Consider the following 143,321-nt stretch of genomic DNA (forward strand, 5'->3'; position numbering starts at 1 on the left):
ATTATTCAATGCCGGAAATCACATTCCGGCAACGTGCTGTTCGCAAGGCACTATCTTCCTTGGACATTCATAAGTCGAGCGGGCCGGATGGTATCCCTCCAATTGTGCTGCGTACTTGTGCTCCTGAGTTGGCTCCGGTCCTGACGCGCCTATTCCGGTACCTGTACTCGCTCGGCACTGTCCCGAAGTGCTGGAAGACCGCTTCGATACACCCGATCCCTAAAAAAGGCGATCGCTCTGATCCGTCCAACTATCGTCCAATAGCTATAACCTCCTTGTTCTCCAAAATAATGGAATCCATTATTAATGGCCAGCTCTTGAGGTATCTAGAGGGCCACCAGCTGATTAGCGATTATCAGTACGGCTTTCGTCGTGGTCGTTCGGCTGGTGACCTTCTAGTATACCTTACACATAGATGGGCAGAGGCAATTGAGTCCAAGGGGGAGGCGCTAGCGGTTAGTTTGGACATAGCGAAAGCCTTCGATCGGGTGTGGCACAAAGCACTGCTCTCGAAGCTTCCAGCCTACGGGCTTCCCGAGAAATTATGCGACTGGGTCTCCAGCTTTCTGGCCGATCGGAGCATCAAGGTCGTCGTCGACGGAGCATGTTCCGACCTTAAACCCGTGAATGCTGGGGTCCCACAAGGCTGTGTTCTATCCCCGACCCTGTTTCTTCTGCACATCAATGACATGTTGCAACTTAGCAACATTCATTGCTATGCGGACGACAGCACTTGGGATACTCGTTACACTGGCCGGGCAGGTATTTCTCGGGCAGTTGTCGATGAGTACCGGAACAAACTTGTGTCTGAAGTCTAAACTCTACTACGTGGAGTCTCGGACTGGGGTAGACTAAACCTAGTCCAATTTAACCCCAAGAAGACACAAGTTTGCGCGTTTTCCGCGAAAAAAATACCCTTTGTCGCTACTCCTCTTTTCGAAAACACTCTTCTTGAAGCCACAGCCAGCATCGGAATACTTGGCGTTGACATATCGAACGACGTTCAGTTTCGCGGTCATTTGGAGGGAAAGGCTAAATTAGCCTCCAAAAAGCTTGGTGTGCTCAGTAAGGCGAGACGGTACTTCACTCCGGGCCACCGCTTGCAACTCTATAAAGCGCAAATACGGCCCCACATGGAATACTGTTCTCACCTCTGGGCGGGGGCTCCCCAGTACCAGCTCCTTCCACTTGACCGTATCCAACGAAGAGCGGTTCGAATCGTCGATGACCAATCCTTCTCCGAGCGGCTCGATCCTTTGGCGTTGCGTAGAGATGTGGGGTCACTCTGCATCTTCTTCCACATTTACCATGGAGAGTGTTCAGAGGAGTTGTTCGGATTAATACCTGCAGCTGAGTTTCATCATCGGACGTCGAGGCAGAATACAAAATTCCACCCGTATCACCTCGACGTCCGCCGTTCCACGACTGAGCGTTTTTCAAGGCAATTTTTGCCGCGCACCACCGCTATGTGGAATCAGCTGCCCACTGAAGTATTTCCGAACCAATTCGACTTAGGGTCCTTCAAGAAAAGAGCGTACAAATTCTTAAAAGGCCGGCAACGCACTCGCGAGCCCTCTGGCATTGAGAGTGTCCATAGGCGGCGGTATCACTTAACATCAGGTGAGCCTCCTGCCCGTTTGCCCCCTATTTTCTATAAAATAAAAAAAAAATAACTCCCCGTATAGAAATACCTATATTTAACAGCAGTTTTGAAAAATGGGTATCATTCCGGGACTTATTTGAACAAGTTATCCATAAAAATTCAACCCTCTCTAACGCAGAAAAAATGCAATATTTAAAATCAAAACTAAGAGAGGAACCAGAGAGGCTTATAAATCAATTGCAAGTTAGCAACGAGAATTATGACGCATGTTGGAAAATTATCACAAATAGATATGACAACAAAAAACATATTTTAACATCGTATCTAAATAGTTTTATGCAGCTTCCAAAGATTGAAAAGGACAACCTGGGGCAAATTAAAAGACTTCACGATGTCACTTTGGAATGCTTGAATGGGCTCAAAAATTTGGGGATTTGTGTAGAGCATTGGGATACCATTATAGTTCATATTCTGTCTCAAAAACTAGATTACGACACCTATCAAGCATATATTGCATCACTAAAGCATCCAAAAGAGTTACCGGTGCTTAAAGATTTAATTGATTTCCTGGAAAAAACATTTACTGCCTTGGAAACAACCAGCAACAAACCTCAGCAGAGTTTTGTTACAAAACATCAATATCGGTCTAATAATAAGCCGATCAACAATAAATTCGTGTCATCGCAAGTGAGTAATCGAGGCCATGACAATATAGTTAAAAACACGTACTGTAAAATATGCAAAACAGCTAATCATGTCACGTTTAATTGTAAATCTTTTATAGCTATGAATCATAGAGAAAGGCTTGATACAGTTTTAGCATTACAGATATGTACTAATTGTTTATGTGACCACGATGTCAAGGATTGTGTTTCACAAATCAGATGCAGAGTTTGTTATCAGAAGCATAATACAAGGTTACATAATGCATTAAATAGTTCGAATTCACCTAATCGCCCGTCTACAAACAGGCTTCAATATCAAAATAGTAATTATACGAGGGACCATTCAAAAAGGGTACATACGGCATCTAAGGATTTTTCAGAAGTCCTCTTAGCTACCGCAAAAAATAAAGTGTTAGGGGTTAATGGAAAGCCTTACCTCATGCGCGCACTTATTGACCAGGGGTCTCAAATATCAATAATTAGCGAAAAGGCAGCACAGTTGTTGAAACTAAAGAGGGAAGGCTGTAATGGTGTTATCTCAGGAGTGGGGGAAAACACACAACGAATCAAGGGTCAGGTTATATTGACCTGTACTTCTATCCACACTAACTATACATTAAAAACAAGAGTTTTTATCATGAATAATTTAGTACACAAATTGCCAAATAACTCCTTTAATATGCCGTCATGGCCATATATCAAAGACATCGAATTGGCAGATCCCGAATTTAACAGAAGTAGTCAAGTAGACATATTATTTGGGGCCGATGTCTACGCCCAAATTATGATGAGTGGAATATTAAGAGGGGAAAATCTTTCACAACCAATAGCACAACAGACACGATTTGGATGGATCTTATGTGGAAAACTTAAGTCATATCAATGCAACATAATACTAAATAACACTGAAGATTTACAGAAATTTTGGGAAATAGAAGACATTGAAGAGTCCCCATCCGTCGTGTCCTCTGAAGACCAATATTGTCTTGAGTTGTATAAGAAAACAACACTGCGCCAAGCAAATGGAAAGTACAAGGTTCGACTTCCGCTAAAAGATAATTTTAAGGAAAGTTTAGGTCTGTCCAAACCAATGGCGGTAGCACAATTTCACAGCCTGGAACGGAAATTAGCGAAACAGCCAAAAACTGCAAGGCAATATAAGGATTTTATAAATGAGTATAAAGACTTAGGGCACATGTCTTTCATAGAAAACAAGGGTCCGGAGATTGGGTATTACTTACCTCATCATTGTGTTACCCGGGAACATTCGGAAACTACAAAGCTGCGTGTTGTATTCAATGGATCAGCAAAGACATCAACGGGACTTAGTTTAAACAACGTAATGTATACAGGTCCCAACCTACAACAAGACTTACAATCCCTTATATTAAAGTGGAGAAGATTCCGATATGTATACACCGCAGACGTGGAGAAAATGTTTAAAAATATTGACATTTTTGAGTGCGATCGGAAAATGCAAAGAATTATTTGGCGAAATTCACAAAGTCGACCGTTACAGGAATATGAATTGACAACCGTAACGTATGGCACAAAGGCGGCGCCCTTTTTAGCCATGATGACTTTAAAACAGCTAGCTATGGATGATAGACCTCGGTTCCCACGGGCAGCGGAGATCACAGAGCAGGCATTTTATACAGATGACTTAATATATGGGGCCCATTCTATAGAAGAAGGATGCAGCATGGTAACGGAGTTACAGGATTTGTTGCAGTCAGGGGGTTTTACTTTAAGAAAATGGGCTTCCAATGAACCAAGAATACTGAAAGAGATTTCGGAAAAAATTAACCGAGATCAAAACCAGCAAATATTTACGTTTAAAGGAGATCTTATTTCAAAAACATTAGGGGTATACTGGAACCCGAAAGAAGACTGCTTTATGTTTCAATCGTCATTTGATTTCTCGAATAAGACGACCAAAAGAGCGCTTTTATCAGATATATCGAAGCTGTGTGACCCACTGGGTTGGTTAGCTCCTGCAATTACAGCTATGAAAATATTTTTTCAAGAAGTATGGAAGCAAAACATTAAGTGGGATGATCAAATCCCTACTTCTATTTTGAAAAAATGGAAGCAATTTAAAGAAGAAATAGAACTAAGTATTTCTAAAATAAGGATCCCGAGGTGGTTGCAAACTAGTCCGGACAGCACATTAGAGCTACATGGATTTTGTGATGCATCAAATAAAGCATATGCCGCAGTTATTTACTGTCGAATAAACAACAAGGTTTCATTGGTGGCAGCCAAAACAAAATTGGTACCCGTTAAAGGAAAAATCTCTATTCCGAGAGGTGAATTATGTGGAGCGGTTTTATTAACAAAGCTGTTTAATAAAGTTAAAGCATGTTTAGGGTATAATAAAATTAAATGTTACGGTTGGACGGATTCCATGGTAACCTTGGGGTGGATACAGGGACAGCCTGAGAAATGGAAGCCATTTGTAAGCAACAGAGTCAAGCAAATTGTTCAAGATATGCCGTCAAACACGTGGCGCTATGTTAAATCAGAGGAAAACCCCGCAGACTGCGCCAGTCGTGGTATTTCCGTCAAACAACTTGAAATGCACTCTTTATGGTGGAATGGTCCATCATGGCTTCCTTTATATAGGAATGACAAGGAAACTCAGTCATATTTTACGAAGGAAGAAGAAAAAAATCAATATTTAGTTAATATAGTACAAGGTACAGATAACACAGTAAAGGGAATAATACAAAACTGCAGTAGTTTCTCACGGGCAATCAGGATAGTTGCTTGGATATTACGGCTTTTACCAAGAAATAAGGATAAAAGGGAACGATACCTTACATTAGCTGAAGTCAAGGAAGCGAAACGGAAGATAATTCGCAACGTACAAGGAGACGACTTCTTCTATGAGATAGAAAAGTTGAGAAGAAAGGAGAGCATTAATAAAAGTACACTAATTGCATTGAATCCATATCTTGGACAGGATGGCCTTCTTCGTGTGGGGGGAAGGTTGCGAAATGCCTTCATTAGTAAAGACATGCAACATCCCATTATAATTTCACATACTGGTAGGCTGACTGACTTAATAATAGATCAAGCGCATAAGCTTACCTTTCATGGCGGCCCTCGCCTAACATTATCACTTATCAGACAGAAGTACTGGATTGTGGGCGGTAATAGAGCAGTAAAGAGGCAATTGAGATTATGTGTAACATGTGTTAAAAACAACCCTCGGATGCAATATCAAATAATGGGCGACTTGCCCGAAGCTCGGTGTAATCCGGTGCGACCCTTTAAGCATACTGGAGTTGACTTTACGGGATATATCCTAATAAAAAGTAGCAAAGGACGAGGGATCAAGTGCACAAAAGGTTACATAGCCGTATTTATATGCATGGCTACAAAGGCAGTGCATTTAGAAGTAGTATCTGATTTAACCACTTCGGCCTTTCTAGCAGCATTAAAAAGAATGGCGGCCCGAAGAGGGACTCCGGAACATATTTATAGTGATAATGGCACAAATTTTATTGGTACCAATCATGTACTTGACTCCGGGTATGACGAATTAAAACGAGTATTCGCAGAAGAACAATTTGCCACCACAATTACGGATATGGAAATAAACTGGCATTTCAATGCACCTGCATGGCCCTCTGCTGGCGGATTATGGGAAGCAGCTGTTAAAAGCTTAAAGGCTCATACAAAGAAGGTAATCGGGGATCAAAAATTCACATATGAAGAACTTTCGACACTCGTAGCGCCGTTAGAAACCTGTTTAAATACTAGGCCTCTATGTCCAATTTCAGAAGATCCGGAGGATATTAATTTTCTAACACCAGCTCATTTCTTAACTGGGGGCCCTACACTTTCATTATTGCCCATCGAGAATGACTTAAGAACGTACTTAGTGGAGAAAACTTTCCAAGACATATGGAAGAGGTGGCAATCGGAATACTTGCCTACATTGACATCTCGAAGTAAATGGCAAAAACCACGAGAAAACTTAAAATTACAAGACTTGGTTGCCATTCACGACGCGAATATTCCTCCCGGAAAATGGGCTATGGGCAGAGTTGTAGAATTACATCCAGGCACTGATAATATCGTCAGAGTAGTTTCGCTAAAGACAAAGAACGGAGTAATCAAACGTCCAATTGTCAAATTAAGTCCCTTGCCAGTGCAGAACAGCAGTAACGCAGCAGCCGAAAACGAGTCAAACATATCTGCAAAACCACGGCCCATACTACGAAAGGGTCTCGGTAACGTTTTAGCGATAATGCTTTCATTTATATACTTTTTAACATACGTATCAGCTACGCATCCGGAAAATTATAATATAAGTACATTCAACAATAATAAGGGGTTATACTTAGACAAAATAAGTAATATGCAATTAATTCAGGAAAAATGGAGAATCGTTGTCTACTATGACATGAAACCCTATTGGGAAGGAGAAAAGGCATTCGAACAATATTATAAAACTTTACAAGGCATGTGTTCTGCCCTCGATGAAAAAACACATTGCGAAATTACTATGAATCAATAACGTCATAGCTTCGAGGAACTCAAATACTTAGATCAGGTGTTGCTTACGCAGCACCCGGGCACGCGCTCGAAGCGGCGTCGGCGCGGCCTTATCAACGGTGTCGGATACGCGGCACACTCCTTATTCGGAGTATTGGACGAATCATTCGCTGAACAATATCAAAAGGATATCTCTTTAGTTAAAGAGAATGAGCAGCATTTGGCAAACCTGTGGAAAAATCAGACATCAGTTCTGGAAGCGGAGTACAATCTCATGAAGCGGTCAGAGCAAGAAAATTATAATTTACGAAAATTAATAAATCGACACGCAAATGAAGTTAAGAAGGCAATTACTACTCAAGTCACTGAAATCAATAGACTAGAGAGCATTACTCAGTTTACTCTTGACAGCATTTCAGCAACAACCGTACTTGCTAATTTAAGGAATATGCAGGAGTATCTGATTGACACCATCACCGATATTTACCATGGTCGATTTAATTTTCACCTTATTTCGTCAGAACAATTACGCAGGGAATTAAATATAATATCCAATCATATTTCAACATATCTTTCTTTGCCAATTAATAATAGTCAAAAACAATTTGGCAATATATATAAATTTTTAAGAGTTAAGGCAAGGATGCTTTATGAGCAATTAATATTGGAAATCTCGGTTCCGCTTGTCAGCCGAGATGGTTTTGAAATCTATAATGTGATTTCTGTTCCTTATAAGAGTGACGCACTTACGATGGTCAAAATTGTCTCTATTTCAGATCTCGTCGCAATAAACAAAGAAAAAAATTCATACATACAGATGTCAGAAAATGAATTGCTATCAAGTTGTGATTATTATTCCGATATTTATTATTGTAACCTACCTAAACTGTTTTATAATATGAAACCAGAAGATAGCTTATGTAAGACAGGAATAAAAAAGCAATGTCAGTTTGAGAAAATGCCATGCGATAACGAGTGGATTGACCTGAATAAAAAGAATACATATTTATACTTTTGTTGTGATCGGTGTCCATTACATATTATGTGTGGCGATCAAATTTCTGCAGAACAATTAAATACGACTGGATTAATAAGCATAGGTCATGGTTGCATGTTACGCAACAAGAAAGGTGTCATTTATGCTCATAACGATTATCAGAATGTGCTCAAGACTGGACCAATGGTTTATTCGCCTTATATGGATTCAATTAATAATATGATAAATGTGTCATTATCCTCGGATGTTATTGAAAATTCAAAAAACAACTACACAATTAATAGTCTTGATAAAATAGGCACGGATCTGGAAGATATGCGAAAGGAGGCTCCCATAATTAGTAGTGTGACATTTCACGACGTACATCAGTATATTGCCTTATACTCTATCTTGGGCATCTTCGTCGTGGTAGGAGCGATTCTATTGTTGCGGAGGTTTCGTCGAGCAGGTACGGTAGCACCTGTCCAGCAGATACCATCTGGCCAAGCAACAATTCCAATACAGAAAACAATTGATGGGCAGCAAGAGACGTCGATAGCGGCATTGGCAGCAGCAGTGGCAGCCAGTCTCGCAATGGGCTCTACAAAAACCACCCGGGACCGGACTCTGATAGGTCTTAGTGTTAGTGATAGTGCCGTGGATTGGTGTAGGAAGTGTTAGCATAAGTTTAGAGACTTTAAGTATCTCCTAGAGACTATTAAGCACATAATGGATTCATCTTGTAAAGCACTACATATTCATCTTGCACTTTTTGCCTGGGGGAGTATGTACGAGCCAAAGCTGTACATTTTGCTCACTCAGGCTATCTTAGAATTATAAGCGTGATGATCCGTCCGTACGTGCCAAGGTTCGTACATTTTTGCTCTATTACAATCTTGACAAATTCCTATGTTTGTACGTGCCATGGCTGTACATATCGATCACTTATAATAAATAATAATAAAATATTTTTATTCATTTTAAGTTCAATTTCATTACAATGTGTAAGATTTGGGAACCCTTTTAAGTAAAAAATATACCTGTGTCAGGGTTTCCAGCTCTTTCATAACAAACTTAGTTATACATTCCTTAAAATATTTTATTTATATATAATTTAGTTACATCTTCTATTAACTTTTTTTTTGTTATTGATTTTTAACTGTTATCAACACACTGGAGTGCATAAGTGAGTGTGTGAGTGCAAATGTGTGAGTGCAAATGTGTGAGTGAGTGAGTGAGTGAGTCAGGGAGTGAATGAATAAAGTCTGTACTACATACTAGGCCTCAGAAGAAGCTCCAACTCTGCGTAGAGTATGTTCATGAGCCAGCCCTTTAGTCGTATTTTTAGATTGTAGACGGTAAGCGGGTAGATGTTCAGCAGCCTATTTAATTTATTATAGATGTAGTCTGCTTGCATATTGCGTCTCGCAAAGTCAGTCCTAACGGTCTGACCGACGACAACATCCCTATTTCTTTTTAAGAACAGCCTACTATCAAATGGTAGCGCTCTGTGTGATTTTAAAATTAGACTCAGGACATACAGCTTCCTAACGGAAAGTAATTGGCTGAGATGATAAAGCTCTTCCGATGGGAATCTGCATGGCCGGAACAGCATGACCTTTAATAGAGCCCTATGTCCCCGTTCCAATTCCAAAAATTTTGTTTTATTGGCCGTTCCCCATATGTTTATGCAATATGCCAGTACGGACTGAACAAGTGCTATGTAAATTCTTTTAAGTATTATATCCGATGTAATGTGTCGCAAAATTTTAAAAATATATGTTAGTTTCCTTAATCTACCAGTCATGGACTCTATGTGGGGATACCATGATAGTCGCTCGTCTATATGAATGCCCAAATATTTGATAGAGCTAACTTTTGCTATTGGAAGACACGGACAGTTACTGTCTCTTTGCATATCGCAGTGATTTTTTTTAATTTTAAAATCATTAGGTGGTTGAGTTCGATCAGAAATTCTGAAACATACATAGTTAGTTTTCTCTTTATTGAGAGACAAAAGCCACTTAGCAATAGTTGTCAGTCCCAACTTCCGCTGATATTTTTACCTCTGCCCAGTTAAGCCCTGTGAAAAGTACAGCCGTATCATCCGCATAGGAAAATATTTGCCCGTGATCAAGTTTTAGATTGCTTAATGCATTAATATATATTAAAAATAATGTTGGACCTAATATGCTTCCTTGCGGAACCCCATAGGTGATTTCCAATTCATCACTTACGTAATCTCCTACTTTCACTCTCTGTGTTCGCCTTGAAAGGTAATCACAAAATTGCTTTAAGGGTGTATCTCTAATGCCTATATGCTCCATTTTATGTAAATGTGAGGAGATACAGACTGTATCGAAGGCCTTTCTTAAATCTAGAAATGCATCAAGGCATTTCTTTCCCTTATCTAGGTTTGATACTATTAGAGACGTTAATTGAGATATGGCATCTTCAGTTGATTTTCCTTGCCTGAATCCATATTGTGCGCTTGATAGAATATTAAATTTATTAAGGTAGTTTAGTAATCTAATATTTAGTAGTTTTTCTAAGACCTTAGAGATGGCTGGAAGAATGGAAATTGGCCTGTAGTTATTGACTTTGTCTTTATCGCCTGATTTAAGTACCGGTACAATAATAGCTTGCTTAAGTTTTGTCGGAAATATCCCTTTTTGAAAACATAGGTTGACCAGATGACAAGGTACTAAAAGACCTCTAGCGAGTTTTAGAAATCGTGTGGGAATATTATCCCACCCCGGTGCGCTATCTGATTTTAGGTTTTTGATTATGTGATCAACCTCTAGATGGTCGGTACTAAATAGAACAAACGAATGCAAGTGTGACGAGCTTTGTTGAATTTCCTGAGCCAGTAGAGTTTGTGAAATAATTATTAACTTCATTTACAGACTCTGTAGGCGTAGCCTTAAGATTTAATAGTTCGTCATTATTATCTTTTGTTTGACTCATATATGTAATCTTTTTAATATTTTTCCACAACTGTTTTGGGTCATTAACTGAATTATTTAATTGTGTTCTTTCATATTTTCGTTTTAGTTTTTTTATTAAGTTATTACAAAAATTTCTATACCTTTTATAAGTAATTGATAGAACTTCGTCATATTCATTATTTTTTAAACGCTTTTGCGTTTTATTTCTGTTTCTTATGCACCGCAAGATACCGGCAGTTATCCACGGCTTTAATATCTGATGTTTTTTAGATACCTTCGTGATTATTGTATTTTCTTCTAAGGATTTTTTAATCTTATTTATTAATTTATCAACGACTTCATTTGGATCCTCGCAAAGTAAGAGATTATTCAGATTTTTATGAGATAATGTTATTACCGCTTTATCAAAATCTGTATAGGTTTTAAGTTTTTTAACCTCTACTGCGTTATGCATTTTTAATTTCTGTAAGCTTAAAAAAACCATGAGATGATCTGTAATTGATATATTCAATACAGCTACTTTTGCCTGAAATTTTTTATTTTGTTGTTTTATCATAACATGGTCAAGACAGTTATTATTTCTAGTTGGGAAGAGATGTCCCGGCATTAAGCCATATATTGATAGCATACTAAGATAGTTTAGTCTGTTATTTAGGTAACTGTTGTCGAAATTGTAAATTAGATTTATATTTATATCACCGGTGATGACTATATTTTTCTTGTTCTTTACATGATCCAAGTGTAGACGAAGTGATTCAAGAAATGATTCTGAGTTCGGAATAGAAGGAGAACGATAAATTCCTAAGATTAAATGATTAAGTACCTCGATTTGTATACAAGATGCATTTTCTAAGATTATTTCACGTACTTTGGGTTTAAGATTATTCCTGATATAAGCCACTACGCCATCATTCTGATTAAGCTGATTCTTAGTATAATATGAAGAATATTGGCTAAGTTGAGGAATAAGCTTTGTATTATTCAATCTGCATTCAGTTAATATCATTACATCTACCTCAATTTCCAAACTGCTTAAGGTTACTTGTAGATTGTCGAAATTCCTATAAATGCTTCTTATATTTTGGGTTATAATAGTTAAATCACTTTTTTTTAGGGTTTATAAATTGCTTTAGATTTTTTTACTTCACACGAAGTGGATATAGCTATTTCAGTTTCATCTAAATCATGAATTGTTGTGAGTGTATTATCCATAATAAATTTTGAAAAAGAAATTATTTCTTTTATATGATCACAATCAATGTAAATCGAATAATTGGTAGGTATTGGTAATTCAGTAATAAATTCCATGTCATGCCGCATTTGAGGGTAGTAACGAGGATATTTGCATTTTGCGTGAAACGTGTAAAGGAAAGAGAAAGCAGAAATGTATCCTTTTCTATGACCATAATCAATGTAAATCGAATAATTGAAGGGTATTGGTATTTTAGCAATAGGTGTTATGACATGCAGTATTTGAGGGTAGTATTGAGTATTATTGTATTTTGCGTGATACGTGTAAGAGAGAGAGAGAGAACATAAATTAAGGTTGCAGTATTAATTTTGTCCCTAGTAAAAGAGACAGACAATACAAGAGGTGCATTTTTATGATGAGTATAAAGGAGAGTGTACAATGGTGTATAATGTTTTAGTGTTTTTACATAAGATATTTTGTTGTGATAACGGTTGCAAAAGATAAGGTGACAAGTACATTTAAAAACTAATAAAACCTGCAATAGTCAGTAGGATTCCATTATTTGCTGTATTTGAGCTTCAGTCTTGAGTAAAAGTATTGGTGTGTAATCATCTTTCCTGAGATATACTTTACCATACGAAGTCCAGCAATATTTATATGCCTTTGATCTCACCAACTCTTTTCCACGATAAAGGAGTCTAGATGCTTTTGGCGTTAAATTTTCAGATATGTAAATCGGAGTATCTTCATTGGTATGGTAATCCTAAGTGTTTAGCGCACAATTTAGACTTGTGTTTTATATTGAAAGCTTTACCCATTTTTATGATGTCGTTCTTAAGCAACGTTGAAGTAGTCTCAACGTAGGCCCTTCCTTCCGCGCCATGCTTCCACGGTGACGCCGGGCATGCAGAGAAGCTCCGTTACATTGTATATTGCAGGGATGAGGTCCGGGGTGCGCCTTATCTGCGCGTAGAAAATACAACCCGGTCGACCCTTGCGGGCGCGGATGGGGCGTGCGTATTCGGCCGCGAAGCCGAGGTCACGTAGGCCGGCGGTGATGTCCTCTCGTGACGTGTCGACCGGAATGCCCCTGATGGCCACCTTTAAATCTTGTTCCGCCGGGAGTGAGTACGAAAACCACGAGATGTTTTCGTGAGCCTCGAGTTCGGTAAGGTATTTTTGAATTACCCTGTACTCACCCTCTTCGTCGGGTGTGAAGCGGCATCCGCGTCCATACGGTCGGGCATTGGGGGCGCGGCCTAACTTCTCTTTTAATTTGGATTATGCCGATGACCTCTGTCTGCTGAGTCACACGCACCGCGACATGCAATCTAAGTTGGACGACCTGGAACGCTGGGATTTGCGGAACTCAAAATCAACACCCGGAAAACGAAAGAAATGCGTGTTGGAGTTGAGAATCGCACCCCAATGCGGGTGGGTGCAGAGGACATAGAAAGCGTTCAACAATTTGTTTACCTCGGAAGCGTCGTGTCTGAAACTGGAGGTACAGAAGAGGACATCACTTCGCGCATTGCCAAGGCCAGAGCAACCTTTGCACAACTTCGGCCTATATGGCAGTCACGGATGTTGACGCGTCGAATCAAGGTTAAAATATTCGGATCCAACGTCAAATCTGTGCTGCTCTATGGGTGTGAAACGTGGAAGGTCACCAAACACATCTCGCACCGACTCCCAAGTCTTCGTTAACCGCTGTCTTCGCCGTATTCTGAAAATCTACTGGCCTGAAAAGATCTCTAACGAGCAACTTTGGGAGCGCTGTCGAAACCCCGATCAGCCAGCAGACCAAGCGACGCAATTGGAATTGGATAGGCCATACACTCCGAAGGGATCTCAATCACATTCCCAAGCAGGCGCTTGATTGGAATCCGCAAGGAAGGCGGAAGCGTGGCCGTCCCAAACAAACCTGGCGCCGAACAGTTGCGGACGAGGCAAAGAGGGCCGGAAAGACTTGGGAGCGAGGTGAAACACGAGGCTCAAGACCGAACGCGATGGAGACTCACTGTGGACGCCCTCTGCCCCACCTAGGGGTTATAGGACATTAAGTCAAGTAAGTCTGTCAGCAACATCATATACGAATTGAGAAGCTAATGAACAATAGCTGGTTAATATTCACAGCAGATAAAATCATTTTGACGGAACACTGCAGAAACGACGTCCGTCGATTCAGCCTATTGGGGACTTACATCGTGACGCCAAGTCATTGGTGCAGCATGCAAATTGGTAGAACAATCTTCGGTCAATCAAGCAATGTATCGGATGTAAATATACAGTTGCCACTGGCGGTGATTCCTCCAGCCCTCAGCATATGAGACCACAGAAACCACGTCGAGTTCTTTTTTGCATTAGTTAGTAATATGAAGGCCCGCCAAATGCTAGTTAAATTAATCCATTATGTAAATTTGTTATCTCTCATTCACTATAAAAACTGTCAATGAACAAACAGAAACTAACACCAAGCTTGACAGAGGATTAACAGGAACGAATTAACGCTCCTTTAAATTAATAAAATAAAGACAATAGATCCAATAAATTAGCATGTAAAGTTCTTTAATGGTAAAATATTCCTACTTTAAAAATAGGAAGGTAATCCCAGTTTTGTTCCATAGTTGGTACTGACACTGTTGTATTACTTCACAATAAGTATTTATTACAAATATAATTAAATAACATTAACTTCATTCTAAGCAGTAGAAACAAGAAACAATGTAAAAAAACATATTTAAAAATCCTTATCGCTCCCTTATTGTTGTTAAGCTGAGTCCACCAGCCATCACGAATTTTTATGAGAAAAATACAAATTCTTGGACCAAATGTTTGTGTTGAAGTTCAATCTTAATTGTCAGTGGATCAGTGTTAAAAAACTGATGTGTGTATTGTGCTGTTGCTTATTATGAACTGACTAATGAATCAAATGTTTGGATACTATTGGACAACTTTAATATCATTTATTCCATTGCACATTTAAAAAAAATACTTTTCTAAGATAGTAAATTATTAATATGTTTTACTGGGAATAATGTCATAGTACTTAAAAGTATATTGACAATTTTAAAGTAAAACACAATTTGTACATTTCAAAAGTTCCAGGTTCATTGACATGTCATACATTCCCAGTGCACCATCTACCAGTATATTACCAAGACTAACCTTCACTAACCTCTGAACTCAACAACTCAATTTTTATAACAGAGATGTCATTTTCCATCTGATTTATATTGATTTTAACTTCTGTTTGCTTTTGGCATTCACCCCGTTTTAAGGTAGTCAACTCTTGCGGTTTTAATAACTGTGCTCCAGTACAATTCTGTAGCTTGTAAAGATTTTTAATCAGTTTCTTATCTGTGAGATCGCTTATCTTCATCTGACTATTCATTTTCATAATTTCCGAGTGAAGGCTATTGAGAGGGGCAACATTTTTAAGTATATTGCTTTGACGGGGTCTAGTTGGCCGACTTAAAGATACTGGTACCTGATCAGGCAAATTATTCTCAGACTCACAAGCTTGGTACAGCTGGTCTACGTCAGATACTGTGATTCCAGAAATAGATGAAGGTGATGAAAAACTTTGTTTAGTTCTTATAGATCCAGTTTCAGGATTGTCAGGATTATCCACTTTGGCAAACTGTAAGTCTTCATAACCAAAGGGAAACTCACACTCTGTGTTCTCACACATCAAAAATTTTTCAAAGTAATTGATAAAAAAGAAATTTATTTTAGATGAACATAAAGGACACACCTAAAACAGAAACAAACAATTAATAGTTTTATCTAAAGATTCATAAGGTTACTGTTTAAACTTGTCCTTTACCCTTTCTTCTAATACTGAAAGTCTTTCCATTTCTGTTGGTTCCTAAAACAAATAACAATTCAACATCATTCTGCAAATTGCAATGAGTATATGAAGTTTATTGTTACGAAAATAATTACAATTATTGTTATTACTCTCAAATACTCACTCAAAACTTACATTTGTAGTTAAACCTGCAGTGGTGTCATTGTCCATGTTTAGCGTTACAAGTATTTTTTGTTATTAATAACAATCTTAATTACTAATAAAAATGGCAAGGGCTTGAGACAATGTCACTTTTCGAGGCGTGGAATGCTCAAACGTTTTCACGTGACTATCATACGAATTGATTTTGTGTGGGTGGGTGGGTCACGCCTGTCGAAAATAGACTTTGTCTCAAGAACTTATATTAATTTAATGAAGGAATTTAAGTCCTAACTCCTATCCTACAAAGAAAGATTTTCTAAATCAAGATTTAGCATAGAAAAGAAAGCACTAGTCCATACAATTTGTTATAAATACTAAAAAGGAGACGTATTCAGCTTATTAATTAATATCTGTGGTAATTGCTAACTGTCAGTGTCGTGTATATACCGACGACAATGCTTTTTTTTCGGTTTCCTCTCCCTGTGTAAGATCGAGTGTAGAGTAGAGTGCGTTAGTCTGTGTTACGGGTACTACGTACATCCGCGGAGGTGTAAACCGCATTAGATTTTTTTATATATAAAATTAATAATCTTTACTTAGTTTATTTTCCATCCTTCAAATATCTTAAGAAGTTATAACCATGGCTTTGCCTAGAGTTCTAGCGTCTCGTCTAATGCAAACGACAGGTAAATAATTAAGGCCGACTTAAATTTTTATATTTATATATTTTTTGTTACTTTGTCTAAAAACATATACCGTGTTCTACATTTGGAACTTGAACACATTTCTTACATGATGACTTCATAATAGTATACGATTTATTTAATAAAAAAATGATTACATAACTAACCTTTAAATGCCTGTATGCAGACATTAAATATAAGGTACGGTACTTATATCTGCCTCTAGCATTTGTTTTAACCTGATGCCAGTGTACAGCACAAAACCAAAATCGTACCAATCAAATAGCAGCATTTCAAAAATTCATTGAAGATATTTAAACAATTTGTGAAGCTCATTACAGGTTGTATTGACTTGTTTATTTGTTAGTACTTACCTTAATTATTCTTTATAGATACAATATAATGTGTAAGAAGTTTTTGTTCATAATCAAGAGTTGATTAACAATTGTAAATGTGTATTGTACATCATAAAATAAATAAGGGTAGCTAATTTATGATTCTCTTATAAATAATACTTGTGATGACCCCAGTATATAAATTGTGTGTTGCAGTGCGCCGTTACCATGGTGGGTCTCAGTTCAAACCCCCCTCTATGGACGAGCTGCCAGTGCCACGTGGATCTTGGCAGGCCAAGTATGATGCTGACCAGCGCCGCTACAATTCTATCCTTGCATTTGGAATAGCTTTTTCGGTGTTCTCATTTGCTCTTGTACGTATGAAGTGACAAACTACATTACAATTAAATAAAATGAAATCATATTTATATACAAAAATGAAGTAAAAATCTTGTTTGTTTCAGGCAAAGGGCTCCGGGTTGTTGTACTTCAACTATGCTCCACCAAAGTCACTTGACTAAGCACTGCATTGATGCAAATATGTATTCTTAGATATTAAACAATAGTATTTAATTGATATATCATTTTATTAACAAAATACTTATCATTACCATTCTATATAAATATTAGGTCCTTACATATGAAATTGGCGTTTTGTTGTACTGGCCACTTTGACCTCAAATACCTCCTCTGGTTAGGAATTTCAAATTCAAATTTGTACAGCTATTTACTCATGTATTTGTGCTTCGATGACCGTCATTCATTTGTTTTTTTTCTTCTGTCTTTTCTGTTTGCGTCACTCATTTTACAAAATGGAAAACTTAAAGTATCGCATTATTTACGAGTACGAGTTCCGCCGTGCCACTAATGCTGCGGAAACGACTCGAAGGGTGAATGATGTGTATGGCGGTCATGTAGCAAAAGAAAACACAGTTCGTTTTCGTTCTGGAAATTTCGACCTGCAGAACAAGCCCCGTGGACGGCCTGAGACCCAAGTTGATAATGAAGTATTGAAGGCTATTGTGGAAGCGGATCCATCGCAAACCACGTCCGAGTTAGCTGCAGGCTGCGGTGTTAGTGATAAAACTTTTAATTCACTTGAAGCAAATTGGGAGGATTAAAAAGCTTGAACCGGCACAATAATGGAGGTATTTTAAACCGAATCATTAACTGTGATGAAAAATGGATTCTTTACGATAATCGGAAGCGCTCAGCGCAATGGTTGGATCCTGGCCAGCCAGCTATATCCTGCCCGAAGCGAAAATTAACCCCAAAAAAGTTACTTGTAAGCGTTTGGTGGACTAGTGCCGGTATTGTTCATTGCAGTTTTCTCAAATCTGGCCAGACTATTACGGCTGATGTCTATTGTCAGCAATTGCAAACCATGATGGAAAAGCTAGCGGCTAAACAACCCAGGCTGGTCAATCGCTCCACGCCACTGCTACTTCACGACAACGCTAGACCATACACTGCACAACAGACGGCTACCAAATTAGAAGAGCTTCAATTGGAATGTTTAAGACATCTTCCGTACTCCCCGGACCTTGTTTCAACAGATTACCATTTTTTTCGAAATTTGGACAACTTCTCTGATGGGGCAGTCCAAATCGCCTTCACAGATTCCCGTCCGAATGGTTTTTTTTAGTAAAGGGATCAATGAACTACCTATGAGATGGCAAAAGTGCATAGAAAACAATGGTTCATACTTTGATTAATTAAATATATTATATTTAAAAATATTCGACTTTTTGTTCCTCCCATACAAAACGCCAATTTCATATGTAAGGACCTAATATAACATGAAATATAATCTTTTCTTCTTATCTTATAATCTAATTTTTGGAATCGCAATAGGGAAAAAGAGACCATCAAACGTTAAGCCGAATAGACGACTGCGGCTATTATGACAAACTTGCTACCGGTCTCGACCATGTCGATTTGGAAACTGACTTGCGGAACACGCCAAAATAAATTCAACCAAATTTTTAATAAGATTAAGTCTAAGTCACAGAACAATAACCGGAAACCATCGTCAACTCGGAAACTACTTTCACTTTGTGGCAATAATAAAAACACAATGTGTCAATATTCCCTGCAAATAGATATTTAAACTAATTATAAAAGTATGCATTGAGTTGTGGTTTTACTTCTTAATCTTTCTTAGAGTTCATAAATTTACAATATTACATTCAATCATAGATACAAAACTCGGGCTACAAATTGAATCACCATCTTAGATGAGGGCACTAAAAGACAAGTTATGTACATTGTACGTCCGATACGTATCTCACTATGAAAGTCACGAGACACCCGACAAACTAAAGAAGCAACTTCATTAAAGAAAATTAGAAATTAATATTTTCGGCTTTTCCACGACAAATTAGCTAAGGTACCAAACCTGTACAGAAAGTATTATACAAGAAGGGAATTCAAACATTAGACCAGCAGAATGGGTGACATCCACTGTCAACGTTGTTAAACCAACGGGTCAGGTAAGAATCTGGGGCGATTATAAAGGTTTTTGCTTTTTACGAGTTCAATAATAAAAATAAGAAAATACAAATTGAAAAATCAACACATTACTTCCCTTTCCCTTCAGCAGTTGGACAAGGTTCTCATCTTGGCTCGGTTATGGGCAGAGACGATGTCATGAATGGATTGTATTTAAATTCTACATAAAAATGGAGAATTCCTTCTTCAGGAATCTCAAGGTTTGCGATAAATTCTCAATATTCTGCCTATGTAGACTATGTTCTCTTTCTTTTCAAAGTTTTGAATAACCTGGGCGATAGGTCTCCTTGTCGTCTTTAATATTAATTGTGATCAGCTCTATGTGTATTTCGTACATACTTATTAATCGTGTACATGCATGTTCTGTGTTTTTCAATTTAATATTTTATGTGTATATGTATATTGACAGAGTTATAAAACTCGTCATCGGAACGGGCTCCTTCGACCGGAGAGTCAGTGGTCGCGCGCGATGTCCGAGAAGGCGCTCAGGATGTCGGCCGTGTCGAGGGGCAGCGCCAGGCCGGCGCCGGGGTAGCAGGCCGCGATGCGCGTCTGCAGCGCCACGTGCTGCGCCAGGAACTCCTCCTGCATGGCGCGCCACACCACCTGCAGCAGCCCCGCCTCCTCGCTCAGGTGCTTCTCGACGCTGCGGTACAGGCGATGCAGCGAACGACGCACCTCGTGCGGCGGGTACAGCGCCAGCAGACGCCGCAGCTCGTGCTTGCCGAAGGCGGCGCGGAAGCAGACCTCGTCCTCGCGGGCGCCCGACGCCACCGCCTCGGCGACGCCCTCGAAGAAGGCGGCGATCTTGTCGAGCGGCCGCCCGAACGACAGCGTCACGTAGCGACGCAGCGCGTCGGCGTAGCGCCGCTTGGCCTCGCGCCGCAGCGGCTCGAGCGCGGGCACGCGCAGCGCGCTCAGGGCCGCGTGCAGCCGATGAAAGTTCTCGAGCTGCACGACGTCGCGCGGAGTGCGCGGGTGCTCGGCGGCCTCCACGGCGGCCATCGCGCCGCCCACGAGCGCGCAGTACCAACGGTCCAGCTCGGCGCGTCTGCCGCCCGCGAAGATCCGCTCGCACTCGCCGCTCACCTCCTCCAGCTCCGAGATGAAGCCGAAGATGCCGCACTTGGGCTTCTTGGCCGCCTGACGAACGATAAACGTGAAAATGGAAAGAGTCCACGGAGAGAAGGAGAGCCGGTCGTCGGCGGACGCGCCCGACCTGTTTGACGGCGTCGGGCATCGCGGCCAGGCGCTCGGCGAGGGCGCGGTCGGCGGCGCGCTTGGCGGCCACGGCCACCGCCGCCAGCACCTGCCGCGACCAGCGCCCCTCGGCCGCCTCCCCGCCGTCGCCGAGCACGCGCCGGCCCAGCCACGCCAGCGCTCGCATGGCCCCGAACGGGTCCCGCTCCACGTGCGACAGCAGCCCCAGCAGCTGCTGCTCGAGCGCCGGGAACAGCTCGCCCATGGTGCGCTTCACCGCGGCCTCGCTCCTCTCGCCCTCGCCGCCGTCCTGTGCGAGTTTACGAGTGAACGGACGAAACGTCATCGGGGGCGCGTCTCGTCCCGATCGACCGCAGTTTCACCTTCCGATCGACGTCCAGAGCGAAGAACCGCGTGCAGAAATCCTGTTCGGCGTCGCACACCGTCTCCACCGCGGTGAGCACGTCGGCGAGAGGGGCGTCGACGCGGTCGGGCCGGTCGAGGCGCTCGCGGGCGACGGCGCAGGCGGCCGCCGTCTCGCGCTCGTAAAGCTTGCTCCACGTCGACACGTAAACGCGCAGGAGCGCCTCGTGCGCGCGTTCGTCCATCTCGCGCAGGCGGCGCGCGAGAGGAGCGTACGGCGCCAGCTCGGCGTGGTGGCGACGCGACGGACCTCCCGACACCGTCTGCGCCTCGTTGGCGAGGTGAATGAGCGCGTTGTTGAGGTGGCGGGCCACGGCGGCGGCCAGCTGATCGCGCGCGCGACGCAGGCGACGCAGCCGTTCCCGCACGGCGGCGAGCCTGAGGCGGGCGGCGGGCGCGGTCCGCTCGGCCTCGAGCGCGTCGATCAGCGCCTCCGCCGCCGCCGCCGCCCGCGCCCTTCCCTCGGCGGTAGCCAGCGGTATCTGCTCGCAGACTTTTTTACGTGAGCGCCGCCGTTAGATTCCGCCCCGACGGCGACTAGGGTGAGAGCGCTCACCTCGGGCAGCCGGTCGAGGTCGGCGAGGGCGGGCGAGTCCAGCCAGGCCGCGATGTGGGCGAGCTCGGCGCGCAGGGCGCGGGCGCCATCGTCGGCTCTGCCGCCCGCCCATCGCGCCGGAAGCGCTCCTCCGCCGGCTCGGGCCAGCGCCTCCAGCCTGCCCGCTCGCGCCGACAGCGACGCACCCAGCGCGCTGCCATCTGCGTGTCGTGACGTTTTATGTGATTTAAAGTTGTGAATAAAAGCCGATTAACGAAAATTAATCGATATTGTAAGCAATTGAAATTCAAAGCGCCATAAGCCATAAGACGGAGGAGAAATGTTTACGATTAATTGAAACAATGTAAAATTCTGTCTGAATAAAGGATATTATTATTTTTATCATTGAATACTTGAACATTGACCCAAAATAGTAGTTGAACTATTGTCAAAATTATCAAATTTTAAGGTAATTAACGGGCTGGTGGATTGCCCAGAAATTTTAGAACGTTTATCCATACAAGTTCCTCGGGAGTCGTTTGTACAATCGAAGATGTTTTCACATCCGACATTGTCGAACAAACGTTGCCAGAAACTCTCCAATTAATAGATTATGTCGCTACCATAATGAAATTGCACAGAGTTTTGACATCTTTCATGGTTCTCTGGCCTCAGCTAAGAGTAGAATTAGGACACTGTACTGATAATTTATTTTCTTAGTTCAAATAGTTTAATTCTTTTATAGTTTGTATTTAGATTTTTATGGTTGTTCGTATTAACACTGTATATTGTATCTACTTGAATTCGCTGGTCGTGTCCACATGTAATAGGGACGGCACCGCTTTTTATATATATTTTTTTGTATCTATGTCAATTTATATCATGTGTTTGTTCTTATTATGTGGTCCTAATAATAATAATAAAAAATAAAAAAAAACTCTGACACGAAGATTTTACGCGATTTCTCGTCGTGAAAAGGTCAAATGATAACGGTCGACCTCATTGTTAAAAAACAAAAGCCACATACCCTCAAGCCTGGCGGCAAGTTTGGCACCTCCTCCTTCCGTGGCAGCAGCCAACATGCCTCCTACGTTCAGAGCATCCAGTCGAGCTAATTTCTCGGCCAATCTCTTGACACGTCTTTCGGCGTCGCCTTCTTCGATTTCGGCATCTTCTAGCAAAGAAGCTAGCTCGGTTTCCGAAAGAGAATTGTTGGAAGTAGACGAAGTGGCGGCGACCGCTGCGCGGTTTAGGTGAGCGCGAGACGTTTCATCGGGACATGCCCATTTAACAGTCTCTCCCCCCATTTCAATACTTACTTCACAGTTCTGTAGAATATAAATTTAAAGCTAAAGTAATTTTTTTAAACAAAAATTAGTAAAGTGCGTTCATGTTTTAAATTTAAATAATCCTGTACGAGGCTGGGTATGCCAAGACTGTAACATTTTGCTCACTGAGGCTTTCCTACTCTTATAAGCGTGGCGATTTCCTAAATCGTCGAAGTTACGCCCCGTGAGTATAGCCGTCTGCAACCGTTACGTCGCATTCATTCGATACACGTAAATTAATCAATAAAGCTTTTTATAAATTTGACGAATATTTATCTATTTATCATTGGGATTGATTGGGTCGAGTTCAAACAATTTGTATTTTAAATTTACAATTAATATATCTTCTTCTCACATTCATAAGTTGTTTACCTATATGAATAAAGTTGTTTTGAGTTTTGCAATTAACTTTGCATATCATCATTATATTGTACAAACATATCGTATTTTTATTGTATTATTATAAAATTCTCTATTATTTAAAGCACCCCGATGATCCGGGACCCATACAAACCCATAACATCAACAATGTACAAGATGAAATTATAAATATAATACAACACGAATCAAAATATTTAGAGTGCCTTGGACACATAGAGCTCTTCTACCCGTCTATCACATAATATCTATATCCAGGATACCATAGAACTAACAACAGCTGATTATCTCTTAAAGAGCATTTAGAAGATGGTGGTTATACCACTTTAGTAGTAAGAAAATTCTTCATGTAAAGTCCAAAGTCTAAAAAGTAAAAGAAATGTTTTTAGAGATGTACAAGGATTAAACTTTAAACATAACTTTATTGGAATATTATAGTGTCAGTATATTGTGCCTCTTTATACACCAAAGCCAAAAAAAGAATTTTTTTTACAGAACAGGAGGCAAACAGGCTCCTGCCTGCGGCTCGCCAGATGTTAAGTGATACTGCCGCCCACGGACACTTTAAAAAAAATTGTAAATAATAATTAATAAGTTCAATTTGCCAGCTAATGTATTAAGAAGTCAGCAACCAATATACCGGTAAATCTGAGCGGAGTCTCGCAATATGTAGTGGCCAAGACCGCAACCGGACAGAGCCCTCGTACAACGCCAGTGTGCCGCTGCTCTCCACCGCTAGTCTCTGTGCGCGCCCACCACTGCCAGTTACCACCATATTACACACCACAGTTGCACATTCCTCCAACTTCATCTTAATATGTTGCACCAGACCACAAGCCTAATGGAAACACGATATAAGACCTATAGTTACGAAATTATTATCAAAGCTTTGAAAAGTTAATTATTATTTATTGTTAATATACTGTTGTAAATTAGGATCCTAGAAATTGGATGGTGAAACTCCTTTATAGTTCGATAACAAATTATATAATGTTCTTTAATTCGTAAGTTTATAATTTAATCCATGACATTATTTCAATAAATAAATATTCTAAAAACAGTATTACATTTATTTTATGTTTGACGTTCGGTTGGGCTGTTGTTCATTGTTGGCTTTGAAGTTTTAAGTTGAGCATCGCTAGTCACTTTTTGACAGTCTCATAGCTAGTGATTGTATCACAGATAACTATTGGTTATGAAATTAAATTTATCAGAATTCAGAAAAAATATCTTAGAATGGCAACCGAATGAATATTTTATTAATCCAGTATCTAATAGGGTGGACTAGCGGCTATAGCAATTAATGAAAATGTAAATAATACTTGAAAAGATTGTGTTTACTTGTATATTTCATTACGAGTGCGGAAAGCCTGTTATTGCAAGAGTTCCGACAAATGTTTACAGTCGAAAAAAGTTGCAAGGTCGGTTCCGCACGTGTACTGAACAACTATTTTTAATATATATATATATTTGAAGTCTGTGCTTAGGCGACTAACCTGTGGTCCTGTGGGCTCAGGGCTGTAGCCTGTGCATAACGTATAACCCCAACTGTGTCTGAAATCTGAATCCTTTTATTAAATGTTTGTGGTAATTTTTAGAAACAAAACCTAACGTAAAACTATATATGCTACTTATTTCCAAACATACAAAGAAAACAGATAGCTTTGTTTAAAATGTCTAAAACAAGCAGTGGAAAGGGAACAAAATCCAAGTCCAATGAGGAGGTATTCGCAGGTTTTCAAACTCTTCGAAATGAACAAAGACAATTAGCAAATAAAATTTCAGAATTAGAAATGGATCTAAATGAGCACAAGTAAGTTTAAAACTATAAGGGAGAGCAGAAGTTTATTTTTCTGTTAGTAATATGTTGTTACTATTTTAGAATTGTAATAGAAACTTTACAAGCGGTGGAGCCAAAACGCAAGTGTTTCCGTATGATCGGTGGAGTATTAGTTGAGCGCACAGTCGCCGAAATACTACCAGAGCTTGAGACTAACTTGGAAAGGTTACCAAGTGCAATCGAGGTATAAATTCAAATATTGTCACTCATAACATTGATTTTCATGTATTAAGCCCCAATAAATTATGTATTTCAGACACTTAATGAACAATTGGCCCATAAAGGACAAGAGATCAACGATTATATAGAGAAACATGACATCCGAGTGCAGCGTGGGGCTCAGCAGCCAACAGAAGCACCCTCACAGGACTCTTCAAATGCTAAATCCAATGTTCTTGTTGCAAGTGGTTAAAATTATTCTGAATCCTTTATTACTTTCGAGCTTGTTTGTAACAAAAATAAATTCAATTGATTAAACATGTAACATGTGATAACAATTTATTATATGAAATGGACACTAAAACTAACTTCTATTACATTATGGTGAAAATCATTTAAATTACATATTATCAAAATAAATCTTATACCTTTGTTTAACAATAAAAACATCATAAATTCATGATTACCTTATAGATATAAATAATTTTATTTAACTTTTTTTTAACTAGTAATAAAGATCCTTGCTTATTATAATGTTTTTAATTTTAAGTGAATTGTGATTATTTCTCAGTAAATAAGGGAGCTAAGACAAACTGAGCTTATGAAGCAAAGTAACAATATTAAAAGAGAAAACAAAATGGGTGCAGATGTGCCTGCTTATCTCATTATTTTCACACCTAACTAAATGTGAAAATCTTGAGATATTAAACAAAATGAATATGCCATTTTTTAATTTATAAAACACATACTTTAAGTGACACGGTTAAAGCATGTATTTTCACTTATTTTAAGCGCTATACAAACATTCATAATATTAATATTATGTCTCGGAAGACGGCTTCGATGGAGCGACGCCCTCGGCGAGACACCAGTCGCCACTCGCGCCGCCAAACTTGCTCACGACGCGAAGCTCGCCGATGGTCATGTGCCGATCGACCGACTTGCACATGTCGTAGAGCGCCAGCGCGGCCACGGCGCACCCCGTCAGCGCCTCCATCTCTACGCCGGTGCGCGACGTCGCCCGCGTTTCGCACGCCAACTTCACGGCCACGCGGCCGTCGCGCGGAGTCGCCGCCGCGCTCGGGAGCTCCACCGACACTCGCGCCAGCTCCAGCGGCAGCGGGTGGCACAACGGGACGAGGTCGGCCGTGCGCTTCGCGCCCATCGCGCCCGCCACCTGCGCCACCGTCGTCGCGTCGCCCTTGGAGAGGCCGGCGCCGCGCAGCAGTCGCGCCAGCTTCTCGCTGACCAGCAGCTCGCACTCGGCGCGTGCGCCCCGCCGCGTCACAGGCTTGGCGCCCACGTCGACCATGCGCGCTCGGCCCTCCGCGTCGAGATGGGTGAGCGTGCAGTAGCCGCGCCGCCCCGCCTGCGCCGCCCGAGCGCGCCGCGCCGGCGGTCCCGCTGTAACGTCCGCGTCACCCGCCTATCAGTATCATCGGCCGGTTCTTCGCTCGCGCCAGCTCCCGCATCCCTACAACACAGGCGCCGGTTCGATCGAAGGCGAGGCGACGTCGGAGTCGAGAGGAGCGGACGGTACCTGCGTGCTGCGGCCTCTTGCGGCGGAGGGCGGCCCGCACGAGCGCGGACAGGTCGTCGTCGGAGACGCCGGCGCGCAGGGCGTCGCGCAGCGAGAGCTCGTCGGCGCCGAACAGGCAGACCTTGAGGCCGCCGTCGGCCGTGAGACGCAGGCGGTTGCAGGAGCCGCAGAACGGGCGCGTCATGGAGGAGATGAAGCCGAGGCGGCCGACGTGGCCGGGCACGCGCCACAGCGACGCCGTGCCGCAGGAGGGCGCGGCCAACGGCAGCAGATCGCCGTAGCGCTTTCGGAGCGCGGCGAGCGCTTCGTCGCCGGGCACGAGCCTCGCGTCGGCCCACGCGTTGCCCGAGAACGGCATGAACTCGATGAACCTGGGGGACGAAGCTCTTCAATGACCACACGGTCTTCGGCCCGAAACGAACGAACGTCGCGGCGACTGACCTGACTTCCACGTCCTTGTCTTTGGTGAATTCGGCGAAGTCGCAAATCTCGTCGTCGTTGAAACCTGCGAACACAAACCGATCACCGAGAGAAGCAAACGGAAGCGACGGCACGAGGCCTCGCAGAGCCTTTTTCACCTTTCATGAGGACGGTGTTAATTTTGAGAGGGCGGTAGTCGAGCTGCAGAGCGAGATCGACGCAGGCCAGGACCTTTCGCAGACCCTGCAACGTTCAATGGGGCTTTAGGAATAGATTGCGGGAGAGAATCGAGCGAAAGCGAAAATACGCACGGGGCGCCTCGCCATGCGCTCGTAGCGGTCCGCACGCAGAGTGTCGAGCGAGAGGTTGAGCGCGCCGAGGCCGGCGCGGCGCAGCGCTGGCAGTCGGCGCGCCAGAGCCACGCCGTTGCTGGTCATGGCCACGGTGGTGATGCCGTCGGTGGCCGCCACCTCCCGCACCACGTCGGCCAGATCCGACCGTAACGTCGGCTCTCCGCCTGTCAGCCGCACCTTGCGCACGCCCAGCGTCGCGAACAGCCGCACTAACCGCGACAACTCGTCGCGCGACAGCAGCTCGTTTCGCCCGCACAGCGGCACGCCCTCGGCCGGCATGCAGTATTGACCTATCGAAAGATTCGATGTCGCAGCTATGCAATATTCTCCCTTTTGTTTCTTTTACCGTGACGGGGCGGGGAGATACCGGAATGAAATAAGATATCGCTTTGCAGTGTTCTAAAACAACTAACTAAATGAAACTAATAAAAAATTCAAATACATTAAATTGTTGTTTATCAAATTGTCTTCATTCAGTTATAAATTATTACCTCAAATTTCATCATCAAATGTATAGATAACAATAAGTCACAATAATGAAATTGAATGACCTCTATCCGAAAGATACAAAATGAATATGCTTATTTCTTAAATCTACCGTCTTACAACAAAGTGTGATTAATATCTAATTATAACAATGTTTTATAAAATATTTAAGTCAAAATATAGTTATTAAGACTAATGTGTCCATGCTTTTATTACTTACAGCGAAGGTTGCACCGCTCTGTAAGGGATATCCGCAGATAATCATGTTTCCGTCCAAGTAAGTCCATCAGAGGTGGATTTTCTACTTTAGATTGATTCTTTGAATGGCCATTCACATTCTGAAGATAAAAATGACCATGTCAGAAATACTATCTTTACATAAACCCTAGTTTGGAAAAATTTACTTATGCAGTAGGTACTACTTAAACTTACATTGGTGTACCGTCTGCTGGACTCGCTATACCAAGAATAGCCTTTTAATTGGGTATTCTTAATCACAACTGAGAATGGCGCTCGGGTCATAAATAATTGTCTACATAAGATCATTTTGTTGTTTTTATCTTGCGGATATCAATAGGACCTAAGCGATAAAAAAGAACCTAGATCAATTTAGTATTAAAGTAATACGAAACATTAAATTATGAATAACAATGTTAATAAAACACAAATTATACCACCGCACAAGACACAGGTTCGTTAGTATGTGTTTACAAATTACAATTAGATAGTATGCATCGTACACATAACCTATAAAAAGTGGGTTCGTAACAGCTGTGGGCTAGAAAAACTTAATAAAATTGTACAGTTCCTATTGTTACGCATTAAGGAATATAAATTCACATGTATATTGTATAATGTATTCTTTTTCATTGTTAAATAGTGAGGTGGACATTATAGTTGTTAAATATATAATTGCTGTACAGACTAATTGCAAACATTTGCAATAATTTTTAAATCCATATATGTACCTACTTATAAAAATTCTAATAATAATTAAACAATTTAAACCGTTTGGTTTAGGTTTATAATTATATAATAAAATACAAAAAAATAACACTACTAATAAGAAATTTAAAATACAGCGGATTCTAAAAGCAAATAAACGAAGGTATAGATAATTAATACATAATTTATGAACTATCTATATCTGTAATCATAACTTCTAGAACTCAATCTACACTGTATAGTATATTTGTTTTAGATTTATTTTTAGTCAACGCTGTGCACTGAATTATCAATACATATATACATATCTTGGAAACTATAAGTGACGTCGAGATGATCGTTTGTTTCTTAAGTTAAGTATAAAGTTTCATCAAAACGGTTCAAGATATACAAGGCCCGTACATAAATGCATACTGATGTATTTAATGTATACATACATAATTTGTATACAATTATTAATTCTCCCTTCCATCTTCGAATTTGTGTCCAATTGTATTCGCTATGATTTATAAATCATTTATAATTACTTCGATTGAATACCTCAGCGTTTAGGAGTCGTGCAATTATTGACTGGGTAAACACTGATTTAGCCAGTAACCATAAGCAACGTAAAGAAAATCACTAATGTGTTATGATGCCAGTATCCACTATCTTAAAGACTTTATCGGATTACGCATCTAATTATTATAAGTACAAGCTTGCAAAGAAAACAACACTGATTCTAATTACATTGATACAAATAGAACGCAAGTCATTTTGTAATTGTTTTAGTTGACGATGCCAGAATATGATGAATAAATTCCATAGTTTGTCCAATTCATATAAAGTAAATATCATAATGGTTTGGTTAACCCTTTTTTGGATTTTTTTTATTTTGAAGTCGTGTTCAGATATTATATGTAGTCGTATATTACAACTTTAGTATTTTATACGTAAGTCTATTTATGTTTGAGCTTATTTTATGGTTCACAAAAAAGTGATATATACTACTTAATAACGCTCATCTCTGAAATAACTGGACACATATCCGAGTTGGTGAAATTATTTCATACTGTTTTAATATTGTTATAGTATGCAAAGCGTACGTTTGTCCACAAACTTCTCAGAAACTAAACATATTGAAATGCTGATGAAATTTATGTAAATCAGATATTTCCTACTTTGGGAACAGTCCAAGATTCATCAAAATTGGTTTGGTAGGTAATTATTACTCAAAAGTAATAATATCCTCGGTTTCTTTTCTTCTCTTTAGTGATATATATTTATTGATGGACAATTTCTTTCCTTTTTATAATTATCTATAAATACATATTAATGCATAGGCGGCCACTAGTATGTAAGCGAAACCATTGCCAACAATTCTCAAACAAAACACCCGATTGCTGAACCAACATCAATTGCCACTGATAAGTGATTGTTTTGCCACTGGGTAGTTCATCACTGCGTCATGCGTGTGCGAGAGTCGTGACTCGTGAGCCGTGACTGCGAGCTGCCAGACGACAGTCATTATACGCGTACCTCTCGGAGAGGTCGCTTTGTGCGCGCGCTTTCATTTGTGTCATTTCCTTTGTTTGTTTCGATGTTGAGTGATAAGTTCAGTTAGTGGTCAAGATATCGCTGAAATGTGGACGCGGACCGTGGGGACTGCGCAGCCAGGTACACTGCTCGGTATCGACGACGAATTCAGCTGACGTAGATAGAGTGTCAAAAGACCCGGCTGAAGTTTAAGTCGCGGGCAAGAAATTTTAGCCGAATATGTCGTGTGAGAGGGGCAACGAGGGGCCTGCGCTTGAAGAAGAGCTGGAAAGCGCAGCGCAACGGCGCGAGCGCTGGCGGAGCGTGTACGTTATTTACTTTACCATGTTCCAGATGTCGCTAGGCTTCAGCATCGTTCTCACTGGCGTCTGGCCCTACTTGGACAAGGTGACTGAGTACTCATACTCTGACGTAAATAATATTATGTAAACAATTTATTGTTCCACTAATTTGTTATTGTTGTAATTGCTTTTATTGAAGTTACTTTATAATAAAGGTTTACCAAGGAACATTACGATAATATATTAGATCTAGGAACACATAAAAATAACAATAAAAACTGATTGTACACCCTTTAACAGGCAAACACAGCTTGCTTTATACTTAATAACTATCTCTAACTAACATTATTGTTACAAACGATATATTTATATTGATATTTGATCTAAAAAGCGAGATATGTAAATGATACGTTGTTGCAAAATGTTGGAAAAGATAGCTTTGCGAAAGTGTAAGTAAAAGGAGGGATCAATTTCGGGTACATTTTAAAAGCTTATTTATACAGCTTTAGAATGTCACCTTTTGAACGTAGGACGGTTTTGCGGCAGAGAATGGCACAGGCAATAGGAAATCGAGATTTATTTTTAGGAGCAAAAGAGGATGGATTTGTATGATAATGTGTGTCCTATGATAATTTTAGATATAACTGCCATGTCCGCTTAATTGAACTCTTGTCTATGGAATGTTTTTTAAAGTTGCGTTGTTGTCTGAAGTGTAGGTAGGTAGGTGAATCAACAAATATTGGATAAGGACTAAACGAATACGCATCTTATGCGTAGCTAGGTACTAGCCAACTATTTGATTAAATATTATTATACCTTATCGTTTGGCTCAATTACTACAAGGTGTTATCTTATCAAGTTAACCAGTCGATGTTCAACAATAGCCTAAAGTTGTAATGATTATATTAAAGCAAATTCAAATAAGTACTGAAATGAAATTACCTAAACTGTACATGAAATAAGGGCATAAGAAAAAAAAGTATTTAGTTTCCGATAACGAACATTACTTTAGATAACAAAAGTTGACGTAACATTATTCCGCACAACAGCTGGAGGGTGGCAGCAGCAGCAAAGAGGCACTCGGGCTAGCTGTGGGCGCAAGTCCACTGGGCCAGCTGATAGCATCGCCCTTATTGGGCTTATGGGCTAACCGAAGTGGAGGCGCGCGTGCGCCCATCCTTACGTCGCTAATCGTGTTTGTGCTGGCTTCGCTGCTTTACGCAAACCTACACATGGCACGCCCGCACGCCCACCGCGCAATGCTCGTCGCTCGCACACTCGTGGGCGTCAGCTCAGGTATAAGTCGTACGAAGGCGCCGTGCGCTTTCCGACGTAACTATGGCTCAGTGTATTGTCTCTTTGTCAGCTAATGTGGCAGTGGCTCGGTCGTACTTATCGGCGGCGACGCGTGAGAGCGAGCGTACGCGTGCGGTGGCCGGCCTATCGCTGGCGCAGGTGCTTGGCTTCGTGGTGGGGCCGGCGCTGCAGGCAGCCGCGGCGCCTCTCGGACCCGGCGAGGCCTATGTGGAATCTGACCTTGCACCGCGCCTGGATATGTATACCGCACCGGGTTGGATCAACGCACTACTCGGGACGGTCAATATTGTTCTTTTCCTTCCCTTCTGCTTCAAAGAACGGAAAATCGCCGCCCGGGAAGCTATGATCGCCCAGGGCAAAGATACGGGTAAATACTAAGTCACAATAATGAGTTAAAATAGTTAGGAAGGCAACTAAGTGATATCTAAACATCATTAAGTTAAAATGGCTTTCATATCTGACAGAAAGAGCTCAGTTTGTAGCAGTGATTTGTATGGAGTCGCGATCTTAGGAGTTCGACAAGTTTTTCATCTTGACCATGATATTTTTACGCTGTTTATAAGTGATATAGGTTGGTTTTTCAAATCTAGTATTTTGTTTATGATGTACGATGTCATGAATGGATTGTATTTAAATTCTACATAAAAATGGAGAATTCCTTCTTCAGGAATCTCAAGGTTTGCGATAAATTCTCAATATTCTGCCTATGTAGACTATGTTCTCTTTCTTTTCAAAGTTTTGAATAACCTGGGCGATAGGTCTCCTTGTCGTCTTTAATATTAATTGTGATCAGCTCTATGTGTATTTCGTACATACTTATTAATCGTGTACATGCATGTTCTGTGTTTTTCAATTTAATATTTTATGTGTGTGTATGTATATTGACAGTGTTCTTTATAAATAAATAGAGAAAGAAGCTCTTAAGGCTCTGAAGCCAGACCTGGTGAGCAGCTGGACGTTGGTGGCGGCGTTCTTCGTGCTAGTGTTCAACTTCGTGCTCTTGGAAACTTTGGCTACATCGCTGACTATGGACCAGTTTGGATGGAGCAAACGACAGGCGCTAGAATACATGGGTGCCCTCATGAGTGCTGGTGCGTTACTGGCCTGCGCCGTGTTCGCGCTCATCACGCCCCTTACAAAGCTCTTCGAGGAAAGGTGCGTCTTAAACTTATTATAAGTTTTCGCCGTTGTCATCCACCGTACTATACTTAGAAAATTAATTTTGAATTGATCTTGTTTAAATTAAAGATCACCAGACTATATGCACACAGGATCACGAAGCGTATTAATATCACCCGAGCTCTAGTTCGATCATATACAATATTTTTTTGAAATTAAGACAACGGGTGTACGGTTCCTGGGTAAACGGGATGCTTTAAATAATAGAGATTTATTGATTTACTCTATATTTACCACTCGCGTGTTACAATAGAATATGAGCGAAATAATGACGTGCTAATTGCTATGTACCGAATGAATACAATTTAACAGTCAAAGAGAGTGCCTGCGTCGGGCTATACTCTCGGGACGTAACTTTGACGATTTGGGAAATCGTCACGCTTATAAGTGATCGATGTGTACAGCCATGGCACGTACAAACATAGGAATTTGTCAAGATTGTAACTGAGCAAGAATGTACGAACCTTGGCACGTACGGACGGATCATCACGCTTATAATTCTAAGATAGCCTGAGTGAGCAAAATGTACAGCTTTCGCTCGTACAACGGGTATATATATAGGTTGGAAGCTAATTTTTAATCGAAAATTTTGTAATTTCAGAGCTCTGTTGCTCTGGGGCGGTTTCCTGCTGACGGGATTAGCGTCGATACTGTGCATCCCGTGGGGTCCCTACGGACCGCCGCTCGCACCGCCCGAAGCCCGAGAGGCGGGCGGCGGTTGCCCGGCGCGTACGCAGCCCTGGTGCCTCACGACGAGAGGCCTTACGCTTCCGCAGTTCTTCCTCGGCTATACCTGCGTCTCCATCGGTTACCCTCTCGGCGTCACCCTCATACAGACCATATTTTCGAAGGTATGTGGGATTCGTGAGACCGCAAGGAAAACGGGATGGTAAAAGGCGGTAAAATATAGTAACGGATCGACTCCAGGTTCTGGGTCCACGGCCGCAGGGCGTGTGGATGGGCGTGCTGACGGGCGCGGGTTGCATAGCGCGCGCCTTAGGGCCCGTGTTCGTGGCGACCGTGTACGCGCGGCGAGGGCCCGACGCCACCTTCGGCGCCACGGCCACCTTCACCTTCTGCGCGCTCGTCGCGCTGCGCCTCGTGTACGCGCGCCTCTCGCCCCGCGGCGCCGCTGCGCCTCCCGTCGCTCTCGAGTTGCGGCCACTCAACTGCGACAAGGCAACCGCGCCGACCGCCCCGACCGCCAATGTGGAGCACTGAATCGCTCGAACTGCTTTTTGCCAAGTTAAATATTTAGACGTTCAATTTGTGTACGGTAATACGGCTAAATGCAAATGAAGTAAAGAGTAATAAACGATTCGGAAAACGTTTGGCCATTTCAAGAATCGGTTAGTTCAAATGACCACCGCAATTCTTGGTCATATGGTGAATGTTAAATCCGGTATGACTTTGATGTTAATGTTCGTCATGAAATTACAATTTGTAAATTATTTTATTTATTGACTGATTCGATTCTGTGACATTTATAAAAAATAACCACGAGTACTCAGTCTCTAGTACACAATGATTCGATTATTCTTGTCTTTATTTCGATTCAAGGATCGAGGATCGAGTCACGACTCGCAGACTGCGTGGATTTGAGGCGTCCTCTATATTAACATTGTGATGTATAAATATTTTTTGTAAACATACAGGGAACATGGAATTGTGTTGGTACTATATATAGCTGTAAGAAGATAAATATTATTTGTGCGTACAATTGTAAGACTGCTATGTTTTAATAATAATTGTCGAATTAAAGGTCATGTGGGGAAGTTTCCCGTTTTTGTTTGAAAGGACTCCCGTAGTGGACCGGTATCGACGCGCACAAATTGCGCTTTCGCTACCAAAGCGAAAACGCTTGATATCATCAGGAGTATATTACCAAAAATAGGAATTGGATGAATGAAAAAGTCATCAAATTTATTCAAGCGATTGAAACTTATCGTACTCTATGGGATTACAATCACCATTATTATAAAATTAGAAACACAAAACACGACGTCATTCAAGAGTTGGCTCAGAGTTTCAATTCTGATACGACTGAGGTAATAGTAGTTCATTGATATGGATTGCGACGAGCAGGTCTCGTTAGGTGGATTTACACATTAAACACTCGGGCATATTATCTTGGTCAGCGCAGGCCCGGGAGGTGCGTGGGGTGTGACGCTGCGCAGAGGTGGGCGCATCGGGACCGGCGGAGGAGGGTAGCGCCTCAGTTCCTCGGCGTCGCGAGCGCGCTGCGGCAGAGGAGTGCGTCGCGTCTCTGGCATCAGGGCCGCTGCTAGTGCACCGACGGCCGCCGCCCCACCGTATGCCGCGGCTTGTGCGTTCGAACTTAGCAGCGGCGTCTGTGGCGCTAGCGCCGACCCGATTCGACCCACGAGCGACGCGGCCGCCATAGAAGACGAGCGCGCGTCCGTCGGGAACAGCTCCGCCGTGAAGACGTAGAGCGAGTTGAACGCGAAAGTGATCGCCAACTTGCCCACGAAGTACATCACTCTTTGGGTCATCCCCGGACCTGTTGTAGATATTCCGTTAAAAATTATCACAGATGTTCCTTTAACATTTTGAAGTGAAACTTCTTTAGAATCGTTGTGATTTCAAACCGGATGCAACGAAAAAACGACAGGTAAGAGACACAAATACAAAAATGTGTAGGATGAAGCCAGGGGAAAGAATGAGACAGAAATATACATACAATTTGTATATTATCGGTCTCTCCTCTTTGTGCCATACTTCGTAGCGTCCCCACTCCCGTCTTCTAAGCATAGTCGCCTGTAATTTGTGAGCCAGAGCGAGAGAGCAGATGTCAGTGTGTATGTATATTGCACACTGTTTAATACGTGCTTGTATTTGAGCATTTAACGTGTGTAGTGCATGTGAAAACTACGTGAGCTTACTGTACACTGTATGCGGCTGCGTATTACAGCGTTTTAGTAAGATAGCGTGGTGTGTTATTTTTTTAATTAAAAGTTTTATCCTACTTTTAGACATTGAAAAACGTCCAATTTACATATTATTATTAATAAAAACATTGTTTTTGAAGGTTTCACTTCTAACACGTGTGAATTGCACACGTTTTTTATTTATTTTTTATAGAACACGGGGCAAACGGGCAGGAGGCTCATCTGATGTTAAGTGATACCGCTGCCCATGGATACTCTCAATGCCAGAGGGCTCGCGAGTGCGTTGCCGGCCTTTTAAGAATGGGTAACCCCTTTTCTTGAAGGACCCTAAGTCGAATTGGTTCAGAAATATTTCAGTGGCCAGCTGGTTCCACATCGCCTAGCCTCCTACAATATTGCCTTCAAAAACGTTCAATCTTGGAACGGCGGACGTCGAGATGATACGGGTGGAATTTCGTATTCTGCGTCGACGTCCGATGATGAATCTCAGCTACAGGTATCCGAACAACTCCTCTGAGCACTCTCTATGGTAAATGCGGTAGAAGATGTAGAGTCACCCCACATTTCTACGCAACGCCAAAGGATCAAGATGTTCGGAGTGGGATTGGTCGTCGACAATTCGAACCGCTCTTCGTTAAATACGGTCAAGTGGAAGGAGCTGGTATTGGGGAGCTCCTGCCCAGAGGTGAGAACAGTATTTCATGTGGGGCCGAATGTGGCTTTATAGAGTTGCAAGCGGTAGCCCGGAGAGATGTACCGTCTCGCCTTGCTGAGTACACCAAGCTTTTTGGAGGCTAATTTAGCCGTGTTTTTTTGAGTCTACCGCAGTCCGACTCCACGTTGCAGAGTTTCGACTCCAGACACAAGTTTGTTTCGGTACTCATCGACAACTGCTCGAGATATACCTGCCCGGACAGTGTAGAAAGTATCCCAAAGTATCAACGGATGTTGCTAAGTTGCGACATATCATTAATATGCAGAAGAAACAGTTGTTGGACCCCAACGTTCACGGGTTTATGGTCGGAACATGCTCCGTTGCATCTTTGCTTAAAATCTGTATACATACCTACAAAGAACGGAACGACAGCGGCGAAGCCGCACAGCGAAAAAGCGACGGAAATCGTTATCTTTCGCCCGATGCGTTCCAGGGCCATCATGATGAGTAGTGACGCGGCGACCTCCATGGCCATGTTCAGGGCAAAGTTAGTGTATTTGTTTCCGGCGAGTGCGATAGAATTGATGGTGAGGCCGTAGTAGATGAAGGCTGCCATTAGCCAGCAACCGCAGCACGCCACTAGACGAAGGCCCAACGCACGAGATCGCACCACTTGTCCTATTGCGATCCACACGCTCGTCCCGCTCGTCCCGCTCGTCCCGCTCGTCCCACCCGTCTTCCTCGACGACGTCAACGATTCGTTAATAAAACTTTCGTTTATAATAACCTATGAAATATTATTGATTTATTTTTCTTCTCAGATATAAGCGTCCAAGATGGCTTAATTAATAAGAGTTAGATCTTTCCAATTACACGTGGAGTGTGTCCATTTTAAAAAGAGACACTAACGAAACACATACAGACACTTACAGAGAACACATGACATACAAAAAACACAATACATGCATGTGTGCATCAAGGCCGAGTGTGGCCAACATTTAAAGGGAAACATTATAATTATAAAACAGAAAAGAAATAATACAATAAAATATAAACGAAACAAAAGTAGATGAAATAAAAAATATAAAAAAATCAATGGCGCTACAACCTTTTTAGGTCTTAGGCTAATACAGCTCAGATTAAGAAATACAAATATTAAATCAAATATGCAATTAAAAATATAATATACTTTTTGTTATAATTGTGTTATCCGGTGTACCTCAAGGGTGTATACTTCTATGTTGATCAACGCTTAATTGCTCCAAGTATTCAGAATATCTTGTTTGCAGATAACAAAAAGAAATATTTAGATTAATAGATTGTAAATTTACTACAAATAAATAATGTAATCTTTAATTGTAAAGATAACACTTTTTTACAGGATTGAAGCTATGTATTAATAATTATTTATAAACTTATAATTATTTTACATATACAAGTTATGTTAATAAATAATACCGCCGCCCATGGACACTCACATTGCCAGAAGTCTCGCAAGTGCGTTGCCGGACGATGGCTACTTTTGGATATAATGTTATTGTTTAGATATTGTACAATAAGTAGCTGTAGCTGATAAGCAAATAAAGAATTAAAAAAACAAGAGATTTCTAGAAAGGAACCTACTCGCCAAATACCGAGTAGCAACTGAGCTTTCCTAACTGTAAGTTATTAATCTTAAAACTTCCTGCGCGTAGATAAAGATTAGAAGTAGAAGGAAATTATTACCGACCTTATTCCATCGAGCAGCTTTCCTGATGACGGCGGCCGCTTCTTCGGCACGACCGACCGCATGCAGCCAGCGTACGCTTTCGTCCAATAGAAGCCAGTAGGCGGGCAGCACAAGTGCGGGAGAATGCACGACGCGCAGTAGACTGCGCCATTGTGGAACACGCCTTGCCGTCTCCGCGAACAGTATGCCACCTAGCCCGTACGCCACGCCCGTTGCGCATGCGAACACCGCCCGAAGGGACGGTCTGGCGAGCTCCACCACTGCAACCGGCCTCGTGTTAGTCTCCGTCCTCTATTGAGGCCGCCCTGCATGGAGTTACATACTTATCACGTACGCGGCGCTGTTGAAACCGTAGCCGAGTGCCGCCTCCAAGAACTCGAGCGCTATGTACGTATTGTAGTTTGGGGCTAAAGACTTTACGAGTCCGAGCACTCCTGCGAACGCCCCGAACACGCAGAACGCCGTGCGGCGACCCCATCTATTTATATTTATGATGTACAATAGCGATTTAACACCGCCGGCATCGCCGAACGATGCGGCCGAAATACAAAGTATTTTGTTATTCTGTTACCCGTCTGAGACGTAGCCCGTGAGCAGGAGAGCTAGCGGCAGGGCCGCGTTGCGCACTGTGCCTATCAAGGTTCGCCGCCACTCGCGGCACGCCAGATCGAACTGTAACGTCACACCGATATTATTTCAACTGCGAAGATCCCCTTATCGCGATAACGCTCTACGGGTTGTCAAGTTTTGAACCTCGGCGAATACTGTATCTCGATTTGCATAGAGGATCTGTTCACATGGCAGGCTGTCGTCAGAATCGAAGTCGGTGGGGTCGCAGGTACGAGCGCCGGGGCGGCGCGGTGCCGGGCGGCTGCAGGCGTCGGTCTGCACGAGCCGAGCCGCGGTGGTGTTGGCGAACTGCGCGCCGTGCACCTCCTCGCATTCTGGCACCAGGCACCTTCAACGTTATACATACTGACCATACAGATGGGACATATTAATGTTAATATAATTAATGTTAATATAAAACGGGTTGAAGAGCTCATGCATTCCATTTTTCTTAAACATATTTATTACATACCAAGTTCAATCTGACCAAAATTATAGGATATAAAACTAATTCTAAATGTTAATTTCTAAAACTATAAGTGTTATTTTGTATAATTCCATTAAGCAAACGCGATCTTATCTATCGTGATCAATTACAATAACGATGGCATTGCTTTTTTTATTTATAGATTCGAAAGGAACGGAGGCAACTTTTTAATTACAAATTGAATTGTAAAGTTATTTCTTGCGTGAAACAACTATAATTAGGTATTGTCATTAAGTCGTATAATTCATCGGCGAGTTCGAAGGGTTAATTAGCTTTGTCAGCATTTCAATGTTTATTCAGCGAATAGGACCATATTTAACCAACCTCAAACAAAATAAAATCAATTTAGTAATAATAATTCATCAGTCATTGCCGTTACCTAAAGTAAGAGAAGCAGCTACAAATTCTGGTGGTGGTAGTGAAAATATAAATTGCTTAATATTTCAAAGGATCAATCAATCAGCATTGAAGGTACGAGACCCTACCAACAATATAGGGATGTTTAGGATACTCTAAGAAATAGGAACAAACATTGCTCGAGAGCAGTACATTATCTACGTTAATAGAGAATAATCTCCGTTAACATTACTTTTACATCGATTGGATTCACCTAGATAAAAAAATCCCAAAGAATTGTTGATGTTTTAGATATTCGGTAGATAAATTATCGGTTTTGAGACAGGCTGACCTGAAGGGCACGCGGTCAGCAACGAAGACGTAATTGAGGGAGTACATCGGCGCCAACAAGTTGGGCAGAAGCAGCAGCAGCACAGCGCCGCGTTGCCACCAGCCGAAGGGGCCCAGCGCCGCCAGTAAGGCTTCCACTCCGTCCGTTTGTTGCTCTTCCATAGCGCTCACTGCGTCGGCATTCGCCGCTTATCGCCTGCCAACTGATAACACCTCCCTTATCTGAGATACTTTGCAGATGTATAACATTTACTATCAAGAAATTACCGAAAACGTCAACATACATGTAACTTATTTATGAGTTGAGATTTAATAGAGGGAGAATAATTCAACATTTTCTATTTAGATAAAGGAGATATTTATCTGAAGGTAGTTTTATTGTGCGACGTGAAAATTCATTTATAGCAACCCATATAAATAATGGGAACAGCTTCATTTATTTATCCAAAAACAACGAGTACCTACTTATATGCCTAATACTGCAGGAGAGAATTCGTCGTCAAGCGTAATTTATGTCGTTGAAACAGGAAACATGAACAAAACAACCTCGCTTGGTCGTTTTGCTTCATAGGCCCATTGCACATCCTCCGTAAGACCGCCGCGGAACTTGGTTCGTATTTGCAAACTATATAGCGACAGGCGTTCTTCAGGACCCACTACGCGATGATGCTGCTTTATAGATGGGTAGTAAACAGTTGATAGCCACGACAATGGTTTTAAATTTTACGCTTAATAAGATACAATATTCGTTCAGTTTGTGTTTTTCTTCAAACTTAATCTCTTGCAAAACATAATCTTTATGTTTAGTTATATGGCTTTGCGACTAAAACGCTTCCGCGTTGTCTGCTAATAGTGTTCCCGTGAGTCATTTCGCAGTTCGAAGCGGTACGGGGACGCCGGTTCGTTTACATTCCTATTTATACGTGACACACATTGGATACTTACGGTCGAACAACACCACGATGCCCGCACGTGATAAATGTGGCCATTGAAATGACGCGGTGGCTAAATATTCATTTAGAATGGGCCACGAATTGAACGAGGAAGACTATTTTAGTTAAGTCATAATATTTATTTCGTGAGCACGTGGCGACGCGTGCTGCGAGAGGGCGGAGGGGAGCGGGGACGAGCTTCCTTGCAGTCTGCGGGTGCGCTGGGGCGGGCGGCAGTGGTTCGCACTTCGCAGTTCGCACAGTTCGCGTAAAGTCGCCATGGAGCGAGAGCGTATACCGTGGTATTGGCAGGCGCGCACCGCGGCGCTGCTCGCTTTGCCCGTTCTGCTCACGGGCATGTATGGAACCAACTATGTTTTCCTCGCCGCGCACACGCCACACAGGTAACAATAGTATAATATTGTAACACTTCTACACTGAAAACTCTTTGTAATCAATAATTAATTTTTAAATTAAAAAAAATAACTTATTTTACTGGCAGAGATAGTTTAAAAAAAACTCGTATCGGTTCGAAATATATTCGGCACAAAGAAAAATCTCAGTGGACCATTAATAAATAGATTAAGTGTGCGCTTACCTTTGCGGTACCTTTTACCAGAGACAATTTAATTAAAGGAAACTAACATTTATCTAAAGGAAATAAAATCGCGCAAATCAGCTTCAAAATATATTTAATACATAAATAATATAATAAAGTAGTGTTAACCACTTACTACGGCTTCAAAAGCGTTTTATGCGATATTTTAATAAATTATTAGATAAAGCTATATTTGTATCAAAACGAGGAAATAACGTTTTTGGATTTTGTTTGTACTATCAACAATGGCTATAACACACTAATAATGTTGTGTGAAACTTGAATGTTTAAAGTTCCTGGCGCGCAGATAAAAAATAAGGCGCGGCTTGCTGCTTAGTTTATTTGCGCGTTAAAATATAATTATAACGACATTATGCGGTTTGAACTATTACAAGTCAAATGAGGACACCGTCACTTGTAGCAGTCTAGTCTCTGTTTAAAAAAAATCTCAAATGAAAGATTGTCGACCCCGGAGGTCTCCATAGATAAGGTGTGAACTGTGAATTTAAAAAAAACGGGGTCACGATGCCCCGGACCTTGTTCAGTACGGCGGCGCGTGGCCGACTGGCCCATAGAGCAGTCGACAGACCGATGACCGGTGACCCATGACACTGCATTTATCCGATGTCGGCCGTTATCCGACACGCGCGCCTCATCCACTCTCATCCGGTGCTCAGCAGTTTTAAGCAGCAATACGATAACCACAAAAGATCTAACTATAATCTCTGAGCATTGAAGAAATCAATTATGTCAAATATCTGCCACTATTATCTACTACATGTTTTACTTCAGAATTGACAGGAGGCAAAGACAACAACAGTCAAGGCCTTGGTTAGTTAAGGAAGTTAGCTTTATTTGGTCGTTCTAATAATATATAAAAATCCAGCACGGATTTATTGTCTGAAAATATTTTGTGAAGTGGAACAGTTAGAAGCATTTTGTATTTTAACAGTTCACCGATTAGTGGCTAGGCTAGGACCTGGGACAGGGATGATTTCGGTGTCCACAATATCAAATCTAATAAAAGTATTCATATTTATATTTACTTCCATCAAATAATGCATTAATTTATCATTGTTAAAACTTAAAGTCTCAAAACTCAAAACTTATGTACTGTTGCCCTCTATGGCATCATTCAGTTCTATTACGTGATTTGACTCTTCAAGCTTTTCTCTCATCTGCTAATAAATCTAGCAGTGTGATAGGTATATTCCTTAGATCTTATTCTACAAACCACGAGATTGCGGATTTAACGGATGCGAGACATGCACCGTCCCACAGGGCTTTGTCAAGATTCACAGTAGTGTATGTAGAACAAATTACAATGTAATACAAATTTTATATATGTATGTATGTAACTTTACTGTTTAGGCATCTCATCTAAGGCCCTAGGCTTGAGTTTGTTTTTGTTTGAGTCAAGTTTCAAAGGACTGGGATGTTCCACTTTGTAAATCTGAATTCCAAAACTTGTTAGGTCATGCTCCTCATAATATGTCAAAGCAAATAATAAAAATAAATACGAAACGAAACGAGAGTACGGTTAAAATTTAATTTTAGGATCATTTTGGCCAATAAATATTATCGACACAATATAATAATGTTATATTTGAAATAATATAATCAAGCGCTTATCAAAATGTTTTGTTGTAGAAAAAAGCTGTTAGTTTTAGTAGAAATTCGAGATTTCTCTCAAAGGAAGCCTAATCTAACGTTGTGTTATTATCTGCTCTATTCATTTATATCTAGTACGGTTTTTTGTTGAACCTGAATTAACGAGAGAATGACTGAACATATAATTTAACAATACCTACCTAATTGTTTCCAATCGGCCACGATTATAATGAATGTTGTAAATACATTTATAGAGCAATAAGAATGGACTGCAGTTTATTTACTCATCTGTGCAAATCTAATCTTATATTGTAGCTACGACGGTTTAAATCTGGACGTAGGTCCGGATTTATAGATGTGGTTTATACGAAACAAAGCGGAATGGCGCTTTTCCAACGGTTCATACGAACTCAGTAAATCACCGTTGTCTCGTCTCACGAACGGCAGTCATGATATTACTCTGAAAAGAAATGCCGGGAAGTGATTAATAATACACAAAACTTTAGTTTTTAATTTTGTTCCAGTTTGGTGATAATTACTATGTGCCCCTACGTACAGACTAGGTTTCCACCTCATGCAGTAACCTTATATAATAATCTCAGCAGAAAAGTAGACTTGTTTGCTTATTACAATCATGTTACAAATAAATGATTTCATTAAAAGTATGCTTTAGAAACGATACACTGAGGCCAACGGACTGAGGTCAGTTCTCTCCGCGAATTCTCATTTAATAACCGACTCCTAAAAAGGACTGTATTAGGAGTTTAACCATTCGACGTGTATTTTTATCGTGTACTATATGAAAACGAGGACTGAGGTTAGTGCATAGGGAGGGAGGATTACTCTAAGACACGTTGAGTTCACGGTAAACAAATCGTACATCATTTTCTTTCCACAAGTTCCGAGTGCACAGCACTGAGATACTTAAAGAAAACCGATATCGATTTTTGATCGAATTAGGAAGGTCACAATTCGTTTCACGAATGTTGGGTCGGAATTGACTCGTACAAAAATGTCTTCCTCGACTCTTTTGCAATCTATTGAAGAAAATTCAGGTCATTTGCGGCCAGCATAGCGGCAATATGTTTCATACCCAACTGATTATTTAAAATGGGACAGATCTCTAAATCACCTAAATAATATAAATATATTTGCAAATTTATACCTAGAGTTGAAGCGTTCTCTATTGTCTAATAACTAAATTCTGCTTGAAGATACCAACATATTTTTAGCAGAATTTGGCGGTCTTAGATTAGGTCACGTAGAAACGTCAATCGTTTCACGTGTGCTTAAATTGTAAATGAGTATTTTTATATATTATATTTTAAAATAGATCCTGCAATATTCGGTTAAAATACTAATGGCTCTATCTAGCAATTTCCGGGAGATAATTCGTGGCCCGCATTTGTTTGTTGACATTATTACTTTTAAATTGACTCAATATGGTCTCATAATACCTCCCCAACAATTTCAACTAAACAATTAACAAACCCGGCATAAACATGTTATGTTCAGAAGTAGTGAGAGAAAGTATAATTTTAAAACAGTAAAATATTACGTATTTGTTTATTTAATTGGCTTTTGAACTTATTAAACAACGATATTTTATAAATTTTCGTTTATTTTAGAATATTGCGTAGACTCACGGAGAACACCTACACCAAATATAATGACTGTAAGTTATCGTGAATCAATGCTGTGGTCCTCGGGAATATTCCGCGAGCGCGGAGAGCGGGTGCCCTTGAACTGGGCGCGGCGCGTGATTAGCGAGGTCGCACGTGGTCCCGATCAGTCACGTGACCACGCTGCGAAACCCTAAACGTGAAGCAGTTTGATGAACGGGGTACATCAAATTATTTACTTACGAACTAAGTTTAACTGCCATCTCGACGAAAGGTATGGTACGGTGAGTCACCGCGTTTAACCAGATCTGTTCGCTGTGTGTGTAGCCGTACACGTATACTCTTAACAACTTAACACGCAACTTGGGTGAGTGGAATTACTGCTTTTAAAATAGAACCGGTCGGCGACACATTCATGCCCTTATGCGACTCCAATCGGCCTTCGGTGAGAGCTTAGCGCCGCTATGTTATGGTATTTATTTACTTTTAAAACGTAGTTAATTTAAATTCAGTCACCTCGCACGGCCCCATGGGTCACTACAGCTACACTACAGATAATTACGACTCATATTTAAAATAAAATCAGGGTAGCTAGATCGAACTAATTAAATGTGTTGTATATTGCATGCAAGTAGTGCCTAATTAATATATTTCGTAAGAAAAATCCTAAAACCTGCAAATCTTTCTCGGCCAAACGCCACATGTACCTAGAATGATTATTACTATCGATCGCTAGATGTGTACAGCTACAAGTGAAAGCGAGTCACGTGCTGCCCTCGTATCTTCTGACCCCTGGGCTCCCGGCTCGTTGCCGGTTAGTATTAGCCAAAGGCTCACGGTTCACTGACCTCACCCACGCTATTTTGATATAAATTGTCTCGCGCCCAGAAGAAGTTTTCACTTAACTAAAATCCTTAAAAGATATCCAATCGACTCCCAAATGCACTAAAAAATAAATTGAAAGAAGATTATTTGTGTCTACAAATAATCAATGTGTAAAGTGTTAATTCACTTGTTAACATACGGGGCATATGGAGATTCTTATCTTCTGTGCTTACGTCCCTCTGTTTTCCCTGTAATAATCCATCTCTTTGAAAAAAATCTTCTGTATGGGTACTGTCCCGGTAGAAGATCAGTCCACAGGCGGAAAATGCTCGGTCGAGTTACCTCCTTCGGGTTTTTGATATCAGTATAAATAAAAAAATACATGAAAGGTATTACAGGTGAACGATACATTTAAATTACCCAGAAAAGTACCAGGGATTCTAATAGTCGGCAAACATAATTGTTCTACCTCATTAATTCATTAATTAGCAAATAGCCGATCAATTTTATCGTAAGGTAAACAAGAGCGTAGCATTACCCGTTATTGCCTATAACGAGACAATAAAGAATCGACATACCGAGCTACCTTAACACGAATCATTGACCAACATTTTAATGTAGGGTAAGTTTTATGTTGAATATTGTCGAAGTGACAAAAGTAGGGCTCGTCTTGTTTCTTTCAAAATATTATCTACTAAGATCTCAACAGCACTATCTGAAGATTTCGTTTTTTACACATAATAAACACATCATATACGTATAAGAGCAGCAACTTTAGTAAATAAACAGCTAAAATTGTTTTATTATTATTTTTTTTAATCTAGTAGAGTAATTTTGTTTCAACCAGTTTATTCGGTATGAAAAGAGGTTCCGAGGCGAAAAGTCGAACACAAATTCCAGCTTGGAAATGGGTAGTAAGTAACTTACTACTTATGTCTATTGTATTATTTGCGTGAGTGTAAGTCCATATTGAAACTAATTCTCATTCATAAAATTATTTTTAAAGATTACAATAAAAGTCCAAACAACTTACAGATGTGTAGTGCCTGAGTGCGAGGGTGGGGATGGGGTTGACGGCGGAACGGAGAGCGCCCTTTGGGCAGCGTGGGGCGAGTGGGCGCTGTTGCCCGACGAGCCCTGCCACCGGCCGAGGCCTCTCGCCGCCCATTGCCGAGACGCCACTGACTTCGACAACACCACGCTGTTGCCTTGCGACCGTCACATCTATAGCCATAGCGCCACTATAGTCTCAGAGGTCTGTCCCAGTAATATTTAATCATTAGCGTTCACTTAATGTTTTGTAAATATTTATTTACTGATTTATTTCAGTTCGATTTGGGATGCCAAGAGTGGAAGCGCACGTTGGTGGGAACGATACACAATGTGGGCATGCTCGTCTCGCTGCCGATCATGGGCTACGTCTCGGACAGGTACTTCAACATCATATTGAACTTTTATGGCTGGAACTTTTGTGGCGATCGATTGAGACAAGGAGGTGTGTGGCAGGTGGGGCCGACGGGCGGCGTTGGTGGGGAGCGGCGCGGGCGCTGGGCTCTTTGGCCTGGCCAAGTCCTTCGTCACCACCTACCCGACCTATCTTGTTATGGAATTTATCGAAACTGTCTTCGGAGCCAGCGTCTATCCGGCTGCGTTCGTACTCAGTAAGTGTAGTCGAGTGTGGTGTGTGTGTAGGCAGATTCTTGCGACACCCAAGTCTACAATATTAATTGAAAGTCAAGAGATAAAAGTGACAAAATAGAAGCGAGGCTGACGAGGAAACTGACACGAAATGTCTTTTTAAGTGAGATGTTACTTTTAACATCTTTATGGCAGCTAAACATTTTCACAATAGTAATAATAATAATCGTTTATTTGCAAAAATACATTCAGATTCATTAATTATGAAAATCCGTACAAGCTATATAAAAATCATCGTCATATTAATTTTCATAATACTTTGCCTTTAAAAATTTAATCGCCTCCCTCTTGAAAGCATTACACTTTGACAGCTTTGTACATCATGGTGCAACATGCAGGTTTCCACAGCAATGTTTTAAGTTTGGATGCTGTTTTATAGTCATAACTACTTTTAGTTCAAAATACCGGGTTAAAAACATGGTCTACAGCTTACAAGAGGTCCATACAAAAATAAGTTTTAGCTAAAATTTTGCATTTCTAATGTAAAAAATCTTCTTATTCCTCCTTTATTTTAATTAGTATTCTTAGCTATCTAACGTTACGTAGCCATGTTACATCTTGGGTATGAACACTTTTTCCTATAAAACAAAAAGAAACACTGCGTTAATACTGATTTTACACATAGTTTATTAAACGACTGGTGATGTGATGATAATTTAAAAATTGCAGTGATCGAGTGGCTTGGAGTAGAGCAAAGGATTTTAGCGAGCTTGTTGCTGGGCGTGCCTCTAGCCGCGGGGGCGGCTTCGCTGGCGCTACTCGACTACGTCGCGGGCTATTGGCGTACCTGGGCGCGATTCGCCTACCCGCCCTCCTTTCTGCTACTACTTTACCCTTGGCTGCTGCCTGAGAGCATGCGCTGGCTCGTCGCCAAGGGAAGGATCAGCGAAGCGATGGAAACTATCAAGAGAGCCACCCGAGGCAATAAAGCCGCTTTTTCCGAGGAGACGATACACAGAATGTTAGCGACTGATCAAGTCACCGAGAAGGTGGAGGTCGTCGTTGAAGAAGAGAGCTTGTTCAAAGCGTTCATAAAGTGAGTCGCTCTTATTTATTTCCTGCCGCAGCCTAAACAAAGATAAGGCGTGAATGCAGCTCTCATTGTCGTTCGACCGCCGCAGTGTGTATAAATAATATAATAAACGTACTGATATATAGTAACAGGTATTACGAATGTGGCGGTGGTTGCAGGTACGGCGCGTTACGGCGTCGCTTAGGAGTGTGCTTCGCGTGGTGGGCGTCCGGCGTGTTTGTCTTTTACGGGCTGGCCGTGCGCGCGCATGCGCTCAGCGGCTCGCCCCACGGGAATTACGCGCTTCTGGCGGCCGCCGAGTTGCCTGCCCTGCTTCTCAATACGCTGCTGCTGGATCGCGTGGGGCGGCGCCCGCTTCTCACCGCCGCCTTCTTGCTCACGGCGTTGGCGTTGACCGTCATCCCATTGCTGCCCGAGGGCAACGTGGCGGGCACGGCGTTGTTCCTAGCGGGCAAGATGGGCGCGACTATGGCGCTCAATGCACTCTACGTGTATACGGCAGAATTGTTTCCGACACGCGCCCGCCAGCGCCTGTTAGCTGCGTGTTCCACCTGTGGCCGTCTCGGCGCCATTCTAGCGCCTCAGACACCATTGCTTGTGAGTACTTTAAGCGCATTTAATCTGGCAATTTTAAATTACAACAAAATCGATTACTCAGGCAGTCATTACGGCAGCTCTCAATGCGCTGACATTTTGCACATTTATACTCAATGATAGTGTTTGTCCACCTTTAACCAAACTGGATGGTGCTCCTCAGGCGGCGTACGGCGCGTGGGTGCCGACTTCGGTGCTCGGTGCGTTGCCGTTGCTGAGTGCGGCGCTGACGCGGCTGGTGCCCGACACATTGGGCCGGAGGCTTCCCGACAGTTTCGCCGATCTCGGCTCCAGCGCCACCGACCTCTCCGACCTTCCCTGACCGTTCATTCCTTTGGAACGTCCGCCGTCGAGTCTCATGGTATGGGCCGCGCTCACCCCTAAATACAGAGTTCTGCGAGACTTCTCATTCCTTCTGACAAGATCTGGCGAGATGCTTTCTTGATACGGACGGTGTCAGATATGAATTCGGTAATGTGATTACGAATTTATAAAAATTGTGCACCTAGGCTTAATCAGTGATAGCTTTCTACGAAGTAGGAAGTCTGTAAGTTTTACTTATATTGTAAGTCGTTAGTTATATTTGCACTTTGTTTGAATGCTCCGGCAGCTACTGTCGAAAGTGCCCAGTGTATACCTTGTGGAATACAATTATTAAATTGTAGTACAATTGAAATAAGGATTAAATAGAATATTAATATCGACTCCGACGACTTTTGTTCAATCTCCCAGAATAATTTTGGTGACTTATGTTGAAGAGGTCAATAAGACAATTCTCAAAGTATTTAATTTTATGACTACGGGAAAACCACATCGTAGGGATGCCGTTTCCTTCATATTTATCAAGGTCATTCGACACAGAAAACAGGAATCATATCTAGAAAAAATAAGAAGCCCTTCAATTTGTTCTTTGTAAACATAGAACTCAATAAGAAAAACACTTTTTGAACGGATTAAAGCTATGTTCAAAAAGTGTTTTTCTTAATGTGTAAAAGCTATTTTAACAAAAGACAATACTATAGAACCCAATATCAATAACCCTGAAATAATAAATACACAGAATATTTACTCACTAGAGTCACAATAGAAGACCCAAATTTTTTTCCCGAAATTGCCAATGTGGCAGGTGCCAACGATATGGTCACACTAAGAATAACTGTATGCGCCCTTATAGGTGCGTTAAATGCGCACAAGGGCAAAAAACTACAGATTACCCAAAAAAATATGAAACACACCAGCTATTTGTACTCTTTGCTTTGGTGAATATCCAGCTTATTAAAAATCGTGCTCGGAACATGGCTAACGTAGGAAAGGAAAGGTCCCTGTGATAAGACTACCAACGCATTCGAAGCTCAAGCTAGGTGACTTCCCTTCGTATCCCCTCCAAGTATAATAGACTATAATCCTCAAACAACCAGGAGCTTACCGGAAAATGGGCCCAGCTCTACAAACTGCCCAAGGCCAGGATTTGCTATGGAAAATGTTCTTAGTATAAATATTTTCGTTTCTAGTACATATACAAGTAGATTTCCTAATTTATTTAGGTCGTTCAATCTTCATTATTCTTTCTTTGAACCAACTAGGATTGGGCTCTTTCAGCTACCTGCTTTGATAACATGTTTTCTGATTATATTGTACCTGAACAATTTATTGTTAACTGGGTAGATTCGGATCATAGTGGACAAAAAATCATTGTTGAGCGCCAAGGGGTTAATCAAGACGTAAAAATTACTTTCAGGCCAATAACGGCCAATCGCTTAAAGGTTTAATTTAAACATAAAACTGTTACTTTAAGCTGTAAAATGAAATTCTGTGATTGGGCTACACCAGGTATTTACGTTAGTAGGAAAGAATTGTATGATCTATATCTTTCATAAAAATCACACGGATTCTATTATAGAGGCATTTAAATTGTTGAGTAACAAAAAAACAGAAGATCTATGGAGCATATCAGTAGCTGTTATCTAGCTATTATTTTTAATAAATGTATTGACGTTGGGGTTTTTCCCATTCTCATGAAATACAGTGAAATTATTTCTCTATTTAGGTCTGGAGACAAATCGGACCCCACGAATTTCCGCCTGTATCAATTTTACCGACTTTAGGCAAAATATTTGAAAAAATATTCATAATCAATTACTTTCACATTTTAGAATAAAACTTAATCATATACACTTAAAATTTATTATATATAATTCTAATAAAATAAAATGTATAAAATTGTCTTTGCCTAATGTAATACAAGTCCCTACAAATACTAATGAGGAAATAATTCAATGTGTTGATTCAACTGTATTTTCTGATATTGATACGGCGAGGCTTGTATATTTCAGTTACTTCCATAGTGTTATGACATATCGTATGTTGTTGTGGGGCTCAGCGGCCGATATTCAAGATATTTTTTGTATTACGGAAAAGAGCAATACGCTCTATATATAAATTAAAACCACGTGCCTCACTAAGAGAATTATTTAAAGAGATTTGTATTTTAATAGTATTATTGTTAATAATAATATGTGTATGAAAATATTATCTACGTTTATAAAAACATAAATACATTTTGTGCTGCTTCGTAAAACTGCTCACTCATTTATGGGGAAATGTATAGAGATATATAACAAATTTCCAGATCATGTACTGCTGCTATAAAGCAATAAAACAACTGTTTGGTTTTATGGACCATTTCCGTCGAGAGAGATAGACTTCAGATATTTTAACTTTTTATGAGAAAATACATCCCTAGTACTATTTTTCATATATCATTACCACTATAAGCCTCCATGGAAAGCCTTTTCATTCATCGATATCCTATAAGCGACTAACGACGACGTTGCGGCGCGAGTTTAACAATTTTGTCTTAATACACATGATTATCACTAAACATAAACAATAATTAATTAATAAACTTTAATGCACTGGAAAATCTATCATTAAAGTTAAGTTTAGGAAGATTTGTTGACTGTGATGATCTAACGAAGCGTCTGAAATTGCAGACGCACATCATTTTTCCGTAAGAGACGAATAAATTTATTAAAAACAAATGTAACTTTTCACGGTATCCTCGTAATCCTTTTAATATTATTTATTATTCTAAAAACACTTAGATGTTACAGCTGTGCCGACGTGCGAATGATAAACTAATCATAAACTTGGCTTTTGCCAAGCTCATTCAAAGTTAGCCCGATGCCGTGATAGTTGAACTTTATTTGTAGGCGTTAAAAAGGCGAAAAAGGGTTTTTTGGCCTTCAATATCACCATCGATAAGTATTCTTACAATAGGTTCTATGGTTTTTTAAAGAAGAACGTGTAGCTCGTGGGGCTTAATATGATGAAAACTTTCAATCAAATTACGAAACTCTCTGTAAGGGGCATTTGGCATCAGGGTGTAGCGCGCTTCATCGATTCGGCCAACTCTTCTTAAAAAAACATTCCAAAAACTAATGCATATTGGTACACACCAAATGTAAGCGGGACGTCAGAGGCTCCTGAAATATGGCTCTCACTAATTCAGGACACGTTGCTTATGTAATTGGTTCGTTGCAATAAATTAATATTATTATTAGGATTTTATATTTGGAAGTTGAAATATACATATTTAGAACGGCGAGGAGGTTGAGGGGAGGGATCCCAGAACGCGCGTCATTTCGCTCGTAAATTCTCCAGTTGAACTACGAATCTAAACTGGTGCGCTCTTTGCAGCCGTTAGCCGAAATTTTAACGTTAGTGTGAATAGTGTTTTTAGTGAGGTTAGGTTTGCACGATGTCTCGGCGGTCTGCTTACGGTGCCCGCCTTGACTATTCTCCGCCGCCACCCACCAACTGCGCTAAGGTCCAGATTTCTTTATATTACGCTTCGATTTATTGATGTTGCTGACGTCACCGCTCGACACCGTCGTAATAGAAGAAAGTATATCATCATTTAATGAACAATTTCCTTTTGATATAAAATAGGAAGTTTCTGTTCATGTACAATGAAATAATAAATGAATTCCAATTTACCCCATTTTTGGACAATATTGACAGAGGTTTCAACTTTAACGACGATGTCGATCTAGTGTACATTGTATTTCTGTAATCTTGTAACTATAAAAATATTCACGGCTTTGCCTTGGTTTTGTCTATTAACAACTGCGAACTGGTAGTAAATTTATATTTACAATTAATTTAACTTCTTTTCTGTCGTTCATAAGTGCAATTGTTTATCAATAAAGTCATTTCACTTGACTTGACTAAAACAAAAAGCAATTTAATAGTATAGGTAGATAATAGCGATGATCGTTACTCAGTTTTAATATTAATAATTCATAAAGCAAGTGCTTCACATTAAATACACAAGTACTCGTATATAAGCTTGGCGGCGCACTGTTGAAAGAGCTTCGTGTCTTGGCTGTTATTTTAGAGATAAGATTATCTGAAGATATATGCTTGGAAATAGATTGTTTTGACTGAAAATCTTAATAATATTTAATACGGTAACATTATATAGAAACCCTCATATGCGAACCGTTCGCGACGCATCAAAGTATTCAAAGATCATGTACTCGACAACTTGCAATCACTAGTGCAGGGTTCTCTCAGAGGCACCCGTAGTTGCCATTGGCGAATTACCTCTTACATCATATTAACATTGTCGTCCCTTATTCGTTCCCAAGGCTCGAATTCAACAATAACTTCCAAATTGCGTCTGTAAAAACCAACCTAGAAATAATAACAAATAGAAAGGAATTCTACGCCAAAACAGTGTCAGAGTCAAACGGGGTAATAGCGAAGGAATCCGTTCAGACAAATGCACCAGTTCATTATAATAAAAGGTTGTTATACAGTTCCTTTATTACACCTGGCGGCTATGCTCAGTAGTATTCTCACACTTCGTGATGATCAGTCTCGTCGTCGCCTACTGCATCCTCGGTGCCGTCACCTTTGAACGTCTGGAGTCGCAGCACGAGAGAGAGGTGAGTTTATCGCCACACGTACTGATGTACATTCCCTTTAAACTCCCAACGTAAGCATTGCTCATTGACCTCTTTCAGGTCAAGAAGAATATATCGCAGATCCGCGCCAATACGACGTACAGCATCTGGCAGATGACGAACCGCGTCTCCTACCTCAGCCAGACAAACTGGACGTCAGACGTTTTGGACATGCTCAAGGTGGGTCGTCTTTGTTCGCCCGACGCGATTAGTGAGATATCTAGGGATTAATGTCCCATTTTGATGCCTAGGAGTTCGAGAACGCGATTCTATTAGAAATGAAGGTGCGCGGATGGGACGGCAGCGAAAGTCCCGACCGGCTGCAGTGGACCTTCACCGGCGCGCTCTTCTACTCTATCGTCGTCATCACCACTATTGGTGAGTCCACAGCCTTAATTGTGACTGTGCTGAATAGTAGTATACGAACAGATATAATAAAAACAAACATACAGTTTAATCTTGTTACAAATTTACGTGTAGTTTGTTGTTCGTAAATGTTTGAACTTAGTCTTTCGCCTACTAATATCTTTTATTATATATAAGTCCCTTAAGAGTGTTTGAAGTATGCCCCAATTAGCATCTTTCTAATTAAGCCGATGCAATACGTTTGTCGTCCAAAGTATAACTCTTCAAACGCTATTAGGCAACACAGCTTCGTTGAAAATGAAACCCCTCATGTGCATCCAACTCAAATAAAACTATAATCATTATGACAATACTTATATTAAATGTTATCACAGATTTATAACATGCAACACTCGTCGCGAGTTTGTTTGATCTTGCCGAAGCCGCGCACAAATTACTTGAAGAGTCCATTGGGTATGAGGGTGTGCAACTGTTTAATCAGTTGCCATCTAAAATTAGCAATATTAGCGTGTTTGACAGACAAAAATGCACGTCAGAGTGAATGTATTGGACTAAAAGTGGGACGTGTATCTCTCTCTTATATAGATAATATTAAGTTTCTCATGTAAGTAAAATATTATTTTGTAATGAGAAATAAAGTTCTTTAAACATATAACAACGCTCCCTTTTAAACTTATATAAAACTATTTACCAAAGCTCCCTCGTGGGCCAATTTGTCCAGTGGCACCCCCCGGCCCGACCAGAACTTGCCTTCCTGGCCCCACCCTGCCCGTGGGCCCACCGGGTCCTACTAGGAGACCAGGCCTGCTCGTACCGTACCCTCGGTTAAACCCAGCTGGGCCAATGTTTCCAGTCGGCCCACCGGGTCCGACCAGCACACCCTGTCTCCTCGGTCCAATGATTCCCGTAGGGCCACCGGGCCCTACTAGAATACCAGGCCTGCTTGCACCGTACCCTCGGTTAAACCCAGCTGGACCAATTATTCCAGTCGGCCCACCGGGTCCGACCAGCACACCCTGTCTTCTCGACCCAATGATTCCCGTAGGTCCGCCGGGCCCTATTAAGACGTCTTGTCCTCTCGGACCAACTATACCCGTTGGACCGCCGGGCCCTACTAGAACAGGCCTGCTGAATCCGGAGTCAATAAATCCTGAACTTCCTCCTGGCGAGTAAAAGCCTCGCTGCGCCGATGCACTCTCCCCAGAATCGGTATTAATGTTGTCGAAAGGTCCAACAACGCCGGTGGGGCCTTGCGGACCTACTGCGAGCGGGCGATCTGAGAATTTGTAGTATTACTATGAATTTGATAGCATATTATAACTAAGTGTGATAGGCTAGGTTATGTAACAGCAATAAAGAGCAATAGTGCTTGTAGTTGAGAGAAGAACCGATAATACCTGCACGGTTTGGGTCCTGCGTGGCGGAAAAAGAACAGCACAGGTATTCGTGACTGCTGCAGCCTTTCTGAAAAAAGATCTAGGCTATGTTATCTTTCCAATTTATAAGTGTGAGTAGGACTAAAAAGTACCGACCCCACGAGATCCCGTAACACACTGAAGGCTTCGAACGGACGCCCTTTCACAACGACAGTACATTAAGTCGTCAAGCGTTCCCTGGCTCTCCGCCGCTGCTGCTCTGGAACAGAAATATACAGTGGCTTATTATTAGGATCATGAATAAGGAATGGCTCATATCTAGTAGTCGTCAGCACTGACCTGTCGACTATGAGCGCACTGTCGGCGAAAGGCCGCTTGTAGAAGCCGGCCATTTCATCACTGAAAATACACATAAATTTAAGCATAACTCTAAAACCTATAGGTTTATAATGAGTTCTAAGGTACGATTTCATTCACAACGTTATATCTAGTCTTAAGTCGCGTGGTAATGTAATGATAAAATAAAAATCAAACATTATTACAATATATCGGGTGAAAGAAAATTTTATATTATTTGGTGTATTGACGGAGTGTTGGCCTAGTGGCTACAACGTGCGACTCTCATCCCTTTGGTCGTAGGTTCGATCCCCGGCTGTGCACCAATGGACTATCTTTCTATGTGCGCATTTGCTCGAATGGTGATTGAAAACATCGTGAGGAAACCGGCTTGTCCTGAACCCAAGTCGACGGCGTGCGTCAGGCATAGGAGGCTGATCATCGGCTTGCCTATTAGATTAACTAATAATGAAACAGATACAGTAATCTGAAGCCCAGACCTAAAAAAGTACGTACGAATGAACGTACTGCCTCTGGCAGACAGGCCAGTGAAGGGAAGACTGAATAAAGACCTTTCTCGTAAAGTTGACGCGGTGTCGCTGTTCGAAGTAGGCCAAACTGAACTAATTCGGATTAGTAAGATATTATGGAGTGCATCAAATGGAGTGGCAACTACTCGTATATATAAAATAGCCAGTCAATTATAAAGACGTTCGGTCAACCGAAACGTTGCATGTCTCGAGATGCTAATGCTTTGGTATATTATACGAGTCGTGGCCTCCGCTGCACGCCGATTGCGATAGGTTTTCTTAACACATCCTTCCTGCGCATATTATCCACCTGTAGAGCGCGCGGTCAGCGGCTGAATCCTCAAGCACTTTGTTGTCGATGCGGACTGGCTGCGCCTCCTGCGACTCTCCGCTCCGCTCGTCGCTACGCCATCGCCATTGCTCCGCTTGCGTAACACTCGTCACCGCCAACATGCAACATATAACTGAAACTGAATTACAAAATACTCTTCGGTTACCAAAGTGCCCCGAATCGAACGCAACCGTTCACTCGACCGTGAACCGCCACACAAAGCTCGCGTTTAATAAATTCAATTATAATTCATATTACGCAATTATAGCATTAGTTGTTTTCTGGACGAAAAAATTATTTGCAATTATAAATCATACTAGGGGGGGGGGGTCATTTATATTATAGTTCAAAGTAATGGCGATTAGTGAAATAATTAAGGAACGAAATTCGAGTTTTATTTATTTAGTTTCTAAAGGTTTAATTAAATTAATAAAACCGTAATTAATGGTCCAAATGGTGGTCTACCTTAGTGTCACTTGCTATATAAGGTGATAACTGGGTTAATGCATAAAAAATAAAATTACGCATCACTTTGAAAACCTCCTCCGGTTTCTTAAAGGCGGTAAAAGGCCTACAAAATTGAATTTACATTTATGCAAGTTATATACCCCTTGAATATTAATTACATTCAAACGTTAAATTATAAATATTGGAAAAGTCACTATAATATACTACGTTGAAATATTAGGATAGAAAATTTAAGTTTGTTTTGAAAAAAATAACCGAAGGTGTGAAACATTGGAACCGTTTTACGAACCTGTGATATAGGGTCCCATCGCTGATGCAGAGTGAGTGTTTCACTAGAGCTCCGGCGGGTGTCTGCGCCGTGGCCGCTGCACGCAGCAGGCGCTGACGCAACGTCCCTTTAGCTTCGTCCGACCTTCGTTAACACAACACGCCTGCAATTTTTCGTGTTTCTTCACTACATAATAATTATAGTATTAATTATATACTAAAACATGTAATTGTTTATTTTTCTTACTGTTTTATGAAATGCTCTCTTGATAATACATATATATGACGTTTTACGAGATAAAACAACCAAGGGCGACCGGTCGGCGAGGACGCGGGAAAACCCTCTAGGTTGGGATCTGACCCACTTCGCACGACCCACGCAGCAATTAACGACTACAATATTCTCTTACGTTGATTCAAATGGTTGGGTCTAGGTTTAGTGTTACGTAGGCCCAGTACCACCTGCATGTATGTGAGACAAATATGACTGATGTGTGTCAAGCAGGAAGCACAAAGTGTCGGCAAATAAGGAATAATAATTATATCGATATAAGCAATTTTATGTTATGATGTAATATGTTGTGGTGGTCACTAGCCCGTGGCGACCTTGACCCACTACTTGTGCTGATTGGCAATTGTGTTTCGACAATTCTCATACTATCCCGTGTGTCTCACATTCACTTATTTATATCTTATCACTGTAACAAAATCAAAACCCATCTGTCTCTCGTACTTTTAAGGTTACACTTTTTATCTATAAGTGTCTTCGAATACCGGCATATGTATTCATATCATATATTCAATATTAACATATTGCATGCGCCAGGGTGCGGCACCGCGCGTGATGCAGCGGCCTGCAGTGCATTATTCTGGCTGCCGCTTCTATTTCTTCTTTCCTTCTATATTCCTTTTTTGGGACACCCTCTTCTCCTTCTACCCCTTAGCCCTTTTCACATACTTGTCTTTAAAATTGTCATTTTATCTGTGCATCTTGCTATATAACACTTATGTATAACTAATATTGGTAATCCGCCATGAGGGGCTTTACAGGGTATGGGCACATTGCACCAAAGACACAGAGCGGCAAGGTGGTGACAATCTTCTATGCGATCCTTGGCATTCCGCTGATGCTGCTCTGCCTCTCAAACATCGGAGACGTCATGGCATCGTTTTTTCGGTATCCTCACATTTTCTCTGTTTGTATATTAAGAACGAACTATACATATAAATAGTCAATAAAAAAAGCCGGATGTTCCTATAGCTACGAAGTTGAAATCTTTTATATTCAGGATGCAGTCGTTGCCGTAAGGAAGGTCTTTTTGCTTTATATCACTTAAAAACCCTTTATTGGAGTCGCGGTGTTGCTATACTAATATATCGTTACAAATGAATATTTTTAATTTTATGTTTATAAATGTGACGCAGAAAGGATATGAAGTCAAAGTTATGTATTACATTTCAGTTTTATATATTGGCGCGTGTGTTGTTACGTGTGTACCCGGCCACCTAAGGAGCGACCGCAACACCGTAGGTGAGTTGAGAGCTCACGCGGCCAGGCCTCAGGCCGTTTTCAGCATCGCCACCGACGTATATCTGCCTGCAGGCGGACCGCACGGGGCTCCATGCGCCGCCGCCCCGTGGAGCGCTCGAACTCCGACAGTGGCCCCCGAAGCCGTGCACACGCGCCGCTTCGCATGAGTCGTCCGCGGCCTCCTCGTCACTTCGACGACGACGGTGAGTCCAACGTCCAAATGTTTTGTAACAAAAAGTTAGTAATAGCTAAAAAGTTTTTTTGCAGAAGAATTCCCGAAGATATCTTTACCACTGCAAGATTTGCAAGCGGCTTTAAACGATTTAGATACGTATCAAAAACGAGCTTGCGAAGGAGAAGCGAGCAGCACCGCGGCCCCGCGAGGAGGCGGCGGTGATAGTAACCGTTACCACTGGAGGGAGTTTGGTCGCGATCTGGACTCACCTGATATTCCTGAGCTGCCCGACTTGCCCGGGCCACCACACGTTGCCAGGTATCCGTTACATATTTTGCATAGCAAACGCTCTGGAGACGCCAAGTTTGAATTGAGTTGTGCAATTATGACAAAATGTTTATAATTATTTGATGCAATATTCAACTTTTTCTATACAATACTCAATGTATACATTTTTAGTCGGCCCCTTTCGCCAGCATCGCCACCATTTAGTTATGTGTAGTTTTATCTTAATGTATATTTTAACAATTGTTAGTTGTAATATACAATTTAAATTAGCTGTATGAGTAAAAAAATAGAAATAGGAAAGTGTTTTTATTTTTAAGATGTCGTTTGTTAATACAGGAGTCATGACCTCGTTTCCTGTTAAAACTGTTCAATTAAATTTTGAATTGTTTTGAAAGTGACTTCGGTGTTGTTCATATTCCCAGCTCATCGGATAAAGCCATGAGTCTTGACAAATCCAAGTGAACCAATAGCACTGAATGCGTTAAAATAACAATACAAGGCCACTGGTGCTTTCTCATCGTGCACTTTTATGGTGCTTCTCACGGCCAAAAGAGGAATGGTGCAAGGCCACCTGGTCTTACAAAATGAGGCATGGAGGTTTTTGCTAAATATGAGCTCAGAACTATTATTCCATTCCAATTGTACAAAATATGGTTAGTAATCATGTTATAATTATCAAAAAAAAACCAAATTACTTCTGAAAAACCAAACCTCTCTTTCGATTTTTTTTGCGATTTAAACGGATTAAACAGTACTTATCCAGATATATTCGGTAGTGAACTGATTGGTTTAAAAGAAAGCTGAGCTGAACAATTCAGTGCCTATCGCGAACCTAATCTGCTGTTTTGTTGGTAAATTATTTTTTGTGTTTTACAAAAATTTCTTGTATTTTTATTTTATATACCGTAGATATATTTACTATGTATGATGTGTTAAACTTTAATAAAAAAAAGTAGTTTAATACTATATATTATAAACCATTGATAGAACATGATCTATTAATTAAATACAAAAATATTATTCATCTTTGTTCGACATTATGTTTCTTTGTTACGTTTCAAAACTAAGTTGACCCGTTATTACCCTTAATTATCAATAAACTTTCTTCTGTGTGGTGTGTGATCACGACACAACAGATGCGATCGCGGCAGATCGGAGTATTTCTCGCGAGAACGAGACGAATATTCCAACGACCGACTGAGGGAGAGAAGAGCTCGTAGTGCCTTCTATGAATACGAAAGACGTGCAGGCAGTCCCTCGCGGCGTGCGGCCACCTCAGCGCAGAGAGCGGAGAGAGCGGATAGCCCGGCACGCCGACGGCTAAGGCGGTTACAGACGCTAGACGACTCTAGAGCGCCTAGATATTATGTGAGACTACTTACGTAGACTATTAAAACTTTTAATAATTATTAGGATTAATGTTTTTGGTTGTGTGCCATCCAGTCACCTTCCCCGGACAGAGACGAGTGGAGCGACGAAGGTCCGACCTTGCGACTACCTCGATCAGGTGAGCCTCGACTCTGGCATATCAGACCGTGTAGTCGGTATTGGAGTGGCCCGTGTATGAAATGAGACCTGTTTCAGGCTGGGGCTCGCGCCAATCGGACTTGGTATCGGCACGTGAAGAGGTGAGCGGGTAGAGTTTTATTTTCAAATAGAAACTATTCAGACATATTTATAAATGTATGTATAACTTTGAATTTCTCGTGTTTAAAACAGACAAAGCAGGTGCCGATCTGGTTGTGCGTGCTGCTGGTGTCGTCGTACATAGTTGCGGGCACGTTCCTCTTCAAGCGTTGGGAGGGTTGGGCCTATTTGGACGCCGCTTACTTCTGTTTCATTACCCTCACCACGATCGGGTTCGGTGACTTTGTCCCGGCACAGGGAGCGGCGGCTTCAGCATCGGCAGCGTCGGACGCCGTTCACTCCATAGCCTTGTGTTCGTTGTACCTGCTGTTTGGCATTGCGCTATTGGCGATGTCCTTCAACTTGGTGCAGGAACAGGTGCGCGCCAACGTGGCCGCCCTCGCCACGCGCCTGGGCATTATTAAGCCGCGCGATACCGACTACTGAACAACACCTACACGATTCATGTCAGATGCCGCACTCAATTGAATCCTAACAAATTAGATATAGTATCATAACACAAAACTCAATCATCGATCAGGTTGCGCTATGTCAAAAACCGCCTAAATTTAGGATCATTGAACACTTCATTCCGTGGTGTGTAGTGGTAGTAAGGTGGACTCAGTTTCGCCCTGTGACGCACATTAGCTCCGTTGTGCGTCACAGTGCTTTAAAAGGTGTTATGTTTTTTTATTATAAAATATCAATGACAGTGATGACACTTGTTTACAATTAGATTGTAAACAATTAATTAATTCATATATTATTTATTTACTGTAGATCCACGTACTTATGATTGCATTTCAACCTTCTGAAGCATTTATTTTATAAGTTATCATAATGATAACGATATGTTAATTCGTACGGATACGCGATTAACAGAGCCCAATAAAGATTAATAGGTAGCTATATCGTCAACACAATTACATACATAATTCATTCGGTTTTTTCAGTTAATATTATATGCCATTTATTATTAGCTGAAAAAATGAATAAATAACGACTTCTGGAACGTTGCTTACTATAGCTTTTTTAATTATTAATTAACACGTACAAATGGAGATTGTTAATTTATTTTTTGTATGTGTGTGTGTGTTAACTTGGTGTAAGGTGTCAGTTATAAAAAAAACTTACACGATTTCTTCTAACAGCCTTTTGTAATTATTAAAATATTAGTTTGAGTAGATTTTTTATTTTGCCCTTTTCTCTTTTTCTCTTAGTTTCTGTGAAATATTTGAAATCTTACACCGTATACTATATCCGTGGCTGGGGTAATGCCTAAGCTGAAACGGTGAGAAAAATGCTTACCGCACATACGACGAACATAGAAGTTATGTTCTTCTACAATGCAATCAATCAATATTTGTTTGTCGTTTTTCTGTTATTTTTAAGTACAAATAGGCGAGACTGTATCTACGTAAGCCATTTTTCCCGCGTATATTGTATGTTTTATTACAGTAATCATAAAGTAGCTAGCATTTAGCATTGTTCATGTAAACGCAGAATGGAACAAATGGAGGGCAGTTTAGTCTCAATGTAAGGGGAACGAAAACTTCGTAAGAAAACTTATTTTCAAATAAAAGACGTGTGTGGATCCCGAGTCTCACGCACGTTCATTTTCATTAATATTTTCGTTCATTAATCTTAATAATCCAAATGATCTCTTCCTATATTTACTATCGTGGTTCTAGAATTCGGTAAAATTGACATTGATGAATAAAATTATAATATTTCACAAATGTTGGATAATTCTTCAACTTCTATATGTATACTTTATCAACGTTTTTGATAATTTATTTATCAGTTCCATTAGTTAACCGGTGCCTTTCAGTACTAAAAAGAACGCTTACGACATGACCGCTGGCGACAGGTCCGAGGTGGCCGAGAGAGGCGGGAAGCCGGTGGACCTGGATACGATTCTAGTTGACGAGGTGGGGCAGTTTGGGGCGTATCAGATAACGACACTACTGCTCGCAGCGTTGCCTGTCATTTTCTCCGCGTTTGCCTCTGGCGAATACATTTTTACCACTGCGCGCGTACCCAGTAGGTGTTTTATCCCTCAATGCGACACCACCACACCGGAATATGCACCGTCCTGGATTCTCAATGCCGTGCCGGGTACAAGTGTTACGAACTTCGACAACTGCGCCCGATACGTTAACAGCTCGGTCCAGGCGGCCATAGAGGCGCAATGCCCGTCCGAATGGTTCGATCGCTCGCGCACCGAGTCTTGCCAGGGCTATGTCTACGAGAACACCCTTAGCGTCGTCTACGATGTGAGTATTTTAGCGTAAGATATACAACTCAATGTCGCATTAGCCAATTATTCAGACGTTTCGCTAAATTGGAATAATTCTCTGAGATTCTAGTCTGCATATTCGGTTTCAGTTCGATATGGCGTGTGAAGAGTGGCGGCGCTCACTGATAGGCACCATTCGTACGGTGGGAACTCTTTTGGTACTACCGGTGACGGGCTACGTGTCGGACCGCTGGGGGCGTAGGGTGGCGCTGACGCTCAACGCCTTCAACACCGGCTGGATTGGCCTCGTGCGTTCCTTCGTTAACTCCTACGAATGGTTCCTGGCCCTTGAAGTGTTGGAGTCGACAGTCGGTGCCGGCGCTTACTCTTCTTGCTACATTCTTGGTGAGCTCAGGTTCGCCCGCATTCACTCTGTTTATTCGTCGTGCTCAATTAGACTAAAATGGCTCCAACTATTTTTATGTTTGCAGTGACCGAACTTGTCGGACCCGGCTACCGGGTGATCGCGGGCGCCACCATGTCAACGATGTTCGCGCTCGGCCAAGTATTTCTCGGCCTGATCGCTTGGGGCGTACCCTCTTGGCGTCCACTTACGCAAGTGATCTATGCGCCACAGCTACTCGTTGTTACCTACTTTTGGATCCTCTCGGAGTCAGTTCGTTGGCTGATGAGCAAAGGAAAGTTTAAGGAAGCCGAAGAAATTCTCAAAAAAGTAGCAAAACGAAACAGAAGAGAGCTGTCTGATAAGTCACTCGAAGCGCTGCGGAATAGAGCAGAATGCGAGAAGCTGACGCCGCCCCTGGCTGAGGCCTGGCTGCCCTTGCAAGTACTGCGCTCCCCTGTTATTCTATCGCGTTGTCTCGTGGCGCCCGTGTGGTGGATTACAAATACCCTTGTGTACTACGGAATGTCTATCAACGCCGTCAACCTGTCAGGCAACCGGTATCTCAATTACGTGTCGGTCGCAGCTGTTGAGATTCCAGGTTATTGGACGGCTATTCTCCTGTTAGACCGCGTCGGCCGCAAGCCGGTCCTCGTCGTAGCCTACACCTTCTGCGCCGCCTGCCAATTCATCTTCGCTTTTCTACCGGAAGGTTTGGTTGTTTTTATTTGCATCACAGCGTAGTTGGAGAGGTTGTTCTATGAATATGTGAAATATATAATTTCTATAAATGTGTAATGTGGTCTTGTTTGTAGATGCAAGCAGTGGTGCTTCGCTTGCGGTGTACTTACTGGGTAAGTACAGCATTGCGGTGGTGATGACATCTGTGTACGTGTACACGGCTGAACTATTCCCTACACGGCACCGCCACTCGTTGTTTGCCTTCGCATCGATGGTGGGGCGGTTGGGCTCTATCATGGCCCCGCTGACACCAGCACTGGCTCAGGAAGTATGGGAGCCATTTCCCTCGGTATTGTTCGGGTCATTTGCGCTAGCATCGGCCGCACTGATCCTAACCACGCCAGAGACTCTGGGCACTACGCTGCCTGACACTATGGCCGACGCTGAGAACCTCGCCACCGGCCGCTAAGTGTCTGCAAGATAGCACAATTTATATTAAAGGCTAGTCAAGGATAGGGACATTAAACCCTCGATCAAATACTTGATTCACTCAATTCACTGACTGACATTAAATGTAAACAATGTTTTCTTTTCGCAAAAAAACATGTTTTAAAATATTGTAAAATATAAAGTTTATGAAAAACATAATACAAATAAAATGAAGTTCATGTAGTTTGTATTTAATTTATTTCTTTAATCATAATTAATTACTTTTGGACTTGATTTATTTATGACAATTGTGTGGCTTCAGTTGAATAAGTATATTGAAGCTGCGAAGCACCTTCACGTCTCCAGAAGACGTAATTGTATTAAATACACTAAAACCTTCTTGCTCTTAGTATTATCGTTCGTCAACATATATCAATTCTCTCAAAACACACTTACTATATTCTGTCATCGCTTTTATTATATTCTGTAACGCCTACTTCTACCGATATATATCTTACAACTGAGTATGACATTACTGTGTCAAATACAAACACATTGGAAACTGATAAAGCTTATCTAACTATATTCATCCGTCCAATCTAATTGAATTTTGATCCAATATTAATATAATTGAATTTTGAATTTTAATACTTTCTTCACTTACTTAATTCAAATGAGTAAGATCCATCAAAATTAACCAACATTGAAATCTAGAAGGAATAAAGCTGTAAAAAGGTAGATAATTAATTTTGAGTTACCAAATGAATTGAACATGTAATTCTTTCAAGGGGATGGTGATTAAATGTTTAAAGGCAAAGTGCCTTTATAGCGTCGGCGAATATTTGGATAGATTTGACACCGATTGTAAATAATTTAAGCTTGACATTATTTTATGTTCTTATTATATGACATTGTAAAAATGGATATGACATTTGCATGCCCATTTATGGCTGATTGTGCGGATATTTGTAATTGATCGATCTAACCACTGTACTATCTTGGCAAATAAACGATTATTATTATTATTAATACAGAAAATGCACAATGTATTCAGCTTGTATTCCGTTTTCCCGATTTTGTCGTTGGTTTTGAGGATGGTTTTGCCCTTTTTAAGATAGTTGATGAATATTATAACATGCGCATACCAAAATATTGTTGTTGTTTTTGGTCGGTTGTGAGCTCGCGTGGCATCCACTTTGAACAGAGCTTCCGCATATGTAATAACTGATTTAGGATATGTCCAACACGTTCTTTTGATATTTTTAGGGTCCTAGATATCTTGATAAACTTCACTTTGTCCGTTATCCTAAGTTATTTAATGGACGCTTTTGATGTTTCCGTCGATTATACAATGCATTACCGACATATTATAATACATTGTGTTAGCTAAATGAATAAATGATTTTGACTTTGACTTTATCACCACACAAAATTCCTTTTCATCAAATTCTTTGAACAAACAAAAGTTCCTTCACTCATTAATACGACATAATAATAGAACGACATTACTCTAACTAAAAGCATGTGGCAAGCTGCCGGATGGCATGTCGTTGATACCTTGGAAGATGGGACGGGTTTTGGTATGGGATGGTACTTGTGTGGACACGTTTGCCCCGTCTCACCTCCCTCCATAAGCAAAATTACTGGGGCAGCCACAGAGTAGGCGGAAAACCAAGTTGGTCTTTCCTTCCAATGTGTCAGCCTACGAACTTTTCACTTTATACATGTACCTGTTTTTCTACTTCGTTGACGCGACTTTTAGTACCATTAAGAAAGGAGGTGCGCTAATAATGACTCACGCTCTGTTTTCCAAATTAGACTGATCTTTACGACAACTTTAAACAATTTAATACTTCTTATGAGCTTATAGACATTAACATTTCAAACATTACATTACAAAAGAAGCATCGAAAGTAGTCGAGTTAATAGTTATTAACAATTTGTTGTTAGATTTTTTCAGAACATAAGGACTTAAAGCTCTCATACTCAGCGACCATTACTTTCAGAAGAAAACAGGCACAGGGAAAAAACAAACCAGCAGTGGATGACGTAGTAGTTATACAGGAGCATAACGTTCCTCCTGGTAAATGGATTATGCGTACAATGGTTAGAAAACATGAAACGATATTACTCTGGTGGTGAAGTGAGTGGAGAAGTGAAGAGTGAAGAGAAGTGGAACGTGAAAATACCTGTGTTATATTTACTATATACACCTCAATATGTACTATTAATAAACAATACTGTAAATGTCATAATTAAACATACATTGTTCTACATATTTTTATATAAACTAAGTTAGTCATTTAAACATAACGTTTAATTAAATAAATGTTATGAAATATAGTTTGCAATTTTGTAGTCTTTTTTATTTCTATTTACAGGAATTTGTATCTAGTACTCAGTTTCCGCCGTTCCGTTTGGTCCGTTGCTTGGTAGTATAAAATTGTAATTATGTTCTTGCGAAAACTGATTGATTGATATACATACACTACATGCATTTATGGAATAACAGGGGTGAAGTAGCAAGACCAAGAAATTTAGATGCACCTGTTTGGATGTCACCTTTTTTGCTGATAATTAAAGTCGAATAAGAAGTAAACAAAACATAAGTTTTGTCAAGGATCTGTCAAGCGGGAGCACAGCAGTGCCACATCTGACGGACAACTTCAACTTTTAAATATCCCCAAGTATATATCGTTATAAATGAAATTATAATTTAGTAAATAATAATTCTGACGTTGGCTGCGGTACAGGAGTGTTTGGTGTCAAGAGCGCCACTATGGACTCCATTCACACGGGGCTGCTGCTACTGCTGGTATCGAACATGATTCTGCGATCTGAACAAGCACAGTCCACTTTTAACTCTAGTAGTGACTTTGAAGAGGAAGAGAGTGACTCTGTTGCTTACATGGTACATTCAATGTACACCTTTCTATCATGTGAATAAATCATTTAGGTTTTGCATTATTTAATCATATTAAGCATTAAAAACCGCTCGTCTCCGGTAAAACTGAATTGGTAGTATTCTATCATCTGAAATAACGTATGAGCTACTTTTTAAATTAGTTTTTAATTAGTTTAGACGTTTTTAAAGCCTCTTTTCGTGAACGGCAGATAATAGTTGAGCACGGGGAGGGGCAGCGATGTGCGGGCTCTCTTGTCTCGCTGCGCACGGCGCTCTCAAGTGCGCGATGCCTGCGGCTTAGCGGCCCGCGCGCCACGCTCTGGGCGCTGGCGGCGGCGCTGGTTGTAGGCCATGGAACGGTGCGTGCTGCGGACGGAGCTCGGCGTGTAGTTCGGGTGGCGTACGCCGGCACCGACTCTGCCGATCCCGCCAACGACCTAGCTCTCCTCGCCATAGACGAGCCATTCGGCGAGAGGGCGCAATCACGTCCAATCCTTATGGCGACAGCGGCGGGCGTGTGTGACGCGGCGGCGGATTGCAATGCGGTGCGTGCACTGTCTCGGAACAACGCGCACGGCGTGCAAGCTCTGCTCTTGCGCGTGATTAGCGTGCACCGGGCACCACACGCCGTATGTACCGCGCACGTGCCTCACTGGGCTTCTCTCAAAGACCGTTCGCTTTGCCTGAAAGGAGAAACACTCTGCGAGGCAAGTAATGTTGTACCGTTTCCTTTATTTCCTTATTGCGTTCGTTTTAACATACAATTTGATAATTGGCTTGGAAATGATAAACAGAACAAGTATATTTTAAGCTGTCTACGTAGAATGACATGGGTGGTGGTGTTGTGTGCGCCGGTCTACTGTGCGGCGTACTCAGCGTGGTGGGTGCGCGCGAAGAGGACGCAAAGTGCGGTGATACATTCGGAGCGCTGACGGTAGCGCGTTGGCGTCGCTTTTTGCATTGTGCCCACACACAGCGACTTTGCGGCAGGTGACGAGTACCGCTTTTAAATTAATGATGAAGTCGCACAAAGCTCATAAAGAGTTGCTACTATAGTGTCGGTCGATAAGGTAATTTTAAATTTACTCACACAGAGGTGACTGTGCGTCATTATGCACGGAGCACTGGTTAGATGGTTCCAACGAGCCCTTTCCGGTCGCATCACTCAGCTCCGCCTTTCAGAATCTAGTGGAAGACATGGATCACGCCCTGACAGCGCCAGTTCTTTCATCATTGAGTTACACCAGTATGTGTAAATTTATTTATTCATGAGAACAAAATATGATATTCAAGACAAGAATATAGAGAATTGTACACACGGCTACAGCGTCTGCTTACGAAAACGTATAATAATTTTTTTTAGAATTTGAGAGGACGTCTACGGAGCTTATAGTAACAGACCGCAACGGTGGAAACACTAGCAGCCCCATGACTCCTGGCAGAAGTACAAGCAGCCGCGCTGCAGTTCAGGCGAGCCCTCGGCTGCAACTGCTCTCACGCACGCCACTCATTTATGAACTTAGGCCTTCTGCTGACTTTGAACCCAATCGAGCCGATTTTAAGGTAAATATTTCTAAACCTTCGCTGTCATTGCATTAACTAGTAGCAAATATAATGAAAGTCTGATCTAGAATACTTTTTGAAAAGATGTGTGTGATTCGTGAGGAATTAGTGGTACAAGGATGCATGTTTACACGGAATGGTATTTTTATACGAAGTTTTAGAGAAGACATATTTCAATAATAGCCTTGTCGAATTGATTGTTGAGCTGAGCGTACACTCTCGGAGAATTACAAGGGTTTATGCGCAAGTGAGTGACTTGTGTACTTGATTACAAACGAATTTAATCAGGAAGCGCATTCCATAGCTTTACAGCAGACATAGTAATGTATGTGTTTTATGAGGTATGTATAATCGTGAAGACAGATAATCGTTTAAACTGGAATAAAACGACTGAGCGGAGGTGAACTCCGGACATGGGAGGACCAGTTGCAGGACGTCCTTGAGAATGGATACCTTTTGAGTGTAGCTTGTAAAGTATGAAGCAAGTTGAATTCTATGTTTCTTGTCCACGCCTTAAATAAATACCGTGAGCTGTTTATAAATGTAGTCCTGTTGTAGAACTACGACAAATACATTTATAACAATAAAACCATTCACTTTTGGATTTTGGAAAAGCAAGTTTTGTTTAGAGATTTGGCGTCGCAGAGGCGAACAGGGGTGATTTATTGCCGTACTGCTTATCTATGCCCTATAATAAGATTAATTTTAGTTTGAATCAATCGACCTTACACCATTCATGAGTTGTACTCACATATACTCGCCAACTGCGATTTTAATGACTTCTTGATAGAATTCATGATTACCTCCGAGAATATTTGAGTACGACTTGGCTTGTCTCGCGCGGTGGACATGCGCAACAGAGCTTGTGTTGTTGTGCGCGCAGAGGTCCCGCGTGTCGCTCAGCACACTAGCACTGTCCTCAATGCGCTTGAAGGCGGGCGAGTACGGTGACAACGCGGTGGATTACGGGGCTCCGCCGGACGAAGCCCTACCCTCGTCGTCTTCGCTCGTGTCCACCCTTCGGAGATCCGTCACCATCCGTCACACGATCCCTGGCTCCGCATCGCCTTATCGCCACTGGGTGGACCCTCTGGCACAACCGCAGACTGATACCCATAAAAAGAAATTGAAGACATCGAATGCCAGTAGCACTTATGATATTAACTTAGGAATCCTGATTACAATTCCCACATTAGTTACTATAAACAGATAGATTTGTATAAAGTGTCCTACTCTTTAACGTTCTGATGCTCAAAATACATTCGATATCCAATTGCTGTTGTCAATGTCAGACTACCTATTTCTTATACAACGTAGACAAAACGTTATGGCATTTATAGTGCAAGGGAACAGGTGTAATATGCAATATGCATACATCGTAACACTACCACTTCTATTGATTCATACTACACATCGGTGAAGAACGGTGCTTAAATATTATCGTTAAGTTCACTTGTGTAGAAATAATAACAAATTCCGATAAATAGGATACGATTGTTTACTTGTATGATTGACGTCGTATTGCACCGTAATGTTCCTTTGGGTAATTAATAGAATTAAAAACATGTCTTCAACGACAACGATTTAACTAAAATAAATGTACTAAAATATTGTAATTTGTAATAAATTCATTGGGTTCAAGTATATTAAGTATATTGTTGGCTAAAAACGAATGAACGAATCAAATTTCAAATTTTGCAAATCCTTTAAGATAGAATTCTAAAACGTTACTACGCTACAGATTGCATTTATCTGATAGGCTGTGAAATGATGTGTACTGCTGTGGCTCTAATCCTAAATGAGTGTAAGTGTATCCAGTTCTGGTGCGACTCAGCTCAACTGAACAAAACTGAAGAAGTATATATATATCTCTGAAATATGCTGATTTTGGGCTCAATTGGTTAGATAAATTTCCAAACTACTTCAAATATTGACACATTTTCACTTTATTTTATTCAAAATAAGTAGCATATTATAACATTATATTACAACATAATTAACTATGAAATGTATGTTTGACTAGGATAAGAACAAACATAGAAATCGCTCTTAAATAGCAAACAAAATGATAGTTTTTTAACTATATATATATGTATATTAATAATATATTAACATTATATTTTTGCCTGTATATTTTTAGCAGGCGCTGGAGGGAATCGTAATAACATTGTTCGATATCTTAATTCCATGATAGGTACAGCATCGAGGTTTGAAAACCTGAAGAAGCAAATATGAACTATGTAATAATCGGTAATTCATTATAGTGAGTACAATAGGATAGGAGACCAGCCGTTCTCCCAAAATACTAAGGAAGCAAATGTATTATAGTAGGAATTAAATAGAAGAAATTGGGAAGTAATTTTTAAACTACATTTCAACGTATTACACGACTAGTGACCGGCCATTCTGACGCTCACAGATATGTTTAGGTTCCAAAATTCAATATTATTTTTGGTACCATGACCGTATAAACTAAGGGCCAAACCTCACCGAGATGCCACTGCGACGTGGCCGGCTAACTCAATTGGAGACGTTGCCAAGTAGCCAGCGAAGCCCGAGTCGAACGCTCGATATAAAATCTAGTAGGCGACGTCGCTGGCAATTCATCAAAGGATGTTTGTGACATCCTCAGTTTGTTTTAATTGAATATTTGTTTAGTGTATTTTCTGAAATCTTCATAGAGTTAAATAATTCAGGTACACAACTATGTACTAAAACATAATAGCTTATTATATTAGTATATTATTAAATAAAAAACTATTCTTTTGATATATTTTCTGGTCGTATGTATTGAGTTGACGCATTTTTAAACGTTACCGTCACATTTTTACAGGAGCTAACAATGTGTGGTGTTTACCAATTTCTCGTTTTATAATTATAGTTTAACATATGTTTATCTTATAAATATATTGTTCACAAATTTATTTTTCATAAATAAATACCTACATTGATGTGAATTGTTGATTATCTTTGTAAAACATATTAGAAAACAACTTATACCTCTAAAATCATATAATAATAAAATAAAAAGCCTTTCATTTCTTACAGCTTATAAAACAGGATGTTAGCTTAAACCTGACAAACTGGCTGAGAAAATAATGAAATATATATTTATATTATACACAAATAAACATGGCCTAAAGATATCTTTTTCTATATGGATGGCGTCAGCCTAAACTATATAGATACTATTATTTGTATATATTCAAATGGCTTATTATTTACAGATAATACATTTAAAAATTACCTACGTCTATTTAAATAAATAAAAGGTGGAGTAGAATAATACAACTCATAAACAAAATGTGGCAATGTTTAATTATAATAAATACTAGTGCAGTCTCAGGCTGCGGCGATTTTTGTAGTCTGTAGATTAATGTGTGTAATAAACATGGGCGCTATTTTTATACGCAATACGCAGAATAATCTCTGTAGAAAGCGGAAGAGACTTGCGACCTGGTAAAATACACGAAACACAAACACATACAACGCAGGTGCAAGGTTCTTATTGCTCAGAAGCGATAAATATTAAAAAGAACAAAAGCACCTAGTCAACCTATATAGTTTAATTAGTTATAAAATCATTTAACTTAACTAACTACAATCATGAAATAATAATCGACCAAAAATAATAATTAATACAACTAAAATCCGAAACTAATATTTAGAACTAAACACAACCGAAACGTCTCTCACGTCCGAGAGCCAAACGCAGTAAGAAATAATAAAATCCCCTGTTCCACTCCTTTTTTTTATAACCTCTCACTCGGTCTGGCTTGCTGGGCGGGGATTTCTATCTAAGGCGGCCGTTCCTAACATTGCGGCGTCCTTGACCGCAGCATCACCACTACCATCAGATCCATCTCCCTCTTCATTTGTTTCATCCCTTACAAGCTGCTCATCATTGTATAGCGCAGTCTCTGAAACATAAAGGGAACTTGTAAGTAATCTACCTAGCTTCGTGTTATAGCATTAAGCGTATATCTTGAACTGGAGGGACGATAAATGTCATTTATCTCTATTTCTCCATTACCAGTAACATAGGCACAAGCATGCACTCAAGCGTACATAGATAAGGTCTACAAAAAAATAAATATTCAGAATTAGGTAGCTTCAGACTTAACACGTATGAAGATAAAACTCAGCAAATTCGTAATGACGGTAGTTCCAAGTGCTGTCATAAGCGACAATTTGTTAAAAAGGAGACCCATACATTTTACATGGTCTCTAAGTAAAACACATTAGCAACACAAAAATTTAAAACAGAGACCCATACGTTTGCATGTTCTCAAAAGTTGTAATGAGTCACTATTTTGCAATCAGTCAGTATTTTAAAGGTTATACCAATCAAATAGAGGCGGAAGGCGCTCCAGACGTACGACGGCTAACGTCTCCAACTCATAGCTGTGGTACCGCGACTCTGCGCCCTGGGTGGACCTACTAAAATAACCGACAACCCTCTTTCTCCTACCGACGTGTTCTTGTAATAAAATAGCACCAAGACCAATAGCACTTGCAAAAGAAATTTACACCACTAGAGAGAGTGATAAATAACAAAATTAAAAATATACAAATCATGAAGAGTGTTCAATTATTGACTGAAATATGAGCATTTATATCAATTAAGGTTAGGTTAGGTTCTTTTTAGTTTTGTTTGTACTCATTTGCGTAACTAAAAATGTATGAATCTTGAAGATTGGTCAAGGTTAGATTGGGTTAAATTAACGTTGACAATAAACTCGGTTAACAGTATGTAAGAGTTTTAAAGGTAATAAAAATAATAGTCAGTTTCACATAGTAATTTAGCTATTGAATTGCTTAAGGCAGTTGATATGAGTCATTAATTTGATGAGAGAATCTAGTTTTGAGGGGTGCGAAATCAATTCTCCTAAGGAGAAGGGGTTTAGATGCATGTTGTATTTTGTGAATTTTTGTGTGTGGTTGTGTCGCTGATTTATAAATCTTGGGCACTCCTCTAACAAGTGTTTTAGTGTCTGCGTTGTGTGATTGTCCCATGGGCATGTGTCGTTGTCAGTGATTTTAAATCGCCTCACCGCCGCTTTTGGCGAAGGAGTGTCCTGTGAGGAATTGTGTGAGTTGAAAGGAAATGGGTGTAGTAGAGAAGAATGAATGTATATCTTCTAGGTTAGGGAATATGTTAACCGTGAAGCGGCCTGTGCACTCTCCTACATATCTGTTGTTATTAATTACTTTAGTCGAGTTCTTTATTGATGACTTAATGTAAGACAGGGGGCATACAATATGGGATGGGGAGCAGTGCAGGTTCGCAGCTTTAGAGGCTGCTGCGTCCGCGCTTCGTTACCAGGTATCCCGGAGTGTCCTTTCACCCATTGAAGTAGGATCTCGGAGTTAGGTTAGGTTTTTTACTGTTTTACTGTTTAGGTTTTTTGTTAGGGGAGCCTCTTTTACTACCTTTGGGGCTTGGCTGGAGGCCTCCTCCCATTTATCTATGCTGCGCCTAATGCCAGGCGCCGATGTCTGGCTTTTGGGTGGTGTGCGGAGACCCAGCATTTTGCCTATTAGGTGTAGTCGGTTTTTTAAAAATTTAATTAAGTTCAATAACTGTTTAGCCTAAGGTCTACTCCCAATAGGGTAGTAGCCGTGTCAGTAAAATAATAAGATTTCTATGTACAATTATTAATTATTCTGTAACTTAGCCTAGGGTCTATCCCCAATAGGGTGATAGCCGTGTCAATAAATAAACAAAAATAAATTTTTTGAATACAATTTTTAAAATATTCAATAAATCTTATCCTAAGGTCTACTCCCAAAAAGGGTAGTAGCCGAGTCAGTAAAATAATTTAAAATTTTTAATCCAGTAATTACAATTCAATAAATTAGCCTTAGTCAAAACAGGATTCCAATTTTTTAAAATAATTATTATATACTTCATATTAAGGTATGTCCAAAAGGGTGGCAGCCGTGAATTTGTCAAATTTCGTAAGTATTCTATAACATTTCCCAATAGGGGGAAGTTATGTCGATAGTGTAAAGCTTAACTTACTTAACTTGATTTAAAGCTAGTGTCTTTTCCCAAAAAGGGAAAAGGCAGTCGATAAAAATATTAAAATTACGCGCTTCACTTAAGATAAATATTACGCGCGCTGGATCGTCCGCTGAAAAGTGTGTGTCTCCCTGCTATTGAGGGGTTAGCATGGGCTAATTATCCTCCTCAAGAGGAGTTGAAAGAGCCGTCACACTTTGTTTGTGTGTGTGTGTGTGTAGGTCTCGGATGCGTGTGTGTAAACAAGTGCGGTGGTCATCCAATGAATCCACTTTTTGAGTGGAGTCGATTGAGCCATTGCACCTATATGGTGTTTTGTGGTGGGTGGTCAGGCGGACGTGTCCTTGGGTGCGGTGCGTTTTTTTATATGTATGTGTTCCCCTAATTTGTCCAAACTCGCTAAGTATACGTTACGTATACAAGGCTGCTACCAAAATTTGGATCTCGAAAAATGCACCGTTTTCGAGATATTTAAAGCCAAAGATTTTTAATAATTCTAATGTTTTGGAAATTTTTGATAAATTTTTAAAAATTTGAATTTATAAATTTTGAATTTAGATCCTGGTAGGGGAAGACCAGGCGGAAAAATGCAATATATTAATATATTGGACTGGCCTTAAAAACGCGAAAAAACCAACCGTCCCCGAGTTATTCCCGATTTTTCAGAAGAAGTCTTCCCGGCAATATAACTCCGAGATGCCTTGGCCTTTCTTCTTTCTTGAAACGTCGTTTTGATGGGCTTGACGAGAGCTTTCCGGGGATATGTCGCTTGATCGGCGGATCGAACGGGATCGGTGACCACGTGCCACGTGGTTTTTATTATTTTTGATTTTAAAAATATAATTTATGGTTGTAAAATTTTGTGCGACCCATCGAACTGTGCAGAATAAAAAGCTGCACCTTTCGGTGATTTTTAATTTAGGGGTTGTCGCTTTAATTTTTGTGTTATTTTTTATTTTCTGTTATTTGGCTAGGTTATAATTTTCTTTTTGTTGTCAAATTTTTTCCACTAAACCGATTTGCAAACTAATTACATACTTGAATTAAGCTTCAAAAGACGCTTTAGGTGATATATGGCTTGTGTGGGGGAAAGTGCGCTTTCCCTGAGCACGTGCCACGTGCTTTTTCTATTTTTCTTAGTTTCCTCCCCTTTTCCCAGGTCAAAAATTTTTGACCCAGGTATCAAAAGATGCGTCTCAATGAGACGCGTATGTTCGTGTTTTTTAATAAGGGGGTATCCGATCTGGTTTTGACGCCGCACGCACTTTTGTGTGAAAATTTTGTCACTTTTATAGTTTTTACACTTTTTTATCACTTTTTCACTAAAAGAGTAATATCAAGTGATTTGCCGTCACGAGTTGCACAGAATGACGTATTGCACTTTTCTATATTCGATAAAAAACCTATTTATAGGATTTTTTGAACCGGAACGATACTGTTTCGTGGCCGACTCTGACGGTGGTTCGACTGCGACTGGTTAGGTTAGGTTAGGTTTTTTTTTAAAATAACACCTAATAGGCCTACCTTCTCCGGCTACTTTATCGCCGGGGGCGTTGACTAAGCTACACTTCCGTCTTTTCTATCATCCATCCTCTTAATAATTAACAATACAACTCAATTTTTTATTAGGATTTAACACAAAATTATCACAGTCTTGTCTTAACCTACTTATATCTAATTTCTTACTCTAAGTTCTTACAGTCCTTCCTATAGACGTGGCCCGCGAGGCGGGCGGATTTCACTTATCCGTGAGTATTCTCACAATACCCATTAGCAAGTGGGCGCCGGCCGCCTCGCGGTCCCCACCCTGGCTTTACTTTCATTGAACTTAGACGTTCTCCTGGTAATTTTTGGCAAAAAGCCTCCAGGTGCGTCCTGTGACAAGCTAGCATGTCGGGCAGTTCCTGGAGACTAAGCGACATGCCAGTCATTTGTTCCAGGTCGTACCTGGAGGAGGCAAAAATCGGGCACTCCGTTAATAGGTGAGGGATGGATTGTTCCACCCCACTGTCACATTCGCAGTCAGGCGACTCTTTTAGTTTGAAACGGCACCTGACCCAGCAAAGGGCCCATGGCCTGTGAGGACCTGTGTCATTTCAGGACTGAATCTTCCTTTTCTTATGTTTTTGTGTGCCTCTGTGATGTTTTTTAGGAACAGTTTTGTTGTTCCTCCGTTTAATTCCTCTTTGTACCGCCGGTCCCACTCTTCTAACGTCTTCCTTCTTACTTCCTTCTTTATATGCGATAGCGGGTACTCCACTTTTTTTTTTGAATAGAATTACGCTGTTGGCCTTAAGGGCCTTTACAGCTCAGCTCGGGCTGTTTTGGCGAGCGTAGCTCGGCCAGAATGGCGTTTTATCCCGCGGCTAGCGCAAGGGCGTCTCCTGTGAGACTCGAACCTCGGCTTGGGCTGTCGCGGGGTGGTCAATCGCCTGAAGGGCAGGACGGAAGCTCACTGGAGTGAGCGAAGTGCGAAGTAAAGGTCCTCGCCTTCCCCGGTGAAGGCGGTTTTTTACCCTAATCTGTGAATTTCTATTTTTATTATTGGCCGCGCGAATTACGAAGGCCACAGCCGAAGGTTTAAAAAAAAACCAAATGTTTTAAGCTAATTTAATTTAAAAATAAAATTACAATTTAAACTATAATTAAAATACGGCTAAACAACCCGAAGTGAGGAAATTGAATGCGCATAAAATATGGAAATAATAAGGCTCGAAGAGGCACCAATTGCTGACACTATGCAACGTGAGGCTCGTGTAACTCGTGTAAGTTGCGACATAGGAATTCCGCTGACACCATGTAACATTAGGGACGTGTTATTCTTGATATGTTGCGAAATGCAGATTCCATGGTATAGGGCTACGTAACACCTCCCTCCTAAAATCAGCAACTATTCGAGAACTTTGTGTGAGAGAGTTGCTGATGAAATATGTCTGGGATTCACTTTTACTTGACTGGGGTTTTCAGGAACTTGTTCTTTTTCAGGATGTCCTTTTGTTTCAGGTTTAATTACCATTTGTCTATATGTCACGATGCCAATTAAAATAATCATTACTATCAATGCTACATATAGAGGTATAGTAGTATGATATAGACTTATATCCTTGTCTTGATTTAGATGTACTGGAGGCTGCATAGACACCTTCGTGTTAAGAATATGAAAACTGTTGAGGTCTGTAGAGGCCAGGTTTAATGTTGGATTCAATATATTGCGGTATTTCCAATATCTTGACAATGTGACCTTTTATACGATTATTCATATTAGTAATGGTAAATCCTGGTGCCTTAAGGTAACAGTTAAGTGGAATGACTGCTACATAGCTGCCTTGTAGTGTATTATATATATTGTTCTTGTCCACAGAATAATTTAACTTTTGTTAAAGTTGGAAAGCTCATTGTATAATGCTTATCATCAAGTTGTTCTAATGCTTCATTTTGTAAGACGACTGAAGTTAAGGGACAGGAATTGTTGAGCTCCTGTTGGGTGATCAGCTGCTGGATACAATCGAATTTATCCTTCTTATAATCTGGTTTTGAGTTGAAGAGAAACCATGAATTTAACTTCGGACATTCTGTCTCTATATAACTAGAGTCTTTTCCAGAAATTTCCAAATATGGAGAGGTGGGAATAAGGACTTTATGGTTCTTATTCGGGACAACGGCTAATTTATAAAGGTCATAGGTATAGGACACGATAATTGGGACTTTTATTACTATTACTATTTGCCTGTCTAAATAAAAATATCCTAACTTTATTAGTAAAATTATTTCATAAAAATTCCTAAAATCTATATCAAGGATTTCATCTTTTGGATATAAAACCCTTAACTTATCTAATATATACTTAACCTCTTCTAAATCGATTAACGAATAAGGAGTGCTCGATGCACGTATAAATGATAATGTATTTCCTAAGCTGAATAATTCCTCGGATAAATCTTCTATATTATCCGATAGAATAAAGAGATGCTGAGCTAGATGAGCATACTCAATTAAATCAGCTTCTAACTGATTATTTTTATCTAAAATTAATTTTACATATTTATCAATTGATTCTTGATTCAATATAATGTCTTCTATAACTTTGGAACTTTGCGTAATCCACTCTTTATTTAAACTTATTCGGGTATTGATTTCAGACTCTAATGTTGCATCGTTTTTTTGTAGCAAATTAATAGCATTTTCATATTTAATTGCATCAGTATAGTCTAAATTACCGGATATGGACTTAATTACAGATCCAAGGCCGTTAATCAGTCCTCTTTTACTGCGATGAAATTGAAAAGTACGAAGCTGGTCATATATTTTCATAAGTTTACCTTTCAAATGTTCTACATGAGGATTAAACATAGATAATGTCTTATTATTTAACTGAGTACTCAAATTGCCAATTTGAACTTCAACTAATTCTATCTGGGATTGTAAATTATCTAGATTTATGTAATTCAAAAAAGAATGATAGTGAGAAATAATCTTAGCGGGTCCTAGTTTGAATGGTAGTAGTCCGGGTCCATTGTCCAAAGATTCAATTGTCACATCTTGTCCTTGAGTCTTATGTAGAAGGATGGTCAACAAAATTGGAATCTTGTAACAAGGTGGGATCTTTAGGACTTCGCTTAAGGCGTGACTTTGCAATAGGATTTTGTTTTTTCTTTGAATAAATATGGATAGGAAGGTCAGCAAGAACAGTGTCCTGGGTAAAACGAGGAGCTAATTTTTGTCGGGATGCTAAAGGATTACGAATAAACACTTGCTCGTCAGGACAATATTCTTTTTCAGGCTCACGGTCTTTATTCCTATTTTCAGTCAATTGGGTTCGTTCATGTAACGAAGACTCATTTATTAAGTCATATACTTGGTTCATACGTTTCTTGTGGTCTTGTGAATATTGTTGGAGTAAGTGCTCTGATAGGTCGATATCTATTGGGTCACGTTATCAAGTCCAAAGGTCTACATTTAGTAAAACTATGAATAAGCTAAAATTGCATAGGGCATTAGATTAATTGCTGGTTCATTTCGCTTCTCGAGCTTCAGTATTCTAAGATGCTCGAGGATAGTGGAATGAAATCTCTCTACAATACCATTATCTTTTGGAGAATGAGCTAATATTTTGTGATGTTGTATTTTGTGAAATCGAGATAATTCTAAGAAGATTTGATTTGTAAATTCGGGACCTCCATCGGTGACAATAGTTAAAGGGACGCCATGATGAGTTCAGAATACAAGTAAAGCTTGTACGACACTCAAAGCAGTACTATCTCTCAGGTGATATGCTTGCGAATACTTCGAAAATGCATCTACTATTGTAAGGTATTTTTCGTTTTGTGCTGTAAAAAGATCAAGATGAACTATTTGGAAAGGCTTTGAAGGTGGGGGTACAATTGAAAATCTCTGTTTAATCGGATTTCGGTCATATTTGGCCTGGCCGCAAATACTGCATTCACTTATATATTTCGCGATGCTTTCTTTCATTTTAGGCCAGTAGTATCTTGAGGATAAAGAGAGATAACATTCAGTGATACCGCGGTGGTTTGTTTTACCCTCGTGATATTTTTTTATAATTTCCTGCTGTCGTAGGTACTCTTTAACGTTTTCTAATTCAGTCTTTGTTAAAACAAGATTCATAGTTGAACTTTTAAAATTGTCTTGTATAATCGGGATAATCTTATACATGGCGAGATGTAGGATGGAGGAGAATGATAATTCCGGTTTTAACCTTGGGGTTAACATATTCTTTAATTGCGTTAATAACGTCATTAGTCAAGTTAGATTCAGAGAGTTGTACAGTCGTTCTGGTATGAGTTTCGAAAGGTTTTGTCACTGTTGGTCGTTTTTTTATGTCACCTACTAAAACTAAACAAATTTGTCGACTAAATCTATTAAGTGGGTCGTCAGATATAGGTACTTCTAAGATCGGGTTCTCATCACTGGTATGAATTGTTTCAGTGGCAGAACCAGACTGAGATAGAGGTTTTTCAGATGTGTTTACAGCGATGGAACTCACGTCCTCATTATTGATTTCGACGCGAGATAAAGCATCGGCATTGGTATTCATTTTTCCTTGCTTATATTCGGTGGTAAAGTTATATTCGCTTAGTTTTAACCTCCAACGAGTTAATCTAGAACCTGGTTCTTTAAGATTCATTACCCACTGAAGTGGCCTATGATCTGTTACAATCTTAAATTTTCTACCGAATAGATATGGTCTAAAATATTCAGTCGCCCACACTATAGCTAAAAGTTCCTTTTCAATAGTACTATAATTAATTTCACTCGTATTAAGTGTTCTTGATGCATATGCTATAGGTTTATCACTACCTATAGTTCCTTGAGAAAGTACGGCGCCAATAGCAAAATTAGATGCATCGGTTGTAAGAACAAAATCTTTATTAAAATCAGGATACTGCAAGATAGGATCATTAATTAATAATAATTTACATTTCTCAAAGCAATTAACATAATTAGAATCATTAAAAGTTATTTTAGAACCTTTTTTCAAACACTGCCTCATTGGTTTCGTTATACGAGCAAAATCAGGAATAAATTTTCGATAATAACCTACTAAACCAAGGAAACGTTTTATTTCAGTGGCGGTTTTAGGCAAAGGAAATTTTTGAATAGCTTTTATCTTATTAGAGTTTGGCTTAATACCATCTTTACTTATTATATGCCCTAAATATGAAGTTTCTAGTTGATCTATAGATTTTTTAGTTTCTATAGATTCCATGGTATAGGGCTACGTAACACGCGGGCGGCATTTAATTTATTGTTTGCTACAGTAATTGGATCGTCCGGATCCGTTACAATGTGTCGGGGCCTCCTACGGGCCCTTTTTGTCGGGAAGGGGTAATAGTTGATGCTATTACGCACCAGCGGATTGGGATGGTGTTTAGCCTTGTCAAAGTGGCGTGTGGACGCCAACTTCATCCATTGGGCTATGGTAGGGAGCTCCAGGTCGTGGTGGAGATCGACGTTTCTCACATAGAAGGGCGCACCGGTCGCGATTCTCATGAATCGCGACTGAAGCACCTGTAGCCGGTGAATATATAGGGGGCACAATGCGCAAAGACTACGCTAGCGTATGTCATGCACGGTCGGATGCAGGCCTTGTACAGGGTCACCTTGTGTCTGAGAGACATGTGACTCCTTTTATTTATGAGGAAATGGAGGCGAGAGAGGACAAAATATGCCTTCTTGCGAACGGCGGCTATGTGCTTACGGAAAGACATGCGCTATCGAGCCATTGACTCCTAGATATTTAACGGACTTTTGCCATGGGATGGCTTGCCCGTATAGGGTTACCTCTGTTTTGAGGTGAAATTTATCCCTAGCGTTAGCACCGGGGTTGCCCCTGGCAAAGAGAACTGCTACGCTTTTCTCGGGATTTATTTGGAAGCCCCATTTCCGAAACCATTCGCCTAACGACGTGGTAGCGGTCTGGAGTCTGTCCACAATGACACCTCTATCTTTGTGGGTGGTATAGAGAGCGGTGTCATCGGCATAGAGGGCTAGCTCCACATTTGGAGCCCTAGGGATGTCGCCGGTATGCAGCGTGTATATATCCCTAGGGATGTCGCCGGTATACAGCGTGTACAGAAAGGGCGAGAGGACCGAGCCCTGAGGGACTCCGGCCATGATGGGGCGAGGAGACGATAACGTTCCTTCTACGCCATAGCGCATTGAGCGGTCGGACAAGAAGTCGTGTACGATATGCACGAGTCTTAGTGGCACATTAAGGTGGTAGAGCTTGTAAAGCAAGCCGTTGTGCCAGACCTTGTCGAAAGCTTTCGCTATGTCGAAGAAGAGCGCACCCGTGGCTCTCGGTTTCAGGGAGCTATTCATCCCGGAGAGGATGTGCTCCGTGATTCGATGGACTTGATGAACGCACGAGTGGGCCGACCTGAAGCCAAACTGCTCATCGGGAACGAGCCCCTTATCTAGGGCAAAGTCTAGGAGGCGCTTTTTAAGTACCTTCTCGTAAAGCTTGCTAAGCGTATTGAGAAGGCTGATAGGGCGGTAACTGGTGGGGTCGTTACGGGGTTTGCCTGGTTTGTGAATACCAATGACAATGGCCTCTTTCCACTGCGCCGGGAAGGTGCAGTTTTCAAGGAGGCAATTGAAAATGGACACTAGTAGGCATATCCGATGGGGCGGGAGGCACCGGAGGACCTTGTTCGAGATGGCGTCGAGACCTGGAGATTTACGAGGCAGTGAACTCTTTATTAGAGTTTTGACCTCGGCGATCGATGTAGGAGGGAGCGGCTCGGGAGGGAGGGGCAGTGCTACGATGCGTTCGACCTCGCGGTTCACGTGTTCGACGTGCGCCGGGTCGCTATGATCGAGATACGGGGTGCACTGCTCCACTAGGTTGACGGCTAAGCACTTGGCTTTTTCGTTCGGCTGATGGCCGGTCATGGCTACGCGCAACACAGAGCACTCTATGTTGGTAAGGCAGGGCGGGTTTATTTATCTATTTGTCAACGAACTGATTGAGATGAGATGTGACGTGATGTGATGTGATGTGATGTGATGTGATGGGATGTACGATCAAGATACAGAGAGAATGTCTATCTATCTATCTACCTATATATATCTAAGACTGAACTGTGAAGTGTTGTTTTCTAGGATCATTAATTAAGTGTCGCGACGGCTGTCGAGTTGCTATAATATGTATAATCACTGTTTTTTTATCTTTAACAACGTGCATTGCATACATACATACATACAGGCATTATACCAACACATGATACTAACAAAATGCGCGTAAATACTATATTCAAATAGTTCAAAATGGTTTCCTTAGAAAGCTTTGCAATCGTCTACGCTTGCCTGGCGTGCCGTGCCTACTATTGCAAAACGTGTGCTATTTCAAGTTTATTTATATAAAATATTTAACTTTTATAATATACATACATCTTTGTAATCCCCTAGCGTTGCTGTCTCGCTCTTACAACTTACGTTGTACGTTGTGTGTGTGTATACATACAACATCGACACAACCGACCAACTTGTGATGCGTTCGTCGCTCTTCCGTCTCTTCCGGTGACTTCTTACCGGTGATCAGCGCACGCGAACACAGTGCGGCGGCTCGTGCGTATTGAACGTGGATTGTCGCGTTCACTTCTTGGAAGCGGCCGATGCCTTTTTAGCGGTGGCGGCGGTTGCGGCCTTCTTCGGTTTGGGTGCTTTAGGTTTTTTGGTCGGTGGTTTCGTGCTCCTCTTCGCCTTGGAAGCGGCGGCGGTGGTCGACGCGCCCTTGCCGGACTCTGCGCCGGCGGCGGCCGCGACGCCGCGACCCTTCTTCGGAGCGGCCGACGCGGCCGGTTTCCTCTTGGCCGCAGCGGCTGCCTTCTTGTCTTTGGCGGTGCGGTCTCGGCGGCCGCGGCGGCGGCCTTCTTGCTCCTGGCGCCCGCGCTCGCGGGGGTCTTCTTGGCGGCTTGTGCGCTCGGCTTCTTCACCGATTTGGCCGCGGAGGACGCGGAGGCGGCCGTCGCCTTCTTCGCCGCGCCGCCGCCGGTTCCCGACTTGCTGTCTATCTTGAACGAGCCCGATGCGCCCTTGCCCTTCGTCTGAATCAGGGTGCCGGAGGCGACCGCGCGCTTGAGATACTTTCTTATGAACGGCGCCAACCTCTCGGCGTCTAGGCTATAATTCGAGGCGATGTATTTCTTGATCGCCTGCAGGGACGATCCGCTCCTCTCCTTGAGCTCTTTGATCGCGCTGTTGACCATGTCGGAAGTCTTGGGGTGCGTTGGTCTCGCCTTGGGTTTCTTCGCGGCGGCGGCCGCCGCTGCCGCTTTTGGTGCCTTCTTGGCGGGCGTCGCCGGCGCGGGTGTCTCCGATGCTACTGCTGTGTCGGCCATTTTGTTTTCAATGATTTTTTTTTATTAACAATTAATTAGACACTTAACGTTTACACGTAAATTAACGAGTTATAATATAATGTAAAATTGTAGTGAATGTACAACAATGCTAAAAGTGCGCGGCGCTAGTGAGCGCCTGCCAGACGAATCAGTATACCGCGACGAGAGCTTCGTCAACTATATGCGTTTTCTCGTATTCGGCATGGAAACTTTTCACTAACACGTCTCAGTTTGATCGGATTTTTTACAATATATAATCGAGAAATTGCACAAAATCTCTATTCTAATTAGACTTTATGATATCCGCGACCGGTGACGACTTCGAGTCGCCCTGCAGGCGTTGGCGTGCGTTAGGTATCGACTTTTTAAGTTTGTTATTGTCGACTTGCGCGCGTACCGTTAACTTTAAATTGACAATTAAACAATTAAATCAAACGGTATTCGCACGTGCGATGTCTCCCGTTGAACGTCAAGATTCCAAGGTTCAACGGGATCCGTTCGTTTCGACAATATATTAAGATCAGATGGCACAGGTGGGTAGCCCTCAACCTTTTTAAGGTTCGATCTATCCGAACAATAGATAATAATTGGTTTTTGGACTGCTCCGGCGCTACGGGAAATGCAGGCCCTCCACCCTTGCGTTACAGCGGGTGAGGGCTGCTCTTCCTGCGCGTCTCCGAGCTTTTATATACACTCTAGGGGTAGGGCAGACAAGACCACGTGGATAGTGGGGTCCTGTGATTCGGTTTTGTATATTAAATAAGTAAACACTTAATTGTAGTAAGAATTAGATAATACAGAAAGTAACAAACAATGAAATAAATTTATTGTGTATTATAAACATAATTAATAGCAGTAAGTAATTCTTCATATGCATCCATATGATTTATTGAAATTCGTCTTCGCCATGTATACTCACAAAGCCAGTCAACAAAATTCTGTTTATTTTGATGTTGTCTAAACTGTTTCTTCAAACCCCTCCATTGGCTCTCAATTCGCTGCGTGTGTGTCCCGTCTGGTGCCACAAATTTTTCACTTGGGTCACTATGGTTAACTCTTTTGTGAGTATATCCATGCTCCGGAAGGCTCAAGTATGCTCTCCGATAATCAGTGTGAATAATGGAGCCTTCCTGAACATGTTTTTTTATGAGTGGCACCAATATGTCCGCAGATCTCTCATTATCAGGACACACCTCTAGCCGCAGATCGTCATTCCCATCTTCGATCATCCCAATTACCCAATGACCTTCGATATGTCTCCCGCGATTATATTTTCTTCTTCCAAATTTTGATTTATCAATTTGAACAACTTTATTAGGGCCCCTAACTTCCCTTTGGACCTTTGGTTTTCTATATCATATATAGATATTGTTTCTCGGCAATAACTAAACCAGTCCAGGCGATAATACCATCTTCATTTCTAATATATTCACGCTCAAAAGCTGACTCCAAATATTCGTAATCATCATCATCAGAAAAGTCTTGCGGTTGCATCGGTTCAAAAATTTCGACATTTTCGTCGGGCTGATTTTGTGTTTGTTCTATTTCATTATTCGGCAAACGAGGGGTTAGTTCAGGTAGACTTTAAAGCTGAAGAATTTCATCAAAGTTATTGTCTCTTGATGTATGTTGTATTCTTTTCAATTTTGGAATTTTATGAACATTTTCAAGCTGTTCTAGTGTGTTTTTTTTTTCGTTTCATAGTAGGTAATCGTTCAGTCTCAATAATTACTTCAAGCTGTATAATTATAGGTCTTGCATCATGACTTAATTGCGTTGACTGCGCCGTAGTTGAGGGTGCCAAGTACCTGCTTCTTGTCTTGGTATGACTTCTGCGAGATCAGAGTTCAAATCTACGTTGATATTTTTTTTCCTCAACCTGTATTCTCGCTGATAATCTGCTCTGGACTTTTTAGCTGGCTTATCGATATTTTTGTTTTTTTTTTTTTATATTTTTTCTTTTAAGATTTTCTCTTCGATTTTCTTGTTCAACATCATTTGATATTTTGTGCTTTCGTCGAAGCCTATACTCTCGCTGTCGCTCTGCCGGAGTTTTTGATTTTTTCAGAGCTGACTGTAATAACGAGCTGGTTTCAGGACTGTGAATGAACGAATTCGAACATATTTAAATTCAAAAATAGAAATGGGTCGTAATAATTTAATATAAGTATTATAAAATATTATATAAATATAAAATATAATTAATCAAATAATTGAAAATAATAATAACACTAAATAAAAGATCTAGCTGTTCGTATTTAAAATGTATATTATTCATAAATGTAAACGATAAGCTTACCAATTAACCGCATCCATGTGTTTTTTGGATTCTTCTTCATTATCATCTAAATCAATTTCTTGCATATTTTCAAATATTTTTTCAACTTTAATCACAGGATCATGTATCATAATTATTTGAAAACATATTTTAATTTCAATTTAAATTATTTTTGTTCGACTTTTTCGTTACTTTATAATATTCATTGTTAGTTTTGTCAGATGAAATATATAGTCTGTTCCAATAACATCCATTTAAAATTAATTAGGTACAGATTATGATAAAAAGTTTTGGATTCCGAATCAGGTTTTAATTGTTACAAATAATGCAAAAAATCAACGGACGACGGCGACATTAAGTTATTTTGTAACAGAGTGCATTGCACTGGGAATTGACCGATACATTGCTAGTGTATGCAATGTTTGATTAAGAATATACCTTGTGTCATTCTCCTCCTTAGGAAAGCTTTGGCTATAGGAAAATGTAAACATAATGATCCTTTTAGAGTCTAAACAACAAAGTTCTTCATATAATACTAAAAGATAATGTTTATTTACACTTCCCGTTCCCTATAAAAACTATTAAATTATTACAATTAGAATTGTTTTTCATAATATGATTTTTATCAATGTTTTTGAAACTGGCATTGGGATAACAGTTGTTTAGAAATGTTTGCCCATTTTTTAATTGTAAAATATTAGCCATGTCCTTACCCATTTCATCGGAATACATAATATTCCTTTCTTTTGGTTTAATTTTTTCCTTTACCTGAGTGTATGTTCTGGTGTATGTGTAGCTGTGAGTGTGATCTGATGTTTGTGCTAATTGGAGACTGGGTTGGCTTTTATAATTACAACTACTAGTTTTATTCTGCAACTGCACATTCTGCTAATTAGAAATTTGAAGCAGATCTTCCATCGTAGAAGAATATTTTTGATTTTTTTTCGCCCAGCTGCGCCGACAAGAGGGCAATAATCCCCGTTAATTTTTGCACCTGTGTGCCTATCTGCGCTATCTCCGACTTATTTAATTTCGATGTCGCCGCCATAATTGCTTCCCCGGCCGAGTTCGCCTCCGCGACATATCTGCCCACGGTTGTCAGAGCGCTTGTGTCGGGCTCCCTCGGTAACTCCGTCGTAGGTCCCGTCTCCGCACGTGGAGAGGCTGAACCAGGCGTACGCACCTGGCATACCCGCCGCCGCGTCGCGAAACTAAACTAAGCACTATAAAAGCGCTAGTTGAAAATATAGATAACGCAAATTATCGCGGTGCAATTTCACGCCACGTGTACACGTCCGCACTCTGCGAATGCCGAAAGACAATTAGGGGGCACGAGGGCAACGGTGATAATTCGCTGGGTGGCCCTGTTGCCCGAAAGCACGCACGCCGGCGGCTCAGCGCACGGAAGCGTTCGCTTACAATCCACCGTGCCGTGGTCGCCTAGGCACTTTACGCACCGTGCCATGGCGAAACAGTTACGGGCCGCATGGCCGTAGAGTTGACAGCGGTGACACTGTCGTGTGAAGGAATGTTTGAGGGGGGTTTCAACCCTCAGCCCCGAGAGCTTGCAACACTCGTAGGCTAAAAATCTTTTTCCCACTCGGGGTACTTTTCTTTCGTTGTTCTGTTAAGCATACGGAATACTTCCCTTACGGGGTGTCCCTGGTCAACGAGGTCCGATTGGACTATCCCGGAGTCTATCTCCTTCGGGATGCCCTTGATTACTACCCTTAGGACGCGCTCCTCGGGTAGGAGTAAAGTGTGGCCACCGATACCTTCAGAGCGAAGGTATGAAGTTAAAAACCGATGGTGGTCGGAGGAGAACACCTGAATGCAGAGGTTATCCCTCACCGTTCGGGCTTTGTAATTAATCGACTTTGAGTCGAGAAGCTTAGATAGGGCCGGCCAGACGCCCTTGTCCCTAACGTACACGGGCGGAGGGGTTTTGATGCGGTCCGCGGGGGCGGGGGCGGTTTTCCCGATGAAAAGGAGCTTAGGTCCCTCTTCGGAGGGTTAGGTAATAATTGGGTGGGCCTTTTAGCGGGAGGACCACCGTTGGCCGATCGCTTTTTCTTTCGGCCGACGGTTTGAAAGTCGTCGCACTCGGAAGAAGACGAATATAATGCGGCTTCGTCGGCCGCTTCCGCCAGAGCGGATTGGGTCGACATGACCGATGACGGGCGTGAATGCTGGCCCGTCTCCTCATCGCTAGTGCTTTCCACTTCAGGGAGTGGTGAGCGCGAGCGTGAGAGAGGGCGGGTGGCGGGTCGCGGACCTAACCAGCCCGTAGGAGATTGGGTATAAGAGCCCCTACGGATGTGACAGGATCCGTTTCTTCGACATAGCGAAAGCTTTCGACAAGGTCTGGCACAACGGCTTGGTTTTCAAGCTCTACCACCTTGAAAGTGCCACTAAGACTCGTGCGTTCGGCACAGGAAGGAAGGTGCTCCGTGATAACATCCAGGGGGTGGCGTGAAACGTATTTCCGGTCTCATATACGAGGAGACCCGCGGTGTTCTCAAGGTTTTCCTCGAGAACGTCATCCGCGACGCGGTAACCTACACTCGTTAATTTACGTGAAAACGTTAAGTGTCTAATTAATTGTTAATAAAAAAAATCATTGAAAATAAAATGGCCGACACAGCAGTAGCATCGGAGACACCCGCGCCAGCGACGCCCGCCAAGAAGGCACCAAAAGCGGCAGCGGCAGCCGCCGCGAAGAAACCCAAGGCGAGACCAACGCACCCCAAGACTTCCGACATGGTCAACAGCGCGATCAAAGAGCTCAAGGAGAGGAGCGATCGTCCCTGCAGGCCATCAAGAAGTACATCGCCTCGAATTATCGCCTAGACGCCGAGAGGTTGGCGCCGTTCATAAGAAAGTATCTCAAGCGCGCGGTTGCCTCCGGCACCCTGATTCAGACGAAGGGCAAGGGCGCATCGGGCTCGTTCAAGATAGACAGCAAGTCGGGAACCGGCGGCGGCGCGGCGAAGAAGGCGACGGCCGCCTCCGCGTCCTCCGGCGGCAGGGGCTCCGCCGCGGCGACGTCCTCCGCGGCCAAATCGGTGAAGAAGCCGAGCGCACAAGCCGCCAAGAAGACCGCTGCGAGCGCAGGCGCCAGGAGCAAGAAGGCCGCCGCCGCGGCCGCCGAGACTGCATCCCCCACCAAGGCGGGCGGAAGGGGTGGCACCGCCAAAGACAAGAAGGCAGCCGCTGCGGCCAAGAGGAAGCCGGCCGCGGCGGCCGCTCCGATGAAGGGTCGCGGCGTCGCGGCCGCCGCCGCCGCAGCGTCCGGCAAGGGCGCGTCGACCACCGCCGCCGCTTCCAAGGCGAAGAGGAGCGCGAAACCACCGAACAAAAAACCTAAAGCACCCAAACCGAAGAAGGCCGCAGCCGCCGCGCCCAAATCGAAGGCCGCCACCGCTAAAAAGGCATCGGCCGCTTCCAAGAAGTGAACGCGACAATCCACGTTCAATACGCACGAGCCGCCGCACTGTGTTCGCGTGCGCTGATCACCGGTAAGAAGGAGGAGGAGGGTCGGCCACCGGACGGAAGAGCGACGAACGCATCACAAGTTGGTCGGTTGTGTCGATGTTGTATGTATACACACACACAACACGCACAAACACGCCACACAAAAAGCCCTTTTCAGGGCTAACATATGTTTCGCGAAACCGAAGTTGAGAGTTTCAATCGATAAATAAACGTGAAAAGGTAGTTATAATAAAATTACTTATATATAAATAAATAATAAGAGATGACCTATTTTGTCGAAACATATAAATTCTAAATCAACGTGTATGCCTAAAAAATATGATTATATTGATTATATATCAAAAACAGTACAGAACAGTAATAAACAAAATAAAAACTTAAACCACATCAATATTTGTAATTAAGTTGTAAGAGCGAGACAGCAACGCTAGGGGAATACAAAGATGTATGTATATTATAAAAGTTAAATATTTTATATAAATAAACTTGAAATAGCACACGTTTTGCAATAGTAGGCACGGCACGCCAGGCAAGCGTAGACGATTGCAAAGCTTTGTAAGGAAACGTTTTTGAACTATTTGAATATAGTATTTACGTGCATTTTGTTAGTATCATGCGTTGGTATAATGCCTGTATGTATGTATGTATGCAATGCACGTTGTTAAAGATATAAAAAAAACACAGTGATTATACATATTATTAACTTACCTATTTGCTAGCAACTCGACAGCCGTCGCGACACTTAATTAATGCGATCCTAGAAAATAACACTTCACAGTTCAGTCTTACGGCCAAAACTAATATTCAATCTCAATCCAATTTTAGCCTACTTAGATCGACAATTCAATCCATTTCTACAGAAAAGCATGCCAATATTCATATCATAGATCGAGTTACCAATCTATTTTTTCAACCAATCCTTCAGAGGACCGATCAGAGATTGAAGATTGCCCTCTGTATGAAAATTAGTGTTTACACATGCCAATAACCTGTATGTCCATTTTGACAGTTGCTCAGATTGGCCAAATCAATTCCGATTAGCTATCGGAGAAATTTGTAGGTTTATGGCTTATGGAACGGTATTGCGATCATCCAACTTTATATTCATTAGTAAAATGTGTTCATTTTCGTCGTCCTCCAGTTCTCGTGATAGTGATTTGGAAGTTTTAATGCAATTACCCGATTGGGATAGTGAAGTTGTTGGTGATATATCATCTGCAATTGATAAGCTAGCTTACGAGTATGTTTTTATACACCAACAGAGTACAGAAAAATAACATGAAATTGCTGGATTTCTTAGAATTGTTGCCATTGATTGCACTCATTTACGAATTCAATCAACATGTAAGTAATTTATATATTATTTAACATTGTACATTATAGTATGAAGTTGTAATAATAATAAGCAGCATTATTTTCTTTAGGTGACGTGAATAATATCGTAATTGAAAAGGATATTTCTCTTTAAATGTACAGGCTGTGTGTGATGCAGAAATAAAATTTATTAATGTTGTGCCCCATGGCCTGGTGCCGCTCATGATGCAACAACTTTTGTAAACTCAGTTCTACAAGTTAATTCAAATTGATTGATAAGAAGGTAGAACTTGATAAATGTGCCAACTAAATTAACAGGTATATTTGTTTATAGCTTAATATGATACAGGTCTATTGAGAGATCACTGTATGGTTGGTAATAGTGCTTACTCAAATATACCATATTTATTAATACCATTTCTCTGGCTGACCAGAGATATGATGAAGTACACATTAAGAATAGGAATACTATAGACAGGTAAATATATAGTATAATTTAGAGTATTAATAACTATACTATGTCAAAAAGTTGCAAGATATGTGACCCAAACGAAACATGATGTAAGGTTAAAATATTTGTCTTTTTCAGAACATTTGGAGTATGGAAATGTCGCTTTAACATTGTATTTATCACTAGCTAAAGTTCAAGCTATTATTATTGCCACAGCTGTTATGCAAAATATTTGTAAGGATTATAATTTTTAGATATACCGGCAGAAGTTTTAGTTCCAACACTTGATACAATTTCAAGTCAAGAAGTTAATGAAGGAAATCAAGACATAACTGAAAGAACAAGCCTTATTCATTATTATTTTGGGAAAATTAATATAATTCTAGCAGAAACAAACATGTTATATTTAAATGTCCTTTTGTGCATATAAAATACTAGTACTTATTTTTCTTAGAAGAAACTCACTTAAAATTTGAATAATTTATGTAGTTAATCTACCTATAAAATTAAATTTTTATTTATTATAACCATGTAATGTGATGAAATATTAGGAAAAATAAATAAAAACATAACATAATATAAACTTTATTTCATTATATTCTTATATGTAAACCAAACCCTATAAAATAGTAAACTATACTATGCTAATTAATAATATTCTCTACAACCAATTACTTCCTTAACTTTTCTATTTTTAATTAAAACATTTCTAACTAAGACTAGTTTTTCATTAGTTCTAAGTTCTTTATTTCTTAATATTAAATGTTTGTTTTTAAAATTTACATTTATTAAATTAGTCTATTAATTTTTGTTTAGGCATATAATATTATTATATTTCATTCTTTGCTAATTCTCTTACGAGCATTCTTCTTTAAATTCTTTCATTTTAGACGAAGTTGCTGCGGCAATATCCTGGGACAAGTGGTAGCCGTGGCGTTTAGTCGCTGCGCCAAGCAAATCCACTCATCGTTTTTTCATTTATAGCTAGTGGCGTTGGTGGCTTTCTTATTAATTGTTTTACTTTCTTGTATTAGGTTAAGTTAAAACGTGCATTGCTTCTTAGACCGAGGTCGACCTTTTACCTAATAAAACACATTTATATAACATTAATATGACAAAACACTCAAAGGCGGGAAATCAGCGTCAGCGTCATGCAAATAAAATAAACCAAATACTTACGGTTTCAACATCCATTACGACAGAGATTATAGTTGTATAATTTATAATATTATGTTAATTTGTACTTAAAAACAAACCGCACTTATATTTAGATTTTAGAAAATAGCGGGCACAAAAATTCATGAAGCCATGTGTTGACATTTGTCAGTTGTCACAAAAATGAAACGTTCCGTTCCTTACTAAAATCATATTACCACAAAAAACATAAATTATCATATTTAATAATATAAATAGAGACCTTAAACGTTTATATGAGTAGCTATAACCAAAAATATTTGTTACTATAGATACATAGTCCTACTTATTTTATTTTATTCCAATAACAGCAACCTTTTAGTATGCTTGAACAAACATATTGCGTTTAACGAAACGCAGTCGAGAGGGAAGGATCACGAAAAAGATGACGTGCAATCTATTGTCGAATAAACAGTCGGGTAGCAAATGTGTTATATTGGCATGCAGATTGGAGATAGATCTTTAGATATGAATTAATCCAAGATTAGATTTAGACTTAGATTGAGGATACATTATTAATTTTGGGCATTAGAGATATATAGTTAAATAGATAGATAGATAGACATTCTCTCTGTATCTTGATCGTACATCCCATCACATCACATCACGTCACATCTCATCTCAATCAGTTCGTTGAATGCGCGCACTTCACACGAGAGATACAAAAAAATATGTGTGTATATACACTAGGTATGACAAATCTGTATAGCAGCAGATATAGCACCGCTGATCTTCGCCACAATCACCGTACCGTACGTACGTTCATCTCCGTTCCCGCCACAAATGCTCAGCACAAACCATAGTGCATCGTATAATAGATTATATTGGTGTTTTAACAAAAACCACTTTCATAATATTACTATATTATAGATGTTTGGCCGAAGCAACGTGCATTTATACAAATAAACGTATTAATGCTTAAACGTCTTAAGCATGGTATATTCAGTTTGATGGGTTTACGAAAATCTAATTATATTTATATACTATACATATATACACCAATATACGACACTTTTATTTAGTATCCCTCCCGATGTTAATTGAAATGCGGCCTATCTGTGTTCCTGTCCGTCCAGAAGTTGCCTATTTAAGTTTACTCTTTAGAAAATATTGAAAGAGTCAAAGACTTCCACTTCTACGCTGTTTCACAATGCGACCATCGCAATCGTGATTGCGGCACTTGGGGATGTACACAAGGCTGTACAAGGGCTGATTCTAGTAGTCGTAGTTTCAAAGTGAATTTATAAAATACGGAAATAAGGATTTCCGAATAACGATACATTGCATATTGGTGAGAACGGCGCCGTAGGCCTGATGCGGGTTTTGTTCGTCGGTTATACGCCCACGCCTAAATTTCCCTGGTCCAAATTGCAAGTTTCCAATCACGCGCTCCTAAATTGCGTGTCTTAGCGATCGTTGCTTGTCACTATTTGATGTGAGCAGAAATGAGCTTTTGTATTTGGGGTGGGAACTCAGTGGTAACATCTCGCCGCGACTTTATAAAATACAATTAAGTTTTGTTTGTTTACTCAAGATCTCCTTGGTAGGTAATATATTCTGTATTATGTAATACTATGTAGTTATTACACTCCTCTCCTTTCTCCTCCGAATCGAGATGTAGGACATATTAATTCGTTGGCAAATCCATTTAAATATGCAAGAAAATGAAAGCTTTTAACAATAATTTAACTCTCTGTTTATCAGTTTCCTTAATACCAAACTGTTAAAAAATCAGTAATTTAAAACCTATTACATAATTAACTGTAGTAATCAGTCGTCTCATAAACTAAAACTAATAACACAGTGAAATAAATGCTAATCATAACAAAATTAATGCTTTTTTATAATAACAGCGCCATCTAGTGAAAAAGTATAAATAATAAATGTTATGATGTGATTAAAACGAAGCAACATGATTTAAGAGATTCTGTTAATTATACTCGCCTTTATTATTTGCCAATAGTACGCATTTGAAATGAAATGACATTGACACTGGCAGAAAACGTCGATGTTTTCAGAATTCAAATTGATACATTGCTCGAAAGTCGAATCATGACGGTGAGTTAAAGGCACAGAACACTATTACTTCTATCGAAGAACAACAACTTCACATGTTTGTGTTTAGTCCATATTGTAAATTTTTATGTAAATATATAAAAAGCAATAAAACTAAAGTGTAGTAGATAAATTATTCATAAATAGGAAATAGTATTTAATAATATTGTTACTCATTATCTGTGCTGTCTTAAAACTAACAATCGAATATTAACAATTTTTTTAGGTGCATATTCAAAATTAACTCTATTATTATTTTTACCGATCAATCTCCTTCCTGTCTTCTCCATCCACACGACACTGGCGAAGTACCCATTTGGCACATATAAAAAAAACAACTTACATACATACATACATAGAGCATACATAGCCAGACGTAGGCACTCTCTTCTACATACAGTTATTCGTTTCATAACGATTAACTTAATCATGGGAGTTACACTCCGAGAGCATACATAGCCAGACGTAGGCACTCTCTTCTACATACAGTTATTCGTTTCATAACGATTAACTAAATCATGGGAGTTACACTCCGAGAGCATACATAGCCAGACGTAGGCACTCTCTTCTACATACAGTTATTCGTTTCATAACGATTAACTAAATCATGGGAGTTACACTCCGAGAGCATAGCCAGACGCAGGCACTCTCTTCTACATACAGTTATTCGTTTCATAACGATTAACTAAATCATGGGAGTTACACTCCGAGAGCATAGCCAGACGCAGGCACTCTCTTCTACATACAGTTATTCGTTTCATAACGATTAACTAAATCATGGGAGTTACACTCCGAGAGCATAGCCAGACGCAGGCACTCTCTTCTACATACAGTTATTCTTTTCATAACGATTAACTAAATCATGGGAGTTACACTCCGAGAGCATAGCCAGACGCAGGCACTCTCTTCTACATACAGTTATTCGTTTCATAACGATTAACTAAATCATGGGAGTTACACTCCGAGAGCATACATAGCCAGACGTAGGCACTCTCTTCTACATACAGTTATTCGTTTCATAACGATTAACTAAATCATGGGAGTTACACTCCGAGAGCATAGCCAGACGCAGGCACTCTCTTCTACATACAGTTATTCGTTTCATAACGATTAACTAAATCATGGGAGTTACACTCCGAGAGCATAGCCAGACGCAGGCACTCTCTTCTACGTACAGTTATTCGTTTCATAACGATTAACTAAATCATGGGAGTTACACTCCGAGAGCATAGCCAGACGCAGGCACTCTCTTCTACATACAGTTATTCGTTTCATAACGATTAACTAAATGATGGGAGTTACACTCCGAGAGCATAGCCAGACGCAGGCACTCTCTTCTACATACAGTTATTCGTTTCATAACGATTAACTAAATCATGGGAGTTACACTCCGAGAGCATAGCCAGACGCAGGCACTCTCTTCTACATACAGTTATTCGTTTCATAACGATTAACTTAATCATGGGAGTTACACTCCGAGAGCATAGCCAGACGCAGGCACTCTCTTCTACATACAGTTATTCGTTTCATAACGATTAACTTAATCATGGGAGTTACACTCCGAGAGCATAGCCAGACGCAGGCACTCTCTTCTACATACAGTTATTCGTTTCATAACGATTAACTAAATCATGGGAGTTACACTCCGAGAGCATAGCCAGACGCAGGCACTCTCTTCTACATACAGTTATTCTTTTCATAACGATTAACTAAATCATGGGAGTTACACTCCGAGAGCATAGCCAGACGCAGGCACTCTCTTCTACATACAGTTATTCGTTTCATAACGATTAACTAAATCATGGGAGTTACACTCCGAGAGCATACATAGCCAGACGGAGGCACTCTCTTCTACATACAGTTATTCGTTTCATAACGATTAACTAAATCATGGGAGTTACACTCCGAGAGCATAGCCAGACGCAGGCACTCTCTTCTACATACAGTTATTCGTTTCATAACGATTAACTAAATCATGGGAGTTACACTCCGAGAGCATAGCCAGACGCAGGCACTCTCTTCAACATACAGTTATTCGTTTCATAACGATTAACTAAATCATGGGAGTTACACTCCGAGAGCATACATAGCCAGACGTAGGCACTCTCTTCTACATACAGTTATTGGTTTCATAACGATTAACTAAATCATGGGAGTTACACTCCGAGAGCATAGCCAGACGCAGGCACTCTCTTCAACATACAGTTATTCGTTTCATAACGATTAACTAAATCATGGGAGTTACACCCCGACAGCATACATAGCCAGACGTAGGCACTCTCTTCTACATACAGTTATTCGTTTCATAACGATTAACTAAATCATGGGAGTTACACTCCGAGAGCATAGCCAGACGCAGGCACTCTCTCCAACATACAGTTATTCGTTTCATAACGATTAACTAAATCATGGGAGTTACACTCCGAGAGCATAGCCAGACGCAGGCACTCTCTTCTACATACAGTTATTCGTTTCATAACGATTAACTAAATCATGGGAGTTACACTCCGAGAGCATAGCCAGACGCAGGCACTCTCTTCTACATACAGTTATTCGTTTCATAACGATTAACTAAATCATGGGAGTTACACTCCGAGAGCATAGCCAGACGCAGGCACTCTCTTCTACATACAGTTATTCGTTTCATAACGATTAACTAAATCATGGGAGTTACACTCCGAGAGCATAGCCAGACGCAGGCACTCTCTTCTACATACAGTTATTCGTTTCATAACAATTAACTAAATCATGGGAGTTACACTCCGAGAGCATAGCCAGACGCAGGCACTCTCTTCTACATACAGTTATTCGTTTCATAACGATTAACTAAATCATGGGAGTTACACTCCGAGAGCATAGCCAGACGCAGGCACTCTCTTCTACATACAGTTATTCGTTTCATAACGATTAACTAAATCATGGGAGTTACACTCCGAGAGCATAGCCAGACGCAGGCACTCTCTTCTACATACAGTTATTCGTTTCATAACGATTAACTAAATCATGGGAGTTACACTCCGAGAGCATACATAGCCAGACGTAGGCACTCTCTTCTACATACAGTTATTCGTTTCATAACGATTAACTAAATCATGGGAGTTACACCCCGAGAGCATACATAGCCAGACGCAGGCACTCTCTTCAACATACAGTTATTCGTTTCATAACGATTAACTAAATCATGGGAGTTACACCCCGAGAGCATACATAGCCAGACGCAGGCACTCTCTTCAACATACAGTTATTCGTTTCATAACGATTAACTAAATCATGGGAGTTACACCCCGAGAGCATACATAGCCAGACGTAGGCACTCTCTTCTACATACAGTTATTCGTTTCATTACGATTAACTAAATCATGGGAGTTACACTCCGAGAGCATAGCCAGACGCAGGCACTCTCTTCTACATACAGTTATTCGTTTCATAACGATTAACTAAATCATGGGAGTTACACCCCGAGAGCATACATAGCCAGACGCAGGCACTCTCTTCAACATACAGTTATTCGTTTCATAACGATTAACTAAATCATGGGAGTTACACCCCGAGAGCATACATAGCCAGACGTAGGCACTCTCTTCTACATACAGTTATTCGTTTCAAAACGATTAACTAAATCATGGGAGTTACACTCCGAGAGCATAGCCAGACGCAGGCACTCTCTTCTACATACAGTTATTCGTTTCATAACGATTAACTAAATCATGGGAGTTACAACCCGAGAGCATACATAGCCAGACGTAGGCACTCTCTTCTACATACAGTTATTCGTTTCATAACGATTAACTAAATCATGGGAGTTACACTCCGAGAGCATAGCCAGACGCAGGCACTCTCTTCTACATACAGTTATTCGTTTCATAACGATTAACTAAATCATGGGAGTTACACTCCGAGAGCATACATAGCCAGACGGAGGCACTCTCTTCTACATACAGTTATTCGTTTCATAACGATTAACTAAATCATGGGAGTTACACTCCGAGAGCATAGCCAGACGCAGGCACTCTCTTCTACATACAGTTATTCGTTTCATAACGATTAACTAAATCATGGGAGTTACACTCCGAGAGCATAGCCAGACGCAGGCACTCTCTTCAACATACAGTTATTCGTTTCATAACGATTAACTAAATCATGGGAGTTACACTCCGAGAGCATACATAGCCAGACGTAGGCACTCTCTTCTACATACAGTTATTGGTTTCATAACGATTAACTAAATCATGGGAGTTACACTCCGAGAGCATAGCCAGACGCAGGCACTCTCTTCAACATACAGTTATTCGTTTCATAACGATTAACTAAATCATGGGAGTTACACCCCGACAGCATACATAGCCAGACGTAGGCACTCTCTTCTACATACAGTTATTCGTTTCATAACGATTAACTAAATCATGGGAGTTACACTCCGAGAGCATAGCCAGACGCAGGCACTCTCTCCAACATACAGTTATTCGTTTCATAACGATTAACTAAATCATGGGAGTTACACTCCGAGAGCATAGCCAGACGCAGGCACTCTCTTCTACATACAGTTATTCGTTTCATAACGATTAACTAAATCATGGGAGTTACACTCCGAGAGCATAGCCAGACGCAGGCACTCTCTTCTACATACAGTTATTCGTTTCATAACGATTAACTAAATCATGGGAGTTACACTCCGAGAGCATAGCCAGACGCAGGCACTCTCTTCTACATACAGTTATTCGTTTCATAACGATTAACTAAATCATGGGAGTTACACTCCGAGAGCATAGCCAGACGCAGGCACTCTCTTCTACATACAGTTATTCGTTTCATAACAATTAACTAAATCATGGGAGTTACACTCCGAGAGCATAGCCAGACGCAGGCACTCTCTTCTACATACAGTTATTCGTTTCATAACGATTAACTAAATCATGGGAGTTACACTCCGAGAGCATAGCCAGACGCAGGCACTCTCTTCTACATACAGTTATTCGTTTCATAACGATTAACTAAATCATGGGAGTTACACTCCGAGAGCATAGCCAGACGCAGGCACTCTCTTCTACATACAGTTATTCGTTTCATAACGATTAACTAAATCATGGGAGTTACACTCCGAGAGCATACATAGCCAGACGTAGGCACTCTCTTCTACATACAGTTATTCGTTTCATAACGATTAACTAAATCATGGGAGTTACACCCCGAGAGCATACATAGCCAGACGCAGGCACTCTCTTCAACATACAGTTATTCGTTTCATAACGATTAACTAAATCATGGGAGTTACACCCCGAGAGCATACATAGCCAGACGCAGGCACTCTCTTCAACATACAGTTATTCGTTTCATAACGATTAACTAAATCATGGGAGTTACACCCCGAGAGCATACATAGCCAGACGTAGGCACTCTCTTCTACATACAGTTATTCGTTTCATTACGATTAACTAAATCATGGGAGTTACACTCCGAGAGCATAGCCAGACGCAGGCACTCTCTTCTACATACAGTTATTCGTTTCATAACGATTAACTAAATCATGGGAGTTACACCCCGAGAGCATACATAGCCAGACGCAGGCACTCTCTTCAACATACAGTTATTCGTTTCATAACGATTAACTAAATCATGGGAGTTACACCCCGAGAGCATACATAGCCAGACGTAGGCACTCTCTTCTACATACAGTTATTCGTTTCAAAACGATTAACTAAATCATGGGAGTTACACTCCGAGAGCATAGCCAGACGCAGGCACTCTCTTCTACATACAGTTATTCGTTTCATAACGATTAACTAAATCATGGGAGTTACAACCCGAGAGCATACATAGCCAGACGTAGGCACTCTCTTCTACATACAGTTATTCGTTTCATAACGATTAACTAAATCATGGGAGTTACACTCCGAGAGCATAGCCAGACGCAGGCACTCTCTTCTACATACAGTTATTCGTTTCATAACGATTAACTAAATCATGGGAGTTACACTCCGAGAGCATACATAGCCAGACGTAGGCACTCTCTTCTACATACAGTTATTCGTTTCATAACGATTAACTAAATCATGGGAGTTACACTCCGAGAGCATAGCCAGACGCAGGCACTCTCTTCTACATACAGTTATTCGTTTCATAACGATTAACTAAATCATGGGAGTTACACTCCGAGAGCAAAGCCAGACGCAGGCACTCTCTTCAACATACAGTTATTCGTTTCATAACGATTAACTAAATCATGGGAGTTACACTCCGAGAGCATAGCCAGACGCAGGCACTCTCTTCAACATACAGTTATTCGTTTCATAACGATTAACTAAATCATGGGAGTTACACTCCGAGAGCATAGCCAGACGCAGGCACTCTCTTCAACATACAGTTATTCGTTTCATAACGATTAACTAAATCATGGGAGTTACACTCCGAGAGCATAGCCAGACGCAGGCACTCTCTTCAACATACAGTTATTCGTTTCATAACGATTAACTAAATCATGGGAGTTACACTCCGAGAGCATACATAGCCAGACGTAGGCACTCTCTTCTACATACAGTTATTCGTTTCATAATGATTAACTAAATCATGGGAGTTACACTCCGAGAGCATAGCCAGACGCAGGCACTCTCTTCAACATACAGTTATTCGTTTCATAACGATTAACTAAATCATGGGAGTTACACTCCGAGAGCATAGCCAGACGCAGGCACTCTCTTCAACATACAGTTATTCGTTTCATAACGATTAACTAAATCATGGGAGTTACACTCCGAGAGCATAGCCAGACGCAGGAACTCTCTTCTACATACAGTTATTCGTTTCATAACGATTAACTTAATCATGGGAGTTACACTCCGAGAGCATAGCCAGACGCAGGCACTCTCTTCAACATACAGTTATTCGTTTCATAACGATTAACTAAATCATGGGAGTTACACTCCGAGAGCATAGCCAGACGCAGGCACTCTCTTACACATACAGTTATTCGTTTCATAACGATTAACTAAATCATGGGAGTTACACCCCGAGAGCATACATAGCCAGACGCAGGCACTCTCTTCTACATACAGTTATTCGTTTCATAACGATTAACTAAATCATGGGAGTTACACCCCGAGAGCATACATAGCCAGACGTAGGCACTCTCTTCTACATACAGTTATTCGTTTCATAACGATTAACTTAATCATGGGAGTTACACTCCGAGAGCATAGCCAGACGCAGGCACTCTCTTAAACATACAGTTATTCGTTTCATAACGATTAACTAAATCATGGGAGTTACACACCGAGAGCATAGCCAGACGCAGGCACTCTCTTCTACATACAGTTATTCGTTTCATAACGATTAACTAAATCATGGGAGTTACACTCCGAGAGCATACATAGCCAGACGTAGGCACTCTCTTCTACATACAGTTATTCGTTTCATAACGATTAACTAAATCATGGGAGTTACACCCCGAGAGCATACATAGCCAGACGCAGGCACTCTCTTCAACATACAGTTATTCGTTTCATAACGATTAACTAAATCATGGGAGTTACACCCCGAGAGCATACATAGCCAGACGTAGGCACTCTCTTCTACATACAGTTATTCGTTTCATAACGATTAACTAAATCATGGGAGTTACACTCCGAGAGCATAGCCAGACGCAGGCACTCTCTTCAACATACAGTTATTCGTTTCATAACGATTAACTAAATCATGGGAGTTACACTCCGAGAGCATAGCCAGACGCAGGCACTCTCTTCAACATACAGTTATTCGTTTCATAACGATTAACTAAATCATGGGAGTTACACCCCGAGAGCATACATAGCCAGACGCAGGCACTCTCATCAACATACAGTTATTCGTTTCATAACGATTAACTTAATCATGGGAGTTACACTCCGAGAGCATAGCCAGACGCAGGCACTCTCTTCAACATACAGTTATTCGTTTCATAACGATTAACTAAATCATGGGAGTTACACTCCGAGAGCATAGCCAGACGCAGGCACTCTCTTCTACATACAGTTATTCGTTTCATAACGATTAACTAAATCATGGGAGTTACACCCCGAGAGCATACATAGCCAGACGTAGGCACTCTCTTCTACATACAGTTATTCGTTTCATAACGATTAACTAAATCATGGGAGTTACACCCCGAGGGCATACATAGCCAGACGCAGGCACTCTCTTCAACATACAGTTATTCGTTTCATAACGATTAACTAAATCATGGGAGTTACACCTCGAGAGCATACATAGCCAGACGTAGGCACTCTCTTCTACATACAGTTATTCGTTTCATAACGATTAACTAAATCATGGGAGTTACACCCCGAGAGCATACATAGCCAGACGTAGGCACTCTCTTCTACATACAGTTATTCGTTTCATAACGATTAACTAAATCATGGGAGTTACACCCCGAGAGCATACATAGCCAGACGTAGGCACTCTCTTCTACATACAGTTATTCGTTTCATAACGATTAACTAAATCATGGGAGTTACACCCCGAGAGCATACATAGCCAGACGCAGGCACTCTCATCAACATACAGTTATTCGTTTCATAACGATTAACTAAATCATGGGAGTTACACTCCGAGAGCATAGCCAGACGCAGGCACTCTCTTCAACATACAGTTATTCGTTTCATAACGATTAACTAAATCATGGGAGTTACACCCCGAGAGCATACATAGCCAGACGTAGGCACTCTCTTCTACATACAGTTATTCGTTTCATAACGATTAACTAAATCATGGGAGTTACACCCCGAGAGCATACATAGCCAGACGTAGGCACTCTCTTCTACATACAGTTATTCGTTTCATAACGATTAACTTAATCATGGGAGTTACACTCCGAGAGCATAGCCAGACGCAGGCACTCTCTTCAACATACAGTTATTCGTTTCATAACGATTAACTAAATCATGGGAGTTACACTCCGAGAGCATAGCCAGACGCAGGCACTCTCTTCTACATACAGTTATTCGTTTCATAACGATTAACTAAATCATGGGAGTTACACTCCGAGAGCATAGCCAGACGCAGGCACTCTCTTCTACATACAGTTATTCGTTTCATAACAATTAACTAAATCATGGGAGTTACACTCCGAGAGCATAGCCAGACGCAGGCACTCTCTTCAACATACAGTTATTCGTTTCATAACGATTAACTAAATCATGGGAGTTACACTCCGAGAGCATAGCCAGACGCAGGCACTCTCTTCTACATACAGTTATTCGTTTCATAACGATTAACTAAATCATGGGAGTTACACTCCTAGAGCATAGCCAGACGTAGGCACTCTCTTCTACATACAGTTATTCGTTTCATAACGATTAACTAAATCATGGGAGTTACACTCCGAGAGCATAGCCAGACGCAGGCACTCTCTTCTACATACAGTTATTCGTTTCATAACGATTAACTAAATCATGGGAGTTACACTCCGAGAGCATAGCCAGACGCAGGCACTCTCTTCTACATACAGTTATTCGTTTCATAACGATTAACTAAATCATGGGAGTTACACTCCGAGAGCATACATAGCCAGACGTAGGCACTCTCTTCTACATACAGTTATTCGTTTCATAACGATTAACTAAATCATGGGAGTTACACTCCGAGAGCATAGCCAGACGCAGGCACTCTCTTCTACATACAGTTATTCGTTTCATAACGATTAACTAAATCATGGGAGTTACACTCCGAGAGCATAGCCAGACGCAGGCACTCTCTTCAACATACAGTTATTCGTTTCATAACGATTAACTAAATCATGGGAGTTACACTCCGAGAGCATAGCCAGACGCAGGCACTCTCTTCAACATACAGTTATTCGTTTCATAACGATTAACTAAATCATGGGAGTTACACTCCGAGAGCATACATAGCCAGACGTAGGCACTCTCTTCTACATACAGTTATTGGTTTCATAACGATTAACTAAATCATGGGAGTTACACTCCGAGAGCATAGCCAGACGCAGGCACTCTCTTCAACATACAGTTATTCGTTTCATAACGATTAACTAAATCATGGGAGTTACACTCCGAGAGCATAGCCAGACGCAGGCACTCTCTTCTACATACAGTTATTCGTTTCATAACGATTAACTAAATCATGGGAGTTACACTCCGAGAGCATAGCCAGACGCAGGCACTCTCTTCTACATACAGTTATTCGTTTCATAACGATTAACTAAATCATGGGAGTTACACTCCGAGAGCATAGCCAGACGCAGGCACTCTCTTCTACATACAGTTATTCGTTTCATAACGATTAACTAAATCATGGGAGTTACACTCCGAGAGCATAGCCAGACGCAGGCACTCTCTTCTACATACAGTTATTCGTTTCATAACGATTAACTAAATCATGGGAGTTACACTCCTAGAGCATAGCCAGACGCAGGCACTCTCTTCTACATACAGTTATTCGTTTCATAACGATTAACTAAATCATGGGAGTTACACTCCGAGAGCATAGCCAGACGCAGGCACTCTCTTCTACATACAGTTATTCGTTTCATAACGATTAACTAAATCATGGGAGTTACACTCCGAGAGCATACATAGCCAGACGTAGGCACTCTCTTCTACATACAGTTATTCGTTTCATAACGATTAACTAAATCATGGGAGTTACACCCCGAGGGCATACATAGCCAGACGCAGGCACTCTCTTCAACATACAGTTATTCGTTTCATAACGATTAACTAAATCATGGGAGTTACACCTCGAGAGCATACATAGCCAGACGTAGGCACTCTCTTCTACATACAGTTATTCGTTTCATAACGATTAACTAAATCATGGGAGTTACACCCCGAGAGCATACATAGCCAGACGTAGGCACTCTCTTCTACATACAGTTATTCGTTTCATAACGATTAACTAAATCATGGGAGTTACACCCCGAGAGCATACATAGCCAGACGTAGGCACTCTCTTCTACATACAGTTATTCGTTTCATAACGATTAACTAAATCATGGGAGTTACACCCCGAGAGCATACATAGCCAGACGCAGGCACTCTCATCAACATACAGTTATTCGTTTCATAACGATTAACTAAATCATGGGAGTTACACTCCGAGAGCATAGCCAGACGCAGGCACTCTCTTCAACATACAGTTATTCGTTTCATAACGATTAACTAAATCATGGGAGTTACACCCCGAGAGCATACATAGCCAGACGTAGGCACTCTCTTCTACATACAGTTATTCGTTTCATAACGATTAACTAAATCATGGGAGTTACACCCCGAGAGCATACATAGCCAGACGTAGGCACTCTCTTCTACATACAGTTATTCGTTTCATAACGATTAACTTAATCATGGGAGTTACACTCCGAGAGCATAGCCAGACGCAGGCACTCTCTTCAACATACAGTTATTCGTTTCATAACGATTAACTAAATCATGGGAGTTACACTCCGAGAGCATAGCCAGACGCAGGCACTCTCTTCTACATACAGTTATTCGTTTCATAACGATTAACTAAATCATGGGAGTTACACCCCGAGAGCATACATAGCCAGACGTAGGCACTCTCTTCTACATACAGTTATTCGTTTCATAACGATTAACTTAATCATGGGAGTTACACTCCGAGAGCATAGCCAGACGCAGGCACTCTCTTCAACATACAGTTATTCGTTTCATAACGATTAACTAAATCATGGGAGTTACACTCCGAGAGCATAGCCAGACGCAGGCACTCTCTTCTACATACAGTTATTCGTTTCATAACGATTAACTAAATCATGGGAGTTACACTCCTAGAGCATAGCCAGACGCAGGCACTCTCTTCTACATACAGTTATTCGTTTCATAACGATTAACTAAATCATGGGAGTTACACCCCGAGAGCATACATAGCCAGACGCAGGCACTCTCTTCAACATACAGTTATTCGTTTCATAACGATTAACTAAATCATGGGAGTTACACCCCGAGAGCATACATAGCCAGACGTAGGCACTCTCTTCTACATACAGTTATTCGTTTCATAACGATTAACTAAATCATGGGAGTTACACTCCGAGAGCATAGCCAGACGCAGGCACTCTCTTCAACATACAGTTATTCGTTTCATAACGATTAACTAAATCATGGGAGTTACACTCCTAGAGCATAGCCAGACGCAGGCACTCTCTTCTACATACAGTTATTCGTTTCATAACGATTAACTTAATCATGGGAGTTACGCTCCGAGAGCATACATAGCCAGACGCAGGCACTCTCTTCAACATACAGTTATTCGTTTCATAACGATTAACTAAATCATGGGAGTTACACTCCGAGAGCATACATAGCCAGACGTAGGCACTCTCTTCTACATACAGTTATTCGTTTCATAACGATTAACTAAATCATGGGAGTTACACTCCGAGAGCATAGCCAGACGCAGGCACTCTCTTCAACATACAGTTATTGGTTTCATAACGATTAACTAAATCATGGGAGTTACACTCCGAGAGCATACATAGCCAGACGTAGGCACTCTCTTCTACATACAGTTATTCGTTTCATAACGATTAACTAAATCATGGGAGTTACACTCCGAGAGCATAGCCAGACGCAGGCACTCTCTTCAACATACAGTTATTCGTTTCATAACGATTAACTAAATCATGGGAGTTACACTCCGAGAGCATAGCCAGACGCAGGCACTCTCTTCAACATACAGTTATTCGTTTCATAACGATTAACTAAATCATGGGAGTTACACTCCGAGAGCATAGCCAGACGCAGGCACTCTCTTCTACATACAGTTATTTGTTTCATAACGATTAACTAAATCATGGGAGTTACACTCCGAGAGCATAGCCAGACGCAGGCACTCTCTTCAACATACAGTTATTCGTTTCATAACGATTAACTAAATCATGGGAGTTACACTCCGAGAGCATAGCCAGACGCAGGCACTCTCTTCAACATACAGTTATTCGTTTCATAACGATTAACTAAATCATGGGAGTTACACTCCGAGAGCATACATAGCCAGACGTAGGCACTCTCTTCTACATACAGTTATTCGTTTCATAACGATTAACTAAATCATAGGAGTTACACTCCGAGAGCATAGCCAGACGCAGGCACTCTCTTCTACATACAGTTATTCGTTTCATAACGATTAACTAAATCATGGGAGTTACACTCCGAGAGCATACATAGCCAGACGTAGGCACTCTCTTCTACATACAGTTATTCGTTTCATAACGATTAACTAAATCATGGGAGTTACACCCCGAGAGCATACATAGCCAGACGCAGGCACTCTCTTCAACATACAGTTATTCGTTTCATAACGATTAACTAAATCATGGGAGTTACACCCCGAGAGCATACATAGCCAGACGTAGGCACTCTCTTCTACATACAGTTATTCGTTTCATAACGATTAACTAAATCATGGGAGTTACACTCCGAGAGCATAGCCAGACGCAGGCACTCTCTTCTACATACAGTTATTCGTTTCATAACGATTAACTAAATCATGGGAGTTACACTCCGAGAGCATAGCCAGACGCAGGCACTCTCTTCTACATACAGTTATTCGTTTCATAACGATTAACTAAATCATGGGAGTTACACTCCGAGAGCATAGCCAGACGCAGGCACTCTCTTCAACATAGAGTTATTCGTTTCATAACGATTAACTAAATCATGGGAGTTACACCCCGAGAGCATACATAGCCAGACGTAGGCACTCTCTTCTACATACAGTTATTCGTTTCATAACGATTAACTAAATCATGGGAGTTACACTCCGAGAGCATAGCCAGACGCAGGCACTCTCTTCTACATACAGTTATTCGTTTCATAACGATTAACTAAATCATGGGAGTTACACCCCGAGAGCATACATAGCCAGACGTAGGCACTCTCTTCTACATACAGTTATTCGTTTCATAACGATTAACTAAATCATGGGAGTTACACTCCGAGAGCATAGCCAGACGCAGGCACTCTCTTCTACATACAGTTATTCGTTTCATAACGATTAACTAAATCATGGGAGTTACACCCCGAGAGCATACATAGCCAGACCTAGGCACTCTCTTCTACATACAGTTATTCGTTTCATAACGATTAAATAAATCATGGGAGTTACACCCCGAGAGCATACATAGCCAGACGTAGGCACTCTCTTCTACATACAGTTATTCGTTTCATAACGATTAACTTAATCATGGGAGTTACACTCCGAGAGCATAGCCAGACGCAGGTACTCTCTTCTACATACAGTTATTCGTTTCATAACGATTAACTAAATCATGGGAGTTACACCCCGAGAGCATACATAGCCAGACGCAGGCACTCTCTTCAACATACAGTTATTCGTTTCATAACGATTAACTAAATCATGGGAGTTACACTCCGAGAGCATAGCCAGACGCAGGCACTCTCTTCTACATACAGTTATTCGTTTCATAACGATTAACTAAATCATGGGAGTTACACTCCGAGAGCATAGCCAGACGCAGGCACTCTCTTCAACATAGAGTTATTCGTTTCATAACGATTAACTAAATCATGGGAGTTACACCCCGAGAGCATACATAGCCAGACGTAGGCACTCTCTTCCACATACAGTTATTCGTTTCATAACGATTAACTAAATCATGGGAGTTACACTCCGAGAGCATAGCCAGACGCAGGCACTCTCTTCTACATACAGTTATTCGTTTCATAACGATTAACTAAATCATGGGAGTTACACTCCGAGAGCATAGCCAGACGCAGGCACTCTCTTCTACATACAGTTACTCGTTTCATAACGATTAACTAAATCATGGGAGTTACACTCCGAGAGCATAGCCAGACGCAGGCACTCTCTTCTACATACAGTTACTCGTTTCATAACGATTAACTAAATCATGGGAGTTACACTCCGAGAGCATACATAGCCAGACGTAGGCACTCTCTTCTACATACAGTTATTCGTTTCATAACGATTAACTAAATCATGGGAGTTACACTCCGAGAGCATAGCCAGACGCAGGCACTCTCTTCTACATACAGTTATTCGTTTCATAACGATTAACTAAATCATGGGAGTTACACTCCGAGAACATAGCCAGACGCAGGCACTCTCTTCTACATACAGTTATTCGTTTCATAACGATTAACTAAATCATGGGAGTTACACTCCGAGAGCATAGCCAGACGCAGGCACTCTCTTCTACATACAGTTATTCGTTTCATAACGATTAACTAAATCATGGGAGTTACACGCCTAGAGCATAGCCAGACGCAGGCACTCTCTTCTACATACAGTTATTCGTTTCATAACGATTAACTAAATCATGGGAGTTACACTCCGAGAGCATAGCCAGACGCAGGCACTCTCTTCTACATACAGTTATTCGTTTCATAACGATTAACTAAATCATGGGAGTTACACTCCGAGAGCATACATAGCCAGACGTAGGCACTCTCTTCTACATACAGTTATTCGTTTCATAACGATTAACTAAATCATGGGAGTTACACCCCGAGAGCATACATAGCCAGACGCAGGCACTCGCTTCAACATACAGTTATTCTTTTCATAACGATTAACTAAATCATGGGAGTTACACCCCGAGAGCATACATAGCCAGACGTAGGCACTCTCTTCTACATACAGTTATTCGTTTCATAACGATTAACTAAATCATGGGAGTTACACCCCGAGAGCATACATAGCCAGACGTAGGCACTCTCTTCTACATACAGTTATTCGTTTCATAACGATAAACTAAATCATGGGAGTTACACCCCGAGAGCATACATAGCCAGACGCAGGCACTCTCTTCAACATACAGTTATTCGTTTCATAACGATTAACTAAATCATGGGAGTTACACTCCGAGAGCATAGCCAGACGCAGGCACTCTCTTCAACATACAGTTATTCGTTTCATAACGATTAACTAAATCATGGGAGTTACACCCCGAGAGCATACATAGCCAGACGTAGGCACTCTCTTCTACATACAGTTATTCGTTTCATAACGATTAACTAAATCATGGGAGTTACACCCCGAGAGCATACATAGCCAGACGTAGGCACTCTCTTCTACATACAGTTATTCGTTTCATAACGATTAACTTAATCATGGGAGTTACACTCCGAGAGCATAGCCAGACGCAGGCACTCTCTTCAACATACAGTTATTCGTTTCATAACGATTAACTAAATCATGGGAGTTACACTCCGAGAGCATAGCCAGACGCAGGCACTCTCTTCTACATACAGTTATTCGTTTCATAACGATTAACTAAATCATGGGAGTTACACTCCGAGAGCATAGCCAGACGCAGGCACTCTCTTCAACATAGAGTTATTCGTTTCATAACGATTAACTAAATCATGGGAGTTACACCCCGAGAGCATACATAGCCAGACGTAGGCACTCTCTTCCACATACAGTTATTCGTTTCATAACGATTAACTAAATCATGGGAGTTACACTCCGAGAGCATAGCCAGACGCAGGCACTCTCTTCTACATACAGTTATTCGTTTCATAACGATTAACTAAATCATGGGAGTTACACTCCGAGAGCATAGCCAGACGCAGGCACTCTCTTCTACATACAGTTACTCGTTTCATAACGATTAACTAAATCATGGGAGTTACACTCCGAGAGCATAGCCAGACGCAGGCACTCTCTTCTACATACAGTTACTCGTTTCATAACGATTAACTAAATCATGGGAGTTACACTCCGAGAGCATACATAGCCAGACGTAGGCACTCTCTTCTACATACAGTTATTAGTTTCATAACGATTAACTAAATCATGGGAGTTACACTCCGAGAGCATAGCCAGACGCAGGCACTCTCTTCTACATACAGTTATTCGTTTCATAACGATTAACTAAATCATGGGAGTTACACTCCGAGAACATAGCCAGACGCAGGCACTCTCTTCTACATACAGTTATTCGTTTCATAACGATTAACTAAATCATGGGAGTTACACTCCGAGAGCATAGCCAGACGCAGGCACTCTCTTCTACATACAGTTATTCGTTTCATAACGATTAACTAAATCATGGGAGTTACACGCCTAGAGCATAGCCAGACGCAGGCACTCTCTTCTACATACAGTTATTCGTTTCATAACGATTAACTAAATCATGGGAGTTACACTCCGAGAGCATAGCCAGACGCAGGCACTCTCTTCTACATACAGTTATTCGTTTCATAACGATTAACTAAATCATGGGAGTTACACTCCGAGAGCATACATAGCCAGACGTAGGCACTCTCTTCTACATACAGTTATTCGTTTCATAACGATTAACTAAATCATGGGAGTTACACCCCGAGAGCATACATAGCCAGACGCAGGCACTCTCTTCTACATACAGTTATTCTTTTCATAACGATTAACTAAATCATGGGAGTTACACCCCGAGAGCATACATAGCCAGACGTAGGCACTCTCTTCTACATACAGTTATTCGTTTCATAACGATTAACTAAATCATGGGAGTTACACCCCGAGAGCATACATAGCCAGACGTAGGCACTCTCTTCTACATACAGTTATTCGTTTCATAACGATAAACTAAATCATGGGAGTTACACCCCGAGAGCATACATAGCCAGACGCAGGCACTCTCTTCAACATACAGTTATTCGTTTCATAACGATTAACTAAATCATGGGAGTTACACTCCGAGAGCATAGCCAGACGCAGGCACTCTCTTCAACATACAGTTATTCGTTTCATAACGATTAACTAAATCATGGGAGTTACACCCCGAGAGCATACATAGCCAGACGTAGGCACTCTCTTCTACATACAGTTATTCGTTTCATAACGATTAACTAAATCATGGGAGTTACACCCCGAGAGCATACATAGCCAGACGTAGGCACTCTCTTCTACATACAGTTATTCGTTTCATAACGATTAAATAAATCATGGGAGTTACACCCCGAGAGCATACATAGCCAGACGTAGGCACTCTCTTCTACATACAGTTATTCGTTTCATAACGATTAACTTAATCATGGGAGTTACACTCCGAGAGCATAGCCAGACGCAGGCACTCTCTTCAACATACAGTTATTCGTTTCATAACGATTAACTAAATCATGGGAGTTACACTCCGAGAGCATAGCCAGACGCAGGCACTCTCTTCTACATACAGTTATTCGTTTCATAACGATTAACTAAATCATGGGAGTTACACTCCGAGAGCATAGCCAGACGCAGGCACTCTCTTCAACATAGAGTTATTCGTTTCATAACGATTAACTAAATCATGGGAGTTACACCCCGAGAGCATACATAGCCAGACGTAGGCACTCTCTTCCACATACAGTTATTCGTTTCATAACGATTAACTAAATCATGGGAGTTACACTCCGAGAGCATAGCCAGACGCAGGCACTCTCTTCTACATACAGTTATTCGTTTCATAACGATTAACTAAATCATGGGAGTTACACTCCGAGAGCATAGCCAGACGCAGGCACTCTCTTCTACATACAGTTACTCGTTTCATAACGATTAACTAAATCATGGGAGTTACACTCCGAGAGCATAGCCAGACGCAGGCACTCTCTTCTACATACAGTTACTCGTTTCATAACGATTAACTAAATCATGGGAGTTACACTCCGAGAGCATACATAGCCAGACGTAGGCACTCTCTTCTACATACAGTTATTCGTTTCATAACGATTAACTAAATCATGGGAGTTACACTCCGAGAGCATAGCCAGACGCAGGCACTCTCTTCTACATACAGTTATTCGTTTCATAACGATTAACTAAATCATGGGAGTTACACTCCGAGAACATAGCCAGACGCAGGCACTCTCTTCTACATACAGTTATTCGTTTCATAACGATTAACTAAATCATGGGAGTTACACTCCGAGAGCATAGCCAGACGCAGGCACTCTCTTCTACATACAGTTATTCGTTTCATAACGATTAACTAAATCATGGGAGTTACACGCCTAGAGCATAGCCAGACGCAGGCACTCTCTTCTACATACAGTTATTCGTTTCATAACGATTAACTAAATCATGGGAGTTACACTCCGAGAGCATAGCCAGACGCAGGCACTCTCTTCTACATACAGTTATTCGTTTCATAACGATTAACTAAATCATGGGAGTTACACTCCGAGAGCATACATAGCCAGACGTAGGCACTCTCTTCTACATACAGTTATTCGTTTCATAACGATTAACTAAATCATGGGAGTTACACCCCGAGAGCATACATAGCCAGACGCAGGCACTCTCTTCAACATACAGTTATTCTTTTCATAACGATTAACTAAATCATGGGAGTTACACCCCGAGAGCATACATAGCCAGACGCAGGCACTCTCTTCTACATACAGTTATTCGTTTCATAACGATTAACTAAATCATGGGAGTTACACCCCGAGAGCATACATAGCCAGACGTAGGCACTCTCTTCTACATACAGTTATTCGTTTCATAACGATAAACTAAATCATGGGAGTTACACCCCGAGAGCATACATAGCCAGACGCAGGCACTCTCTTCAACATACAGTTATTCGTTTCATAACGATTAACTAAATCATGGGAGTTACACTCCGAGAGCATAGCCAGACGCAGGCACTCTCTTCAACATACAGTTATTCGTTTCATAACGATTAACTAAATCATGGGAGTTACACCCCGAGAGCATACATAGCCAGACGTAGGCACTCTCTTCTACATACAGTTATTCGTTTCATAACGATTAACTAAATCATGGGAGTTACACCCCGAGAGCATACATAGCCAGACGTAGGCACTCTCTTCTACATACAGTTATTCGTTTCATAACGATTAACTTAATCATGGGAGTTACACTCCGAGAGCATAGCCAGACGCAGGCACTCTCTTCAACATACAGTTATTCGTTTCATAACGATTAACTAAATCATGGGAGTTACACTCCGAGAGCATAGCCAGACGCAGGCACTCTCTTCTACATACAGTGATTCGTTTCATAACGATTAACTAAATCATGGGAGTTACACTCCGAGAGCATACATAGCCAGACGTAGGCACTCTCTTCTACATACAGTTATTCGTTTCATAACGATTAACTAAATCATGGGAGTTACACCCCGAGAGCATACATAGCCAGACGTAGGCACTCTCTTCTACATACAGTTATTCGTTTCATAACGATTAACTAAATCATGGGAGTTACACTCCGAGAGCATAGCCAGACGCAGGCACTCTCTTCAACATACAGTTATTCGTTTCATAACGATTAACTAAATCATGGGAGTTACACTCCGAGAGCATAGCCAGACGCAGGCACTCTCTTCAACATACAGTTATTCGTTTCATAACGATTAACTAAATCATGGGAGTTACACTCCGAGAGCATACATAGCCAGACGTAGGCACTCTCTTCTACATACAGTTATTCGTTTCATAACGATTAACTAAATCATGGGAGTTACACTCCGAGAGCATAGCCAGACGCAGGCACTCTCTTCAACATACAGTTATTCGTTTCATAACGATTAACTAAATCATGGGAGTTACACTCCGAGAGCATACATAGCCAGACGTAGGCACTCTCTTCTACATACAGTTATTCGTTTCATAAAGATTAACTAAATCATGGGAGTTACACTCCGAGAGCATAGCCAGACGCAGGCACTCTCTTCAACATACAGTTATTCGTTTCATAACGATTAACTAAATCATGGGAGTTACACTCCGAGAGCATAGCCAGACGCAGGCACTCTCTTCAAAATAGAGTTATTCGTTTCATAACGATTAACTAAATCATGGGAGTTACACCCCGAGAGCATACATAGCCAGACGTAGGCACTCTCTTCTACATACAGTTATTCGTTTCATAACGATTAACTAAATCATGGGAGTTACACTCCGAGAGCATAGCCAGACGCAGGCACTCTCTTCTACATACAGTTATTCGTTTCATAACGATTAACTAAATCATGGGAGTTACACCCCGAGAGCATACATAGCCAGACGTAGGCACTCTCTTCTACATACAGTTATTCGTTTCATAACGATTAACTAAATCATGGGAGTTACACTCCGAGAGCATAGCCAGACGCAGGCACTCTCTTCTACATACAGTTATTCGTTTCATAACGATTAACTAAATCATGGGAGTTACACCCCGAGAGCATACATAGCCAGACGTAGGCACTCTCTTCTACATACAGTTATTCGTTTCATAACGATTAAATAAATCATGGGAGTTACACCCCGAGAGCATACATAGCCAGACGTAGGCACTCTCTTCTACATACAGTTATTCGTTTCATAACGATTAACTTAATCATGGGAGTTACACTCCGAGAGCATAGCCAGACGCAGGTACTCTCTTCTACATACAGTTATTCGTTTCATAACGATTAACTAAATCATGGGAGTTACACCCCGAGAGCATACATAGCCAGACGCAGGCACTCTCTTCAACATACAGTTATTCGTTTCATAACGATTAACTAAATCATGGGAGTTACAGTCCGAGAGCATAGCCAGACGCAGGCACTCTCTTCAACATACAGTTATTCGTTTCATAACGATTAACTAAATCATGGGAGTTACACCCCGAGAGCATACATAGCCAGACGTAGGCACTCTCTTCTCTATACAGTTATTCGTTTCATAACGATTAACTAAATCATGGGAGTTACACTCCGAGAGCATAGCCAGACGCAGGCACTCTCTTCAACATACAGTTATTCGTTTCATAACGATTAACTAAATCATGGGAGTTACACTCCGAGAGCATAGCCAGACGCAGGCACTCTCTTCAACATACAGTTATTCGTTTCATAACGATTAACTAAATCATGGGAGTTACACTCCGAGAGCATAGCCAGACGCAGGCACTCTCTTCTACATACAGTTATTCGTTTCATAACGATTAACTAAATCATGGGAGTTACACTCCGAGAGCATAGCCAGACGCAGGCACTCTCTTCTACATACAGTTATTCGTTTCATAACGATTAACTAAATCATGGGAGTTACACTCCGAGAGCATAGCCAGACGCAGGCACTCTCTTCAACATAGAGTTATTCGTTTCATAACGATTAACTAAATCATGGGAGTTACACCCCGAGAGCATACATAGCCAGACGTAGGCACTCTCTTCTACATACAGTTATTCGTTTCATAACGATTAACTAAATCATGGGAGTTACACTCCGAGAGCATAGCCAGACGCAGGCACTCTCTTCTACATACAGTTATTCGTTTCATAACGATTAACTAAATCATGGGAGTTACACTCCGAGAGCATAGCCAGACGCAGGCACTCTCTTCTACATACAGTTACTCGTTTCATAACGATTAACTAAATCATGGGAGTTACACTCCGAGAGCATAGCCAGACGCAGGCACTCTCTTCTACATACAGTTACTCGTTTCATAACGATTAACTAAATCATGGGAGTTACACTCCGAGAGCATACATAGCCAGACGTAGGCACTCTCTTCTACATACAGTTATTCGTTTCATAACGATTAACTAAATCATGGGAGTTACACTCCGAGAGCATAGCCAGACGCAGGCACTCTCTTCTACATACAGTTATTCGTTTCATAACGATTAACTAAATCATGGGAGTTACACTCCGAGAGCATAGCCAGACGCAGGCACTCTCTTCTACATACAGTTATTCGTTTCATAACGATTAACTAAATCATGGGAGTTACACTCCGAGAACATAGCCAGACGCAGGCACTCTCTTCTACATACAGTTATTCGTTTCATAACGATTAACTAAATCATGGGAGTTACACTCCGAGAGCATAGCCAGACGCAGGCACTCTCTTCTACATACAGTTATTCGTTTCATAACGATTAACTAAATCATGGGAGTTACACGCCTAGAGCATAGCCAGACGCAGGCACTCTCTTCTACATACAGTTATTCGTTTCATAACGATTAACTAAATCATGGGAGTTACACTCCGAGAGCATAGCCAGACGCAGGCACTCTCTTCTACATACAGTTATTCGTTTCATAACGATTAACTAAATCATGGGAGTTACACTCCGAGAGCATACATAGCCAGACGTAGGCACTCTCTTCTACATACAGTTATTCGTTTCATAACGATTAACTAAATCATGGGAGTTACACCCCGAGAGCATACATAGCCAGACGCAGGCACTCTCTTCAACATACAGTTATTCTTTTCATAACGATTAACTAAATCATGGGAGTTACACCCCGAGAGCATACATAGCCAGACGTAGGCACTCTCTTCTACATACAGTTATTCGTTTCATAACGATTAACTAAATCATGGGAGTTACACCCCGAGAGCATACATAGCCAGACGTAGGCACTCTCTTCTACATACAGTTATTCGTTTCATAACGATTAACTAAATCATGGGAGTTACACCCCGAGAGCATACATAGCCAGACGTAGGCACTCTCTTCTACATACAGTTATTCGTTTCATAACGATTAACTAAATCATGGGAGTTACACCCCGAGAGCATACATAGCCAGACGCAGGCACTCTCTTCAACATACAGTTATTCGTTTCATAACGATTAACTAAATCATGGGAGTTACACTCCGAGAGCATAGCCAGACGCAGGCACTCTCTTCAACATACAGTTATTCGTTTCATAACGATTAACTAAATCATGGGAGTTACACCCCGAGAGCATACATAGCCAGACGTAGGCACTCTCTTCTACATACAGTTATTCGTTTCATAACGATTAACTAAATCATGGGAGTTACACCCCGAGAGCATACATAGCCAGACGTAGGCACTCTCTTCTACATACAGTTATTCGTTTCATAACGATTAACTTAATCATGGGAGTTACACTCCGAGAGCATAGCCAGACGCAGGCACTCTCTTCAACATACAGTTATTCGTTTCATAACGATTAACTAAATCATGGGAGTTACACTCCGAGAGCATAGCCAGACGCAGGCACTCTCTTCTACATACAGTGATTCGTTTCATAACGATTAACTAAATCATGGGAGTTACACTCCGAGAGCATACATAGCCAGACGTAGGCACTCTCTTCTACATACAGTTATTCGTTTCATAACGATTAACTAAATCATGGGAGTTACACCCCGAGAGCATACATAGCCAGACGTAGGCACTCTCTTCTACATACAGTTACTCGTTTCATAACGATTAACTAAATCATGGGAGTTACACTCCGAGAGCATAGCCAGACGCAGGCACTCTCTTCAACATACAGTTATTCGTTTCATAACGATTAACTAAATCATGGGAGTTACACTCCGAGAGCATAGCCAGACGCAGGCACTCTCTTCAACATACAGTTATTCGTTTCATAACGATTAACTAAATCATGGGAGTTACACTCCGAGAGCATACATAGCCAGACGTAGGCACTCTCTTCTACATACAGTTATTCGTTTCATAACGATTAACTAAATCATGGGAATTACACTCCGAGAGCATAGCCAGACGCAGGCACTCTCTTCAACATACAGTTATTCGTTTCATAACGATTAACTAAATCATGGGAGTTACACTCCGAGAGCATACATAGCCAGACGTAGGCACTCTCTTCTACATACAGTTATTCGTTTCATAAAGATTAACTAAATCATGGGAGTTACACTCCGAGAGCATAGCCAGACGCAGGCACTCTCTTCAACATACAGTTATTCGTTTCATAACGATTAACTAAATCATGGGAGTTACACTCCGAGAGCATACATAGCCAGACGTAGGCACTCTCTTCTACATACAGTTATTCGTTTCATTACGATTAACTAAATCATGGGAGTTACACTCCGAGAGCATAGCCAGACGCAGGCACTCTCTTCTACATACAGTTATTCGTTTCATAACGATTAACTAAATCATGGGAGTTACACTCCGAGAGCATAGCCAGACGCAGGCACTCTCTTCAACATACAGTTATTCGTTTCATAACGATTAACTAAATCATGGGAGTTACACTCCGAGAGCATACATAGCCAGACGTAGGCACTCTCTTCTACATACAGTTATTCGTTTCATAACGATTAACTAAATCATGGGAGTTACACTCCGAGAGCATAGCCAGACGCAGGCACTCTCTTCAACATACAGTTATTCGTTTCATAACGATTAACTAAATCATGGGAGTTACACTCCGAGAGCATACATAGCCAGACGTAGGCACTCTCTTCTACATACAGTTATTCGTTTCATAACGATTAACTTAATCATGGGAGTTACACTCCGAGAGCATAGCCAGACGCAGGTACTCTCTTCTACATACAGTTATTCGTTTCATAACGATTAACTAAATCATGGGAGTTACACCCCGAGAGCATACATAGCCAGACGTAGGCACTCTCTTCTACATACAGTTATTCGTTTCATAACGATTAACTAAATCATGGGAGTTACACTCCGAGAGCATAGCCAGACGCAGGCACTCTCTTCTACATACAGTTATTCGTTTCATAACGATTAACTAAATCATGGGAGTTACACCCCGAGAGCATACATAGCCAGACGTAGGCACTCTCTTCTACATACAGTTATTCGTTTCATAACGATTAAATAAATCATGGGAGTTACACCCCGAGAGCATACATAGCCAGACGTAGGCACTCTCTTCTACATACAGTTATTCGTTTCATAACGATTAACTTAATCATGGGAGTTACACTCCGAGAGCATAGCCAGACGCAGGTACTCTCTTCTACATACAGTTATTCGTTTCATAACGATTAACTAAATCATGGGAGTTACACCCCGAGAGCATACATAGCCAGACGCAGGCACTCTCTTCAACATACAGTTATTCGTTTCATAACGATTAACTAAATCATGGGAGTTACAGTCCGAGAGCATAGCCAGACGCAGGCACTCTCTTCAACATACAGTTATTCGTTTCATAACGATTAACTAAATCATGGGAGTTACACCCCGAGAGCATACATAGCCAGACGTAGGCACTCTCTTCTCTATACAGTTATTCGTTTCATAACGATTAACTAAATCATGGGAGTTACACTCCGAGAGCATAGCCAGACGCAGGCACTCTCTTCAACATACAGTTATTCGTTTCATAACGATTAACTAAATCATGGGAGTTACACTCCGAGAGCATAGCCAGACGCAGGCACTCTCTTCAACATACAGTTATTCGTTTCATAACGATTAACTAAATCATGGGAGTTACACTCCGAGAGCATAGCCAGACGCAGGCACTCTCTTCTACATACAGTTATTCGTTTCATAACGATTAACTAAATCATGGGAGTTACACTCCGAGAGCATAGCCAGACGCAGGCACTCTCTTCTACATACAGTTATTCGTTTCATAACGATTAACTAAATCATGGGAGTTACACTCCGAGAGCATAGCCAGACGCAGGCACTCTCTTCAACATAGAGTTATTCGTTTCATAACGATTAACTAAATCATGGGAGTTACACCCCGAGAGCATACATAGCCAGACGTAGGCACTCTCTTCTACATACAGTTATTCGTTTCATAACGATTAACTAAATCATGGGAGTTACACTCCGAGAGCATAGCCAGACGCAGGCACTCTCTTCTACATACAGTTATTCGTTTCATAACGATTAACTAAATCATGGGAGTTACACTCCGAGAGCATAGCCAGACGCAGGCACTCTCTTCTACATACAGTTACTCGTTTCATAACGATTAACTAAATCATGGGAGTTACACTCCGAGAGCATAGCCAGACGCAGGCACTCTCTTCTACATACAGTTACTCGTTTCATAACGATTAACTAAATCATGGGAGTTACACTCCGAGAGCATACATAGCCAGACGTAGGCACTCTCTTCTACATACAGTTATTCGTTTCATAACGATTAACTAAATCATGGGAGTTACACTCCGAGAGCATAGCCAGACGCAGGCACTCTCTTCTACATACAGTTATTCGTTTCATAACGATTAACTAAATCATGGGAGTTACACTCCGAGAGCATAGCCAGACGCAGGCACTCTCTTCTACATACAGTTATTCGTTTCATAACGATTAACTAAATCATGGGAGTTACACTCCGAGAACATAGCCAGACGCAGGCACTCTCTTCTACATACAGTTATTCGTTTCATAACGATTAACTAAATCATGGGAGTTACACTCCGAGAGCATAGCCAGACGCAGGCACTCTCTTCTACATACAGTTATTCGTTTCATAACGATTAACTAAATCATGGGAGTTACACGCCTAGAGCATAGCCAGACGCAGGCACTCTCTTCTACATACAGTTATTCGTTTCATAACGATTAACTAAATCATGGGAGTTACACTCCGAGAGCATAGCCAGACGCAGGCACTCTCTTCTACATACAGTTATTCGTTTCATAACGATTAACTAAATCATGGGAGTTACACTCCGAGAGCATACATAGCCAGACGTAGGCACTCTCTTCTACATACAGTTATTCGTTTCATAACGATTAACTAAATCATGGGAGTTACACCCCGAGAGCATACATAGCCAGACGCAGGCACTCTCTTCAACATACAGTTATTCTTTTCATAACGATTAACTAAATCATGGGAGTTACCCCCCGAGAGCATACATAGCCAGACGTAGGCACTCTCTTCTACATACAGTTATTCGTTTCATAACGATTAACTAAATCATGGGAGTTACACCCCGAGAGCATACATAGCCAGACGTAGGCACTCTCTTCTACATACAGTTATTCGTTTCATAACGATTAACTAAATCATGGGAGTTACACCCCGAGAGCATACATAGCCAGACGTAGGCACTCTCTTCTACATACAGTTATTCGTTTCATAACGATTAACTAAATCATGGGAGTTACACCCCGAGAGCATACATAGCCAGACGCAGGCACTCTCTTCAACATACAGTTATTCGTTTCATAACGATTAACTAAATCATGGGAGTTACACTCCGAGAGCATAGCCAGACGCAGGCACTCTCTTCAACATACAGTTATTCGTTTCATAACGATTAACTAAATCATGGGAGTTACACCCCGAGAGCATACATAGCCAGACGTAGGCACTCTCTTCTACATACAGTTATTCGTTTCATAACGATTAACTAAATCATGGGAGTTACACCCCGAGAGCATACATAGCCAGACGTAGGCACTCTCTTCTACATACAGTTATTCGTTTCATAACGATTAACTTAATCATGGGAGTTACACTCCGAGAGCATAGCCAGACGCAGGCACTCTCTTCAACATACAGTTATTCGTTTCATAACGATTAACTAAATCATGGGAGTTACACTCCGAGAGCATAGCCAGACGCAGGCACTCTCTTCTACATACAGTGATTCGTTTCATAACGATTAACTAAATCATGGGAGTTACACTCCGAGAGCATACATAGCCAGACGTAGGCACTCTCTTCTACATACAGTTATTCGTTTCATAACGATTAACTAAATCATGGGAGTTACACCCCGAGAGCATACATAGCCAGACGTAGGCACTCTCTTCTACATACAGTTACTCGTTTCATAACGATTAACTAAATCATGGGAGTTACACTCCGAGAGCATAGCCAGACGCAGGCACTCTCTTCTACATACAGTTATTCGTTTCATAAAGATTAACTAAATCATGGGAGTTACACTCCGAGAGCATAGCCAGACGCAGGCACTCTCTTCTACATACAGTTATTCGTTTCATAACGATTAACTAAATCATGGGAGTTACACTCCGAGAGCATAGCCAGACGCAGGCACTCTCTTCTACATACAGTTATTCGTTTCATAACGATTAACTAAATCATGGGAGTTACACTCCGAGAGCATAGCCAGACGCAGGCACTCTCTTCAACATACAGTTATTCGTTTCATAACGATTAACTAAATCATGGGAGTTACACCCCGAGAGCATACATAGCCAGACGTAGGCACTCTCTTCTACATACAGTTATTCGTTTCATAACGATTAACTAAATCATGGGAGTTACACCCCGAGAGCATACATAGCCAGACGTAGGCACTCTCTTCTACATACAGTTATTCGTTTCATTACGATTAACTAAATCATGGGAGTTACACTCCGAGAGCATAGCCAGACGCAGGCACTCTCTTCTACATACAGTTATTCGTTTCATAACGATTAACTAAATCATGGGAGTTACACTCCGAGAGCATAGCCAGACGCAGGCACTCTCTTCAACATACAGTTATTCGTTTCATAACGATTAACTAAATCATGGGAGTTACACTCCGAGAGCATACATAGCCAGACGTAGGCACTCTCTTCTACATACAGTTATTCGTTTCATAACGATTAACTAAATCATGGGAGTTACACTCCGAGAGCATAGCCAGACGCAGGCACTCTCTTCAACATACAGTTATTCGTTTCATAACGATTAACTAAATCATGGGAGTTACACTCCGAGAGCATACATAGCCAGACGTAGGCACTCTCTTCTACATACAGTTATTCGTTTCATAAAGATTAACTAAATCATGGGAGTTACACTCCGAGAGCATAGCCAGACGCAGGCACTCTCTTCTACATACAGTTATTCGTTTCATAACGATTAACTAAATCATGGGAGTTACACTCCGAGAGCATAGCCAGACGCAGGCACTCTCTTCAACATACAGTTATTCGTTTCATAACGATTAACTAAATCATGGGAGTTACACTCCGAGAGCATAGCCAGACGCAGGCACTCTCTTCAACATACAGTTATTCGTTTCATAACGATTAACTAAATCATGGGAGTTACACTCCGAGAGCATACATAGCCAGACGTAGGCACTCTCTTCTACATACAGTTATTCGTTTCATAACGATTAACTAAATCATGGGAGTTACACTCCGAGAGCATAGCCAGACGCAGGCACTCTCTTCAACATACAGTTATTCGTTTCATAACCATTAACTAAATCATGGGAGTTACACTCCGAGAGCATACATAGCCAGACGTAGGCACTCTCTTCTACATACAGTTATTCGTTTCATAACGATTAACTTAATCATGGGAGTTACACTCCGAGAGCATAGCCAGACGCAGGTACTCTCTTCTACATACAGTTATTCGTTTCATAACGATTAACTAAATCATGGGAGTTACACCCCGAGAGCATACATAGCCAGACGCAGGCACTCTCTTCAACATACAGTTATTCGTTTCATAACGATTAACTAAATCATGGGAGTTACAGTCCGAGAGCATAGCCAGACGCAGGCACTCTCTTCAACATACAGTTATTCGTTTCATAACGATTAACTAAATCATGGGAGTTACACCCCGAGAGCATACATAGCCAGACGTAGGCACTCTCTTCTCTATACAGTTATTCGTTTCATAACGATTAACTAAATCATGGGAGTTACACTCCGAGAGCATAGCCAGACGCAGGCACTCTCTTCAACATACAGTTATTCGTTTCATAACGATTAACTAAATCATGGGAGTTACACTCCGAGAGCATAGCCAGACGCAGGCACTCTCTTCAACATACAGTTATTCGTTTCATAACGATTAACTAAATCATGGGAGTTACACTCCGAGAGCATAGCCAGACGCAGGCACTCTCTTCTACATACAGTTATTCGTTTCATAACGATTAACTAAATCATGGGAGTTACACTCCGAGAGCATAGCCAGACGCAGGCACTCTCTTCTACATACAGTTATTCGTTTCATAACGATTAACTAAATCATGGGAGTTACACTCCGAGAGCATAGCCAGACGCAGGCACTCTCTTCAACATAGAGTTATTCGTTTCATAACGATTAACTAAATCATGGGAGTTACACCCCGAGAGCATACATAGCCAGACGTAGGCACTCTCTTCTACATACAGTTATTCGTTTCATAACGATTAACTAAATCATGGGAGTTACACTCCGAGAGCATAGCCAGACGCAGGCACTCTCTTCTACATACAGTTATTCGTTTCATAACGATTAACTAAATCATGGGAGTTACACTCCGAGAGCATAGCCAGACGCAGGCACTCTCTTCTACATACAGTTACTCGTTTCATAACGATTAACTAAATCATGGGAGTTACACTCCGAGAGCATAGCCAGACGCAGGCACTCTCTTCTACATACAGTTACTCGTTTCATAACGATTAACTAAATCATGGGAGTTACACTCCGAGAGCATACATAGCCAGACGTAGGCACTCTCTTCTACATACAGTTATTCGTTTCATAACGATTAACTAAATCATGGGAGTTACACTCCGAGAGCATAGCCAGACGCAGGCACTCTCTTCTACATACAGTTATTCGTTTCATAACGATTAACTAAATCATGGGAGTTACACTCCGAGAGCATAGCCAGACGCAGGCACTCTCTTCTACATACAGTTATTCGTTTCATAACGATTAACTAAATCATGGGAGTTACACTCCGAGAACATAGCCAGACGCAGGCACTCTCTTCTACATACAGTTATTCGTTTCATAACGATTAACTAAATCATGGGAGTTACACTCCGAGAGCATAGCCAGACGCAGGCACTCTCTTCTACATACAGTTATTCGTTTCATAACGATTAACTAAATCATGGGAGTTACACGCCTAGAGCATAGCCAGACGCAGGCACTCTCTTCTACATACAGTTATTCGTTTCATAACGATTAACTAAATCATGGGAGTTACACTCCGAGAGCATAGCCAGACGCAGGCACTCTCTTCTACATACAGTTATTCGTTTCATAACGATTAACTAAATCATGGGAGTTACACTCCGAGAGCATACATAGCCAGACGTAGGCACTCTCTTCTACATACAGTTATTCGTTTCATAACGATTAACTAAATCATGGGAGTTACACCCCGAGAGCATACATAGCCAGACGCAGGCACTCTCTTCAACATACAGTTATTCTTTTCATAACGATTAACTAAATCATGGGAGTTACACCCCGAGAGCATACATAGCCAGACGTAGGCACTCTCTTCTACATACAGTTATTCGTTTCATAACGATTAACTAAATCATGGGAGTTACACCCCGAGAGCATACATAGCCAGACGTAGGCACTCTCTTCTACATACAGTTATTCGTTTCATAACGATTAACTAAATCATGGGAGTTACACCCCGAGAGCATACATAGCCAGACGTAGGCACTCTCTTCTACATACAGTTATTCGTTTCATAACGATTAACTAAATCATGGGAGTTACACCCCGAGAGCATACATAGCCAGACGCAGGCACTCTCTTCAACATACAGTTATTCGTTTCATAACGATTAACTAAATCATGGGAGTTACACTCCGAGAGCATAGCCAGACGCAGGCACTCTCTTCAACATACAGTTATTCGTTTCATAACGATTAACTAAATCATGGGAGTTACACCCCGAGAGCATACATAGCCAGACGTAGGCACTCTCTTCTACATACAGTTATTCGTTTCATAACGATTAACTAAATCATGGGAGTTACACCCCGAGAGCATACATAGCCAGACGTAGGCACTCTCTTCTACATACAGTTATTCGTTTCATAACGATTAACTTAATCATGGGAGTTACACTCCGAGAGCATAGCCAGACGCAGGCACTCTCTTCAACATACAGTTATTCGTTTCATAACGATTAACTAAATCATGGGAGTTACACTCCGAGAGCATAGCCAGACGCAGGCACTCTCTTCTACATACAGTGATTCGTTTCATAACGATTAACTAAATCATGGGAGTTACACCCCGAGAGCATACATAGCCAGACGCAGGCACTCTCTTCAACATACAGTTATTCGTTTCATAACGATTAACTAAATCATGGGAGTTACAGTCCGAGAGCATAGCCAGACGCAGGCACTCTCTTCAACATACAGTTATTCGTTTCATAACGATTAACTAAATCATGGGAGTTACACCCCGAGAGCATACATAGCCAGACGTAGGCACTCTCTTCTCTATACAGTTATTCGTTTCATAACGATTAACTAAATCATGGGAGTTACACTCCGAGAGCATAGCCAGACGCAGGCACTCTCTTCAACATACAGTTATTCGTTTCATAACGATTAACTAAATCATGGGAGTTACACTCCGAGAGCATAGCCAGACGCAGGCACTCTCTTCAACATACAGTTATTCGTTTCATAACGATTAACTAAATCATGGGAGTTACACTCCGAGAGCATAGCCAGACGCAGGCACTCTCTTCTACATACAGTTATTCGTTTCATAACGATTAACTAAATCATGGGAGTTACACTCCGAGAGCATAGCCAGACGCAGGCACTCTCTTCTACATACAGTTATTCGTTTCATAACGATTAACTAAATCATGGGAGTTACACTCCGAGAGCATAGCCAGACGCAGGCACTCTCTTCAACATAGAGTTATTCGTTTCATAACGATTAACTAAATCATGGGAGTTACACCCCGAAAGCATACATAGCCAGACGTAGGCACTCTCTTCTACATACAGTTATTCGTTTCATAACGATTAACTAAATCATGGGAGTTACACTCCGAGAGCATAGCCAGACGCAGGCACTCTCTTCTACATACAGTTATTCGTTTCATAACGATTAACTAAATCATGGGAGTTACACTCCGAGAGCATAGCCAGACGCAGGCACTCTCTTCTACATACAGTTACTCGTTTCATAACGATTAACTAAATCATGGGAGTTACACTCCGAGAGCATAGCCAGACGCAGGCACTCTCTTCTACATACAGTTACTCGTTTCATAACGATTAACTAAATCATGGGAGTTACACTCCGAGAGCATACATAGCCAGACGTAGGCACTCTCTTCTACATACAGTTATTCGTTTCATAACGATTAACTAAATCATGGGAGTTACACTCCGAGAGCATAGCCAGACGCAGGCACTCTCTTCTACATACAGTTATTCGTTTCATAACGATTAACTAAATCATGGGAGTTACACTCCGAGAGCATAGCCAGACGCAGGCACTCTCTTCTACATACAGTTATTCGTTTCATAACGATTAACTAAATCATGGGAGTTACACTCCGAGAACATAGCCAGACGCAGGCACTCTCTTCTACATACAGTTATTCGTTTCATAACGATTAACTAAATCATGGGAGTTACACTCCGAGAGCATAGCCAGACGCAGGCACTCTCTTCTACATACAGTTATTCGTTTCATAACGATTAACTAAATCATGGGAGTTACACGCCTAGAGCATAGCCAGACGCAGGCACTCTCTTCTACATACAGTTATTCGTTTCATAACGATTAACTAAATCATGGGAGTTACACTCCGAGAGCATAGCCAGACGCAGGCACTCTCTTCTACATACAGTTATTCGTTTCATAACGATTAACTAAATCATGGGAGTTACACTCCGAGAGCATACATAGCCAGACGTAGGCACTCTCTTCTACATACAGTTATTCGTTTCATAACGATTAACTAAATCATGGGAGTTACACCCCGAGAGCATACATAGCCAGACGCAGGCACTCTCTTCAACATACAGTTATTCTTTTCATAACGATTAACTAAATCATGGGAGTTACACCCCGAGAGCATACATAGCCAGACGTAGGCACTCTCTTCTACATACAGTTATTCGTTTCATAACGATTAACTAAATCATGGGAGTTACACCCCGAGAGCATACATAGCCAGACGTAGGCACTCTCTTCTACATACAGTTATTCGTTTCATAACGATTAACTAAATCATGGGAGTTACACCCCGAGAGCATACATAGCCAGACGTAGGCACTCTCTTCTACATACAGTTATTCGTTTCATAACGATTAACTAAATCATGGGAGTTACACCCCGAGAGCATACATAGCCAGACGCAGGCACTCTCTTCAACATACAGTTATTCGTTTCATAACGATTAACTAAATCATGGGAGTTACACTCCGAGAGCATAGCCAGACGCAGGCACTCTCTTCAACATACAGTTATTCGTTTCATAACGATTAACTAAATCATGGGAGTTACACCCCGAGAGCATACATAGCCAGACGTAGGCACTCTCTTCTACATACAGTTATTCGTTTCATAACGATTAACTAAATCATGGGAGTTACACCCCGAGAGCATACATAGCCAGACGTAGGCACTCTCTTCTACATACAGTTATTCGTTTCATAACGATTAACTTAATCATGGGAGTTACACTCCGAGAGCATAGCCAGACGCAGGCACTCTCTTCAACATACAGTTATTCGTTTCATAACGATTAACTAAATCATGGGAGTTACACTCCGAGAGCATAGCCAGACGCAGGCACTCTCTTCTACATACAGTGATTCGTTTCATAACGATTAACTAAATCATGGGAGTTACACTCCGAGAGCATACATAGCCAGACGTAGGCACTCTCTTCTACATACAGTTATTCGTTTCATAACGATTAACTAAATCATGGGAGTTACACCCCGAGAGCATACATAGCCAGACGTAGGCACTCTCTTCTACATACAGTTACTCGTTTCATAACGATTAACTAAATCATGGGAGTTACACTCCGAGAGCATAGCCAGACGCAGGCACTCTCTTCAACATACAGTTATTCGTTTCATAACGATTAACTAAATCATGGGAGTTACACTCCGAGAGCATAGCCAGACGCAGGCACTCTCTTCAACATACAGTTATTCGTTTCATAACGATTAACTAAATCATGGCAGTTACACTCCGAGAGCATACATAGCCAGACGTAGGCACTCTCTTCTACATACAGTTATTCGTTTCATAACGATTAACTAAATCATGGGAATTACACTCCGAGAGCATAGCCAGACGCAGGCACTCTCTTCAACATACAGTTATTCGTTTCATAACGATTAACTAAATCATGGGAGTTACACTCCGAGAGCATACATAGCCAGACGTAGGCACTCTCTTCTACATACAGTTATTCGTTTCATAAAGATTAACTAAATCATGGGAGTTACACTCCGAGAGCATAGCCAGACGCAGGCACTCTCTTCAACATACAGTTATTCGTTTCATAACGATTAACTAAATCATGGGAGTTACACTCCGAGAGCATACATAGCCAGACGTAGGCACTCTCTTCTACATACAGTTATTCGTTTCATTACGATTAACTAAATCATGGGAGTTAAACTCCGAGAGCATAGCCAGACGCAGGCACTCTCTTCTACATACAGTTATTCGTTTCATAACGATTAACTAAATCATGGGAGTTACACTCCGAGAGCATAGCCAGACGCAGGCACTCTCTTCTACATACAGTTATTCGTTTCATAACGATTAACTAAATCATGGGAGTTACACTCCGAGAGCATACATAGCCAGACGTAGGCACTCTCTTCTACATACAGTTATTCGTTTCATAACGATTAACTAAATCATGGGAGTTACACTCCGAGAGCATAGCCAGACGCAGGCACTCTCTTCTACATACAGTGATTCGTTTCATAACGATTAACTAAATCATGGGAGTTACACTCCGAGAGCATACATAGCCAGACGTAGGCACTCTCTTCTACATACAGTTATTCGTTTCATAACGATTAACTAAATCATGGGAGTTACACCCCGAGAGCATACATAGCCAGACGTAGGCACTCTCTTCTACATACAGTTATTCGTTTCATAACGATTAACTAAATCATGGGAGTTACACTCCGAGAGCATAGCCAGACGCAGGCACTCTCTTCAACATACAGTTATTCGTTTCATAACGATTAACTAAATCATGGGAGTTACACTCCGAGAGCATAGCCAGACGCAGGCACTCTCTTCAACATACAGTTATTCGTTTCATAACGATTAACTAAATCATGGGAGTTACACTCCGAGAGCATACATAGCCAGACGTAGGCACTCTCTTCTACATACAGTTACTCGTTTCATAACGATTAACTAAATCATGGGAGTTACACTCCGAGAGCATAGCCAGACGCAGGCACTCTCTTCTACATACAGTTACTCGTTTCATAACGATTAACTAAATCATGGGAGTTACACTCCGAGAGCATACATAGCCAGACGTAGGCACTCACTTCTACATACAGTTATTCGTTTCATAACGATTAACTAAATCATGGGAGTTACACTCCGAGAGCATAGCCAGACGCAGGCACTCTCTTCTACATACAGTTATTCGTTTCATAACGATTAACTAAATCATGGGAGTTACACTCCGAGAGCATAGCCAGACGCAGGCACTCTCTTCTACATACAGTTATTCGTTTCATAACGATTAACTAAATCATGGGAGTTACACTCCGAGAACATAGCCAGACGCAGGCACTCTCTTCTACATACAGTTATTCGTTTCATAACGATTAACTAAATCATGGGAGTTACACTCCGAGAGCATAGCCAGACGCAGGCACTCTCTTCTACATACAGTTATTCGTTTCATAACGATTAACTAAATCATGGGAGTTACACGCCTAGAGCATAGCCAGACGCAGGCACTCTCTTCTACATACAGTTATTCGTTTCATAACGATTAACTAAATCATGGGAGTTACACTCCGAGAGCATAGCCAGACGCAGGCACTCTCTTCTACATACAGTTATTCGTTTCATAACGATTAACTAAATCATGGGAGTTACACTCCGAGAGCATACATAGCCAGACGTAGGCACTCTCTTCTACATACAGTTATTCGTTTCATAACGATTAACTAAATCATGGGAGTTACACCCCGAGAGCATACATAGCCAGACGCAGGCACTCTCTTCAACATACAGTTATTCGTTTCATAACGATTAACTAAATCATGGGAGTTACACCCCGAGAGCATACATAGCCAGACGTAGGCACTCTCTTCTACATACAGTTATTCGTTTCATAACGATTAACTAAATCATGGGAGTTACACCCCGAGAGCATACATAGCCAGACGTAGGCACTCTCTTCTACATACAGTTATTCGTTTCATAACGATTAACTAAATCATGGGAGTTACACCCCGAGAGCATACATAGCCAGACGTAGGCACTCTCTTCTACATACAGTTATTCGTTTCATAACGATTAACTAAATCATGGGAGTTACACCCCGAGAGCATACATAGCCAGACGCAGGCACTCTCTTCAACATACAGTTATTCGTTTCATAACGATTAACTAAATCATGGGAGTTACACTCCGAGAGCATAGCCAGACGCAGGCACTCTCTTCAACATACAGTTATTCGTTTCATAACGATTAACTAAATCATGGGAGTTACACCCCGAGAGCATACATAGCCAGACGTAGGCACTCTCTTCTACATACAGTTATTCGTTTCATAACGATTAACTAAATCATGGGAGTTACACCCCGAGAGCATACATAGCCAGACGTAGGCACTCTCTTCTACATACAGTTATTCGTTTCATAACGATTAACTTAATCATGGGAGTTACACTCCGAGAGCATAGCCAGACGCAGGCACTCTCTTCAACATACAGTTATTCGTTTCATAACGATTAACTAAATCATGGGAGTTACACTCCGAGAGCATAGCCAGACGCAGGCACTCTCTTCTACATACAGTGATTCGTTTCATAACGATTAACTAAATCATGGGAGTTACACTCCGAGAGCATACATAGCCAGACGTAGGCACTCTCTTCTACATACAGTTATTCGTTTCATAACGATTAACTAAATCATGGGAGTTACACCCCGAGAGCATACATAGCCAGACGTAGGCACTCTCTTCTACATACAGTTACTCGTTTCATAACGATTAACTAAATCATGGGAGTTACACTCCGAGAGCATAGCCAGACGCAGGCACTCTCTTCAACATACAGTTATTCGTTTCATAACGATTAACTAAATCATGGGAGTTACACTCCGAGAGCATAGCCAGACGCAGGCACTCTCTTCAACATACAGTTATTCGTTTCATAACGATTAACTAAATCATGGGAGTTACACTCCGAGAGCATACATAGCCAGACGTAGGCACTCTCTTCTACATACAGTTATTCGTTTCATAACGATTAACTAAATCATGGGAGTTACACTCCGAGAGCATAGCCAGACGCAGGCACTCTCTTCTACATACAGTTATTCGTTTCATAACGATTAACTAAATCATGGGAGTTACACTCCGAGAGCATACATAGCCAGACGTAGGCACTCTCTTCTACATACAGTTATTCGTTTCATAACGATTAACTAAATCATGGGAGTTACACCCCGAGAGCATACATAGCCAGACGCAGGCACTCTCTTCAACATACAGTTATTCTTTTCATAACGATTAACTAAATCATGGGAGTTACACCCCGAGAGCATACATAGCCAGACGTAGGCACTCTCTTCTACATACAGTTATTCGTTTCATAACGATTAACTAAATCATGGGAGTTACACCCCGAGAGCATACATAGCCAGACGTAGGCACTCTCTTCTACATACAGTTATTCGTTTCATAACGATTAACTAAATCATGGGAGTTACACCCCGAGAGCATACATAGCCAGACGTAGGCACTCTCTTCTACATACAGTTATTCGTTTCATAACGATTAACTAAATCATGGGAGTTACACCCCGAGAGCATACATAGCCAGACGCAGGCACTCTCTTCAACATACAGTTATTCGTTTCATAACGATTAACTAAATCATGGGAGTTACACTCCGAGAGCATAGCCAGACGCAGGCACTCTCTTCAACATACAGTTATTCGTTTCATAACGATTAACTAAATCATGGGAGTTACACCCCGAGAGCATACATAGCCAGACGTAGGCACTCTCTTCTACATACAGTTATTCGTTTCATAACGATTAACTAAATCATGGGAGTTACACCCCGAGAGCATACATAGCCAGACGTAGGCACTCTCTTCTACATACAGTTATTCGTTTCATAACGATTAACTTAATCATGGGAGTTACACTCCGAGAGCATACATAGCCAGACGTAGGCACTCTCTTCTACATACAGTTATTCGTTTCATAACGATTAACTAAATCATGGGAGTTACACTCCGAGAGCATAGCCAGACGCAGGCACTCTCTTCTACATACAGTGATTCGTTTCATAACGATTAACTAAATCATGGGAGTTACACTCCGAGAGCATACATAGCCAGACGTAGGCACTCTCTTCTACATACAGTTATTCGTTTCATAACGATTAACTAAATCATGGGAGTTACACCCCGAGAGCATACATAGCCAGACGTAGGCACTCTCTTCTACATACAGTTATTCGTTTCATAACGATTAACTAAATCATGGGAGTTACACTCCGAGAGCATAGCCAGACGCAGGCACTCTCTTCAACATACAGTTATTCGTTTCATAACGATTAACTAAATCATGGGAGTTACACTCCGAGAGCATAGCCAGACGCAGGCACTCTCTTCAACATACAGTTATTCGTTTCATAACGATTAACTAAATCATGGGAGTTACACTCCGAGAGCATACATAGCCAGACGTAGGCACTCTCTTCTACATACAGTTATTCGTTTCATAACGATTAACTAAATCATGGGAGTTACACTCCGAGAGCATAGCCAGACGCAGGCACTCTCTTCAACATACAGTTATTCGTTTCATAACCATTAACTAAATCATGGGAGTTACACTCCGAGAGCATACATAGCCAGACGTAGGCACTCTCTTCTACATACAGTTATTCGTTTCATAACGATTAACTTAATCATGGGAGTTACACTCCGAGAGCATAGCCAGACGCAGGTACTCTCTTCTACATACAGTTATTCGTTTCATAACGATTAACTAAATCATGGGAGTTACACCCCGAGAGCATACATAGCCAGACGCAGGCACTCTCTTCAACATACAGTTATTCGTTTCATAACGATTAACTAAATCATGGGAGTTACAGTCCGAGAGCATAGCCAGACGCAGGCACTCTCTTCAACATACAGTTATTCGTTTCATAACGATTAACTAAATCATGGGAGTTACACCCCGAGAGCATACATAGCCAGACGTAGGCACTCTCTTCTCTATACAGTTATTCGTTTCATAACGATTAACTAAATCATGGGAGTTACACTCCGAGAGCATAGCCAGACGCAGGCACTCTCTTCAACATACAGTTATTCGTTTCATAACGATTAACTAAATCATGGGAGTTACACTCCGAGAGCATAGCCAGACGCAGGCACTCTCTTCAACATACAGTTATTCGTTTCATAACGATTAACTAAATCATGGGAGTTACACTCCGAGAGCATAGCCAGACGCAGGCACTCTCTTCTACATACAGTTATTCGTTTCATAACGATTAACTAAATCATGGGAGTTACACTCCGAGAGCATAGCCAGACGCAGGCACTCTCTTCTACATACAGTTATTCGTTTCATAACGATTAACTAAATCATGGGAGTTACACTCCGAGAGCATAGCCAGACGCAGGCACTCTCTTCAACATAGAGTTATTCGTTTCATAACGATTAACTAAATCATGGGAGTTACACCCCGAGAGCATACATAGCCAGACGTAGGCACTCTCTTCTACATACAGTTATTCGTTTCATAACGATTAACTAAATCATGGGAGTTACACTCCGAGAGCATAGCCAGACGCAGGCACTCTCTTCTACATACAGTTATTCGTTTCATAACGATTAACTAAATCATGGGAGTTACACTCCGAGAGCATAGCCAGACGCAGGCACTCTCTTCTACATACAGTTACTCGTTTCATAACGATTAACTAAATCATGGGAGTTACACTCCGAGAGCATAGCCAGACGCAGGCACTCTCTTCTACATACAGTTACTCGTTTCATAACGATTAACTAAATCATGGGAGTTACACTCCGAGAGCATACATAGCCAGACGTAGGCACTCTCTTCTACATACAGTTATTCGTTTCATAACGATTAACTAAATCATGGGAGTTACACTCCGAGAGCATAGCCAGACGCAGGCACTCTCTTCTACATACAGTTATTCGTTTCATAACGATTAACTAAATCATGGGAGTTACACTCCGAGAGCATAGCCAGACGCAGGCACTCTCTTCTACATACAGTTATTCGTTTCATAACGATTAACTAAATCATGGGAGTTACACTCCGAGAACATAGCCAGACGCAGGCACTCTCTTCTACATACAGTTATTCGTTTCATAACGATTAACTAAATCATGGGAGTTACACTCCGAGAGCATAGCCAGACGCAGGCACTCTCTTCTACATACAGTTATTCGTTTCATAACGATTAACTAAATCATGGGAGTTACACGCCTAGAGCATAGCCAGACGCAGGCACTCTCTTCTACATACAGTTATTCGTTTCATAACGATTAACTAAATCATGGGAGTTACACTCCGAGAGCATAGCCAGACGCAGGCACTCTCTTCTACATACAGTTATTCGTTTCATAACGATTAACTAAATCATGGGAGTTACACTCCGAGAGCATACATAGCCAGACGTAGGCACTCTCTTCTACATACAGTTATTCGTTTCATAACGATTAACTAAATCATGGGAGTTACACCCCGAGAGCATACATAGCCAGACGCAGGCACTCTCTTCTACATACAGTTATTCGTTTCATAACGATTAACTAAATCATGGGAGTTACACCCCGAGAGCATACATAGCCAGACGTAGGCACTCTCTTCTACATACAGTTATTCGTTTCATAACGATTAACTAAATCATGGGAGTTACACCCCGAGAGCATACATAGCCAGACGTAGGCACTCTCTTCTACATACAGTTATTCGTTTCATAACGATTAACTAAATCATGGGAGTTACACCCCGAGAGCATACATAGCCAGACGTAGGCACTCTCTTCTACATACAGTTATTCGTTTCATAACGATTAACTAAATCATGGGAGTTACACCCCGAGAGCATACATAGCCAGACGCAGGCACTCTCTTCAACATACAGTTATTCGTTTCATAACGATTAACTAAATCATGGGAGTTACACTCCGAGAGCATAGCCAGACGCAGGCACTCTCTTCAACATACAGTTATTCGTTTCATAACGATTAACTAAATCATGGGAGTTACACCCCGAGAGCATACATAGCCAGACGTAGGCACTCTCTTCTACATACAGTTATTCGTTTCATAACGATTAACCAAATCATGGGAGTTACACCCCGAGAGCATACATAGCCAGACGTAGGCACTCTCTTCTACATACAGTTATTCGTTTCATAACGATTAACTTAATCATGGGAGTTACACTCCGAGAGCATAGCCAGACGCAGGCACTCTCTTCAACATACAGTTATTCGTTTCATAACGATTAACTAAATCATGGGAGTTACACTCCGAGAGCATAGCCAGACGCAGGCACTCTCTTCTACATACAGTGATTCGTTTCATAACGATTAACTAAATCATGGGAGTTACACTCCGAGAGCATACATAGCCAGACGTAGGCACTCTCTTCTACATACAGTTATTCGTTTCATAACGATTAACTAAATCATGGGAGTTACACCCCGAGAGCATACATAGCCAGACGTAGGCACTCTCTTCTACATACAGTTACTCGTTTCATAACGATTAACTAAATCATGGGAGTTACACTCCGAGAGCATAGCCAGACGCAGGCACTCTCTTCAACATACAGTTATTCGTTTCATAACGATTAACTAAATCATGGGAGTTACACTCCGAGAGCATAGCCAGACGCAGGCACTCTCTTCAACATACAGTTATTCGTTTCATAACGATTAACTAAATCATGGGAGTTACACTCCGAGAGCATACATAGCCAGACGTAGGCACTCTCTTCTACATACAGTTATTCGTTTCATAACGATTAACTAAATCATGGGAATTACACTCCGAGAGCATAGCCAGACGCAGGCACTCTCTTCAACATACAGTTATTCGTTTCATAACGATTAACTAAATCATGGGAGTTACACTCCGAGAGCATACATAGCCAGACGTAGGCACTCTCTTCTACATACAGTTATTCGTTTCATAAAGATTAACTAAATCATGGGAGTTACACTCCGAGAGCATAGCCAGACGCAGGCACTCTCTTCAACATACAGTTATTCGTTTCATAACGATTAACTAAATCATGGGAGTTACACTCCGAGAGCATACATAGCCAGACGTAGGCACTCTCTTCTACATACAGTTATTCGTTTCATTACGATTAACTAAATCATGGGAGTTACACTCCGAGAGCATAGCCAGACGCAGGCACTCTCTTCTACATACAGTTATTCGTTTCATAACGATTAACTAAATCATGGGAGTTACACTCCGAGAGCATAGCCAGACGCAGGCACTCTCTTCTACATACAGTTATTCGTTTCATAACGATTAACTAAATCATGGGAGTTACACTCCGAGAGCATACATAGCCAGACGTAGGCACTCTCTTCTACATACAGTTATTCGTTTCATTACGATTAACTAAATCATGGGAGTTACACTCCGAGAGCATAGCCAGACGCAGGCACTCTCTTCTACATACAGTTATTCGTTTCATAACGATTAACTAAATCATGGGAGTTACACTCCGAGAGCATAGCCAGACGCAGGCACTCTCTTCAACATACAGTTATTCGTTTCATAACGATTAACTAAATCATGGGAGTTACACTCCGAGAGCATACATAGCCAGACGTAGGCACTCTCTTCTACATACAGTTATTCGTTTCATAAAGATTAACTAAATCATGGGAGTTACACTCCGAGAGCATAGCCAGACGCAGGCACTCTCTTCAACATACAGTTACTCGTTTCATAACGATTAACTAAATCATGGGAGTTACACTCCGAGAGCATACATAGCCAGACGTAGGCACTCTCTTCTACATACAGTTATTCGTTTCATTACGATTAACTAAATCATGGGAGTTACACTCCGAGAGCATAGCCAGACGCAGGCACTCTCTTCTACATACAGTTATTCGTTTCATAACGATTAACTAAATCATGGGAGTTACACTCCGAGAGCATAGCCAGACGCAGGCACTCTCTTCAACATACAGTTATTCGTTTCATAACGATTAACTAAATCATGGGAGTTACACTCCGAGAGCATACATAGCCAGACGTAGGCACTCTCTTCTACATACAGTTATTCGTTTCATAACGATTAACTAAATCATGGGAGTTACACTCCGAGAGCATAGCCAGACGCAGGCACTCTCTTCAACATACAGTTATTCGTTTCATAACGATTAACTAAATCATGGGAGTTACACTCCGAGAGCATAGCCAGACGCAGGCACTCTCTTCAACATAGAGTTATTCGTTTCATAACGATTAACTAAATCATGGGAGTTACACTCCGAGAGCATAGCCAGACGCAGGCACTCTCTTCAACATACAGTTATTCGTTTCATAACGATTAACTAAATCATGGGAGTTACACTCCGAGAGCATACATAGCCAGACGTAGGCACTCTCTTCTACATACAGTTATTCGTTTCATAACGATTAACTAAATCATGGGAGTTACACTCCGAGAGCATAGCCAGACGCAGGCACTCTCTTCTACATACAGTGATTCGTTTCATAACGATTAACTAAATCATGGGAGTTACACTCCGAGAGCATACATAGCCACACGTAGGCACTCTCTTCTACATACAGTTATTCGTTTCATAACGATTAACTAAATCATGGGAGTTACACTCCGAGAGCATAGCCAGACGCAGGCACTCTCTTCAACATACAGTTATTCGTTTCATAACGATTAACTAAATCATGGGAGTTACACTCCGAGAGCATACATAGCCAGACGTAGGCACTCTCTTCTACATACAGTTATTCGTTTCATAACGATTAACTAAATCATGGGAGTTACACTCCGAGAGCATAGCCAGACGCAGGCACTCTCTTCAACATACAGTTATTCGTTTCATAACGATTAACTAAATCATGGGAGTTACACCCCGAGAGCATACATAGCCAGACGTAGGCACTCTCTTCTACATACAGTTATTCGTTTCATAACGATTAACTAAATCATGGGAGTTACACTCCGAGAGCATAGCCAGACGCAGGCACTCTCTTCAACATACAGTTATTCGTTTCATAACGATTAACTAAATCATGGGAGTTACACTCCGAGAGCATAGCCAGACGCAGGCACTCTCTTCAACATACAGTTATTCGTTTCATAACGATTAACTAAATCATGGGAGTTACACTCCGAGAGCATACATAGCCAGACGTAGGCACTCTCTTCTACATACAGTTATTCGTTTCATAACGATTAACTAAATCATGGGAGTTACACTCCGAGAGCATAGCCAGACGCAGGCACTCTCTTCAACATACAGTTATTCGTTTCATAACCATTAACTAAATCATGGGAGTTACACTCCGAGAGCATACATAGCCAGACGTAGGCACTCTCTTCTACATACAGTTATTCGATTCATAAAGATTAACTAAATCATGGGAGTTACACTCCGAGAGCATAGCCAGACGCAGGCACTCTCTTCAACATACAGTTATTCGTTTCATAACGATTAACTAAATCATGGGAGTTACACTCCGAGAGCATACATAGCCAGACGTAGGCACTCTCTTCTACATACAGTTATTCGTTTCATAACGATTAACTAAATCATGGGAGTTACACTCCGAGAGCATAGCCAGACGCAGGCACTCTCTTCTACATACAGCTATTCGTTTCATAACGATTAACTAAATCATGGGAGTTACACTCCGAGAGCATAGCCAGACGCAGGCACTCTCTTCAACATACAGTTATTCGTTTCATAACGATTAACTAAATCATGGGAGTTACACTCCGAGAGCATACATAGCCAGACGTAGGCACTCTCTTCTACATACAGTTATTCGTTTCATAACGATTAACTAAATCATGGGAGTTACACTCCGAGAGCATAGCCAGACGCAGGCACTCTCTTCAACATACAGTTATTCGTTTCATAACGATTAACTAAATCATGGGAGTTACACTCCGAGAGCATACATAGCCAGACGTAGGCACTCTCTTCTACATACA

At 41.2% G+C, this 143,321-nt stretch overlaps 12 protein-coding genes, 1 long non-coding RNA gene and 1 pseudogene across 30 annotated transcripts; 7 read left to right on the plus strand and 7 right to left on the minus strand.

Moving 5' to 3' along the window:
- Window positions 1–14,432: 14,432 nt before the first annotated feature.
- Window positions 14,433–16,115, minus strand: LOC123713501. 2 transcript variants are annotated; one of them, XM_045667198.1, is made up of 3 exons: window positions 15,879–16,115; window positions 15,720–15,761; window positions 14,433–15,647 (listed from the first exon to the last, which is right to left on the minus strand). In XM_045667198.1, exons 1-3 carry the CDS (start codon window positions 15,912–15,914, stop codon window positions 15,054–15,056), a joined length of 672 nt encoding a protein of 223 aa, XP_045523154.1. In that variant the 5' UTR covers window positions 15,915–16,115; the 3' UTR covers window positions 14,433–15,053. The 2 variants fall into 2 exon arrangements, with proteins under 2 accessions (XP_045523154.1, XP_045523155.1); XM_045667199.1 differs by having other exon boundaries at window positions 15,868–16,113.
- Window positions 16,116–19,565: 3,450 nt separating this feature from the next.
- On the minus strand, window positions 19,566–24,359 carry LOC123713653 (exocyst complex component 1). 3 transcript variants are annotated; one of them, XM_045667430.1, is made up of 7 exons: window positions 24,306–24,359; window positions 23,879–24,076; window positions 22,560–22,860; window positions 21,554–21,753; window positions 20,958–21,479; window positions 20,594–20,884; window positions 19,566–20,517 (listed from the first exon to the last, which is right to left on the minus strand). In XM_045667430.1, exons 2-7 carry the CDS (start codon window positions 24,047–24,049, stop codon window positions 19,828–19,830), a joined length of 2,175 nt encoding a protein of 724 aa, XP_045523386.1. In that variant the 5' UTR covers window positions 24,050–24,076; window positions 24,306–24,359; the 3' UTR covers window positions 19,566–19,827. The 3 variants fall into 3 exon arrangements, with proteins under 3 accessions (XP_045523386.1, XP_045523387.1, XP_045523385.1); XM_045667431.1 differs by lacking the exon at window positions 24,306–24,359 and adding an exon at window positions 24,162–24,265; XM_045667429.1 differs by lacking the exon at window positions 24,306–24,359 and having other exon boundaries at window positions 23,879–24,262.
- A 368-nt stretch (window positions 24,360–24,727) lies between these two features.
- On the plus strand, window positions 24,728–25,569 carry LOC123713659 (prefoldin subunit 2). Its single transcript, XM_045667445.1, has 3 exons — window positions 24,728–25,051; window positions 25,121–25,262; window positions 25,335–25,569. Exons 1-3 carry the CDS (start codon window positions 24,912–24,914, stop codon window positions 25,488–25,490), a joined length of 438 nt encoding a protein of 145 aa, XP_045523401.1. The 5' UTR covers window positions 24,728–24,911; the 3' UTR covers window positions 25,491–25,569.
- A 384-nt stretch (window positions 25,570–25,953) lies between these two features.
- Window positions 25,954–29,579, minus strand: LOC123713655 (GTP 3',8-cyclase, mitochondrial). 7 transcript variants are annotated; one of them, XM_045667438.1, is made up of 8 exons: window positions 29,522–29,579; window positions 28,469–28,616; window positions 28,257–28,374; window positions 27,509–27,840; window positions 27,356–27,440; window positions 27,219–27,282; window positions 26,778–27,148; window positions 25,954–26,641 (listed from the first exon to the last, which is right to left on the minus strand). In XM_045667438.1, exons 2-8 carry the CDS (start codon window positions 28,580–28,582, stop codon window positions 26,058–26,060), a joined length of 1,668 nt encoding a protein of 555 aa, XP_045523394.1. In that variant the 5' UTR covers window positions 28,583–28,616; window positions 29,522–29,579; the 3' UTR covers window positions 25,954–26,057. The 7 variants fall into 7 exon arrangements, with proteins under 7 accessions (XP_045523394.1, XP_045523395.1, XP_045523392.1 ...); XM_045667439.1 differs by lacking the exon at window positions 29,522–29,579 and adding an exon at window positions 29,419–29,513; XM_045667436.1 differs by lacking the exon at window positions 29,522–29,579 and adding an exon at window positions 29,009–29,049.
- An 850-nt stretch (window positions 29,580–30,429) lies between these two features.
- On the plus strand, window positions 30,430–35,071 carry LOC123713658 (major facilitator superfamily domain-containing protein 8). 2 transcript variants are annotated; one of them, XM_045667444.1, is made up of 7 exons: window positions 30,430–30,637; window positions 30,851–30,904; window positions 31,848–32,094; window positions 32,165–32,482; window positions 33,024–33,270; window positions 33,896–34,145; window positions 34,222–35,071. In XM_045667444.1, exons 2-7 carry the CDS (start codon window positions 30,851–30,853, stop codon window positions 34,513–34,515), a joined length of 1,410 nt encoding a protein of 469 aa, XP_045523400.1. In that variant the 5' UTR covers window positions 30,430–30,637; the 3' UTR covers window positions 34,516–35,071. The 2 variants fall into 2 exon arrangements, with proteins under 2 accessions (XP_045523400.1, XP_045523399.1); XM_045667443.1 differs by having other exon boundaries at window positions 30,430–30,904.
- Window positions 35,072–35,191: 120 nt separating this feature from the next.
- On the minus strand, window positions 35,192–41,349 carry LOC123713654 (organic cation transporter protein-like). 2 transcript variants are annotated; one of them, XM_045667433.1, is made up of 8 exons: window positions 41,316–41,349; window positions 40,372–40,566; window positions 39,341–39,545; window positions 39,159–39,259; window positions 38,911–39,065; window positions 38,588–38,847; window positions 37,270–37,645; window positions 35,192–35,815 (listed from the first exon to the last, which is right to left on the minus strand). In XM_045667433.1, the coding sequence occupies exons 2-8, from the start codon at window positions 40,530–40,532 to the stop codon at window positions 35,403–35,405; spliced, it is 1,671 nt and encodes a 556-aa protein (XP_045523389.1). In that variant the 5' UTR covers window positions 40,533–40,566; window positions 41,316–41,349; the 3' UTR covers window positions 35,192–35,402. The 2 variants fall into 2 exon arrangements, with proteins under 2 accessions (XP_045523389.1, XP_045523388.1); XM_045667432.1 differs by having other exon boundaries at window positions 40,372–40,573; window positions 41,316–41,339.
- A 128-nt stretch (window positions 41,350–41,477) lies between these two features.
- LOC123713657 (solute carrier family 22 member 6-like) lies at window positions 41,478–50,002 on the plus strand. The gene is made up of 7 exons (XM_045667442.1): window positions 41,478–41,706; window positions 46,994–47,213; window positions 47,288–47,388; window positions 47,465–47,619; window positions 48,326–48,692; window positions 48,848–49,286; window positions 49,447–50,002. The coding sequence occupies exons 1-7, from the start codon at window positions 41,582–41,584 to the stop codon at window positions 49,603–49,605; spliced, it is 1,566 nt and encodes a 521-aa protein (XP_045523398.1). The 5' UTR covers window positions 41,478–41,581; the 3' UTR covers window positions 49,606–50,002.
- A 2,932-nt stretch (window positions 50,003–52,934) lies between these two features.
- On the plus strand, window positions 52,935–63,478 carry LOC123712971. Of its 3 annotated transcripts, none has more exons than XR_006754145.1 (13): window positions 52,935–53,112; window positions 54,107–54,235; window positions 54,314–54,433; window positions 54,505–54,631; window positions 58,978–59,104; window positions 59,390–59,458; window positions 59,531–59,661; window positions 59,726–59,951; window positions 61,058–61,289; window positions 61,365–61,428; window positions 61,506–61,549; window positions 61,641–62,094; window positions 62,139–62,669. XR_006754145.1 is itself a non-coding variant. In XM_045666395.1 (13 exons), the coding sequence occupies exons 1-13, from the start codon at window positions 53,044–53,046 to the stop codon at window positions 63,382–63,384; spliced, it is 1,629 nt and encodes a 542-aa protein (XP_045522351.1). In that variant the 5' UTR covers window positions 52,935–53,043; the 3' UTR covers window positions 63,385–63,478. The 3 variants fall into 3 exon arrangements, 2 of the variants coding, with proteins under 2 accessions (XP_045522351.1, XP_045522350.1); XM_045666395.1 differs by lacking the exon at window positions 62,139–62,669 and adding an exon at window positions 63,379–63,478 and having other exon boundaries at window positions 61,641–61,925; XM_045666394.1 differs by having other exon boundaries at window positions 61,641–62,669.
- On the minus strand, window positions 54,930–58,039 carry LOC123712973 (collagen alpha-2(I) chain-like). Of its 2 annotated transcripts, none has more exons than XM_045666398.1 (6): window positions 57,950–58,039; window positions 57,172–57,325; window positions 56,335–56,394; window positions 56,152–56,254; window positions 56,017–56,083; window positions 54,930–55,895 (listed from the first exon to the last, which is right to left on the minus strand). In XM_045666398.1, the coding sequence occupies exons 1-6, from the start codon at window positions 57,966–57,968 to the stop codon at window positions 55,303–55,305; spliced, it is 996 nt and encodes a 331-aa protein (XP_045522354.1). In that variant the 5' UTR covers window positions 57,969–58,039; the 3' UTR covers window positions 54,930–55,302. The 2 variants fall into 2 exon arrangements, with proteins under 2 accessions (XP_045522354.1, XP_045522353.1); XM_045666397.1 differs by having other exon boundaries at window positions 57,172–57,331; window positions 57,950–57,983.
- Window positions 63,401–65,508, plus strand: LOC123712972 (organic cation transporter protein-like). Its single transcript, XM_045666396.1, has 4 exons — window positions 63,401–63,823; window positions 63,936–64,191; window positions 64,278–64,901; window positions 65,005–65,508. The coding sequence occupies exons 1-4, from the start codon at window positions 63,401–63,403 to the stop codon at window positions 65,337–65,339; spliced, it is 1,638 nt and encodes a 545-aa protein (XP_045522352.1). The 3' UTR covers window positions 65,340–65,508.
- Window positions 65,509–67,945: 2,437 nt separating this feature from the next.
- LOC123713213 lies at window positions 67,946–72,628 on the plus strand. Of its 4 annotated transcripts, XM_045666776.1 has the most exons (7): window positions 67,946–67,986; window positions 68,053–68,210; window positions 68,414–68,911; window positions 69,028–69,194; window positions 69,299–69,450; window positions 69,568–69,767; window positions 70,651–71,506. In XM_045666776.1, exons 2-7 carry the CDS (start codon window positions 68,079–68,081, stop codon window positions 70,978–70,980), a joined length of 1,479 nt encoding a protein of 492 aa, XP_045522732.1. In that variant the 5' UTR covers window positions 67,946–67,986; window positions 68,053–68,078; the 3' UTR covers window positions 70,981–71,506. The 4 variants fall into 4 exon arrangements, with proteins under 4 accessions (XP_045522732.1, XP_045522734.1, XP_045522731.1 ...); XM_045666778.1 differs by lacking the exons at window positions 67,946–67,986; window positions 70,651–71,506 and adding an exon at window positions 71,527–72,628 and having other exon boundaries at window positions 67,988–68,210; XM_045666775.1 differs by lacking the exon at window positions 67,946–67,986 and having other exon boundaries at window positions 67,988–68,210.
- A 6,054-nt stretch (window positions 72,629–78,682) lies between these two features.
- LOC123713349 (histone H1-like) lies at window positions 78,683–85,655 on the minus strand. The gene is made up of 2 exons (XM_045666958.1): window positions 85,058–85,655; window positions 78,683–78,855 (listed from the first exon to the last, which is right to left on the minus strand). Exons 1-2 carry the CDS (start codon window positions 85,653–85,655, stop codon window positions 78,683–78,685), a joined length of 771 nt encoding a protein of 256 aa, XP_045522914.1.
- A 4,909-nt stretch (window positions 85,656–90,564) lies between these two features.
- Window positions 90,565–91,644, plus strand: LOC123713441 (annotated as a pseudogene).
- A 2,390-nt stretch (window positions 91,645–94,034) lies between these two features.
- LOC123713564 lies at window positions 94,035–94,487 on the minus strand. Its single transcript, XR_006754212.1, has 2 exons — window positions 94,373–94,487; window positions 94,035–94,275 (listed from the first exon to the last, which is right to left on the minus strand). It is a non-coding gene; the product is annotated as an uncharacterized LOC123713564 (long non-coding RNA).
- Between the last annotated feature and the right edge of the window lie 48,834 nt (window positions 94,488–143,321).

Source organism: Pieris brassicae, chromosome 8, assembly GCF_905147105.1.
Source record: "Pieris brassicae chromosome 8, ilPieBrab1.1, whole genome shotgun sequence".
NCBI classification, from domain to species: domain Eukaryota; kingdom Metazoa; phylum Arthropoda; class Insecta; order Lepidoptera; family Pieridae; genus Pieris; species Pieris brassicae.

Bases quoted from the DNA above. Each gene is read 5' to 3' on its own strand.
- LOC123713213 (XM_045666776.1), top strand. From the start codon at position 68,079: ATGGACTCCATTCACACGGGGCTGCTGCTACTGCTGGTATCGAACATG. The intron at 68,912-69,027 runs GCAAGTAATGTT...CTGTCTACGTAG, and splicing joins AAGGAGAAACACTCTGCGAG to AATGACATGGGTGGTGGTGT. The intron at 69,451-69,567 runs GTATGTGTAAAT...AATTTTTTTTAG, and splicing joins TTCATCATTGAGTTACACCA to AATTTGAGAGGACGTCTACG.
- LOC123713654 (XM_045667433.1), bottom strand. From the start codon at position 40,532: ATGGAAGAGCAACAAACGGACGGAGTGGAAGCCTTACTGGCGGCGCTG. The intron at 39,546-40,371 runs GTCAGCCTGTCT...ATAACGTTGAAG, and splicing joins GCTGACCGCGTGCCCTTCAG to GTGCCTGGTGCCAGAATGCG. The intron at 39,066-39,158 runs GTAACAGAATAA...AAATATAAATAG, and splicing joins ACGGGCTACGTCTCAGACGG to ATGGGGTCGCCGCACGGCGT.
- LOC123713655 (XM_045667438.1), bottom strand. From the start codon at position 28,582: ATGATCTTATGTAGACAATTATTTATGACCCGAGCGCCATTCTCAGTT. The intron at 27,841-28,256 runs GTAAGTAATAAA...ATCTTTCGATAG, and splicing joins AGAGCGGTGCAACCTTCGCT to GTCAATACTGCATGCCGGCC. The intron at 27,441-27,508 runs GTGCGTATTTTC...TGAACGTTGCAG, and splicing joins AGCGCATGGCGAGGCGCCCC to GGTCTGCGAAAGGTCCTGGC.
- LOC123713658 (XM_045667443.1), top strand. From the start codon at position 30,737: ATGTCGTGTGAGAGGGGCAACGAGGGGCCTGCGCTTGAAGAAGAGCTG. The intron at 30,905-31,847 runs GTGACTGAGTAC...TCCGCACAACAG, and splicing joins TCTGGCCCTACTTGGACAAG to CTGGAGGGTGGCAGCAGCAG. The intron at 32,483-33,023 runs GTAAATACTAAG...ATAAATAAATAG, and splicing joins CGCCCAGGGCAAAGATACGG to AGAAAGAAGCTCTTAAGGCT.
- LOC123712972 (XM_045666396.1), top strand. From the start codon at position 63,401: ATGACCGCTGGCGACAGGTCCGAGGTGGCCGAGAGAGGCGGGAAGCCG. The intron at 63,824-63,935 runs GTGAGTATTTTA...ATTCGGTTTCAG, and splicing joins CCCTTAGCGTCGTCTACGAT to TTCGATATGGCGTGTGAAGA. The intron at 64,192-64,277 runs GTGAGCTCAGGT...TTATGTTTGCAG, and splicing joins CTCTTCTTGCTACATTCTTG to TGACCGAACTTGTCGGACCC.
- LOC123713657 (XM_045667442.1), top strand. From the start codon at position 41,582: ATGGAGCGAGAGCGTATACCGTGGTATTGGCAGGCGCGCACCGCGGCG. The intron at 47,389-47,464 runs GTACTTCAACAT...GGTGTGTGGCAG, and splicing joins ATGGGCTACGTCTCGGACAG to GTGGGGCCGACGGGCGGCGT. The intron at 48,693-48,847 runs GTGAGTCGCTCT...CGGTGGTTGCAG, and splicing joins TTGTTCAAAGCGTTCATAAA to GTACGGCGCGTTACGGCGTC.
- LOC123712973 (XM_045666397.1), bottom strand. The intron at 56,395-57,171 runs GTGGATAATATG...GTGTATTTTCAG, and splicing joins GCTGACCGCGCGCTCTACAG to TGATGAAATGGCCGGCTTCT. The intron at 56,084-56,151 runs GTCGGTACTTTT...ATCTTTTTTCAG, and splicing joins GTGTTACGGGATCTCGTGGG to AAAGGCTGCAGCAGTCACGA.
- LOC123713659 (XM_045667445.1), top strand. From the start codon at position 24,912: ATGTCTAAAACAAGCAGTGGAAAGGGAACAAAATCCAAGTCCAATGAG. The intron at 25,052-25,120 runs GTAAGTTTAAAA...TTACTATTTTAG, and splicing joins ATGGATCTAAATGAGCACAA to AATTGTAATAGAAACTTTAC. The intron at 25,263-25,334 runs GTATAAATTCAA...TATGTATTTCAG, and splicing joins GGTTACCAAGTGCAATCGAG to ACACTTAATGAACAATTGGC.
- LOC123713501 (XM_045667198.1), bottom strand. From the start codon at position 15,914: ATGGACAATGACACCACTGCAGGTTTAACTACAAAT. The intron at 15,762-15,878 runs GTAAGTTTTGAG...TATTTGTTTTAG, and splicing joins CTGCAGGTTTAACTACAAAT to GAACCAACAGAAATGGAAAG. The intron at 15,648-15,719 runs GTAAAGGACAAG...TTTCTGTTTTAG, and splicing joins TTTCAGTATTAGAAGAAAGG to GTGTGTCCTTTATGTTCATC.
- LOC123713349 (XM_045666958.1), bottom strand. From the start codon at position 85,655: ATGGCCGACACAGCAGTAGCATCGGAGACACCCGCGCCGGCGACGCCC. The intron at 78,856-85,057 runs GTCCGGCAAGGG...CTCTATATGTAG, and splicing joins GCGGCCGCCGCCGGCGCAGA to CATTGATAGTAATGATTATT.
- LOC123712971 (XM_045666394.1), top strand. From the start codon at position 53,044: ATGTCTCGGCGGTCTGCTTACGGTGCCCGCCTTGACTATTCTCCGCCG. The intron at 54,236-54,313 runs GTGAGTTTATCG...GACCTCTTTCAG, and splicing joins AGTCGCAGCACGAGAGAGAG to GTCAAGAAGAATATATCGCA. The intron at 59,105-59,389 runs GTATCCTCACAT...ATTACATTTCAG, and splicing joins GTCATGGCATCGTTTTTTCG to TTTTATATATTGGCGCGTGT.
- LOC123713653 (XM_045667430.1), bottom strand. From the start codon at position 24,049: ATGAAGTTGGAGGAATGTGCAACTGTGGTGTGTAATATGGTGGTAACT. The intron at 22,861-23,878 runs GTATATTGGTTG...TATATTCTACAG, and splicing joins GACTCCGCTCAGATTTACCG to AACTGTGAAGTAAGTATTGA. The intron at 21,754-22,559 runs GTATGTGGCTTT...CACGACACGCAG, and splicing joins ACTTGCCGCCAGGCTTGAGG to ATGGCAGCGCGCTGGGTGCG.